General features: G+C 39.0%; 3 protein-coding genes and 1 long non-coding RNA gene across 9 annotated transcripts; 1 reads left to right on the forward strand and 3 right to left on the reverse strand.

Annotated features, from left to right (window-relative positions):
* The first annotated feature begins 895 nt into the window (after nt 1-895).
* Nucleotides 896-5178, forward strand: LOC116270249. Its single transcript, XR_004178192.1, has 3 exons — nt 896-1892; nt 2901-3018; nt 3833-5178. It is a non-coding gene; the product is annotated as an uncharacterized LOC116270249 (long non-coding RNA).
* A 10869-nt stretch (nt 5179-16047) lies between these two features.
* On the reverse strand, nt 16048-22603 carry TTC32 (tetratricopeptide repeat domain 32). The gene is made up of 3 exons (XM_003908314.5): nt 20900-22603; nt 17189-17355; nt 16048-16445 (listed from the first exon to the last, which is right to left on the reverse strand). Exons 1-3 carry the CDS (start codon nt 21049-21051, stop codon nt 16306-16308), a joined length of 459 nt encoding a protein of 152 aa, XP_003908363.1. The 5' UTR covers nt 21052-22603; the 3' UTR covers nt 16048-16305.
* On the reverse strand, nt 17268-95953 carry WDR35 (WD repeat domain 35). 6 transcript variants are annotated; one of them, XM_009183742.4, is made up of 29 exons: nt 95780-95913; nt 94951-95068; nt 88077-88148; nt 86301-86393; nt 84332-84460; nt 81097-81230; nt 80046-80211; nt 79124-79269; nt 75401-75526; nt 72648-72833; nt 68847-68879; nt 67121-67181; nt 61629-61773; nt 59358-59427; nt 56085-56138; nt 54388-54497; nt 53715-53925; nt 48585-48665; nt 45111-45247; nt 44591-44794; nt 43073-43219; nt 42295-42427; nt 40244-40354; nt 39121-39285; nt 38107-38247; nt 37236-37392; nt 32036-32276; nt 31537-31701; nt 17268-17355 (listed from the first exon to the last, which is right to left on the reverse strand). In XM_009183742.4, exons 1-28 carry the CDS (start codon nt 95801-95803, stop codon nt 31551-31553), a joined length of 3546 nt encoding a protein of 1181 aa, XP_009182006.1. In that variant the 5' UTR covers nt 95804-95913; the 3' UTR covers nt 17268-17355; nt 31537-31550. The 6 variants fall into 6 exon arrangements, 5 of the variants coding, with proteins under 5 accessions (XP_009182006.1, XP_009182005.1, XP_009182008.1 ...); XM_009183741.4 differs by lacking the exon at nt 17268-17355 and adding an exon at nt 28277-29199; XR_636133.4 differs by lacking the exons at nt 17268-17355; nt 32036-32276 and adding an exon at nt 28277-29199 and having other exon boundaries at nt 95780-95953.
* A 1908-nt stretch (nt 95954-97861) lies between these two features.
* Nucleotides 97862-119100, reverse strand: MATN3 (matrilin 3). Its single transcript, XM_003908318.3, has 8 exons — nt 118817-119100; nt 112074-112640; nt 109491-109616; nt 108285-108410; nt 106461-106586; nt 103219-103344; nt 100080-100190; nt 97862-98974 (listed from the first exon to the last, which is right to left on the reverse strand). Exons 1-8 carry the CDS (start codon nt 119040-119042, stop codon nt 98919-98921), a joined length of 1464 nt encoding a protein of 487 aa, XP_003908367.1. The 5' UTR covers nt 119043-119100; the 3' UTR covers nt 97862-98918.
* Nucleotides 119101-136063: the final 16963 nt, after the last annotated feature.

Genomic DNA, 136063 nt, shown 5'->3' on the forward strand with positions numbered 1-136063 from the left:
AGCCCGATCACCATACCTCATGTGGTAGTATCCAGGTTTTGCCTTCCGCCCCTCAAATAACACATATAAAAATGAACGAAGTTCAATATTTATCCACAACCTACTTGATGGCCTAAGAATACATTTTTAATGGGTATGTCTGAGGTCACTTGTGACAAGCCCTGGGGTCAGGAGCCAAGTCCTACCTCAAGGAGCAGCATAGAGGCCTAGTCCAGCCCAGTCCAAGGACTGCCAGATAAAATAGAGAACAGGCTTTGATCAAAATATGGCTGGAAACAGGATGGTTGTGAGAACTATGGTTGTGTTCCTAGTGTGCTTCCCTAGTGGGACTGTGGCCATCTCTACCATGATGGCCACAGACCCTTCCACTGACATGTGCAAGGCCACACTGAAGGACCACACCTGTAAGCCAACAGAGTCTAGCAAGAACCAAGCTGCCTTCCAGTTTGACATCACCAGCCGTGTTATCTCAGTGAGGGTGAGTAAGGCAAAAGGGCCACCTGCTCCTGCCAGGCCTTAGTGTACCATCTAAGCTTTTGCTTCTCAGTCCTGTGGTATTGTTCCATTTTCAAACTGCTGATAAAGACACACCTGAGACTGGGCAATTTACAAAAGAAAAAGGGTTAATGGACCCACAGTTCCACGTGGCTGCGGAGGCCTCATGATCATGTCAGAAGGTGAAAGGCATGTCTCACATGGCAGCAGATGAGAAGAGAGAACTTGTGCAGGGTAACTCCCCTTTACAAAACCATCAGATTTCATGAGACTTATTCACTATCACAAGAATAGCACAGGAAAGACCTGCCCCCATGATTCAATTACCTCCCACTGGGTTCCTTCTACAACATGTGGGAATTGTGGAAGCTACAATTCAAGATGAGATTTGGGTGGAGACACAGCCAAACCATATCACCCGTGTTCTCCATACGCTCTAAAATCCTGGGTTATTTAGTTTGAAGGTGACTTTATTATATATGAAAAGGGAATCATGTATGAGAAGGAAACCCTTGCTGTGAAGGGCTGGCCCACAATTACGAGCTATCCAGACTACAGGTGAGATGGCTGCTGTATGAATGGAAGTCACCTGTGCCCCTGAACTTCATCTCACTGTTGTCCCCACCCCCCTCCTCAGGAAATTCCAGCTGACTAGGGAAGAGAATCCCAATGTATAGTTTGCAGCAGGAACTCAAAACATCAGTGACAGTGCCCCAAAATGCTTCAGTTTCCATGTTCTTTTTCATTTTTGATGTCCTATTTTACTTCCTTACCTAATACTTATTATATTGGAGGTATGATGTAAATTGGAGTAATATTGACAGACCTTCTTCTTTGATAGACTAAGCAATGTTGCTAGAAACAAATCATCGCATAACTAGATCATGATCCACCATGCACATAGCCCACCAACCAATGGAGAAGACCAGCAGAACAGATAGTAGACTATCTCTTCCAGCCTCAAGCCCCAATGCTGTCATTCCAAAGTTGAGACTTTGAAGTCTCTTTGTCCCCCTGGTCCAGAGTCTCTTTGCCTCATCTTGTCCATGAACTAGAGTTCCCTTGAGTCCTTTCTTGCTCTGCAGTTCTACAAACCAGTGAGCCTGATCTTGCCTCCATGCTTGTCCTAGGCTGATGCTGCTCTGCTACTACTCAGTTAAAAAAACATTGGCCCAAGAGGACAGGCACAAGGATGGGTGGAGGAAGAAAGCTGTTGTGCCACCAGGAGATGGCACGGTGGTATGGCAGTCCCAGATCCGAGGTCAAGGGGTGGCTGGGGAACAGAGGGAGAACTCTGAGTATTTCTGCCTGGGTGCCCTAGGCTTGACATTCTCTCATTCAGCAGGGCCTCGGAGGGAGCAGACAGACACTGGAGATCCAGGCAAGAGTAGCTAAAGGTAAGGGGTGTTCTGGAGTTTACTTTGGGGAACAAAGGGCAGAAGAAGAAAGTTGTCCATGAGTTCACCAAGCCCCTCCTCTCTTAAGATGAGTCATTCAGTTTCACCATGGGGAGATGGTCATTGTGAATCAGCCATAGTCAACACTCTTTGAGGCAGAACTGATGAGCTTTGCAGATGCCTCAGCAGAATTACTCCTGGACAAGTGTTGGGTGTCAGAGTCACCAGAATTTGATGGCAGCCCCCAGTGGAATGTCATAATAAATAAGTATGTATCCTCAGCTAGCAGCTGAGAGGGCAGAACCAGAACCCCAACCCTACCAGATATAGCCCAAGATTCTGTACGAATATCTTATGTGCCAGAGCAAGATCCCCAAAGTGAGGACCTGATATGGTTAGGCTGTGTCCCCACCCAAAATCTCATCTTGAATTATCCCCACAATCCCCACATGTCAAGGGTGGGACCAAGGGTGGAGGTATGAGGGCAGTTTCCCCCATGCTGTTCTTCATGATAGTGACTCTCACAAGATCTGGTGGTTTTATAAGTGTCTCACATGTCCCCTGCTTGCACTCACTCCGTCCTACCACCCTGCGAAGAAGGTGTCTGCTTCTCATTTGCCTTCTGCCATGATTGTAAGTTTCCTGAGGCCTCCACAGCCATGCAGAACTGTGAATCCATTAAACCTCTTTCCTTTATAAATTACCCAGTCTCGGGTATTTCTTTATAGCAGTGTGAGAAGGGACTAATACAGGACCCAATCTCCCAATAGATCTGAGTGTCATCTGAGCCTACCAAAAGAGACTTCCATCACTTCTGTGCAGCTTCTCAGTTAGGAACTTCCCCTGACTTCTAATAGCCTCAAGCCCCTGCCCCAGTCCTACTCACACTTCCTTGTGTATAAGAAAGGGTCAGCTAGTCCTCACCAGTCCTGGGATAACTACTGGAATGGACACAAGGTTTCTCCAGAGTGCCTCACTCCTTGTTTGTCTCCAAATTCTTCCTGACAGCTGCAAAAAGAATAACCTGTTGGAGGTAGACTTTTCCCCTATCTCCCAGGGTGAGAGGGTCCTAAACCCCTCATTGATCAAGAAGCTGGTGAAGTTTGTGGCATCCAGATTCAAAGAGGTGAGATCTCAGAGAACCAGAAAGGGCTAAATAGGAACCTAGATTCCCAGTTATATGGCCAGTATGAGGACACTGAGCAAAGTCCCTGGGAGCCCCAGGTCCCAAGTACTTCCTAGACTTTTATAAAGAGATCTGGATGACAGGTCCTGCTTGGTGACTTGGCATCAACATTTAGAAGTCAAGTCTGACAGATGGCAACTGGTAACCAGATTAAGCATGGAGGGTGGGGACAGGGCAGTGCAGCATGAGTGGGACCCTAGCTGATCCTCTGCTTAGTCAGTTGTTGACTGTGTGACCTAAACAGGTCACGTCTCCTTTTTGAACCTTACCACCTTCTGCAAAATGGAGCATTAACATTAAAGTCACTGAAGACTTCAGAAGTAATAGTAAAGCATCCAGTAAGTAGACTTCCTAATAAGAAAGGAAACTGACTCATTCCCGACCAGCACCCTCAGAATAACCCCATTTCATGCCTACATGCAGGAGGAAGCTCATTGTCTTCCCCATCCCATTCTCACACTTTAACTCCTCCTCTTGTCTCCTTGAAGAAAGCCTGCCCTCTTACTAAAGCCAGGTGGGATGAGGTCCCATAAGGCTTCTGTCTTAGGACAAAGTGTGGGTGGGAAGGAATTGGTGTTGGGTCACTCTTGGTTTCCCAAGGCCCTGACATGGGAACTTTTGTTCCTGCTAGAACAGAATGGCCTCTGCCTGCACAGAGCTTGAGATGCTGTGGAAGCTTCCAGATCCTTGGCCCCTTAAGGTTTGTCCTGCTGTAATGCTTAGTCTTCTGCTGTTCACCCACTTCTATTCTCAGGTGTATCTGTACCACCTGACCCAATCCTGCCTACACTTGGACCCTGATGGGCATTGTAGTGGCCAGTACTATCCAGAGGAGAGAGGAGGAGGTAAGAGCAGGCCCCTAGCCACGTATCCAGTAGCAACACTGAGACGTTTCGCCCCAAAGGTCCTGCCCACAAAGTCCTCTGCACTTTCTCCCTCTGTCCCTCCAAACAAAGTCAACCTTCTGAAAGCTGCCTCAAGTCCTGACCAGATGGCACCCTCCTGCAGAAGTCCTGAACAGCACTCTGCACATCATGCCTACGTCTCAGCCTGAGGAACTCTTGAAGAGGCCTTTCTTCCAGAGCTGAGTGAGTTCTAAGAGCTCTTTGGCCAAAAACCCCTGGCTCTTGCCCATCACACTTGCCTAGTGTCTGGCTATGATAATTTTCAGGCGTTTTATGAAACATTTAACAAGTCTGATTACCCTTCTAGGAGACAGTCCTAGAATAGAGGTCATATGAACCCAGATCTTAGTCCTCCTGCCTCAGTGACTCCCTCACTCCATACACACCTTGAACTCAGGCCACAAGAGAGCACTTGACCATCTGGCTCTGGTTCCAGTGACTCCAGGACTTATATGCCCATAAGCCAGAAGATCAAGATCTGAGTGGGAACTGTGGAAAGCATGTCACATGAGCCCCTGCCGCCCTTGCAACTCTGCCTTCCTCCTCCTTAAGGAACAGTACCTGAAGGTACTGGCTGTGGCCCTGGCTGGCCATCTTGCTTCCTGGTCATGGTGATGGCCACTGTGCTGGTCCTGTCCAAGATGACCTGTACATCATTCCATGAATGACACGTGACAACAGATTCCCAGTGTAATAAGCACATTTAACCCAGCACATGTCAGCCCCACTGTTCTGTTGGAAGTGTTCTATTTCACTGATCTTGCCTCTCCTAAAACAAGGGACAACTCCTGGCACTTGCTGCAGAGGCCCTTGAAGCCTGTTGGAATTTTAGTGAAATGAGATGCCTGACTTAAGCCGTGTTGCCTGGCTTGTCAAGTGCCAGCAGACCTATTACTAGCAAGGAAGAAAGCAAGAATGGTTATTGCATCCTAGAGGCATTTAGTGGAGGAGAAAACTGCCCTGGTACCACCGTAGCCCTAAGTGCTGCCCAGAGTTCTGAGCTCTCAATGAGCACTTGGAACACGTCTGCCTGCAGCCTCCCTACTCTTTCTTATGACTTGTCCTACTTGTCAAGCCCAGGTTGTCCCACTTCTCCACATGAGTCTTTCAGTGACATCTGTGTGACCATCTCCACCCCCTGGGTAAATGCTCTGTGCTGGGAGTCCATAGAACACAGTCTGACTTAGAGATTCTCTGGCATGACTTTCTTCCCCATTGTGTGCGCTGATGGCCTTAGATGTAGGCCTCTTGTTTGGGGCCCTTCCTGGCCAGACCCTGAGGCAGCCTCCAAGGAGGGTGGTAAGAATGGTTCCCTAGAGCCCAGTTACGGAGTCTGCCTCCTTTCCAGATCATGCTGTAATGGACTGAGATCTCAACTCGGCCCACACTCTTTCGTGGCCTACACAGCCGTCTCAGAAGGGCAATGCTTCTCGCTGTTAAAGCGGGTGGTCCCTCTTGCTAACCTAGCTGAGCATCAGGTACTGGTTAGCTGTAAGGGCTGGGAAGTGGGGGGTGTACCCATTGGCCTTGGTGGCGAAGACAGCCAGGTCTCCAAGTCCCAGCCGGGACTCCTGCTGGGCCATAAAGGCTTCAATATGCTGGCTTCTCCCCCACTGAGGACCTCAGGCCCCAGTTCATTATCAGGATTTTAGAAATACCAAGAGCATCAAAAGAACAGAAAAGAGGCCCTTAAGGGACCCCTAATAAGATAGAATTTGCATGTCCTCATTGGACTAGAACCCGAACTGCTTTAAAAAGCAAAAGGCCCTTGGTACAATCTGATGGATGTGAGTGTACAGAGAAGAGAAAACACCTCTGAGAGGAGTGAGAGGCCTCAGTAAGGAAGTTGCAATCTGGAGCCACCTGGACAGGTCAGAGCTCTATAAGCAGGAGAAGCCAAGGGCATAACACACAGTAGTCCAGGTGTCAGCCAGGAATCAAGGCTATGACAGCTGGAGTCCGGGGCCAAGAACTGCGGGGGGGAAGGAGAAATGCTTGTTCCCCCAACTCCTATCTCCTGCCATGGGTGTGGACCTCTACTAGCTATGACATTCCTACCATCTCTCTGCCTCTTCCCTCTCTCTTCTCTCTGCCCCACCCTGGGGCAGACACAGTGACTTCCCTGATGCTAGGGGGAGGGGATGGTGTGGGTTAGTGTAAAAAAAAAAAAAAAAGAAAAAAGAAAAAAACAAGCTGCATAGCTCAGCCCCTTCCTGTCTCCCCTCACTCTCCTGGGGGTGCCTGCTTTCAGTCTGTGCAGCTCATCTCCTTCTTACCATAAACCTTACCTGAGCAGCAGCAGCTGCCGCCCACACCCTCCCCTGCCCTCATGGCAGTGCCTGCCACATCCAGGACCATGTCCGAATTCTGAGGCTCTGTTGTTGGAGTGTCCCCTCTAAGCTGCATCCTGCAACCCAGTCCTATTCCCAAAGAAGCCCAACATCCCCTCTGGATCTGCCTGTCTGCATTACCATTTGGTTCAAAACCCAATGCTGTTTACTGGGCCTCTCAGGACACCAGAGAGGCTGGGTTGGGGAGGACTGGTGGGCAAGCAGTCCCCTCCACATTCTGCTAATGCCTGGGACATGAAAGTTGTTCCTGTTTCCATGAAACTTGTATCCTTAATGTTCCTTTTGACTTGAGCTAATTCTGAGTAAGTTTTTGACCCTTGCACCTAAATTTGGCCCGAGGCAGAAACAGCGGGGATTGGCTTCTCTGATGGCTGAGTCACTTGTCTTCCTGTTTTCTCCCTCATGTTCCACTTCTTGTAGGCGTGAATTAAAGTAGAACCAGGCAGGCGGCACTCTCCTGTTGGTGACCAGCATTCCACAGTAAAATGGGGTGTGACAGCAGCTGGCAGAGCAGCAGCCTGCCCGGGGCTGTGGGCCACATCCCCCCTCTACCCCAACCAAGCAGCCAGCCCTGCCCTGGTGCCAGGCGCCAATCAGCTGAGCAAAACAGGCTGAACTCAGGCCCTGCAAGGCCAGGACGGTGCCTGTCAAGAACTCCTATTCCCTCCAGGGCAAAAAGAGGGAGGACCAAGGCTTGCCCTGAGCTGAGGGGCTTCCCAGGATGCGAGACTTTGTTTCAAAACTGAGCCCTGGGCAAAATGGGGCAAGTTGGTCACCCTCCACGGAGCTTAGGTTTAAGGAAAAGAATCTGGGACCCTCTAGCTTTGACTCCAGTCTAACATAACTCTCTGATTGTCCCTTTAGTAAAACAGAAATAATGTCAGTCTTGAAAGAATGTCATGAGGCTTACTTGGGGACACATGGAAATGGCAGGCATTTGTCTTGCTGGAAGGTTCTCCAGTTTCCCCACCCCCTATTCCAGGTAGGTTGCTGTCCTCAGTACCTGAGGTTTTGTGTGAAATCACCATTCTCCTACCCATGATTGTAAGTCAGATTACAAGCAGCATTTGAAATGTGATTAGGTCTATGTCCCTTGTCCCAACATTCTTTATGCCAGCTTTCATTCCCACAGCTCCAGCTGGAGACATGCGCCCTGCAACTTAGCTGCACCTTGGGGTGTCCTGTCTACTGCAGGATGTCTTCAGTGCCTGTAACATTCTTCTCCAAATTAGGTTTCTGGGCCTTTGCATATTTCATCACAGGGCTGGGCCCATGGGACTCCAATCTGGGAGGATGATCCTGGGCACAAAATTGAATCTTGAAATAGCTCTAAGGTTTGCCATCAGGATTAATGAAAGTAAGTGTACACCGGGGAATGCTTCACTAACTGGAAATCACTATTATTCTTAAACTGAGAACCGGAAGGGCTAGATGTGGTCATAATTCTGTTAACCAACTGCATAACCTTTAAGCCAGAACCTTTACCTGTAAAATAAAGAAGTAGATGATTTCTCTAGTTCCTTCCCACTCAAGTGTCCCATGACTGATTAAAATTGTATGTCCATTAAGCAATTCAAAAGAAATTACGTCTGGCTATCTGAAAGCTCACAGCCAGCCCAAGGAGGAAGCGCACTAAAGGCAAGGCCCGGCTACTCCCCAGCCCAGGACTGCTTGCTGCTGTGTTAATTGACGATGATGGAACAAAGCGCATTTTATGAGAGTTCATGAGTAGGAAGTCCAAGGAGCCTATACATTAGTCACGTCTGAAAATCTTCCTTGCTGGTCCTGCAAGCCAGAGGAGCTGGCCACTGCCACTTGCCCAGATGAAGGACATATCGATCCAGAAAAGGGAACAGTTAGCCAACATTGCTTTATTTGCTCAATCGCAATAAAAACTTTTTCCAGGGAGAAAACCCACATAAAACTATTGGAGACAGAATTCTGGATCAAGTCAGGCCACAACATAAAATTACATGGTAACAATGGTCTCCAATTTGAGAGAAGCAGTATAATGTGCCCCAACCTCCCACAAAAACCTCAAACCCTTGAGAGACTCGGGAAAACAAAAGAAGGTCATCTTCCATCAGCCCTTTCCTCCTCTCTCCTTCTCCCCAGACTCCCTTGTGCTTGTACAGGGCAGGGAGGGGAAAGGAAAACTGATCAGTTACCCTGGGGCATCAATCACCCTGTTGAAACTGGTCTGAGTGCCAGAGAGACAACCAGCATGGCTCCTGCCTTCAGGGTCCACATCTTGAAGAGGGAGACAAACACATGAAATGGAAAAGCATCCTGGAATTAGATGCTGGGCCAGATGAACTGGAAGTAGTGCTCAAATTTGAGTGTGCCTTAGACTCCCCAGGGGCCTTGTTAAAACACAGATGGCTGGATTCACTTGGTTTGGGGTAGGGCCGATATTCTGCAGTTCTAACACCGTCCTAGGTGCTGCTGGTCCATAGATCATGCGCTGAGAACCAGTGCTACAGACAGTGCTCCCCATACCTTAATGTGTATACGAACCACACTAAGTCTGGGGGCCTGGGTAAAGTGTAAGCTGATTCAGCAGGTCTGGTACAGGGCTGGGGGTCTGCATTTCTAACAAGCTCCCAGGTGATGCCAATGCTGCCAGTCCATGGTCCCCATTCAGTAGCAAGGGTGCTCCATCTAGACCAGAGTGCGATGGAAGTTAGAGAATGAGATGAGTTTGGGTTGATATTGGCAGGGAAGGTTAATGGTAGCTCCTGGGACTTGGGCTGGTCCCTGAAGAATGAGCAGGATTTAAATAAATGAAAAGGCTATATTCTGGGAGAGAAACTTGAGCACAGACAGAGCAGTGGGATTGAGAATAGCAAGGATAGAGGAGTGGATACTGGCCATTGTCACAGATGAGTGACAGACCGAGGCTTGGGGCCCTGCATGTAGGCGCCTCACTCCGTCTGCCTCCACCCCACCCTCCCCAAGCAAGAGGCTGGTGCAGTTCCAGTAAGTCTACTGGCAGCCAGTCTTCATAATGGAAATAATTATTGTTCTGCGAGTCCCAGACTGACAGCTCCCAATCCTGCCTGCTCAGCCAACTGGGTTATTTTTTCACCTGGCTTGTTAGTAATGGTTTGTTGTTCGGCAGCATGAAGTGACTCCCACTTTTCCTTTCCAATCTCAAGTCAGAGAAGCCTCAGTTCTCCAAGAGTTGAGTGTCTCGAAGCCACATAGGGTGGTTATGAATTTCTCAGCAGGCAGCCAGAGCAACGAGCATGTTCTATACGGTGCTTAGTCATGGGTTCCTCTCCTGATCCAGTGAGGGTCATGATCAGATAAAGGAATAATAGCCCCTTCTTTCCCCTCCCCTGCCTCGGAAGTCTTCGTTTTCAGGTTTGTTCTAACAAAAGGCTCACCTTTTCTTCAACAGAGTTGCATTTGTAGGTGCAGAAACATGAGAGCTCATGTGCAAAAAGCCTGTCATTTGAAAATGAAACTAATATTTATTGGGTTTCCCAGCAATGCTGTAACAAGGCACTACAAACTGAGTGGCTTATAACAGAAATTTTCTCAGTCTTGGAGACTGGGAAGTCCAAAACCAAGGTGTTGGCAAGGCCATGCTCCCTCTGAAGCCTCTAGGGGATGGACCTCACCCCTGGGGAGCTGGAAACCCTTGTTTTTTCCAGTTTCTGGCATCCCTGAGTGTTCCTTGGCTTGTGGCAGAACCACTCCAGTCTCAACCTCTGTCTTCACAAGACATTCTCCCCAGTGTCTGTGTCCAAATTTCCTTTTCCTAGTAAGGACATCAGTCACACAAGGTATCTGTAAGGACCCACCCTACTCCACCTGCATCTTCTTAACTAATCAGATCTGTCATAACTTTATTCCCAAATAAGGTCACATTCTGAGGTACTGGTAGTTAAAACTCCAACATATCTTTTTGGGGGGCCCAATTCAACTCCTAACAGGTACCTTCATAGTTTATAACGTTATATTATCTGCTGAATTTGACCTTGTCTTTTAGAGGGGCTTTTTCCTCTAAACTAGAATAGCCACTCAGGTGAACAGAACTAACAGTAATTTTTTTAAGATGTGACTAGCAGCAATAGGAAAGGGAGCCTTTAACCCTTTGTTTCTAGTTATTCTGGCTAAAAATGGTTAGCTCTAGAGAAAAATATGAAAGGCGGGGGGTCTTTTTATTTATACCTCCTGCATTTTTTTATTACCATAGCCATGTATTAATTGTATATCAAGAAATTGGCAAGCACTTTTCATGCGGCTTTAAAATTTATGTGTCAAAGCAGAATAAGGTAGACTTCTAAGTTCTTACACAAAAGAATGTTCAAAATAATGTGATTTAAATTACTAAATATGTATACCATAATTCTGTGCATATACCTGCATACATGTGCCCATGTATTTGTACAAAGAAAAAGGCCTAGAAGGATAGACAGGAACTGCTTTTTACCTTATATTCTGCAGGTTTTGCCACTTTTAAAAGGAGTACTTTTTGCATGTGTTTAAATTTAATGTGATGACCTTCCCTATACTTCAGCCAGAGCTCAATTAAGCCTCCACAGACTCCAAACAAGAATTGTTGAATAGTTTAAAGATATAGGCGGGCCGGGCACGGTGGCTCACACCTGTAATCCCAGCACTTTGGAAGGCCGAGGCAGGCGGATTATGAGGTCAGGAGTTTGAGACCAGCCTGACCAACATGGTGAAACTCTGTATTTACTAAAAATACAAAAATGAGCTGGGCTTGGTGGCACATGCCTGTAATCCCAGCTACTCAGGAGGCTGAGACAGGAGAATCCCTTGAACCCAAGAGGTGGAGGTTGTAGTGAGCTGAGATCACGCCACTGCACTCCAGCCTGGGTGACAGAGCGAGACTCCGTCTCAAAAAAAAAAAGAAATAGGTAATAGAAAAAAAAAAACGGAAGCTTTTCAGTCCCCCTTGGCTCTTATTCCTGCTAGAAATAATGTGACTATGTAATAATAAATTCTGCTTAAGGGTTGTATTAGTCCATTTTCACACTGCTATAAGGAACTGCCCGAGTCTGGGTAATTTATAAAGAAAAGAGGTTTAATTGACTCACAGTTCAGCATGGCTGGGAAGGCCGCAGGAAACTTACAATCATGGCAGAAGGGGAAGTCAGACGCCTTCCTCACAGGGTGGTAGAAAGAAGAATGACAGAAGGAGGAACTTGCCAAACACTTAAAAACCATCAGATCTCGTGAGAATTCACTCACTATCAGAAGAACAGCATCCGGGAAACCGCACCATGATTCAATTACCTCCACCTGGTCTCTCCCTTGACACGAGGGGATTATGGGGCTTACAATTCAAGATGAGATTTTGGGTGGGGGCACAGCCAAACCATACCAAGGGTTTTTTGTTGTTTCTTCAGTAGTAGGGCCAAAATGTTTTTTAAAGTTAAGCATGATTCTTAGAAGAATATAGAATGAAAACCTGAAAAATGTTTAACTCATTAATAGAGAACCGCCAGCGTGGTAAAAGAGCATTAGCATAACTGAATACTTATGGCCCATGAGGAAAGAATTTGAGAATAAAGTTGCTAGGTTAAATACAAAACTGGTTAAAGTTCTTCAGGGCAATACAGCCAAAACCTTCGGGGTTATCTTTTCTACCAGAGTTCATTTGCATCTCCTCTGGACAAAAATCTGCAAGTTATATGCAACCTCCCAGAGTCTGGGCCCTAATCAAGAGTAAATAGAAAATCAAAGAAAGGCACGCACACGGCCCCCCGAGAGAATTAAACAGTCGTTGACTGGGTCTGCTGGTATGATATTGAAATGACATGCAAATCCTTTTGCCTTATTTCTAAGTATTGGATGCTTTTTTTGACGTAAGATAAAATTTACATATTGGCAGCTGTAGCAATCTAGTTTCCAAATGGAGTTTGCTCTTAAAATTAATCTGCTTTTCACCATATTTTGTGTCTGTTTTTAATAAGAAAAATGACCACCAAGCAATGTGGGCATTGCAATAACATTCCATTATTTAAAAACGTACTTTAACATTATTTTGATTCTCACTTTGCTGGGTACTAAAACATTTTATGAGCAATTTAAATTTTGTATCAGTACCAAAAAAAAAAAAAAATAGTCCACATATCTGCTGTGAGTTGATGCCAGCAGCAAAAACATTGATACCCAAGGCAGTTTCAAATATTTATAGGGATTTTGGACATAACCTTGCACAAGTTACTGAATTTCTTAGCTTCATCCTCTGTGCAAAATAAGACCTTCACTAAACTGCTGTATTTATAATTTTGTGATGACACATATAAACCTGGAATCACACTGCTGTGTTCCTATTTTACTTTTATATCCACATTCATAATTTCAGTTTCAGGGCTTCCTTACAGGTTGCTTGCTTTATAATTTGTCTTGCTACGTGATGTGTTCTTTTACCTTGTGATTTTAAAAAGGATAAACTATGTGTTTTATCAATTGCTTTGTTTTTCCAAAAACAGAAATTATACTTATCCTTCTTTCCTTTCTGTAGAGTGAAATAGTGTCCTTTGAAGTCCCCTAACATTAGATATGAAATTTAACAAATCTCTCTCTCCTTCTCTTACCAACTGCCATTTTAAATTATGGGCATTCTGTTCTCACAATTTACTGTCACTTTTAAAAAATACAGAAAACACCAAAATGTGAACTTATATAGAAATTGTTAAAATTACACACCTAGCTTAAATAGCAAATATTCAGTCAACTTTTCACTGTGCTCTTGAAAAGCTATTCCACGTTTGTCAACAATTTGTTTAGCATAGCAATATGTTAACCTAAACACACTAAATTCAGCATCCATTTCAGGCAGAGATGAGCTGTCTGATTTACTCAACACGCTTCTAGTTAGAGAACATCACATGAGACAAAGTGGAATCGTGCCACATATTTGGATGAAGCCAGAAGCAGCACCTTTTAGGATTCTTAGATCTGTTTTGTGCATGAGCTGTTTTTGAAGCACTCTCATGTTTAGTCATTAATTTGCATAAAATTTTTTCTGTGTTGTAACTTTAAGTGCAGTTTGCATTCAAGACCAGGATACCCAAAAACCTTGAAAAAATGGTGCCGAAACTCTGTATTTACCTTCAAACCACTGAACTGTATACTTTAAATGGGTGAACTACATGATATGTGAATTATTCTCAATAAAACAAAAAACTAGCATAGTAAACATTTATGCTCAGCCTAGGCAATGTGGTGAAACCCCATCTCTACAAAATATACAAAAATTAGCTGGGCATGATGGTGCATGCCTATAGTCCAAGCTACTTAGGAGGCTGAGGTGGGAGGATCACCTGAGCCCAGGGAGGTCAAGCCTGCAGTGAGCTGTCATCAAGCCACTGCAATCCAGCCTGGGCAATAGAGTGAGACCCTGTCTCAAAAAAGAATAAAAAAAAATCATGCTATTACGGTTTATATAGGAACTGTTTACTTTCAAGTTAAATTTTTAAGGGGGCTAGACTTGGCAGAAAGGGAGACATTGAGACACGAATCAGCGTAAATGCTGAGTGGTAGGTGGGGTTGAAATATATCAGGCCCACCGAGAAAGATTTAAGACCTGCAAAATGGCAGGGAGCCAAGACTACATTTAGGATTGAGAGGGTTGAGAAGCCAGTGAAAACAGAAAACCAAAAAAGAGCAAAAGAGCAAGTAGATAATGACTAAAGACTGACTTGGGTATTTGCTTTGCTATCATAAAGTAAAGGGTTTTATTCAGTTCCAAATTTCAGAAAAAAAATAGCTCCACACTTTCCAACTACTGTTAGGAGTAATATTCTAAACTCAAAAGTAACTTAAATCCATTTTATCCTATCTTACCTCACTTTGTGAAAGAGAAACCTTAAACCACAATTCTTTTCGTTTTACAAAGGAAAAAAATGGAAAACATACTTTTCTACTAGAAAAAGGAAATGACAAATACTGAAATGTGGGAACTATGAATGGTAATGAATGTCTTTTAAGGTAAATATCCAGGGTATTATTTGGTCAGTCAGAAACTTAGAATCTGAATAATGCCTAAAGTTTCAATGCTATTAACAAGGTAAATGAATTATTCTTTATTTCCAGTAACAAGACAAGAGAAAATGAATGCCTGGGTCTCCAATCAGCAACTGCTGATTCTAAACTTCAGTGACTGGTTTTTTTTTTCTGATAAAGGATGAAGAAATTTTGAATAAAATCTAACCACATGAAAATTTTAAACAATTTTTCCTTTTCATATTCCATCTGATCCCAGTCAAGAGTAAAGAGAATATGAGTCAAGAGAAAATAAAATTAAACATTAAGCATTTGCTTCTCTGGGTGGAATGGCTTAAAGCTTTCCCTCCCAAGGTCTAGGGAACTTTTTAAAGAGTTTTCCTAAGAGGGATTTTTCTACATTTTCATGCAATTTTAGAACTTTTTTTAGATTTCCAGTATAAGATAAACCATTTTGGAAAGTGTGAATAATTCCAGAAACACACTTTATTTCTAGGCCATGAAACTTAATTTCCTCTTAATATTCACTTACCTACAGCCCAAATTCTCCATGTATTTTGCCAGATATTGCTTATGAGCTACAAACAGGGCAATTACTTTTTCTGCCTCATGAGATTACTCATACACATACCAAAAAAAAAATATTTTAAGGCTGCTGATGATTACATCTGAGGCCACAGAAGTTACTCTGCGCCTTCCTCTGGAGACACGAAGCAAAGACACTTTCCTTTCTCCTGATTAGGGTAATTTCCACTACAGAACAGCTTTTCCATAGCAGTAATAAACTAGTTTGGGAGATCTGAGATGCAGGGTCTAAATCTCTGGAAGCCAAACAATAAAGAACAAAAAATATAGATAGCATATGGCTGCCTTTAGTTTGTTTTCCCTTCAAGTTCTTCCCGGTGTTCGATAGCCTCATAAGGGCCTAATTGTTGGCAGCACCCAAATAAAAGAGATTTTTTTTAAGCTTTATATTTAGTAAGTGCTTTTTGTCATTTCCTCACTTTTTTATACATTCCTACCTGATCACCAAATTATTATGATTTGAACAGTGCTTGGCTTATAGTATTCAGTAAATGTTGATAACAATTGCCATTATCCAGAGACAGAAAACTATGTTCAATATTTAAATCTTAACCCATTTTATCAATGATTACTTGAGAAAATCAAGTGTAATTCAAGCTGAACTCTTTCAAATTGTTCTCTGGTAGGACATGTTTATTTTTAACCCTAAATATTATGTCCCTCTAGCCTAGCTATATAAAACAGCCTTACTCTCAAAGCCAATGCTAGGGGGAGAAAATGGACAGGTAACTAGATTAAAAGAACTGAGAGAGACATTAAAAAAAAAAAAAATGCAATGAAACCTGATTGACTCTAGATCCAAATAAAAATCTACACACTTTGGAACATGGGCTGGATATGGCTGACATTACAGAATTATTCATTTTACTAGGTATTATAATGGTGTTGTGGTTATAAAGTAGGATGTCTTCAATCTTAGAAAATGTAGGCTGAAATATTTAGGGGCAAAGTACTGTGACCTCGGCACCTTATTTTCAAATGGTTCAGCAAAAAGTTATGTATTTAAATAGAAAAAGCAAATATGGCACAATATTAACAACTCATGAATTTAACTGAAGAGTTTATTTTATTATACTTTCAACTTTTCTGTAGATGTAACATTTTTAAAATAGTTGAGAATAAAAAAATCACAAAAATAGTTTTACTGAGGAAAACACCACATTCCTTTTTACTGTAATATTTAATATAATAATATACACTTATACATTGGTATTATTTACACTTCATAAAAAAATCCATTCAACCTGAAATTACCTTAAACACACTATTTAACTTTCAGTGCTAATGTATTAATTTCTTAAATATAAATCAAAATAGCTCAATATCTATTTTAAATTACTGATAACTAGATGCAGATGTAAGGATCATGAATCAATACTTCCATTAAGTTAAAAATCTCAATAATTTTTTTCAACATTTCTTCTTTGTTTTTCTTCTTTGTCTAGAATAGTCTGTTTTAAGCTCAAAGTAGCATCTTGAAATCCAGGATTTAAGTCTAAGACCTTCTTGAAATCTTCCAAAGCATCATCAAAATATCCTGTACCAGAACCCAAAAAATGGAAAAGAGAAAAGAAACTGAGTATTTCTATACATTATTCATGGCAAAGCTTTGATACACGTACTTTTGCTTTTATATTTATGAGCTTTCAGTCACTTCTAGTAAAGGAAACTTTTTTATCTTAATAATATAGAGATGTGTATATCAAAGTAATTTTGTGTGCCCTTAGGGAATAATACACCTAAAATTAGTTATGGGTTTATTTATTGAGATTTAACAGGTAAATATTATCAATCATCTTAAAATTTTAACAAAACTGTATCGCCTGTTTTACATAACTGCAGTAAAATTAAGAAACAGGAAACTAATTTTCTTTTTGACACTTTAAATGAGAAACAGTACCTATGGTCCCTTTAATCCAAGAATCTAAACTTCACTTTCTATTGTCTTGTGTGTCTTCAAAGATTTTAACTCAGAAAAGTTTCACAGGCGATCAACTGAATTGCCTTCATTTCACAGCTGGGAATGCACAAGCACAAAGTAATGGGGTCACCCTGGCTCCTGCGCCCAAGTCCAATTCCCACCCCAGTGCTCTGCTGTGATCTATAACGCCTATCAAAAGCCTAAAATAAACTCAGGGACGCTTCCTTTGTTCCAAGCTCTAAACCTAAATTTCACAGAACTTTAAAATTTGATTACTACGTTAGTTTTACAATATTTGAGACCTCTGAAGTAACAGAATACAGTCAATGACAAAACCCAAAAAGAAAAAAAATTCTTACCCAGCCTATACAGTATCAACCCTCTGTTGTAATATGGAACTTCAAAATTGGGTTGGACTTCTATGGCAGATGTGTAGTCATCCATGGCTTCATAAAAATCAACCCTGAAGTACTTGATTTGCCCCCTGTTGTTATATGCAGTAGCCAAATCCTCAGGGCTGCATTTGCTTTAAACAAAAAGTTCACATTAAAAACACTGTGTTACCAAATTCCTCTCATTTCCACTTTCATTCTCTTTTGGGTATTGTCAAACTTCACAGCCTTATAACATGCAGCATCAACACTGAAAATCCGAGCTGAAGAAAAACCGTACAAATAAATAAAGAGCTAAAAGCAATTTCTGTGTAACCCTGTTATCTACTTTTGTAGGGTTATACCACTACAATGTCAACCTGAAAAGCATACTAACTTTCTAGTGTGTTCACTACCAACTTGTCCTGCTGAATATAACATTAAAATGATTTTTCATTTTTCTAAGCACACACCAGCAGGGCAAAGAAGACAGATCAGTTAAATGCTAAGCAATGAGGGAAAAGCCCAAGTATGCCATGGACATGTCACAATGTGAAACAATTTCATTCTCAAATTTTTAAGTGATCTTAAAACAATGAGATTTGAAATCATTTTCCACCAATAAAGAACTAAAGTTAACGCTAGGTGAAAATTCAACATGCTATGATCCCCAGGAAGTTATCTCTGGGGACAGAGTTGCCCTCCCTCCAGCCTCAGCTGGCATCCTCCCCAATGCCAGGCTGGCTTCCTGTTAGGAGGGTGGGCTCCTTTAGCCCCCTCAGGGCTTCAGTCAGTTTGGATGTCCTTTGTGCGGAACTGGCTCTGCACCTGAGGGCACTAGAGGTTGCCCAAAGAGCTTTAAATTAGCAGCCTTTCCTGGGCTGGACACCCAGGTAGCTCTGACCAGCCGCCAGCTCAACAGGTCACAGCCCCTGGCCGCCCAGAACCTTTCTATGCACAGGACAAATAGTCTGCACAGAGAGCATTAGTGGCTCTGCTCTGAGTCAGGGATAATTCTGTTTCCCTTTCTTTTTTCCCAAAGCAATTCTCAAATTAGAACCAAACACAGAACTCATCTGTCACTTCTTTGTAATACCCCGTAGTAAAAAGTATAGTCCTCCAAAAATATCTGTGAATGCAGTTAGTGTAAGTAAAAGGTACTTCTCTTGAGTAGTGTCTTGAGATTTCAGACAGGCACTGTAACTACTGCTACCCTAAGAGGCACTCACAGCCCAAGGGCCTCCTTCAGCCAAGTTTGCTAACGATGGAGAGGAACTGTTGCAATTTTAGAAATTGTCTATTCTATGAGCTATGATAGAGACTGGGTGTAAGGATACTTCTGAATGCCACTAAGCACCCCTGTTAAAACCTAGATTACAAGAGGGCACCACTCCCCTTCACCTATGTCTGACATGAGACTAGTTGAACTGCTCCCAGTAGAGAGTTTGAAGAAAAACGCAATCTCAGGATGCCAGTAAGGTTTTAGTCATTAAATCGAAGTTTCAGAATTATTGTTATGTTTTTAATACTAATTATATATTCGTAATATATTCAGAGAATCATAAAATGTTAGATTTAGAATTAGATCTTATTAAATCAACTTCTAAAAGGCTTTTTCATGTGGAAATTTTGTTTCATATTTTAAAGAAATGGACCAACAGTTGAAGCTGAAATATTTTGTAATATTAAAATTTTTGTAATGATAGCATTTATTATAATGGAATTCATTTAAGTTACCTAGCCCAAATGTGAATTTTTAGGATTTGCTAACTTTCGCAAAAAAAATAGTATTTTGGAAATTAGGTTTATGACTAAAGCTATACTTTAGATATTAAAAGAAAACATCACAAACTGTTCAAAACGCAAGGCATTCAAAAATTGCAAATATTGTTTCAAAATGATTCAGTGACCCAATACTTAAAAAATAAATGTAAGCTCCAGAATATAAATCGAAGGGAAGTTGAAATGACAGAATTCAGTTTCAATCCATGAGTTCCTAGAATTTTACCAAAGCTTATTTTACAGATGAAAAACAGGCTGAGACATCAGCCATGTGGCAGTGCCAAGACTGGAATTCAAATCCCTTCGACTGGGCTATGACAAACTGTCTTTCCTGTGCTGGTAAGGCATAGCTATTACATTTGCTACAGACACTTGTGTTCTTAGGCTGAGATGTGCAAAGAAGGAAGAATAACAAGACTAGACAGCATCAGTATACCTGGTGCTTATGAATACTTTTTTAAATCTACTAGATAAGTCTATTCTTAGAGCTCGAAACATGAATAGTTTAGCTTTCTAAAGGTGCATTGAGGAAAGTAGATGGTATCATCTTATTATCTGTTCAGAAACGTCTATTATTATTCTCGTGTGTTATTGAAATGAGAAGGTAATTTTATCTTTCCGGTTTAATTTCATACAAGTGTAACAAACAGGGTAAGAATCAAGTCCTCAGTGAAGCCTCATACAAAAGACAAGCTGGCATCCTGTCTAGAAAACTCAACTCCACAACAGACAACTCACAACTGTTCAAAAAGCTGTTCAATCAACCCCTCTGTTCTTTTCTCATCCTTGTCCACTCCGTACCATCAACAAGCCCCATCAAGCAAGACTTGGAGTATAAACAAATGCTACACATCCAGGCACAAGCCGAAAAGATGCTTTGGGTAAGCAGATAGTAGCAGGTGAAGCTGCTAACATCACAAAAAGAAAGCTAGCCAATCATTATGTGCTTCCTGGTGAAAGTATACACGTGTACCCACCTAAAAAGTAGTCTTGCCATGATACTGAATCTGAATTCAATTAGATCAAACCTCAAGGTTTAACTACCAATTCACAGCAGTATGAGACAGATGACCACATTAAATGACAGAAGAGATTCAGTCAGCAAGTCCAAAACGCGGAAATTCAAAGGACACAAGAATCGGTTTCCTTAACAAAGGAAAAACTGTGTTGGGAAGAGAAGGTGGAGAGACTTAAAAAGACTTGATGTGTATCCTGACTTGAACCAACTGCGAAAAGCGAACCAAAGAACAAAACACCTTATTAGTCGATCAGAAAGGTTCCAACACTGACTACTTGATATTAAGTAACTATTCGATGATATGGAAGTTCCTTCTGAAACACCCATGGATGAATACGATGGGCAAACTGTTAATGCTTAAGCCAAGCGATAAACACCTAGACGTTCGTTATGCTCTTTTCTACATAAACGTTTTTCATACCACCACCAAAAGCCAGCGCTGTGACACTGAGGTGGGAGTCGCGGTACCGTGGCCCTACGCAGCCGTGACCCCTTCCCTTCCCAAGTCGCGGATTTCCCGCCAGCTAAAATCACAAGTGGAAAATCCCTATCTGTCCTAAGTCTTTGGGTGGGAATGAGGAACGTGGAAGGAGAGACGGCGGAGTGAAAAGCGGAGGCCCGCGTCCGAGGAGCCCTCAGGGAGTTCGGTTCCCGGAAGCTCCCCGCACCGTCGCGGCAGACGGCTCTTCGCGGGTGGGCTCCCTCCCCGCGTTCTCCGCCGCCCTCATCCTAGGCCTCGCCTAGGCCTTTCTAGAAAGACGAACGTCGACCCGCTCAGTCCTAGTGCTGGGTTACGACACGCGCCGCCCGTGAGCTCCAGCAGCGAAAACACGAGCCCAGAGAGCCGCAACGTCGCCTCCACCCGGGGTCGCTGCGGCCCCAGGTCTCGCGATAGTTACCTCCCGGGACTCTCGCCGCTGGAGGCCGCGCAGGCGCACTGGCGAATGTAAGCGGAGTACAGCGTCTCGGCCTCCGCGTACTCGCCCTTGTTGAAATGAGCCTGGGCGAGTGTTAGGGTTGCGTGGCTTTTTTCCCCCTGCTGTCCTTCCATAGCAGCCAAGGCCTAGTTTTCGGTGTAGAATGGGTGTTGACCTCTGAGCGGCCAAAGGTGGCACCACAAAGCCACTTCCGCACCCTGGACTCTACCTTGACAGCCAATCTTGGCGCTAGGTTTGTGACTTCTGGGGACCCGTCATATCGCGAGATAACTGTTCCGCTGCAGGGAGGGCGTTTGCAGTGGGCCCTGTGAAGTATGTTGTTACCGCGCTTGGACCCGCCTTCCTCGTTTGTTAGAAGAGGCGCAGATGAGTGGTCTCAAACTGATTTCCAAGTCCCTTGTCTGATGCTGCGAGACACTACCCGTTTGTTACAGTGGATTGGGGGCCGATGACGCTGGAGGTGGGAGAAGCCACGGTTCTGTTTCTTAATGGCGAATTAGCCTGCGGGCTTCCTGTCGCTCCCTTGCCTTTCAGCGTCCCCTACTTAGCAAAACTCCGCGTTTAGGGTGTTCTCAGTAGGCTTTGTCTACCCTGAAACGCTTTGGGTCGACATTCCACCAGGTCTGTTCCGCGGTCCAAACTTCTCTACCTTTTTTGATTCTCTAGAACTGTGTTACGATTAGTAGTATATTGTGTCGAGAGTCTGGAATCTTTGATGTTAGTTATATTCCCTGTTTATGGCAAAGGGAAATCTAAAAAGTAATTTATTAGTTACATTACGTTTAATTCAAATTAAAATTATGTAAGAACAGTTGCCACCCACGCTACCTGACAGGCCTGCTGTGTATCTTTTCGGGGTCTGTCAATTCTGTTTTGCTTCCCAAAGTACTTGAGCCCTTTCCGTCAGAAAAAGTAAAGATGAAAAATATATTTGGAGCATGATACTTGCATGCAGAAGTCTTAACAGGACATAAATTGTGTGCTTTTTGGCTGCTTTCATTAGATTTTTAATTTTTTCCATTTACCACCACTGAAAAAATACAAATACAGTGGATTAATGTTAAATAAACACTGATAGAAATTGAAAGATTGGAAAACTACAAAAAATAAACTGGCATTTCTCGTGTAAGCAAATGGACAGCTCAATAGAACAAAAGCCCAGAAACATGCCCCAAATAGGCTGTATTTTGTAAAAGACATGTAACATATATGGAGAAAAGGACAGATTATTCAAATGAGTGCTATTGGGAGGATTAGTTAACCATTTGGGGTAAAATACATTTAAGCATTTAAGCTCCCAGTTGACATAATATTCATTCCAGGTGATTTAAGAGATTAAATAAATAAAATTTTTTTTAAGAAAATTTTTTTCAGTTCCCATTTATTTTTGCTTCTTGGGGCAGTGTCATCTTTTCAATATAAAAAAAACACGAAACAGAAATCTGAAGTATAGGATAGAAGAAAACCAAGTGTGTGGGGGGGGAAGCAACAGCAAAAGGAAGATGAGATGTTGCAAAAAAAAAAAAAAATGGAGGGGTAGTTCCCCTCTCCTCTGGGGAATGACTCAAACACTGATGTGGCAGTATACACTATTCTACATAAAGCCAGAGATGTTATTTCTTTTGGGAGATAAGAAAAGGTGGAGATGGCCGGGCGCTGTGACTTACGCCTGTAATCGCAGCACTTTGGGAGGCCGAGGCGGGCGGATCACCTGAGGTCAGGAGTTGGAGAACAGCCCGGCCAACATGGCAAAACCCCGTCTCTACTAAAAATGCAAAAAATTAGCTGGGCATAGTGGCAGGTGCCTGTAATCACAGCCTACTCCGCAGTCTGAGGCACGAGAATCCCTTGAACTTGGGCGGAAGTGGTTGGCAGTGAGCCAATTTTTGTATTTTTTGTAGGGATGAGTTTCCCCATGTTGTCCAAGCTAATCTCCAACTCCTGGGTTCAAGACATCTGCCCACCTCAGCCTCCCAAAGTGCTAGGACTACAGGCATGAGCCCCTGCACCTGAGTAGAAGTTATGCTTTGTTCTGTTCAAGGAACAACAGGGATATTTATGTGTCTAAAAACCAGTGATCTAAGAGGAAAATAGCAGTATATGTAATGAAAATTGGGGGTTTGGGAAGGGGGGTTCTAAATAGGAGTAAAAATCTTAACCTTTTTTGTGCTATGGCACCTTTGCAAGTGTGGTGAAGCCTATGTCGTTTCAGTGTTTTCAAGTGTTTTAAAAACAGGATTACAAAGGAAAGCAATTATATTAAAAAACAGTTAGAATATTAACAGATTTATAAAAAAGTAAAACATGTTAACATTAAATATCAAGAACCAATGGCAAACACAAAGCTAGCAGAGGAATAAAATAATACAAAATCAAAACAGATAAAACAGAAAAATGGAATCAACAAAACCAAAAGTTGGTTCTTAAAAAGATTAACAAAAATTAGTAAAATTTGGGCTAAATTGACTAAGAAAAAAAAGACTCAGATTACTGAAATCAGAAATGAAAATGGGAACATTACCATCAGTTCTACAGAAATAAAGAGGATTATAAGAGAGTACTATGAACAATTGTGTGCCGAAAAATGGGACAAACTAGATGAACAAATGCCTAGAAACAAAAAACCTACCAAGATTGTATCATGAAGAAATAGAAAATATGAATAGACCTGTGTAATATTCTGTTCCACGCTGCTAGTAAAGATATACCCAAGACTGGGTTTTTTGTTTTTTTAAGAAAAAAGGTTTAATGGACTCACAGTTCCACGTGGCTGGGGAGGCCTCACAATCATGGCAGAAAGCAAACGGCATGTCTTACATGGCGGCAGACAAGAGAAAATGAAAGAACAGTGAAGGGAGAAATCCCTTATAACACCATCAGATTTTGTGAGACGTATTCACTATCACGAGAACAGTATGGGGGAAACTGCCCCCATGATTCAATTATCTCCCACCGGCTCCCTCCCACAACATGTGGGAATTATGGGAGCTACTGTTCAAGATGAGATTTGGGTGAGGACACAGACAAACCATATTAACCTGTAATTTGTAAGGAGATTCAATCAGTAATCTAAAAATAACCTCTTGACAAAGAAAAGCCCTGGACCTGGTGGCTGCACTGATGAATTCTACTAAATGTTTAAGGAAGAACCAACACGAGTCCTTCTTAAACTCTTCCAAAACACTGAAAAGGAAAGAAAACTCTAAATCACTCTATAAAGCGAGCACTGCTCTGACACCAAAGCCAAACACAGACACTAGAAGAAAACTGCAGATCAATATCATTTATGACTTTGATGCAAAAATCTTCAATAAAATACTAGCAAATTGAATTTAGTCACATAATTAAAGGATTATACACCATGACCAAGTGGAATTTATTCCTAGAAATGCAAGGATAATTCAACACATGAAAATCAATCAATAGCAGTTGAGGAAAAAAAATCAATGTAATACAGCACAGTAACAGAATGGAGGGAAAAAACTTTATGATCACCTTCATTTAGGTAGAGAAAGCATTTGACAAAATTCAAAACCCTTTCATGACAAAAACACTCAAGCAGGCAATAGAAGGGGTCTGCCTCAACATAATAAAAGACGTGTATAAAACACAGTGAACATCATATTCAATGGTGAAAAACTGAAAGATTATCCTACAAAATCAGGAACAAGACAAGGAAGCTCACTTTCGTACTCCTATTCAACACAGCACTGGAAGTTCTAGCCACAGTAATTAAGCGAGAAAATAATTTAAAAATAAGCCATCCACATTGGAAAGGAAGAGGTAAAATTATCTCTTCACAAATGATATGCTCTTACATATAGATAACATTAAATACTCTATTTAAAAATGGTTATAACTAATAAATGAATTCAGCAAGGTAGGAGGATATGAAAGTAGGAGGATATGAAATCAACATGCAAAAATCAATTGCATTTTTATTCACTAACAATGAAGCTATCCCAAAAGGGGAAATTAAGAAAATTCCAGCCAGGCACGGTGGCTCACACCTGTAATCCCAGCACTTTGGGAGGCCAAGATGGGTGGATCACTTGAGGTCAGAAGTTTGAAACCAGCCTGGCCAACATGGCAAAACCCTGTATCTATGAAAAATACAAAAATTAATCACATGTGGTGGCAGGCACCTGTAATCCCAGTTCCTCAAGGGGCTGAGGCAGGAGACTCGCTTGAACCTGGGAGGTGGAGGTTGCAGTGAGCCAAGACTGTGCCTCGCACCACTGCACTCCGGCCGGGGCAACAGAGCAAGACTCCCTCTCAAAAAAAGAAAGAAAAAAGAAAACAATTCCGTCTACAGTAACATCAAAAACAAAAAAAAATATTTAGGAATTAACCAAGAAAGTAAAAGATTTGTACAATTAAAACTGTAAAACATTGCTAAAAGAAATTAAAGAAGACATAAATGGAAAGACATCTCATGTTCATGGATTAGAAGACAATATTGTTTAGATGTTAATATTATATAAACCAATCTTCAGATTCTATGGAATCCTTATCAAAATCCCAATGATGTTTTTGCAGAAATAGAAAACTCCATCCTAAAATTCATATGGAATTACAAGGGCTCTCAAATAGCCAAAACAATTTTGGAAAAAGAACAAAGTTTAAGGACTCACTCCTGATTTCAAAACTTACTACAAAGCTACATTACCCAAAACAAGTGTGTTATTGGCATAAAGACAGTTTTTTAAACAAATGGTGCTAGGAAAATTGGATATCCACTGCAAAATAATGAAGTTGGACTGTTACAACACATACAAAAATTAAATCAAAATGGATCATGACCTAAATGTAAGAATTAAATTACGAACTCTTAGGAAAAAACATATGGCAAAAACTTAGCAACACTGAATTTGGCAATGATTTTGTGAATATGACATCAGTGGCACAGGCAACAAAAGAAAAAACTAGACAAATTGGGCTTGATGAGAATTTAAAAACTTTTGTGCATAAAAGACACCGTCAGAGTAAAAAAGCAACCCATGGAATAAAACAAAATATTTACAAGTCATATATCTGATAAGGGATTAATACCCAGAATATACAAAGAACTTCCAAAAACAACAACAACAAAGCAAAACAACCCAATGTAGAAATGGGCAAAGGATTTGAATAGACTTTTCTCTAAAGAAGATAGACATATGGCCAATAAGAACATGAAAAAATGCTCAATGTCACTAATAATTAGGAAAATGCAAATCGAAGCTACAATCAAATACCACTTCTCACCATTCCAGTAGGATGGAAACTATTAAGAAGAAATAAGTATTGGTGAGGATGTGAAGAAACTGGAATCTTTGTGCACTATTGGTGAGAATGTAAAATGGTGCAATCACATGGTATGACACTTCTTCAAATACTAAGAATAAAATTACTATTTGATTCAGCAATTCCACTTCTAAGTATATACCCAAAATATCTGACAGCATGGTCTTAAAGAGATATTTACACATCCAGGTTCATAGCGGTATTGTTTGCACTAGGTAAAAGGTGGAAGCAATCCAAGTGTCTATCAACAGATGAGTGGATAAGCGAAATGTGGTATACTCATACAATGGAATATTATTCAGTCTTTAAAAGAACAGAAATTCTGCCACATGCTACAACATGGATGAACCTTGAGGACATTACATGAAGTGAATTAAGCCAACCACAAAAAGACTGAATGATTCCGTTTTTATGAGGTACCTAGAGTAGTCAAATTCATAAAGACAGAAAGTAGAATGTGGTTGCCAGGGACAGCTTTAAGGGGGATAGGGAGTTATTGTTCAATGAGCATACAGTTTCAGTTTTGCAAGATAAAGAATTCTGAGATGGATGGATGGATGGTGGTGGTGGTGGTGGTGGTAGTGGTGAAATATGTACAATATGAATGTACTTAATAAATATAGTTAATTCCACTTTAACTGTACACTTAAAATGATTAATATAGGCAAGGTGCAAGAGTTCATGCCTGTAATCCCAGCACTTTGGGAAGCTGAGGTGGGAGGATTACTGTGCTCAGGAGTTTGAGGCTGCAGTGAGCTATGATTGTGCCACTGCACTCCAGCCTGGGCGACAGAGCTAGACCATGTCTTGTAAAATATTAAATTTAAAAACAATTAAAAATGGTTAAGATAGTAAATTTTATGCTATGTGTATTTCATCACATAAAAAATAGGGAAAAATCAAGTGGCAAGTGTGTTTTCTATAAGAGATCATCACAACATTGCATTGAAGTCATTATTACTGTATTTCTATTAATTGATTTTGTTGCATCCACTGCAGTTTCTGCTTTATAAAGGTGGTTGCTATGAGCATAGATATTAGGTGTTATGTCTACAGATACTCTTACATGTTACATTGTTATTGTGAATAGCAGTTTTTAGCATTATCAAGTATTCTTGCTTGTAGTACTTAACTCACCACATCAACAAATTGAAGAAAAATCTCAACAGATGTAGAAAATTCAGTTAATAAAATTCAACTCCCTAGCAAACTAGGACAAGAAGATATACTTATTAAAACCTACCGACAAAATGTCTACAGAAAATATAATAAGCAATGATTTCTTAAAATATTGAAAAATTTCCTTTGAGATTAAGAATAAGACAAGGATGCCCAGTATCATCACTTTAATTATTCAGCATTGTTTTGGGTATCCTAGCCAATGCAATAAGATGATAAAAAGAAATAACAGATATGACAATTGAGAAATATTTTTTTAAAAAAAGCAGTCATTAAGCACGGTTATATGGTTGTATATGTAAAAAAGAAGTGCAAAGGACTGAGAGTGACAAAACATTTTTGAAGAATAAAAACAAAGTAGGACTTGTACCAGACAGCAGGACCTATTTTAAAAACTATAATAACTGAGACATTCTGCTTTGGGCCAAAGACAGACAAACAGATCAATGGAACAGAAGAAGAAACCAGAAATTGGTACCTGCATATATGGACTTGTTTTTTTGTTTTGTTTTGTTTTTGGGTTTTGTTTTTTTTTTTTTTTCATATAATTGCACATCAGTGTGGAAAGGGTGGACTTCAATCAGCTGGAGGTATAATTTAATTTTTTTTAACTTTAGAGAAATATCTTAGGAGCTGATAGCTCTCATTATAAAGACATAATACAGCAATTTATTCAGTCTCTTGGGGTTTTTTCCCCCTTGTTTGGTAGCAAAAGTGGTACTGTATATCTATTGTACCTCCTGCTCCCTCTTCCCCTTCTCCACTCTGGAGCCCAATACCCTCCTAACCAACCCCCATCAGCATACTTAAATCAAGACAAAGCAAACACCATGTTCTCCATAAGTTATAAAGAAAACGTGGAATAAACACAAGTTATTTTTTCTTCAATGTTTATTATTTTTGCATTTTTTCACTTAATACTACATAAAATCTAAGATCTCAGCTCTTGGAATACAGAAAAATAATTTCAAAGTGTACTTTAGCAAAATAATTTATAATGAAATTAGCATTTGTGAATTAAGCATGTCAACATTACTGTGTTGCTTGTTAGGCACACTGCTTATTTGTACAGCTTCATTTCAATACTTTGGCCCACCACACCACTTTGAAACATGTAATTAAGGGCAAGTTTTATTTCCTTGGCATTACTCAAAGGGAGTCAGTACATGTTTTTTGCAAGGAGAACAACATAACTGTTTAATGATGCTGTCTTCAGTATACTACCTAATTCTGTTTATGCAACTTCTCACCAGGTAATTGTTTTTTATGGTCAATTTTGCTTTTCTTTGTCCCCCTAGTCAAGGGAGAGTTTGTTAGTGTTGTTACCTTGAAATTGCCTTCATGTCGAATAAAACCAACTAGATCAATTCATAATACAGGTTTTTTCTCTAGTACTATTTACATACAAGACAAAGGTCCCCAAGACATTATGGCAGATCATTAAAACTTTAACAGATATAGATACCAAAGAGGCATAAGCTTTTACAAAAGTAAAAAAGGTGTGTCTGTCTATATACATACGCGCACACACACACACACGTACATATATGATAATTAGGTCCACAAGGTATGAGAAGTTGTTTTAAAAGATACTGGTTTCTGGATCCAACTGAATTAGAAATATCAACTACATATTGTTTAAATATCAACTAGATCCAGCAACTCAGAATCTACCTGGAGTAATTCATTGGTGGGAAAATTCTAGGGCTCAGGCAGCACAGAATTAGGGAGAAATGAGAAGGCTCCAAAAGAGAGTTTCCAAAGTTAGGTGAAGTCTGAGGAGTCAACAGGTGATCCTAGAATTAAAGCAAATGAAAGTGTAACCAACAAATCACAGTAAGGGGCCAGAGGCATGACAATCAAATGAATTCTCAGCTGATTCCTGAGATAGGAAAGGGAAGGAAGAAATACTCAAGCATTCAACCATGGACCAAGAATTGCAGCTCTGACCAAACTGTCCTGCAGGAACCTTTCAGACAGGCAAAGCTAGTAAGTGTGCCATCCCTACAACCCTGAACATTTCTCTTTCCTTGATGAAGCAGAGAATAGTCTCATCCCTAAAAATAGAAGTCCTGTGGAAAGATGTAAGTTCAACGGGAGATGTATTGTCTTAGACTTCTTTGTTAGAATGTGATTTTCTGATTTGGGGAAATTTTTCGTTCTGGTATAGAAGAAAACAAATGAGAAAGCTGGAATTCATTGTGTTAAATTTAGATAAGTAAGTTAGTAACTTAGGAGACATATTAGACAAAAGTTAATAGAGCATGTATGTGTGACCACAGATAGAAAGGAGAAAGAGATATCAAATATTCATGAAGCATTAAAAATATGAAAAGCCACAAAGATATCAAATATTCATGACACACTAAGTATGCATGAGACATATAAAGCCCTCAATATGTGTGAGAAGTTGATTCAATTACCCACTGGTGACACTCATTCTGGCCTGTCCTTACCCAAGAAATACAATAAAATTCATGGCTGCTCAGCAGACTAATAGGCAAGCTATTACTGTGGTAAAAGTGTACTGGCCCCTGAGACCCTTCTAGAGAACAAGTGTACGTCGTTGGCCTCAGGCACATTTCATCTGATTGAGTTGTCTGGCTCAAACGGCCACTCTGGTCCTCCTTGTAACCCCACTATTAGGGGAAAGCTTATGTGACAGAGTGTGAGTCAGGACATAAAAACATTACATAACCTGTGATTCAGGTGTTGTGGTCTTTCCACCTCACTGGCATGCTACACTAACAGTGTTAATCTATCATTGCTTTCTCCTTGTTCCTCACTGTGTATTGCAAATTAGTTTAATAAACCAATGTATTTTGAGAATTTTTATTTGGTTTGTAAGGCTTTCTGTTCCTTGACCTCTGGGATAGCTTGCTAGGTAATGTATTTAGAGGCTACCATTGTACAAAGGTAATTTTCCACAAGGCACATGAATAGAGACAGAGACCTCAAAGACTTCTGGTCTCCTCTTTTTATTTAGGCCTATGAGCCCACTATCTATCCTAAGCTCATCTAGGCTCTAAATCTCTTCTCATAGCTCACTATTCCCAATCTGCAACATGCTGAACTTGCCTTGGTCTCTACAAGACAAAAACATCAGATTGAGAAAGTGTATTGTAGCTGCAATAACAAAGTTGCGTATCTCTATGTATTGCCTCTACTAAAGGTAAGCCAAACCTCAATAAAATAATCTTGATGAAATAGTGCAAAGTTCTGTCTTTAGCCACAAAATGGGAATTCATGAGAAATAAACAGAGAACATTATTTGCTATATAAAAGACATAAGAAATGGTCCATTACAGATCACGACTGTTTATCTTCTAAATTAATAATCCATGAAAACAGATGCATATCAAGAAAGAATCACTCCCTCAACAATACTTGTGTAAATGAAGGGTCCAGCTTAGTGACAATGTTTCAATAGAAGCTATAACTACAAAATGGATATTTTTGTTTGTTATTTTCATTATAAATAGAGCCAAGTTTTCTGCACAATCATATGAAAGTGTAAATTCCAAATGCCATCTCTTGAATGAAACTAAAAGGACAGGTTTTAAAATAGAGGAATAGGGCTATTAGAAACAATTTAGATTGTAAAAAATGTCTTAAAATGCCATCGCCTCACTTCTGAATATATAATAAAGAAGACATTCAACGCTTATTTAATTAACTATGGCTACAGAGAAAGCTCATTTCGCTATTACAATTGTTTAACTTCCTTGTAACATGGGTTATAAAAATTCTCTAAATTCAACTTTGCCCCACTCCCATGCCTCCCCTGCTCCCCACTCCCTTCAAGATTTTTTAACGAATTCAGTTACCTTGACACTGTGAGAAAAATATTTATTTGGAATATTCCCATGGTATCATGTAACCAAATACAAGATAGACAAAAGAGAGAGGCAGACAGAAAATATGGTTGATTTTCATACATTTATATGAAAATCAGCCTTATTATTTCTCAGTTGTATTGCTTTAAAAAATTATTTTATTAACATGTATTTTGTGCAAAAATTCAACTATAAATAATGAGGCTTATTTTCATACAAAATTCATAGAAATAAACCTTATTACACATACAGCATATAGCCATTTATATATGTTACCTATATTTTACAGTTACATACAGTTTATCATTCCTTTAAGCCACTGGACTATGGCATAAGGGGCAGAAGCTGTAGTGGCTTATTTCCTGGGCAAGGACACCATGCTTGCATACACTGCACATCCAGAATTGATACTCAGTGATCGGGCTTCCTGTGGCAACGCATGTTGGCAGTTTCCCTTCTCCACTGTAAAACAAGGGGAGAAACAATTCATTATACTTTAAAACTTCTCATTAGTCTAACTTAATTTATTTAATACACTTAAAAAAACCTAAAGAATAAAAATTCCAAGATTAATGTCAAATACTTTCATTTAAAAAAGTTTTTTCAAGAAAAAACCTTTCGTACAATGAAAAAATAAAAGCATGAATACACTTGTAAGAATAAATAAAATAGGGTATAATGTTAATGTGAATTGCTTCAAAATTTAGCACTTTACTTCCTACATTAAACATTGTACATCTAGAAATCCAAGCTTCCAGTAAGGTAGAATGACATCCACTAATTAAAATTAGCCTACCCTTCCATAAGGCTGTCCAATTCAGGTTTTCTGTTATCTTTTGAAGTATGTTTGGTGAATATTTCTAAAGCGAGGTCTTCATACTGCTGTTTCTGTTCTGAACTGAGGGTCTCTAAAGATTTAAGTTTAATGAAAGCTTTTGAACAAGTCCCAAAGGCTCTGCTGGCACATGCGCAGAGTGCTAGCAGAGAGTAGATCTCCACAGGAGGGATGATGTCTTCATAGTCTTTCAGATGAAGAGCTAAGAAAACAGGACAATTTGGGTTTTAAAAATAATTATTATGGTATTATAAACATGCATAAGGAAGAATCTAAGTGAAGGTGTTTTCGTTGAACTTGCATGAACAAACTGAAAGCAAACAGTGTTGAGAGATGGGAGCACTAGGAGGAGGAACGAGGCTACATGATATCCAAGGGTCTGTGAAGCTGGCTAACAGCTCATCCTGTGAAAAGAACCACCACCAAATGCTACACATGGCTGTGCCAGCTCAGAAATACACACACACACACACATACACACACACAATGTTGGTGTCAATTTTTCTTCAATTTATGTTAGAAATTTCTGTGGCACTTCAGAAGCAGCAAATGAGTATTATACTATGTTAGTCATAAACTGCAAGATAATACCAGGTTTCCTTTTGTTAAAAAAAAAAAAAGCAAAACAATATAAGCAAAACAGTATAAAATAATATGTTTTTTTCTTTGTGTTTCTTTGGACAGATCATTGCTTTTGTATTACTGATTTTGTTGTTTGTCTCACTGAAACAATGGGATTTTGTGAAAAAGTGAAAATGAGTCTCCAAGCTGTCAGTTCAGACAATTCGAGTTACAGCATCTTATTTGCAATTATACTGGAGATAAAAATCTTTCTTTAAAATGCACTATAGACTTGGGCCTGTCGGGGTTGGGGACTAGGGGCGGCATAGCATTAGGAGAAATACCTAATGTAGATGACGGTTGAGGGGTGCAGCAAACCACCATGGCACATGTATACCTATGTAACAAACCTGCACGCTCTGCACATGTACCCCAGAACTTAAAGTATAATTTTAAAAATGCAGACTTAATATTCGATTTAATATTAAGACAATATTAGACTTGACATTAGATTTATAACCAATTTGTATCTTTTTCTTCTCTAGACCTTGGAATCTTAAAAATACTTTGTTATAGTATGTCAAAAATTTCATAAAACAAGCTTAAAACAATATATTCAAGTGTTTTACAATCAGAATCCTATAAACTGGTTCTGGGGTCAAGTATTTACAACAAAGTTTAGTAGAATAAATGTATATAAAATGTAATCATTCAGTTATAATAAACAATATCCTCTAATTTCATATCCAAAGCATAATAGGTTCAAGGTTAATACTTTACAGGTCATACATTGTTTCAGATCATTTTACCACTGACAAAAAAAAAAATGAGGCATATAGAGATCTTCATCCAGTAGGTGAAGCATCTCAAGTTAAAGATCTAACTGTTCTTTTAAGTCTAAAAATGGTGTATAAATTGAATACGATACAGCTATTTTAAAAAGTGTATAATTTATATCATATACTAGTCAAAACTAAATGAAGGTCAGTTACAAAATAAACATAAATAGAAAAATAATTTTTATATATAATAACCAATTAGAAAAAAAATTATACAACCTCATTGTTAATGACAACAATGTTATCATTAACATTGTTAATGTTAGGAATAAACTGAAAAATAAACGTTTAGAGCCAACAAGAAGAAAACTACAAATCTTTAGAAACACAGATACACAAGTGATTTCTAAAATGGACATTTCTGACAAATATCACATGTTCTCACTCATATGTGGGATCTAAAAAAGTTGACCTTGCAGAGCTTGCAGTGAGCCGAGATTGCGCCACTGTACTCTAGCCAGAGCGACAGAGCAAGACTCTGTCTCAAAAAAAAAAAAAAAAAAAAAAGTTGACCTTGGCTGGCAACATGGCCGAATAGGAACAGCTCCCAGCAAGATCGACGCAAAGGTGAGTGATTTCTGCATTTCCAACTGAGGTATCAGGTTCATCTCACTGGGACTGATTGGACAGTGGGTGAAGCCCAAGGAGGATGAGCCAAAGCAGGGTGGGGCGTCACCTAACCTGGGAAGTACAAGGGCATGGGGAAATCCCTCTCCCAGCCAAGGGAAGCCATTAGGGACTGTACCATGCACTCCAGCCCAGATACTGCACTTTTAACACAGTCTTCGCAACCTGCAGACCAGGAGATTCCTTCCGGTGCCCACGCCACCAGGGCCCTGGGTTTCCAGCACAAAACTGGGCGGCCATTTGGGCTGACACCAAGCTAGCTGCAGGAGTTTTTTTTCATACCCCAGTGGCACCTGGAACACCAGCGAGACAGAACCGTTCACTCCCCTGGAAAGGGGGCTGAAGCCAGGGAGCCAAGTGGTCTGGCTCAGCAGGTCCCACCCCAACGAAGCCCAGTAAGCTCAAGATTCACTGGCTTGAAAGTCTCCTGGTTAGCACAGCAGTCTGAGCTCAACCTGGGATGCCTGAGCTTGGTGGGGGAAGGGGCATCCACCATTGCTGAGGCTTAAGTAGGTGGTTTCACCCTCACAGTGTAAACAAAGCTGCTGGGAAGTTGAAACTGGGCGGAGCCCACCCCAGCTCCCGAGCTCGGCAAGGCCCCTGCAGCCAGACTGCCTCCTCTCCAGGCAGGACAACTCTGAAAAAAAGCCAGCAGCCTCAATCAGGGACTTACAGATAAAACTTCCACCTCCCTGGGACAGAGTACCTGGGGGAAGGGGCGGTTGTGGGCGCAGCTTCAGCAGACTTAGATGTCCCTAACTGGCAGCTCTGAAGACAGCAGCGGATCAACCAGCACAGCGTTCGAGCTCTGATAAGGGACAGACTGCCTCCTCAAGTGTGTCTCTGACCCCCGTGTATCCTGACTAGGAGACATCTCCTAGTGGGTCCCTGACCCCCACGTATCCTGACTAGGAGACACCTCCCAGTAGGGGCCAACAGAGACCACATACAGGAGAGCGTTGGCTGGCATCTGGCAGGTGCCCCTCTGGGACAAAGCTTCCAAAGGAGGAATAGGCAGCAATCTCTGCTGGTCTGCAGCCTCCACTGGTGATATCCAGGCAAACAGGGTCTGGAGTGGACCTCCAGCAAACTCCAGCAGACCTGCAGCAGAGGGGCCTGACTGTTAGAAGGAAAACTAACAAACAGAAAGGAATAGCATCAACATCAACAAAAAGGATGTCTACTCAGAGACCCCATCCAAAGGTCACTGACTTCAAAGACCAAAGGTAGATAAATCCATGAAGATGGGGAGAAACCAGCACAAAAAGGCTGAAAATTCCAAAAACCAAAATGCCTCTTCTCCTATGAAGGATCACAACTCCTCACCAGCAAGGGAACAAAACTGGATGGAGAATGAGTTTGATTAATTGACAGAAGCAGGTTTCAGAAGGTGGGTAATAACAAACTCCTCCCAGCTAAAGGAGCATGTTCTAACCCAATGCAAGGAAGCTAAGAACCTTGAAAAAAGGTTAGACGAATTGCTAACTAGAATTACCAGTTTTGAGAAGAACATAAATGACCTGATGGAGCTGAAAAACACAGCACGAAAACTTTGTGAAGCATACACAAGTATGAATAGCCAAATTGATCAAGCAGAAGAAAGGATATCAAAGATTGAAGATCAACTCAATGAAATAAAGCAAGAAAACAAGATTAGAGTAAAAAGAGTGAAAAGACGTGAACAAAGCCTCAAGAAATACGGGACTATGTGAAAAGGCCAAATCTACGTTTGATTGGTGTACTTGAAAGTGATGGGGAGAATGGAACCAAGCTGGAAAACACTCTTCAGGATATTATCCAGGAGAATTTCCCCAACCTAGCAAGGCAGGCCAACATTCAAATTCAGGAAATATAGAGAACACCACAAAGATACTCCTTGAGAAGAGCAACCCCAAGACACATATCGTCAGATTCACCAAGGTTGAAATGAAGGAAAAAATGTTAAGGGCAACGAGAGAGAAAGGTCGGATTACCCAAAAAGGGAAGCCCATCGGACTAACAGCAGATCTCTCGGCAGAAACCCTACAAGCCAGAAGAGAGTGGGGGCCAATATTCAACATTCTTAAAGAATTTTCAACCCAGAATTTCATATCCAGTCAAACTAAGCTTCATAAGCAAAGGAAAAATAAAATCAATGTGCAAAAATAACAAGCATTCCTCTACCCCAATGTCATGACAGTGCTTGCCACGGCCAAGCTGAAAGACCAGTAACGATTTAGTCATTCATATGCTTTGGCTTCTAACATAATTATCATAATTACACTCTCTGGAGTTCATATATCTAAACTCTAGAATATTGTTATTGTTAAGAAGAGATTGAGATCCTGATTACTACATGTAAATAATCTTCTATCAATTACAGTACACAAATACCATGCAATATTAGGTAGAATGTTCACACAGATCTCTGTTTAAGAATGAGGAAAGAACTATAATATACTGCTGAGGGGAAAAATCATAATCCTGTATGCAGAAACATCTAAAAGGAAGTTTACCCAAACCTTAGCAACGATTACCTCTGAGTTATAGGATTATTTTATAAATTATTAGATTATTTTACTTTTTCTTCATATTTTTGTTTTGGTTGAAATTATTAAAGTATCACTTTTATAAAACACAAGATAAATGCTATAGCAATGTATATGTAAAATATGGAAACATTTTAAAACATGGTTTTGAAAAAGTACATAAAAGTATGCCATGTTATACTCCCAATATTGTAAAGAATAAAATTATCTTAATGTATGTATTAAATATATTTTATGATTTTAAATATATGTATTAAGTATATTTAATATATACATGTATATATATTTTTCTCCAAAAAATCTTAACTTGGCTATGAAGTATTTAACTTTGAATGGCTAGCCATATGAATGCTATACACGTTCTTTTTGCTTATCTCAAATTTCTGACGTTTCTGTGAACTATGTGTTTTCTCTGCATTAAAAAAAAAACTTCAAAAATGGGTATGCATAAGACAAATTATATATAGCATAATCTCAAACGTAAGAAAATAAATCCATAGGAAAAAATGTTATTGAAGGCCACATAAAGGCAAATTGAAGAAGCTGGCCCTTCACACTCAATTTATAATATTCAGACATACTATACACATTAGGTGACATGCCCACCTGTCTTCAGTGCAGTGTCCACATATCCCTCATAGAGCTGCCTCTGTGCAAGTATAAAGAAGTGGTAAGCCTCTGCCCCTCTCCATGCATTATCTGTGAAACGATCTGTTGTAGACAGAACTTCCTCTTCCAGCAAACCAGCCAAGGCAGAAGTGGCCTACAAGTAAAGTCAGCCCACACTTTGCATCACTACAAACGCACACACAGCATCAACTCCCGAATAACAACAGTCATTAAAGTATCTAAACGAGCAGATTTTATCATTACTAAACTATGATTACAGACTTTTTTTTAAGAGATGAGGTATTACTGTCACCCAAGCTGGAATGCAGTTGCATGGTCATAGCTCACTGCAGTCTCAAACTCATGGACTCAAGTGATCCTCCCACCTAAGCCTCCCTAGTCACTGAGATTACTGGTGTGAGCCACTGCACCCAAAACAGACTTAATTTTTTAGTATAATTCATAGTTTGTTAAACTGGTATGAATAAATTTTAAAATATAACTAATTAGATTTTAAGTTAATCAGACATTCTTTTACGCATTAAAATAATATATCTAGGAAAGTTTTAAAACTCACTGATGAGAAAGGAGGATTTCCCAGGTAAGTAAAATTTTTTAACAAAAATAAGACATTAAAGCAAAGACTACAGATTAGTATTATAGAAAAACAATTTCAATATTTCTAGGTAGAAATTTCTAAATTTGAATACTAATTCTAAATCAGTCATTATTTTTCTTCATATCATTTAAAGAAACAAATGCAGACACGCAAATTAAATGACCTGTCCATAAGAGAAGTTTGACAGTCTCTTTCTCTTTTTTCTTAAACACTTCGGATGATTTAATGTTATTTAACCTGCTACTTTACCTCTGAACTTTTTCCTTTAACTTTTCCTCGCTGGGCATTCTTCATCTGTTCATGATATTGCTCTATAAGTAAGGCTGACAGTACATAGAGCTTCTTGACACGTAAAGGTTTACTTCCTTTCTTTGCCTCTTCATCTGCAATCTTAAACATTTTTAAAAATTGAGGGAAGTTACTTCTTATCTATATTTGTACAAATATAATCATTTCCAAAACTAACAAATTTGATTCCCTAAAAAAGGAGGAAAATCAGTAAGATGGAATATAAATACCACCTATTTAAGATAAATATTTTAAAACCTATCTTCGTTTCATTAGTACCTATACATATTTAGTTCTTTCCTTAGTGTTTAGCCCTAGGAGTTGCAATTCAGATCACTCTTAGAAAATGAGAGGTGCTGTTAGATAACTACATCAGAATAAAGAAAGTGTTGATGAAATGCTGGTATTTTCCATAACACAAAGATTTTTAAAATAATGTTCCAAGTACACAAAGAAATCATGGTGTTAACACGGTGCATTCTTCAGAAGCTGAAACTTATTTAAATGATTTTGAGAGAAATTTTTCCTTTTTCATTAAATTAAACGGGAATAGAATAGAACGTAAAATGTGTATACATTAATACTATACTAATTATCTTCCCTCCAAATAAATATTATGTAAAGTGTAATATTTAAAACTTGTACATTTAAAATAACTCAAAACTCTATTATCAACAAAATTTAATTCCCTGTTGTAGAAATTTGTACTTTGTAGTTTCAGCACTTTCTTTAACTCTTTGTTAACTCCAGTATTCAACATACAATTGTTTAGGTATTAGTAAGTTGCTAATATTAATAAACATCTTTGTTGGTAAAAGGCAGTAACACTAAAATAATGTATACAGAAGCAATAAAACCAGAGTGGTTTTTTTGTAATAAATATTTGTTTCCAAAGAAAATGGAGAATGTGCTCTTTCATATATTAAAATATTGTGACTGGAACAAATCAAATATTCACCAAGATTTTTACATTACCTTAAACATCAGTTTAGCAGCATCAAAAAAGTAATTGGCTTTCCGATAGAGTTCTATGGCATCAAGAGTTTTATTCTTTTCCAGTAAATGAGATGCATACCTAGCTAATAGAGATCCAATTTCTTTCATACTATGATTTTGAGCCAATTCAACAGCTTTGTTCCACTAGGAGAAAAATTACACCATTCAGTCACCCAAGTATTTACAGTCACATATATCATAAAATTCACACAAGAAAGCTTTAACTTTATAATAAAAGCCCAATTTCCAAATTAAAAATGGTTATATTTTTAAAATAGCATTTAAAATCACAGCAACACAAGTTCTATAAGCATACATCAAAATGATTAAGTGAACTCTAAGACTCTGATTTGCTTAAGAAATACATGTGAAAATGAAAGTTTCAAAGTTTATAATTATATTAACCTTGTAATTCTCATCTTACAAAACGTCAAGCAAGAAAAAGATATACTTGTTTACATTGTATAATAAAACAAAATATGCAATTTCAGTTGTGAAAAAATCCTACCAGATTTGACATTTAAAAATTATTTTTATAAAGCAAATGAGGTTTTAAAAATACTTTAAGAAAAATATTAAAAGAATACATTGATTGTCAATAGTTTCTGTAATAACTCTGTACTTTTAGTTTAATTTCGGCTCTTAAAAATATCAAATGTATGTTTTCTATAAAGGAAAAGGAAAACAGATTTGCCAAAATAAATATTGATAAAGTAACTCGATTCCTTCCTCAGGCAATGACCGACTATTAACTGGTCCTTCTTTGGAAGCAAAACCCAACCCTAATAAAATGCAGAAAATTATGAAATTACTTCCAGACAAAAACTTGCCAGACTAAAAGCACAGGGTTTGTTCATGCTCCCATACTGAGCTGGCTATAAGTGGGTCACCCCTCACGGTAGCACTTTAAGAGGTAAGTGTAACTTTCTTGGTCCTCAATTAAGAGAATACCTGCCTGGCTCCTTTCATAAAATTCATGTCAGGCTCTCCAACCCTTACATTGCCAATAATCTTTAAAAGATCACTAGGGTGACTTTAATTTGGCTTGACTTAAAAATTCCTAAGACAACAAGCTGCACAGACAGAAAGTTTCAGTTCCTACTTGGTTGAGATGTACGCAGGTATCTACCGCTGCCTTTGGTTGATTACATTTCAAAAATGCAGTCACTGCTTGTTCACACATCCCAACTCTGACAAACATTTGTGCTATTTCCTGTACAAACAAAACAATACTATCAGATTTCATAGAGCAAAGAAATTACTTATATTTTAATTTAACAAAACTCCGTAGGGACGTATGAGTATTAAATTTACTGGTAGTTACAGATTTTTCTTGTAAACAGACACAAGGGCAGAGGGTACAATTGAGAACGGATGCTAAGGCCTCACTTCTATAAAACCAGAGCTTCACTGGCTCAGGCTGTGGATCTGACTTTTAACAAGGCCCTGAAGACACTGCACTCCTTTCTTTTCTCAGTTCAGTAGCTAGTACACAGAAATGTCAAGCTCCAAAACAAATCCCCCACAACTGCGTGAAAAAAACCTTTATGTCAATTGGTGGTATACTCAGGGCTAATTATTAACTAGAGACTTAAGGGAAATCTCACATCCATAGAGTTCTCAAATACCTCTGTAAAGAAATGTCCTAGAGAAGTCTGCCATTAATCAATTCAGGAAGCTAGACCCAAAACAGAGCTCCCTTGGAAAGTGGTGGCAGCAAGGAAGAACCACCACCACCACCACCACCACCACAACAACAAATCTTACTTGTTCAGCTGCACTGGCCATTTTCAGAACACCATTTTTTTTCTTTCAGAATATCTAATTAGCCAGAGGTTTTCCCTCCCCAACCCTTCTACAATATTTTTAGAAGTATGAAAATATATTTTATATCCAACTATCTTTTTAAAAACAATGCTTATATTTTTCTGATTATAAGGGAATATATTCTAATTGTAAAAAAAAAAATTACAAAACATGAAAAAGTGAAATTACTCATAATCTTATCATTTATAAGAAACCTCTCTCAATAGTCTGGTGTAATTTCTTAACATCTTTGTCCTATGAATATATATGTATATGTTTATGTTGTACACAATCATACAATACATAATTTTGTATCCCGTATTTCCTATTTAAATATTATGTACACTTTCCCACAATATTAAAAATTCCTCTATAACTCTATTTCAAACTTATAATACTAAAATCTTTACTATTTTAGTTATTTAATTATTATTATAGTTATAATTACTTAGTATTTACTCAGGAATATTACTATTCTGGATACCCTACAGCAAAATGTTTGTTGGCGTCATCAGACACATCTAACAGACAACACTAATGGAGGATACACTCTTCGCTATACCCCAGGGTTCTAAGTAATTTCAGTTTCTTTCCTACTCAAGAAAACCCATAGGATTGAAAATAAGGGGGAGTGAAAATACCATTACAGAGATAACTGCTCAAATTCACAATAGGGAAAACTGAATTGCCATAATTCTATACTGATCTATTAGCTAATAGGCAAAATCTTTGAAGTGGAACTCACAACTGATATACGTTCAGACTCTGCAGTTGAGAGCCGCCAGCTGTACAAGTATTGTACAGCTCAGTGATTTACATATTAAACACATAAAATACAAACTTATTTACAGTATTCAACAATTAATTAAGAGGCTCTAAAAGAACATTCGAAAGCAAGAGAACTCTTTCGATTTCTCTTTTAACTTGAAATACTTTATTGTTATATAACATAATAAAAGTTGAGCAATCATTTTAAACTTAAGTTACAGCAAATTTCAAACAATTTCAGATTATTTTGAAGCAAATCCCTAGCAACATATCATTTCGTCTGTAAATATTTCATGTATTCAGCTAACATTTAAAAAGCAACTTTATAAATCTTAACAGACAACATGAGACTGTGATAATGTTAAAGTAGTAGGAATGTGACTGACTTTCCCCCTCCATTTTCAAGCATTCTATATAATTTATATATTGTTTTATAATTAAAAGCATCATTCCATGTCTAAGAAACTGTAAAATTATAGATTTTTAATTTTCTTTATTGTGGGACATATTTCCTGACTATAACATAAAATTTTATAAAGTAACCTAACAATTCCAAAACCTAAAATTTGCAATACCTACTGGAAGTAACTTGTGGTTTTCTGGAAGTGAAACGGCAAGGTTCTCTAATCCCTCATAATCCTCTAACATATAGTAACATTCAGCTAAGCGTTCCTGGTTCCGCCCTTGTACATAATATTGTACAGCATTCAACCTACAGAAAGAAAAAAGGAAAAACTTTTAGAACTAATGTGAATCTCCTGATAAATAAGCCCTTTCAACCAAAATGTTCCTTCATCAGAATTCCCAGTGCTAGTATTACTGTTCATTATCTTCAGCTCCAGAATAACTTTCAAACATATAAATGGGGAAAAAAATCTAAAGCATATTCTAGTTGTAACATTCCTTGGCTATTCTTAAGAAATACCACTGCTTTACTCCCAAACACCGACATAAATAAGCATACTAATCAAAATGAAAAGAACAAAAGTCAATGATTTCTGAAAATAATATATAATAAAGCAAATAAAAACATTTATTAAACTTTGTTCAAAAATAAATCATAAAACATTGTAGAATTATATACTCACAGTATCTCTTTGACTACTATCAAAGTAGTCTCAAAGAGAAAACTGCGTGGAGCTAAGTGCAAGTTTTGTGTTTATACACTCCAAATTTTTGTAGTGCTCATCTCACAACTTCACAGGATCTCTGCCTTTCCAAGATGAATCTAGAGGTATCTGAATCTTAGAATTCAAGAAGATGATCTTAATTTCCCCAGGATTACTTCCTAGAGAAGTACTCAGGCAGCTACTAAGTGTTGCACAAATGCTTGAGGAGCTCCAGGTAAGTTACATACCACTTTTGTCGATCAGCAAAGTAGTCTCCAATGGCATTGTTGGCTTGTTCCATGAGACTGTCATCTGCATCACCAGATCCAGTTTTCAGGAGCTGGAGTACTCTAAACCAATCCCCCAATTTCAGCCGGAGGCCAATAGCAAGATCCCTACAAACAAAGGCATTCATTCATTCATCTATTTGACAAATATTTACCAAGAGCCTACTATGTGTTAGACACAGTTCTAGGTGCTGAGACTACACAGCAGTGAACAATGTCAAACATTTTAGAAACTTAGCCTGACTAGGTAAGAGGAAATGAGGAGCACCTGGAGGTTATGGTTTGAATGTGTGTCCCCTCCAAAATTCATGTTAAAACTTAATCTCCATTGTGATAGTATTAAGAGGTGGGGTTTTGGGGAAGTCATTATGTCTGCCCTTATGAATTCATTAACACCCTTATAAAAGACTCTTCAGAGAATTTGCCCCTTTTGCCCTTTCCACTTTCCACTGTGTAAAGGCATAACATTCAAAGCACCATCTTGGAAGTAAGACAGGGCCCTCAACAGACACTAAACCTGTTGATGCCTTGACCTTAGACTTCCTAGTCTTCAGAACTGTGAGAAAAATATTTCCATTCTTTATAAATTATCCAGTCTCAGGTATCTTGTTATAGCAGTCCAAATGGTCTAAGATACCAGACTAGGGAAAAGAAAACAATGTTGTGCCTTTACTTTCCTGGACTTTCAATTTATTTAGCAAAATAATGATTTAAATAATAATCATTTCTTTTCAGCAATTTCTTAGACGTGATCAGGTTTATTTCAAAACAAAACACGGTGTAAACACATGTGGTTTTATATTTCTTTTCAGAGCCTAAGTCGTATTAGAGATCTCCTGGGAGTATAAATAACATTAATGAAAATGAGATACAATGTTAACAGCTGAAATGAAGTTCAGACAGACTCTCCACCTTGAGGTTCAGTGGCTAAGATTCTCTGCTTTCACAGCAGCTGCCTGGGTTTGATTCCTGGCGAGGGAGACAGGCCTTACAGTTCTTTAATTCAAAAGAAGAAATATTTATGAAGTTCATACATTATTTTATATAAATCAAAAATGAAATCTAAAGAACTAATCTCACTCCCTAACTACTTCTGATTTTTATTTTATGCCTCTTGACAACAGAAAATTAAATAATGACCTAAACAAACAAAGAAAGAAAGAACTGGAATAATGAGCTATGTCATAAATCTGAAAGGTCTCAGTCTCTGTTGTTCTATCATTTTTTCCCACCAAATAAAAAGAAAACCTCCCATAGTCAGCCATTATTAAATTTAAAAACAGAGAATAAAACTGCCTCCAGACTATGAAACACAAATAAATGAGGGGCATGTAGAATATCTAGGTTGTAATCCAAACGTAAAATTAATTTCTGAAAGAAACTGTATGACACACCTAATCTATTTATAGTCCCCATTTGTAAAAAATACAATGATGAACTGACAGAGCACTCAGGGATGCCTGCACCTTCGTAATTTACCTTCTGTCCATCTCGAGATACGTTCTTTCAGCCTCTTCAAACCTGCCAAAGTAGCCAACAACTTCAGCCTGTTTCATTGACTCACTCAGTAGTTTGCCCAAGCGCTTCACAAACTTAATGCCTTGGTAATCTTTGCAGCGCACAAATGCTTGCTCTGCAGTGTATAGATCCAGTTTCTGAAGAGCTGCTTCAGCCAGTAGACGCCTTTATTTTAAAAGAAACAAAAACATAAATACATATTGCAAATTACTGATAAACTAGTCTTGAATCACAATTATCAATTATTATGTCTATTGTTTCTAGAGAAACATGGTGGAAAGTAACACATGCAAACATTTTTCAAATAATATTCTGCTTATTTTGAGGACTTCCAAATCTAAAATGAATTTCTATATTTTAAAAAGAAGAGCAAGAATGGAAGTTTGTTCCCATCACGAGGATAGTAGGGGAGCAGACGGCCAGAGCTGAGACTTAAAAACCTACACCTGACATCTTGGGAGAGTTTGCTTTTTTTAAATACCAAAGTCGGGGGTGTGGATTGTCCTCTATGAACTGAGATGCATCTTTAATTCCAACCTTCTCAATCAGTGCTCGGCTATCTCGCAGAGACCGAATCTCAAAGTTAATTAGGTAATCCTTGTTTGGATGTTCTGGATCCTGAAAGTAAAGACGGAAACAAAAAAAAATTCAAATACTTGCTGTTAGAGTATGTGTTTCTTTTTTATATTAAAAACCAGAACAAAACAAAACAAGAAAAAAAACAGCATCGTATTGTGAGCAAAATAAGGAAGAGAAATCTTCATGTTTGGGTCTTCTGAGTTATTTGAAAAACACCCAAAACCCACAAGTGAAGTCCCTCCTGAGGCAATCAGGTAGCCTATGAGGAAAAGGGTACAGAGGAAAATGGCAGAAGGGGTCCCTCACAGTTACGCATCCCTGTTTCCCTCTGCTCAGATTGGTTTTTCACCTTAAATAAGATAACATATCTCAAAGATTCAGCACAATGCCTAGCTGTCCTATTTACAGTATTCAATATTCATTATCTCAGAACTGATCTAACGCTCTCCTGCTTCAGAACTTTGAACAGGTAAACCATCATGACTGAATCACAGCACCCCAACTCTTTTCCGGCAACTGAATTACTTATTCATCTCCTCAACTCTTCTACCTGAGGCCAAGAACTGTGTCTTATTGGCTCTTAATAGTTGCTGAATTGATGAACAGATGAACTTTGGGTAAATCATTTTACCATTGAGAGCCTTCTTTATCTAAAAAACTTCACAAAATTCAATATAATCATCAATTACAGCAACAACACCACAGGCATTTTCATGCATTCTAGAGCTTAAGGCAATTGGAAATTTATCAGCCTTTCTTGAAAAACACTACTAATGATGAAATCCAGCCAACTAAAAGATTAATCAAAATTAAGAACTTATGTACAGAGAAAATGTAGTAAAAAGCTTTGAATTCATTTAAATATTAAGACTAAACAACTGGAAATTAGGATTATAAGACAAAATTAAAATGTTCTAAATCTTGACCATGTAAAAATAATATATCCACAAAAGGAAAAACAGAAGAAAATGTAAGAATGTTATCTTTTAGAGTGGAAAGACAATACTATTAAAAATTAAAATATAATTTAGACTAATAACTTCCTGTTTTTTCATAATTTTTCTTCTCAACCCAGGAAAATGGTATTGTTTGTAGTGGAAAAATACTATCAAAAAGTCTAGAATTCCTTTATACTCACTTTCAGGTTATCTAATTAAATTAACACTAAAAAAGTAGATTGTACAATGATGCCATTTTTATAAAATTACTTCTGTTCATCCATCTAAATCTATCAAATCCATATTTCCATATATAATGTGCAGCTGTTAGGAATGATGTTCTGATGTTTAATCTAATGGTAATAACTAAAATATCTGAGTTGTGGGATTTACGGTTTTTTTAAACTTTTTTCAGTACTTTTCTGTATTGCTTGAATTCTACATAACTGTGCCATTTTTTTAAGCAATAAAGTATTCATTTTTAAAAATCAATTTAACCAACACTTTCTGAAAACCAACTCTGTATCAGATGTTTGCTAGAGGTTAGGGATTCAAGAAGCTCACTCTCTATCAAACCATTAAATATATAAAAACAGACAAAATATTTCAGTCACCTTAGTTTGACTCTACCCATTTATGACTGCTTTTTTAAAGGGCACTGGAAAAACCACATATTCGGGGGAAAAAAAAAAGAAAGAAAGAAACAAGGTCTTCTTTCCCTGAATCTTTTTGGGAAAGAAGACAAGCAGGAAACATGTTCTGGCTGGGCATGGTGGCTCACACCTGTAATCCTAACATTTTGGGAGGGCAAAGCGAGAGTTTCACTTGAACCCAGGAGTTCAAGATCAGCCTTGGCCAACATGGCGAAACCCCATCTCTACAAAAAAAAAGAAAAAAACACAAAAAATTAGCCAAGCATGGTGGCCTGTGCCTGGGACCCCAGCTACTCATGAGGCTGAGGTGGGAGGATCACTTGAGCTGGGGAGGCAGAGGCTACAGTGAGCCATGATGGCACCACTGCACTCCAGCCTGGGTGACAGAGAGAAACCCTGCTGAAAAAAAAAAAAAAAAAAAAAAAAGACAACTTTCTTCACATGTGAGGAAAAGGAAAAAATATTATCTGGTGGTACTGTATTCAAGTTAAACAGGCAATGAAATAAGTTCATTAGTTTTACAAGTCATATACCTTAAACAAGGACAAGAAAAGTGCTATCCATATAGAGAAGAGTCAAATAGTCAAATCTGGAGGTTACGTAATCCTAGGTAATAACAGCCCAGACTCCATTTTTGATGGCTGGCTGCTGACAGCTTTTAAACCTCACCCCTTCTTCTTCCCCTCTGCCTCATATGGGGCAAGCTAATGAGAAAGTCCAGATGCTCCTTACTTTGGGGCGCCAGTGAGTTTCAAACCACGTAAGTCCCTATCCATTAAAATCCTTACCCCAGACCCACTCCCTAACTACTAAACAACAAAACAACAACAAAAACACCCCCGAGCCAGTCTCCTGTCCCTGTGCTTTCCAGACATTTCAGACAGCTTGGGAAGCCTGCCCTTCTCTCTCCTAAAAAACCTCATTATGGAAGATACATTCTTGGTGTCTCTATGGTATCATCAATCTTTACATCCAAACCAAATTTTGGGTGGGGGCCCATCCTGTTGCTGCATGGTGGTTACGATATAGAAAAATGAAACTGGTTCACAAGAAAAGAGCCATAATTTACATATCAAACCCAAATATGAAAACCTGTTTCAAACTGCCACTAACTTCTGGAAATTTTAAATCTACTATCTCAATTCAAAAACTATATATATTACATAGAAAAAGTTAATGCTTTGACTAAAATGAAGGTAAAACTTATCTCAGTATATTCTTAGAGAAAAAAAATTCTCAAACGATGGTCAATGAAGGCCAATGCAGGGGTTCAAAATCATGTCTTGAATTTAAAAAAAGAATTATTTTACAAATCCTGGAAAAAATGGAAAGATAGATCTCTAAAAAAAAGTTACTCAAGTATCTTAGAACTAGAAAAAGGCTAAACTCCTAAATAGTTCTTCAGTACATCATTATTACTACAAAAACAATAACAGCAATTAGCACTCTTCTTTTTAAGCTCTCGCTTGGCCGTAGCATTGTGCTAATTGCTTTTCACACATTATCTTAAATGATGACAATCCTATAAGTAGTCGTATTATCCATATTTTATAAAGGCAATAACTGAGACTCATACATTTTTATCACCATTTACAGGAAAGGAAAGTGAAGCTCAAAAAGATGAGGGCACCCACCTAAAGGCTGAACAACAAGAGAGCAGGGCTGAGCCTGAGATACATCTGACTCCTGGGTCCACACTGCTAACCAGGATACTACACTGCCTGGTCCAGAAATAAATAATCCCCAGTCAAGCTAGCAACAGAAATGTAACTTTTTAGGAATTACCTTTAATATCTCATCCAAAAGAACAGATTTAATTTCTAAATCCTCAAAATTACAAATATATCCAGAGGTCTGAATGGGTTCCTTTAAAGACAAAAACAAATATTATGTTTCATTATGTAAAATTTCCTCTCTTCTAACAAATCATGCTTTTAAATTTTATTATCAGAGGTTTCAGGTAAACAGAAGAGAGAATGTCATTAAAACCTATATACCCATAACCTAAGTAATTAACATTATGGTAAATATGCTTCATTTAACTTCTTGGCTGAAGTATTGTAAAGTAAGTGCAGTAAATTACGAACATCATGATATTTTACCCCTAACTATTTCGTACATATCTTTAAAACATAAGAATTTTCTCTTACATGGCCACATTACTATGATCACACCTTATATAATTAATATTAATTCCCTAATAGCATGTAATATTCAGTTCAATTTTCTCAATTAATAAAAAGTCTTACATAGCTTGAAAATTCTAATTCATGCAATTCAATATTAAAGTTAATTCTTCATAAAACTGATAAATGCTATATTTGTATGTAAGCCCATCTATCAAAGAAATCCCACACCACACTGAACAGTCTCTCCTCTGTAACATGAACCAGAGTGCATTCCCGATATACTTCCTACTCTTAAGACTTATTTGCCAATATGTAAGTGCATGAGACTGTTAAACGTCTGCCTCTTACCTTAGTGTTATACAGGCTTGTTGAAGTAAAAAATAGGATATGCATATTATAAAGTAAAGTAGCTACCCTAGATCTTTAGTAGAAAAAAAGGTATCAATATTATATAGACAAAAATAAATAAACTGCCAATATACTTAATACCTCTAAGAATACTGTAAAAAAAATAGAATAATGTTGTCTGGTAATAGAAACAGTATCAGATTGCAATTTTTAAAATTATGTGTATGTATATATTTCATAAAGTAGAAAGTAACCAAAATCCAAATGAAATAACATTTCAAATTTATAACTCTGAAAGTTGGTCCTTCACATATGATTCAGAAATTATAATAAAAAGAAGACACCAAAAAGATGAAAACAAGAGGTAAAAACGGAATCATATTTAGTTTGACTTTAGTATGTTTAAGAATGAGGCTCTTGTATGCATACTATAAGTGTTTTGAGGGTTTTTAAATGTTTTTCAGACTGGGCCTGATGGCTCATGCCTTTAATCCCAGCACTTTGGAAGGCTGAGACAAGAGGATCATTTCTGGCCTAGAGTTTGAGATCAGCTTGGCCAACACAGTGAAACACCATCTTTAAAAAAATAATAAAATAAAAAAACTTTTTTTTTTTTTTTTGAGACGGAGTCTCGCTCTGTTGCCCAGGCTGGAGTGCAGTGGCCGGATCTCGGCTCACTGCAAGCTCCGTCTCCTGGGTTCACGCCATTCTCCTGCCTCAGCCTCCCAAGTAGCTGGGACTACAGGCACCCGCCACCTCGCCCGGCTAGTTTTTTGTATTGTTTTAGTAGAGACGGGGTTTCATCGGGTTAGCCAGGATGGTCTCGATCTCCTGACCTCGTGATCCGCCCGTCTTAGCCTCCCAAAGTGCTGGGATTACAGGCTTGAGCCACCGCACCCGGCCAAAAAAGTTGTTTTTCTTTTAAAAATTACAAATTGTTGAATAAAATATTCAAGTTACATAAGAAAATTTCATAAAACCCCTTTATTACCTTAAAAAAGGGTTGTATTACATAAAGGTAAATAATATGCTTTAAGAGCAAAAAACAAAGAATCAGAACAAAATTTAATTTAAAAAGGAAGCATATATAATAAGATATTTCTTATAGGGTATAGGGGCCTTTTGTATACCTCGATTATTTTGATACTATATGTAAATCAAATATATTTGTATAAACATGTTTATCATTAGAAATTTTTTTTATTTTTGGCTAGACAGTGCAACAAAACAAGATAATCAAAAGATAAACTCACGAAAGTTGATCTATGGAAAAAAAAAATACTACCAAAGAGAAAGGGAGAAAGATGGAGAGAGAGAAATAAAAAACTAAGAGTTTCAAAAATAATCTGATTATTAATGCATAAGTAAATACACACATTCATGCAATTCAGATTTTAAAAATTCAACTTCTGCTGGAATTAACCAATTTTCTTTAGTTTCCAAAATTCATTAGCTAACTATTCACACACTTCATTTAAATACGAAGTTTCAGACCAGCAGGGTCTCACCTAAGCAGTATACAAGATATTTCTTTTTATTAAAAAAGTTTCCAAAGCTTTAATAATCTATACTACACCAAGAAATATTGGCACCTTTATTCAGCACACAAATCAGAAGGCCTCATAATATGTACCACATAATGAATATCCTGAAGTACCCTTATTTGTCCTACAATTTTAGTGTATTGTGACATACTGAGGTTTGCATATACCTAAGTGAATTTAGGGATTCCATTACCTAATTTTAGCTAACCCTCACAAACTGGACAAGCGGCTTAAAAAGCTTCTTGCAAAGAATTTGTAAATTAAAAGTAATATTAATAATGCAAGCACAAGCCAACAAGGAAAGGTAGAACTGACACCTCTCTTACTCCTAGTACAGATCCTTGTGTCAGTCATATTACGACATGAAAACAATGACAATCCTATCAGTTCTGACCAAAAGTCAGCAAGGTCAAAGTTATCAAGTAGACTATTTGAAACGTGAGACTTTTATCCACTAAGTTAACAAAACCTTGCTCTAAAATCTGCATTATGCTGACATACTAGCTAATGTAACATTAGCATGAACCATAGCAATTAGCATGACTTATAAAAATAAAGTTATATCATCCAGTAAAATTTATTTTTCTCATTCTTTTAAAATTTCTATTTTGGCCCATGATTCATAATATATTAATATGGTAGGTCATGTAAATAATTTCTAAATAAATATGTATATATAAAAGCATATATTCAAAAGGAGCACCTTGTTTGAAAAAGAAGCAAATGTACAAAAATGAGAGTCTGATTGATGAAATTATGAGATATGAAAGAAACGTGAATATGAAATTGTAGTGCCAATGAGAAGGAAGAGCCAAGAAAAAGAACAAAAGAGCACAATCAGTACCTTCAGAGGGTCACTGGAGATGAAAATGATCAAGCAGGGAATATCAACATTAAATATTCATCTCCTAATTCTCAAAAAAAATGTACTTTATCAGTGAATTAAAACTTTGCACACAGATGGCATCTTTTTCTCTCAAATAATCTGAAGACTTACAGCTTAAATAAAGGTATGAATTTAGAATTCTTAACAACACTCAAAAGGATAAAAATATATTCTACTATTACCTGTCAAACAATAACTTATCTCCTAAACAATAACACAGAATACTATGTCCTGAAGGAACATACTATTAAATGTAGCTCAGCAGATCCTGTAAAACAGATTTTCTCTGTTTTGAAGAGATCATGTTCTTACATGATCAATTAGCAGCTAGAAAAGCAAATGAGCAGAGCAGCTAAACTAGTTGCGACCACAGAAAGCCAGTGTCCTTGTGAATGAAAAGAACAGAACAGCATCATTTATAAAGAAATCCAGACAGTGGGAAGGTTGTAAGAAATCCATCTAGCTCTAAATCTAACAGAAATCGAACTACATGCCAAACCAGAAAACAAATTCAAATTAAAAAACAGTATGTTTTTAAAAGGTTGTTCTGTTAAAACTACTTAAGAAACTCTTTCCACCAGGCAAAAATTTCACTTGTACCAGACTGACCATGTGTGCTATAGACACATTATGAGCAGCCAGATATAACAAACATTCTCCCTTTTCCAGGCATATGATTTGTGACTTAGTATGAGCAGGGCAAAGGATAGAAAAGACTCTTAACATTCAAAAAGTATTCTATTCCCATCCTCAAGGTTATCCTGTGATTACCTGTCAAATTCCCACAATTGTTTTGTGGCAAGGATTAAATTTCCCTTGGACCCTTGAAAGAAGCCCATGCTTACAGGTCAAATGCAACAGCCCTGAATCTGAATGCCTTTCCTTTGAACCATTTCTCAGGGTCGAAGAATCACAAAGATCCTAAGACTTGCAAAAGCCTTAACAGAACCTTTGACAGCACTTTACATCAGGGCATTTTACATCCAAAATTCCTGAGTAGGGCTCAAATGGGGAAATGTGAAAATAATTTAGGATATGAAAGGAGCAAACAGTTTACCACTAAATAAATTACTCCAGAAACCCTTTGGCAGCTCAGGGGCCCAAGCATGCAATTTCTTCCCAAGAAGGAAGCTATACATGCAAACAAATGGAAATTAACGATATAAAGCATTTATTAACTTATTCCTTATTATTTACAAGAGTAGAGTGCAGCAGGAGTACAGAAAATTCCAAATTGAAATCCATTACTAATTCAAAAGTCATTTAAAAGATTTATCTTCTTAATGATATTTTGATTAGATTACCACTCAGATTATTTTGTATTTCCTAAATACAACAGCTGACAGTTGGCCAGAGTCAACTAAGTGACAGGAAAATCCAGAGCATAGAAATTAGCTGATGTGAGCCACAAGCAGAAAATCAAAATATAACCTTAAAAATGAGAACAGAGGGGGCTTCCTCATACCCAAAAAAGAGATTAATCACTGCCTGCACTTGCATACTTTTAAGAATATCTGGGTTAAGAAAGAACACAGATTTGTGAGCAATATGATAAATGTAAACAGAAATAAGACAAAGTAAGCACAGAATAAAGTGAATAAAGAGACAGAAAAGAATGAATGGACAAGGAAATTTGAAAACTGTATTTGTTTTATTAGGTTCTTTTAAGAAATTCTGGTAGATAAGACTACTGACTTTCTTTGTTTTCTTAAGTTTGACAAGGAAAAAGGACTAGTGACCATGGCTCCACCTTTTTAGAACAGATAAATAAATGCCTAGGAAGTACTTTTCGGAGAAACTAGAGAATATTTAATAGATAAGCATTTTCTCACCTAAGACCGAATATTTTTAAAATCCACAGAAATGTTCCTATTTATTTTCAGAAATTCATGCAGCCATGTTGGCACTGCTGTTCAACAAACTTCTTAAAGAAACAAGGGGGAATCATCCAGGTTTTTATATTTGGCTCATTATTTATAGACTGTTAACACTCATTTCTTGTTTTTACCTCAGGATCCAAGTTTCTGAAAACATACATTCTTGTCTTCTCCATCATTGCAAACAAATCAGGATTATCTTTGGCCCACTTCATATCCCAGACATCTCTTCGCTCCAATTTTAACAACTCTCCAACTACTTGCTGTCCTGTACTGTCCGTTACTCGAGCATCCAAGTCAAAGAAAGTCAGAACTCCTGAGATATCTATGATAGCAAGACGGCTAAAAATAATGCAATTGGAGAAAAGGAAAAAACTATAAAATTACTGTCAGCAATCATGAGAATAATTACCTACAGCCATTCTTCTTCAAAATCAGATTATCAGAAACCTGGAATACAGTAGAAATGGCTTAAATTTTTTTAAATAAATTTGATACAAGATATGGACTGCTCTCCATTTTGCTCTCTTCTGAGGAAAATGTATCCAAAGAGATGAAACCAACGGGTATTAAATATAAAATAATCTCAATGCTTTTAAGTTTTATGAGTAAAAATTATACTAGTACTTCCATATGCCCCATTAAAGATATTTAAACCAAACGCAGTATAAAATAAAACCATACTGAATTTTAAGACAAGTTCAATAGGCACACCCATCTTCACATTTATTACATATAAATCTAACAATCCCAACTGATAATTCCTAAGTCTAACATCTACATGAGCAGAGTTTTCAGGCTTACCTAGAGTTGCAATTCAAGGATAACTGGTAGCCTCGACAATTAAGGGAATATTTTTGAATCAAACCAACATTAGGTAGACTGTATCTCTGAATGGTGCCAGATTCACGACCCTATGGAAATTACTTTTGATTACTTAAGCATACGTGTATCATAATATTAAACTACAACTATCTCTCTATATCTCTATACATTTGTCTTAAAACCAAAGTGATATCACAGCAAATTCTCAATTCTAATAACGAATCATGTTCTTAAGTATATATTTATCTACTAATTTAATTAAACCTTTTTCAAACAGCTGAAGTATTCTAATTTTTTTCATGTAATGTTCAAGAAAGAAGTCAGAAACCTAGCACTTTAGTAATACACAAATTCTTCTATCACAAGGAAAAAAATCTAAAGTTATTTATATTTGTTATCTAGGTTAATATTCAGGGCACATTAAAAGCTAAAACATAAAGTACTTGTTGAGTTAAATTACATACATATATGAAAAATCAACAGAAGATCATATGAAATAACTGTTATGAAAGTCTAGGTTTTTATCCTATAGCCATCCATCTGATACTAGTTTTTAGCAAAAGGAAAGATGATCTGAATGCAGTGATACCATGAGTATTAGTTTAAATATGTTTTAAAAAAAAAGCAGCATATAATTGTCTACACAACTCAGGGCAAATCTTAAAGTTGACAGATCAACAGTAAGTACAATGCCATGAGAGAACTGTGGGTTTTAAACCTTGGCTGCCTCAGGCCATGGCAATGGGACAAAGTGGAAACCTCCACACAGCTGATCTTTACCTCTCCTCTTTTTAATCAGAGAACCACTGCTTTTGAAGCTGAGTCTCATGAGGGCTTATCAGAAACAAGGAAATACTATAGAAATATTATGCTCTTAAGATTTTTCCTCCCATAAAATTAGCTAATGGCTGAGGAATGTAACTAGAACTGGAATATATACTATTAAGGTTTTGTTTACATAATTCAAATGCAATAACTCCAGCAGCATTACTGTATTAAAGTAAATATTTATTTCTAAAATTAATATTTTCAAATCTTAGAGGTCAAGAGAAGACACTATGTCATTGATTCTATCTGAAAAATTCAGCTGAAATTTGCCATAGGTTTCTCTATTTTACTGGCTGGCAAACATGTTACCTCGTCATTCTAAGTCTTACGAAAGTAGCTGAGCCAAAGCACTTTCTCCAACATAAAATATCCGGCTACACAGAGGAAGAAACTTTCTAATACCTACTACCACCATGCAATCTGCCCCACATCCATCAACCTCCCACAGGACTCATTCCACTCAGTGTTAGAAACTGTAAGTGTAGCCTGTCTTCTCGTCCGGTCATCATTCTATTGCTTTCATAAATAGCTATTTTTGCAAATGGTTAATAATTTGTGAGGAAAGCTTTAAAACTTTCTTATTTCTTATACTGAACTTATATTCAGGGTACAGTAAAACTTGGGGTGCCCATAAGATGATATTCAAAACTTTACTGTAATTTTTTTTTTTTAGAGACAGGGTTTCACTGTGTTCTCAGTCTGGTTAGCAACTCCTGGCCTCAAGCAATCCTCCTGCTTCAGCTTCTCAAGTAATTGTGATTACAGACATGGGGCACACATCTGGCTCCTAGAGTATTTTTATAATTTAAACAATTATTATTCATAAAATAAGTTTTTGCAAAACTTACCACAATCAATATCTTATCTGATGCAGTTATGGCACAAATTGGATCCCTTGTGCCCTAAAATAAGTTAATCAATCATTACTATTCAACAAACATTTATTGAATAACTAATCTGGTACAAGGTAATATGCAATTCACTAAGCAGTCAATGTTTATTAACTTAACCAACATTTATTTACTGAGCACCTACTATGTGCCAAACACTGAACTAAGCACTAGAGATATTCCGATGAAATCTTTACCCTCAGAGATTACTCAAAAGTCTATTGGGGAAGACAGTGAACTAAACACCTCCTTGCAGGACAGTATGATAAAAGAAGAGGTAGAAACAGAGGTTATGAGAGCACAGAGAAAGGAGTATCTAACTTACACCAAGACAGGCAAAAAGCTGAGCTCAGGCCTAAAAGAGAAACAGACAGCAGAAGGGTCAGCACATATTAAATTGAGGAAATGTAGGAAGGCATTGCACTGCAATAACCTGGACAAGTCTCTAGGGCATTACATTTAGTGAAAAAAGCCAACCTCAAAAGGTGACATACTATATGATTCTATTCATAAAACATTCTCAAAGTAACGAAACTACAGAGATGGAGAACATATTAGTGATTGCGAGAGGACAAGGATGGGGCTGGGCCCAGCTACTTGGGAGGCTGAGGCAGGAGAATCGCTTGAACCCAGGAGGCGGAGGTTGCAGTGAGCTGAGATCACGCCACTGCACTCCAGCCTGGGCAACAGTGCAAGACTCTGTCTCAGAAAAAAAGAAAAAAGAAAAAGAAAAAGAAAAGAAAAGAAAAAGAAAAAGAAAAGAAAATAGAAAAGAAAAGAAAAGAAGAGATAAGATCCCTTATGGTGATAAAACTAGATAAACCTACACACACACCTATTAGCACATATAAAAACGGCTAAAAACTGAATAAGCTCATAGTCTAGTTACAGTACTGTGCCAACGTCAGTTTCCTGGTTTTGATACTCTACTGCACGTATATGTCACCACTGAAGAAAGCTGAGTGACGGGACTCTTTCTGCAATTTTCTATTAGCCTACAATTATTTCAAGATAAAATGTTTTTTATTAAAAATTTAAAAAACCAGTGTGATATATTCAGGAAATCTCAAGTTGTTTGCCACAGCTGGTATCTGAGGAATATGCTGGGAAGTGGGCCAGGGAGGCGGAGTAGTTGTGGCTATTTATACTTTACTCTGAAAAATATGGGGACTTACAGAAAGCTTATAAATGGGGAGGAACTATATGTAACATGATTCGATTTATATTTTAGAAAGGTTGTAATGGTCAGAAGTATGATAAATGGACTGGCATAGTGGGGATGGGGAAAACTGAAAGTAGAGAGACTATTCTGTTCAATATGGTAGCCACTAACCTGATGTCACCATTTAAATGTAAACTTCCATTAATGAGAGTGAAATACAATTTAAAATTCAGTTCTTCAGCTGAACTAGCGATATTTTAAGTACTCAATAGCCACATATGGCTAGTGGCTACTGCACTGGAGAACAAAGATATATAGTATTTCCATTATCACAAGAAGTTCTATTGGGCAGTGCTGGATGGAAATTATTGCAGTGATGTAGGCAGAAACTAATAGCAGACCAAACTGATACAGAGATGGAAAGGGGAAAGCCAATTTGAAAGAAATTTAAGAGACAGAATCAAGATGACTTGGTGATTTATTAGACATGGAAAGCAAGAGAAAATGAGTTCTCATGATTCTTGCGGAGATAGTGAAGCCAACCACTGATATATAGAATATATATGGAGAAATGAATTGGGAGGGAAGCTGAGTTCAGCCTCAGACAGATTAAACTTGGGGTGCTGCTCAATTTCTTGCTATCCAGACGGCAAGAAATACGTTATTCAGAAATCAAAAAAACTCAACATTGGAAAAATACATATTAGAGTCATTGGCATATGGTTAAAGGGGTGGATTTCAATAAGAACACTAAGAAGAGTGTATTAATAGCTTTTTTAAAAAAAAACAAAAAGGGGTAGATGGCTTAGGGCTAGACATTAGGGAACATCACAATAAGTGATGCATAGATGAACCCTTGACAAAGAAGGCTCAGAAGGAAAAGCTAGAGACAAAGCCAGGAGTGTGGTTTCATGAAAGCCAAGAAAAAAAAGTACTCATTAAAAATATTAAATGTAATGTGTAGATCAAATAATACAAAGACAGAAAAAGACCTATTGGACTTGGCAATTCAAAGTCTTCTGAAAACCAGAATGCAGTGAAGTGCAGATGGAATGCACAGTAGGGAAAAGATGAATACAGAATAATCTTTCAAGAAACTCAGCTATGAAAGGAGGAAGAGAGAACGCCATAGCTGGAAGAAAATACATGATTGACAATGGAAACTTCTGTTGTTTTTAAGATGGCATCTATTTTAATTGATGTGAGGGTACAGGGGAAAAGCTGGTTGATGATGAATCAATTTCCCAAAAGTTCCCTATCAAAGAGACTGTTTCTTATTCACCAGTAGATTCCCAGTACCTACTCCAATGTCTCACACTTAATAGACATTCAGAAAATACTTAATTAAAAAAATGGACGGATACATAGATGACTAGATGAACTCTTGCACGTTCTAGCAGATACATCACTAGATCTGCTGTAAAAAAATTAAGCTTGAACCCTTGCTTTGTTACTTAATCATTTTATGATCCTGAGTAAATCAGTGAACTTCTCTATCAGTTTTCTAACCTATAAGAGAGGAGATGGCATGCTGCTTGACTTACAGAGTTTTGAGCATCGGATAAGAAATGAGACAACAGTTTTATAAACAATAGGCACTACTTTAAATACTCTGAGAAAACCATTTCAAAAACTATTGACTGAAATAGCAAATTATATTAGTTTCTAAACAAAAGCACATTTTCATAAAGAAACAGTTAACTATCTGCAAAATACGTGCACTCACTAATACGCCAGGGATGACAGATCAATCCATGGTAGATGGACAGATAAAGACACAGACAGATGGGAAGGTGTGAGGAGGGGAGGAGGAGTTATGTTTTCCAATATTTTAGATAATACACTTTTCTAAGTAGTATATTAGCCACTTATCACCATCTACCATCTTTATTTCAGTCCAAGAATTTTTAAGATCTAGGAAAAGGTTTTCAGAAGAGAATTATTTTAAATAATGGCTAAAATAATATCCTATTCACTGGGAACAAATTATTTTTCGGGTTTCAAAATAAAATTATAATATTTCAAATCTACAGATATTAACATTTTCTAGAAAAATTAAAATCACCTACTTGAATGGCTTTACTATAATCAAGCACACCATCCATTGATCCAGAAGGGGTATCATCAACATGATAAATTCTGCAACAAAGATCAGAATTTCAAAGAAAGTTTAAGTATAATTTATACTATTTCATAATCTCTAGAATAAACGACTAGATAACATCAATTAATACTTTTATTTATATAAAAATTCTGATTATTTTAGAGCATTCTCAACACAGTTAAATCTTAATGAAGATAAAAATTATCTACCAGGTGTTTACTAGTTATACAAATGATATGCTCCTGAAAGCTGTACCAAAAACATATCTGAACATTGAATCATATATTCCCAATGAATTTCATTAAGCCCAGAGAGATATTTTACCTTACGCTCCATATGAACATCAGTGAAGAGTAACATCTAATTCACTAGCTTTCTCTGTTGTTTCTCCATAATTTCTCTTCTATCAGTGTGTTTAATGAAAGTAAACTTAAGTGGATTTAGGAGGTTCTAATTAATGGAACTTCTGCACTGAATTAAAGAAGCCTTTCCTACCCTTTCCTGTATTAGGAAGAGGTATCACTTCTGGACATCCACTGTCTCTCTAGTACCGGTACCTGTATTATTATTTTTTAAATAAATTTAAGGGGTATAAAAGTACAGTTCTGTTATATGGATATATTGAGTAGTGGTGATGTCTGGGCTTCTAGTGCAACCATGACCCAAGTAATGTACATTGTACACATTAAGTAATTTCTTATCCCTTACCCCCTACAACCCTCCCACCCTTCTGAGTCTCCAATGTCTATTATTCCACATTCTATGTCCATGTGTACACATTATTTAGCTTCCACTGGTGACCTTTGGCAAATAATTTAAGCTCATGTGTCTGTTTCCTCTCTGTAAAACAAGAATAATGAGCACTGATTAGATTTATGAAAGTGTCTCGCACATAAGAAGTACCCAATAAATGTTGGCTGTTATCACCATCATCAACTGTACTTTAGAGATGAGGAAACTGAGTTCTACGGGGAACCTGCTCAAAGTTATTCAAACCAGCACACATATCCCAGGTAGAAATATAAGGAAATGCTGCCTTCTTGATTTAAACAAAAGTCAGAATCTCTTTAGCAGACTACAAGCAGACACTCTGGAGAGGATAGGCTTTTTGCCCCAACTGTGTCCTAAGATCTATGTTCTCCCACAAGATTGTAGGCCTCTGCTCATTACTGCTACCACGGTAAGTCCTACCAGCATGAGGACTACCACATGCTGCCCTCAAAGAAGCCAAAGGTTCTTTCCATTTGGTCTTCCAGCAACACTGAGAACACAAGATATAACATTTTTCAATTTTTTTTCCTGCCTCCACATGAATTCGCATACCCAACATACTTTTACTGAGGATCCACCTCCTATCCTAGCACATGAGTGAGTCTTAAAGGGAAGACAAGGGGAGTCTGCATTAAGATCTCAAGGGTGTGAAGGAAGATAATGATTCGAAAAAACACCTAGCATTTCTGTCATGACTCTACCACTCACTTCCGCCAACACAGGCCTATGTTCCCATTAAGAATCCTTAGGTTAAAACATTCAACAAAATGCTTTACTTACAGGCTTAGAGTAACAGCAGCAGAACAGCAAACACAGAGTATCACTAATGGAGACAACACAACTTACAAAACACCGTAAATGCTTCTTCAGTTTGAGGGGAATCCCTCTATCCTGGCTTCTAACCTATCTACTATGTGGCAGAGCCCTTTTTACCCCACTTACTAGAAGTAATTCCAACTCCAGACTCCTTGGAAACCAGGGCAAGAAAAAGAAGCTAAGTCCCCAGTTCACCCCACCTAAATACTTCTTCCATATGTGTGTCTAAAGGCCTGCCTTTCCTCTGGTCACTGATATTAGAATCACCCCACCCTCTTGGGAAGACCTATACCACTAACGTATAGGAATAAAGCCTTAGTTAGATCCTTGGATCTCAAGCAAACAATCATATTTTAGTATAGCATATTAACTCTAATCTGGTGGGAAGGGTGAGTGAGGACAGCCATTTCCTTATAAAAACACAGCCTTCCAATCTTTATCTCTAAGGGCTTTCTTTGATTACACCATGCCACCTCTCTTTATTTTAATAAATTTAAACACATAAATTTTAAAGATAATCAAATTAATTGAAAAAACATTTCTACTAATCAAGACACTACAGTTATTAAGCATGACAATTTATAATTACTATGTCTGACTTAAATGTGGTATGGTTGAGCTACTAAAAAGTATGTATCAAAAGATATACCTTTCTCTCCCTTCTTTTCGAGACCGTGTGATCTGATTAATTTCCAGTGCTGTGAGCTTCTTTGCCACACGATATTGCCAGGTATAAAATGCTTCTTTCGAGGCTGCTATCACATGGGTTTTTGTCATTGCAACAAACAGTGGTACTGTTAAAAATAACATTAAGATAATTTACAGTTATACAGAATTGCAAAATGTTTGTGCTGCAAAGGCCTTTAGCAATCACGGAGTTCAACGCCTTATTTTACAGGCAATATACCCCCACATAGTCTCAAAATACCCACACACGGTCTCTGAAATCAGAAAAGAATCAAAAGCTTGTAGAATCATACAAAAATACTAACTCAAAATAAATCAAAGACTCAATTGCAAGAGCTAAAACCATAAACACTAAAAAGAAAACTTGGGAGTACATCTTTATGACCTTTGGTCAGGCAATAATTGGCTTCTTAGATATGACACCAAAAACACAAATGACAAGAGAAAAATTAGACAAATTGGAGTTCATTAAAATTAAAAATATTTGTGCTTCAAGGGACACTATCAAGAAAGAAAAGAAAAATCTCCCAAGTCCCTTCCTAAGGAATATATTCTTCTAAACAAATAATTTTTAATATTCCTAATATGTATTGGAAATATATTCTCCCAAGCAAATAGTTCTTTTCATCTGCCCCATTTCTTAGAGAATATTTAATTGAACTCCTACTGTATATCCTTTTATGAAGTAGATAGTCTCATCAAATCCATCTTATAGATAAATAAACAGAGGTTTAAAGAAGTAGAACAACTTGCCCAAGGTCACAAAACACAAAATAAACAACAGAAAATTAAACACTCATACAAAATACATAAAAGCAAAAAACTCCTTCAAAAACAGATTATACTGTTTTCTGAATTCATGAACAATCAAAACAGTGTAAAACTTAATTTTTCTATTATAAATACTATGCAATGTAATCATTAATATGGCCGGAATAAAGACATAATGTTACTAGGAGGTACCATTTATAGAATTCTTGCCAGAGTGCAGACAAAGGGCATGTGAGGCAGCAAGAGACTTAGAAACCGAACAAAGAATTAGAAACTAGTCTGATAGTTTGATGTTAACTGAGTGTGTTAACAACTCAGGGATTCAAATTCAATAATTTTTATATGCTAAATAACTCAGTCCAACTGAGTAATTTTTTTAAAAATTCTTTTTTCACTGTAACTGTCAAGATGTTTTCATTCAAAATACTATTACCAACCTCTGGAGGGAGCTCAAAGCCTTTCTTGGAAGGAGCACTTTGCTGAAAGCCATGCATGGAGAATGACAGCAAAGCCTCCAGGGTGTGCTCCTGCCAGGTCAGGCTGCACTCTCCTTTCCCTGACCTGGTCTTCACTAAATCTTAAGACATTTGTTAAATATTCAGTAAATTCCACTATGGATACTCGAATGCTGGTAACTATTACGCCCTTACTGTAATTTGAAGCAAGTTTGTATACCTTAACTGCTTTCTAATAAAATATCATGTTTTCCTAAGTATGTAAAAGCATTCTTCCAACCAATGTTTACCTACAATTATAAATTACACTCATGTTCCTTTCTTTTTGATAGAACCTAAATACTCACAAGGGTTTATCATTAGCCTGACTACTTCAAAATTAAAATGTTAGTGGTTCAAGGTAAGAGTCAGACTTCTTGGATTCAAATGACAGGCACTTGCTAATTCTGTGGTCTTGAATAAATTATTTGTTCTCTCTGAACGTCAGTTTACTTACTGTAAGTTGCAGATAATAATAATGCCAACCCTACAGAGCTGTTTTAAAATTTAAGAGAGATAACAATATAAAATAAATATCATATAAACATATAGCATAGCACAGAGCCTGGCATAGAGTAAATGCTTAATAATACTTTTAAAAGACAGTATTTATTGAATGTTTAAAAATATACGACAGGCAGTGTTCTAAATATATAACATATATTAACTCACAACTTCCCTATAAGGTAAGCATTATTATCCTCATTTAGCAGATAAAGAAACTGAGGAATGTGAATTTGCCCATATCATACAGCTAGAAAGTAGTAGAGCTGGACACAAACCTGGTCAATCTGGCTCCAGAAACTGCTCTTAACTACTAGAGCAGACTGACCCTCACTAAGGATTAAGAAGTATTAGTTAGACATGGTTGCTATTATTCTTTTCATTTTTATCACCTACATAGGATTTTATAATAAAACTATATATAAATTCTCAGTTACTACAAAAAATACAAATATATCTGAAAAATATGTTCTTTTGAATCAGTAAGTTGGTGATTTCAGCAAATTCATATGGGTAGATAATCCTATCTATATATATTTTGCTAGATCTTTATTAAGATTCATCCCACCTAGACTAAGCTTCTATGAAAAGCAAAACAAAATTGTAACAGATACACTGTTTTAGGACAAGAACACAGCCTAGATGAAAGCCCTCCATGCCCTTTTTGACTGTTCAATATCTGAAAAGAAAAAAATTTGAAATATCTAGAAAGGTTATTGGATTTTTTTTTTTTTTTTTTTTTTTGAGGCGGGTTCTTGCTGTGTCATCCAGGCTGGAGTGCAGTGGCACGATCTTGGCTCAGTGCAACGTCTGCCTCCTGGGTTCAAGAGATTCTCCTGCCTCAGCCTCTCGAGTAGCTGGGATTACAGGTGCATGCCACCACGCCTGGCTAATTTTTGTATTTTTAGTAGAGATGGGGTTTTGCCATGTTGGCCAGGCTGGTCTCGAACTCCTGACCTCAGGTGATCTACCCGTCTCAGCCTCCCAAAGTGCTGGGATTACAGGAGTGAGCCACCGTGCCCAGCTTGGGAAAAAAGTTTTTAAGAAAATAATTATGCTTTCATTAACTGAACTTTGTAATGCTAATAGGCAGTCATTACTAGCCAAGCAAGAATGTAAAATAATTTAAAACAATCTTGGAATTCACATATAAATAAAACCTGCTTGTAATATTTTAATGCTAAGGCCTGAAATAAATGCCGACATCTGTAATGTTCACCCACTTTCCCATTTATTCATTTCTCAGTCCTTTCAAGTGCCGGTAAATTGAAATTTCACTGAAATGTTTTCATCAAATTAACTCTCTCTGAAATATATGGAAAACCTAGTGCACATGTTAGATACCATCACTAGAAAGCTGCCCATGTGCTCCCACTAAAACGGCTGCAGCATAGGCAAACGGGTACTTGATGGCCACTTTCCATGCCTTCATTCCTCTGCAAATGCCATTTTCTTTCCTTGAAATGTCACCTAAAGAAATACTTATTTTTTGAATTTCAGCTCAAATGAAACCTTCTCTAAGTAGAAAGATGTCTCTGACATCCTTATACACCAATAACCATTTGCCTGGCACCTAGGGCAATACCTAGCACGCAGTAGGGAAGCAGTAAATCACTGTTCAGTGAATTAACTAGGTTAATTATTTGTTCAGAAATCCCACAGGAAATGTCATAATTAATTTCTTATTATTCCCAGTGACCAGTAGTACCTGAAACAGTGTATACTCATTGATAGTTTGCTAAATAAATGAATCATCATTTTTTATTTACATGATAGAAAATTTCCATGCATTCAATAAACATTTATTATGGGCCAAGGCAGTGTTAGGTCATGGGGATACAGAAGTTAATTACACATAGATCTTTAAAAAGTTCAAAGTCTAGTGGGGAAGATAGATAAGAAAATTAATAAGCACGGTGCAGGTTAGAGGTATTTTGGATGGAAGCACACCAAAGGTATTATGAGTGCTCAAGAAAAGAGCACCAAAAAAGGATACCTAACTCTCATGTGTAGAGTATAACAGAGTACCACAAACTACACTTCTATAACAATCTATAAAGTTCTTTTTTAAAGTTTCTACAAAAATTGTAAAGAGGAAGAGTAGATGGTAAAAGAAAAATAATAAATCCTAAATTCTAGAAGAGTAGCACTCATATATATTTTTTGTTTTAGCCTCCAGTCCTCATAAACATTTGGCATAGAAACTTTAAAAAGGAATTTTACAGGATATGTATGAAACAAAAATGTTGAGGCTTTGGCTGTGTTCGCTGCAGGCCAATGAAAGAACTGTTTGTTAAAATCTCAGCCAGCGAGACTACAAAAAAAAAAAGTTTTGAGACTCAAAAATACAAATAATCGTGCCCTCAAGTATTTGCCATTTTATGAAGAAGGATTTACATTTGCTTTATTTTAAAAAACAGTCTACCTGTGATAAAAATTACTTTGAGATTAACCCTATCACCATTATGATTCTATGTTAAAACTGTAGATATTAAAAGAAAAAGCACATATAATCTGAAGACTGACAAAATTTACCTCTTAAAGACTGTTATGCTTCTAGTAAACAAGAGATATTTATGTGAAGAGAGTCTGTAATAATTTTAAGCTAAGCTTTTTAACAAGGAACATTAATGTGTATATATATGTGTGTATATAAACATATACATATATAAAACATATAAACTTGTCTATGTAGCAATGAATGTAAGACACGAAGTTGAAATGTGTCAATATATCTAAGTGAGTAGGTTATCAAGACCCTATAAAGTCTTTGAGGTCATTATTTCTCGTATTTGCTTTTATCACCCAAAGAGCTTAGCAAAATGCAAACACTCAAAAGGCAACAGGCATTAATATTTAATTGCTTAGGCTAAATGTCCAATCTGAAAAAAAATGACTAGTTCTCAGGTTCTCAGGAATAATGCAATGGGTTTTTAATTTCTTAGATTTAATAATTTTTGCAATACTGTATCCAATATACTACCATACACATTAAAAGAAAATCATTACTTTTGGAAGTTACAGTGAAATGGCAACAAAATACTTGTTAATGATTTTTAATAATCTACTTAGAATAAGATTTGGAATTTTTAATGGGTTACTTTTATAGTTATTGGGTAGAGGGAATAGTAAATCTAAAGTAACAAATGTCCTTTGAAAACAAAGAGTCAGGAATTTTTTAAACTGTCCCTATTAATAGACTCATTTCATTAGAAAAATCTGGAAAGGGCAAACTCACTTTTACAAGCAGCTAAAGTGTTTTTATGGAAGAGAGGTATTTACAAGCAGTTTATTAATAATAAAAGTGGTTTAATAGCAAAATTCTTTCTATAATCCTGTTTATTACATACTAATCATTACACTGCATACCAATTCCTACACAATTATATTTCCCATTTAAAGCGAATGATGGTACCATAGCAGTTGTGAAATTATAGTGGATTTTAGATAGAGTAACCTTATAATTTACTGTCTTAACCAGGATGCTTTTGAGAGCAAAATGGGGTATTAAGAATTCTATCATGGTAACAGATATAAACTGGTACTGGATCTGACAAAGTAGGAAGTACGGTCTTCCTCGTTTTAGAAAACACCATTCTAATTAATAATACCAGTGTTAGGTTTTTAAATTAGTGTTACAAATAAAATCTGATTGGAAAAGAAATAAATATTAACATTTCCTTACCAATATCAATGTATTTGGGATCCAAGGGAGTACCAATAGAATTACAAAGAACTAGCACAAACTGTGAACAAATAAAACAAAAAGTATCAGATCTCCTGCTTATGAATAATAAAGGAAATGTGCTTAATATAATCATGCTTATCTCTTTTTCAAATATTGTTAACTGGGAAATAACTGATGAAACTGTTAGGTACAAAAAATAGCAGACAAAAAGAAAAATGATTTACAGCATTAAAGATCAATTAATACTAAACCAAGGCTGCTTTCTCAATGTAATGGAGTAAATGGTTTTCAAGAAGACACAAGAAACACAAGTACTCTGGCTATTTTTCAACATTTATACAAGCGGTCTTCAAAAAGTTTATGGAAAATGTGTATTATGAAAAAATATGCATGGATTTAAAAATTGTTTGCATCAAAATAAACGTGTACTAACTTGTTAAAACATGTCTGAACAGGATCTAGTTTGAAGCACTAAGAAGGAGATGGTAGCAGTTTGAAAAAAAGCCCTGTCAAAGCAACATTAATTCTGCTAAAATTGAAGCAAGAAAAAACATCAAATTTATGGTGCAGCTTGGGTGGAAGAATGGTGAAATCATCAATCCTTTATGAGAAGCTTATGGGGACAATGCCCCCAAAGAAATCAGCAGTTTACAAATGGACAACTCATTTTCCAAAGGGACAAGACAAAGTAAAGATGAAACCTGCAACAGCAGACCATCCATGTCAATTTGCAAGGAAAAAATTAATCTCACCTTGTTTCTGCCCTAATTGAAGAGGACTAACAATTAACAGCAGAAACAATAGTCAACATCATAGACATCTCAATTGGTTCAGTTCACACAATTCTGACTAAAAAATTTAAGTTAAGCCAACTTCCCACTCAATGGGTGCCAAATCGGTTGCACCCAGATCAGCTGCACACAGGAGCAGAGCAGTCAACAGAAATTTCAAACAGGTGGTATCGAGAACCTGAGGAATTTCTTCAAAAATTGCAACAGGAGATGAAACATGGCTTTACTTGTATGATCCTGAATGCAAGGCACAATCAAAACAATGGTTACCAAGAGGTGGAAATGGTCCAGTCAAAGCAAAAGCAGACTGCCAAGAGCAAAGGTCATGGCGACAGTTTTCGGGGATGCTCAAGGCATTTTGCTTGTTGACTTTCTGAAGGGCCAAAGGACAATAATGTCCACTTATTATGAGAATGTCTTGAGAAAGTTAGCCAAAGCTTTAGCAGAAAAATGCCTGGGAAAACTTCACCAGAGTCTCTCCCCAGCATGACAATGCTCCTGCTCATTCTATTCATCAAACAAGGGCAATTTTGCAAGAGTTTCAGCGGGAAATCATTAGGCATCCACTTTACAGCACTGATTTGGCTTCAGGCTTCCTTTTGTTTCCTAATCTTAAAAAATCCTTAAAGGGTACCCATTTATCTTTAGTTAATAATGTAAAAAAGACTGCATTAACATGGTTAAATTCCTAGGACCCTCAGTTCTTTAGGGATGGACTATAATATCTGGTATCATTGCTTACAAAAATGTCTTGACCTTGATGGAGCTTATGTTGAAAAATAAAGTTTCTATTTTTATTTTTATCTGTTAATTACATTTTTCCATGAACTTTCTGAAGTCCCCTCATATTTCTAAAGTTTCTGATCAGCTATAACCTCAAAACTCATTTTTATCCTATGATCAGTTATATAAGAGCTAATTTCATTTGTTACCGTTGCACCAAACGTCTCCATCTCGTTCTCCTCCTTGGAAGCAATATATAAATGACATGAGAAATTCAGAAAAATTCAGTTAACTCAAAAAAGACATGATTCAACCTAATGAAAATGGCTTATAGACAAATAATCATCAATGACCAATATTAGGAAAATAATCAAGCATAATGCACATTTTACATCATATTGTTTTAAAGTGATCATTTCCTTTTTCTTACTGTTAGTCTCTGTTTCTGTATCTTGTACTAAGAATATTATTCTACTTAGATGTTTTTCCTGACTAGAACAATTTCAAATAAACCAGTTCTTTATGCACTATTAACTCAGACTTTCTTTTTTCAGCATTCGATTAAAATTTGTTTAATTACTCAAAACATCTCAGGTACCCCATAGACAATATACATCTACTATTACCCATAACATTTTTTAAAAACTAAAAAGAACTCACTGAATTAATTTCATAAATATAAACCAAATAATAAAAATTATATTTTAAAAAATCATAATTTACTCTTCTACTACTTAAAATAAGCTTATTTACTGTCACAAAATACCACAAATAAATTGCATTTTTCAAATATATGTTTCATTTTTATCAGTTATACATGCTAGTAGTTTCAAAAATCAAATAGATCCACAAGGCTTCTTACTAAAAAATGGCAGTTCCCCCTAAGTTCACATTTCCTGCTCCCTTTACCGATCCTTTTGCTATTACCTCCACAAATCTAAGTAACGTGTTTACACTGCTACTTGTTTTATTTCAATTTAGTCCATTAGCTCTTGCCTCCCCACTACAAATGACAAGTCTTTAGCTTCCTTTCATTCCCTTTTCCACCCCATCCCTTCCACACAGGGGCACATTTCCATCCCTCTCTCTATTTTTAATGCCATTTTGTCAGATCAAAATTTAGGGTTGAGTATGTTTATTATACTTCAGTTAAAAGGTGTTTTAAGTTTTAAAAGGGTGATTACATCATTTTGACTATGTAAATGCTATTCACAACTCAGTCGTCAAGTATATCATGATTTATTTTCTTTTCAAGCATATTCTTTCTCTGTAGTTGATAATTGTATTTTTTCTCTTTGATTAGTCTTCTAGGGGCTTATTACTAACGCAAATCCCCAATAATCCCTGAATTATGTATATCTTGCTGCAAGGGCTCAAACATATCAGGTAGTCTATTAATGTCATCCCCCTGAATTTCTCTTGGAGCCTTCTGACCTTCTCTCATCTGACTCACTGGACATGCTGCACCACGGTCAGCTGGTACACTCTTCCTCACTGGTGTCCACTCTACTGTTTCTTCTGCTTTCTTGGCTTATTCCTCATTTTGTTAGACTATTTCCTAAAGTAACTTCCTAAGATAGGGAAGCTTGGAAGGGAAATTTTTAGTGAGTTACACATCTAAAAAATGTCTGTATTCCACTTATTTATTTATTTATTTACTTACTTTGAGACAAAGTATCACTCTGTCGCCCAGGCTGGAGTGCAGTAGCGTGATTTCGGCCCACTGCAACCTCCGCCTCCTGGGTTCAAGCAGTTCTCCTGCTTCAACCTCCTGAGTAGCTGGGACTACAGGCGCACGCTGCCATGCCTGGCTATTTTTTCTATTTTAGTAGAGATGGGGTTTCACCGTGTTGCCCAGGCTGGTCTCGAACTCCTGAGCTCAGGCAATCCACCCACCTTGGCCTCCCAAAGTGGCCTGTTCACTCTTTTTAGAAATATTGTTGAAATGCTAAGCTTCCGGGACTGGTCCTCTAATTTTATTCTTTCACTCCTATTTTCCATTTCCTTGTCCTTTTGCTTCACTTTACAGGTGTTTTCCTTCATTTTACCTTCTAATCCTCCAGCCAAAGTTTTCATTATGGTCATCATACTTTTAGTTTCCAAAAACTTCCTCTTCTATAGTATCCTTTTCTTATTTGATGGATGTAATATCTCTTAACTCTCTGAAGGTAATACTGATGGTTCTTTCGAAACAATTTTTTTTCTTTTGAGATAGAGTCTCACTTTCGCCCAGGTTGGAGTGCAATGGCACGATCCTGGCTCACTGCAACCTCCGCCTCCCGGGTTCAAGCAATTCTCCTGCCTCAGCCTCCTGAGTAGCTGGGATTACAGGCGTGCGCCACCATGCCCAGCTAATTTTGTAAATTTAGTAGAGACAGGGTTTCACCATGTTAGCCAGGCTGATCTCGAACTCCTGACCTCAGGTAATCCGCCCGCCTCGATCTCTCAAAGTGCTGGGATTATAGGCGTGAGCCATCACGCCTAGCCCCAAAATAATGTTTTTCAGACGTGTCCTTCCTGCATAGTCTTTGCTTCTTCCAAGTTCATTTCTACTTGTGTTTAGCTGCCTTTCTCAAATGTCTGGTAATCCTTGTCTAACTGCTTATATTTAAGAGTCAGACATTGAAACGCTGTTTGGAACAGAGTTGTCTATAAGTGAGCCTCACTGACTGGTGTCTTTACTGTAAGGTGATGTAAGGTGATGGGCAGGGCTACTTCCTTGGGGACTCCCAATCTCAGTATCTTTAGAAGGCTTTTCTCTTGAACAGGTCAAGTTCTCTTGAGAAGACTTCCCACCTCAAAGCTCAATGCTTGGCTGCCAGTGTTCTGGGAACCAAGTAGGAAAAGAAGACTGGGGTCATGTTGAATAGGAAACTTTTAATGTAATTGTCCTGTTTTCAGCAGAGTTCCCCCATCCTCAGCTCTGCTTGATGCTCTTCAGCGCAGACTCTTTGATCCTCTCTGGAGAGTAAACCCCAGTTGTTGCAGGTGGCAGAAGGGCAGCTGCCTATGGACTCAGTATAGGGGAGTGGGATCTCCTTCTTCTTATGTTTTTTTAAAAAGTTTTCTCTTTTCTGCATAATCTCTGGTACTTCCAAATTGCTTTTATGCTTGTTTCTTTTTCCTACCAGGTACCCCCAAGTCCTGTGCCTCTTTGTGATCCCGTGATGTAAGCCAGTTGCCTCTGTTTTCTCCCTGAATGGCTTATGATTCAGCTTTCTTAGGTCTGCTAAGGTAATTACCGCTAATCCACCTACTCTAACCTACAAAATGTTGTTGCCATTTCCTTTCCCTTTCTGGTCCCTATGGGCTTATGACTTTTTAAGAAACATCTTTACTGTCATTTAGCAAGTTTCAGGAGAGAACACCATCAAACATGGCTGTTCAAAGAGTCACCTTTAAGAAAAAACTCTTTACTTTTTAACGGAATAAAATAATTGATAACACAGCTAAAGACATCAGTAATCCTTTTCAGAAATATTAACATACTTCTGCAAATATTTAAGTTGTTAGTATACTTTTTTAAAAGACATACTTATATTATTTATGTTATGCTATGATATATTAATTTTTAAAGCAATATAACTCTAAATAAAAGTAGATTTCTCAATGTCAAAAGCTACCCAAACTGTCATAAGTGTTCATCGCTGCATAATTTCTTCAGCATTTATGCATAGTAGACATCTGGATGTTCATTTTTGCTCATGAAATTTTAACTTGAAAAAGGACTGTGGTATTTTAAATATATTTCAGAAACAAAAAGCTTCAGTATTGAACCAGTCAGTATGAATTGCCGTGTGATTAGCTGCTTGAAGAAAAAAAAATCAGGGACACGGCATCAGTGGAGTCACAGAGTTTTCCAAAATTGGTCTAGACCAATATGGCCAACAGACCCAATGTTTTGATGTACTTGCCAGTGTAGAGGCCATGCTTGAGAAGGTAGAAAAATATAACCCAATTCTGCCAAGCAGTTAGCTCATCTATGTCTTAAGATATCAAGAAACACCTACCTGAGGATGATTTTCATCAGCTTTTGTAGCCAAAATGCAGAAATCGCCACAGGTAGTAATAGAAATGAGACCCTTCACATATTTAACATGTTTTTCATTGTTTTTTGTATCCCAGAAGACAACACAGTGCTCTGGACGATCAGGTCTGGTATATGCATAAACCACAGTATTTGAGCAATAACTCCACTAGGAAGAAAGGAAGGAGGAAAGGGAAGCAGTTTGAAAGGCAGAAGAATTATTTAGCATTAGGAAGGAAAATCGTATTATTTTATTTTTACTCTCGAAATATTGCAGATATTTATCACTGCTGACAAAATATATTCTTCAGAAATAGAAGACAGATTCAACCTTTTATAAAAATAATAGACATTTATAAAACAAAGAATGTACTGCAAATATAAATTTAGTTTGTCTAACTTTCCTTATTTTAATTGGTAAGATTTAAGCTTCAATGGTAAAAAAAATTTTCAATTATCAATAATAGCTGCTGGAGAGGGGACAACAGGTAGCATGATCCCTGTCAAAGTTTCAATTCTGGATCTCCAAGTCAAAATTCAAAAATAGTCACTTTGCCTTTTTACCCCATCCATATTTTTTATATTTGCTTTTATCAGAGTAATATATTCACATAATATATGGTCAAATAATCCTACCTGGCTTATTTAAAACAAAAACAAATGCAGAACCCCCTGCCAAATTTCCTGTCTGGAATGGCCGTGTACAACTTCTTTAACTGCAACTGTTCTGGTATTTATTTCTGAATCACATTATCTATTGATTATGGAACTTACACACTTACAGCTTCTAATCCCTTCTAATCCTCCCAACATGTTTATATTTAATTTTAAATTAAAAAAATGAAAATATATAAATTATATTAAAAATATAAAAAATAAAATAATATGTTCATATTACCATGATTGTGTCTACCATTCAAACTAAGCTAAACCATGTTTAGCTTTTTGTATCCTGATTACTTTCCAAAATAAATTTTTACTTTAAAATAGTTTTAGATAGAAAAGTTGCAAAGATAGCACAGAGTTCCCATATGCCCCTCATCCATTTCCCTTATTGTTAACATTTTACATTACCGTGGTATATTTGTCACAACTAGGAAATCAACATCATTATTACCTATATTACTATTACTATTAAGTAAACATCATACTTTATTTAGATTTCATTAGCTTTTCCCGAATGTCCTTTTACTATTCCAGAATCCCATTTGGGATACTTAGATTTAGTCATGTCACCTTAGGCTCCTCTGGGGTGTGACAATTTCTCAGTCTTTCCTTGTTTTTAATGATCTCAACAGTTTTGAGGAGTACTGGTCAAGTATTTTGTAGACTGTCCCTCAATTTGGGTTTGTCTGATGTTTTTCTCATGCTTAGACTGGACTTCAGGTTTTTAGGAAGACCAGCACAGAACTGAAGTGCACTTCTTTATCATGCCATATCAGGGGGTATGTGATATCCACATGGCATTCCTAATGATGTTAACCTTTATCACTTGGCCAAGGTTGGATTGCCAAGTTTCACCAATATAAAGCTACTTTATTTTTTTCCCCTCTCCATACCCTACTCTTTGGAAACTAAGTGTAGCCACACTCAAGCCAGGGGAACAGGGGACTATGTTCCACCTCCTGGAGAAGGCAATACCTAAGTAAACTGGAATAATTCTGTAAGGAAGATTTGTTTCTTCTCTCCCATTTATTTATTTATTCAAATAATCCATCTATATCAGCATCAACTCTTGGGCATTTATACTTTGGGTCACAATAAAATAATACATCATTTATTTGATTCTTCAAAGTGCTCCAGCTTTGGCCATTGGGAGGCTCTTTCATGTTCTTTTGACATTCCCCCATCCTTTTGTTGTCTGAGCACTTCCTTACTTGCTGGGACTATAAACTGTTTCAGGCTTACCTTGTATTTTCCCTGCCCTAGTCCTAGAATCAGCCATTTCTCTAAGGTCCTTTACCTTTTAAAAATTAAATATAGAAGATTTTTATAACAAATAGTTTACCAGATCAGTCTCATATTTGAGAGCTTGCTTTTGGATCAAATGTTAAACTCAAGATAAAATACTGATTATATATTACGTTGCTTATTCTCATTTTCTCCTTCTAATCCATTCTCTGCCCTTCTCTACCCTGCTGTGAGCCTTGAAGCCTAGTTTCTATAAACTCCATCACCTGGGCTACCTGGCCATCTGGCTCCCAGTTGGGTTTTGCCAATAGAAAGCACCAGCAAGTGGAGAGGTGAGTTGGAATATTTATTCCCCAAATCCCTCTCTGCCTGGCCGGTTGGCAGGGTCTGGGCTCCTGCAGAGCAGCCCCTCTTGCACAGCCACAGCTCTTGTGGGTTCCAGGAGCCTGACTCCCTTGTTTTGCCCCTTCAGGCCCAGAGCTGGTGATGGCTTCTCATTGATGCTAATCTTTGGGTGCTACTTTGTATCATCCCTTGCTGTTCCCCTTAGCCCTGCCCATATCTCTGTAATAAGCCTTTCATCAGTCTCTCTTCAATTACTCCCTTGAGTATACCATCTGTTTCTGGCTAAGACATTGACTCATGGAGTAATTTTACTAACTATATATAGTATTCTCGAAAAGTTTACTAGGTCTAAGGTCTTTACACAAAAAGGCTTCCTTTCTGCTAGCTCCGAAAACAAGACAGCTTTGAATACACTTTGAGAGATAGCAAAATTATTTGGTAAGAAACACTGTTTATTTTACAACTGCTCTTAATATTTACCTTATAATTAGGTCGAATGTTTGCAAAATATATAAAGGAATCAACAGCTAGTGCAATTTTCAGTCCACCTCCTTCCCAAGATAGTGCAGATATTTCCTTCCCAGGAACTTTCAAAGTACCCAGATGCTGAAAAAGAAAGTTATCTTTAACCTAAAGTATAACAATTAAATACAAATTACCACCAATCACTTCATAGAGGTCAAAAGTGGTATGAACATTATTTTGTGAAAAGTTACTACTCACTTTAAAATCATGTTTCTTGAATTTTTATAATGAAAAACATGCATATAAGAAAAACTTACAAACTATATCCAAAGAATTCAATAGCAAATTTCATCAAATCTAAAATGCCATAGACTGAAACATGCATTTTTATGTACAACTAAGCAAAGGAAAAAACACATTGCTAATTAAAATATAGCAACTTTGACTATAAGATGCCTCCTCATTTTAGAGTTGTAAAAAATTATATTTCTTAGAATCAATGAAATATTATATTAGCAAATTCAATCATAAAGTCTTGCCTTTCTCTTTCATCCCCTCACACCCAACTAGTCACCAAATCCTACTGCTTTTACTCCTTTCCACTCTCTATAATTACCTTTTTAATGGATTGAATTGTGGTAATAGCTTCCTAACTTTAAGTCTTACCTTTCATCTGTTTCCTTATTCTCCCCCTCTGCCCTCCCAATTCAATCTCTACTCTGCTGTCACAACTATCTTTCTGGAACACAGATCTAATCATAACTTACCCTGCTTTTTAAAAGGTTTAATAACTTTTAAAAATCAGTAACTCCCCACCATCACATTCTTTAGCATGGCATATAATGCCTTTTTCCCATCTTATCCGAAACCATAGTATGTGGCTTAATATCCCACTATTTAGCCATAACTGCTGTGTGCCTGCTCATGAAGGAACTACTCTGCCTCCACACCTTTGGCCTATACAATATCCCTTCTGCCTGAAATCCCCCTCTCCTTTCCTCACAGCTCCCCTGTCCTTACTGGTCCTTGTCCTCCTGGAGCACGCCTATACAGCTCAAATACTGCTTCCTCAATGAGTCCTGCCTTCTCCGACTCTGTGGTTCCAGAGAATTAGAGAATGTGCTCCTTAAGAGTACTAACTGCATCATATTCACATTTATTTCCCTTTCCATTAATAGATTATTTGATAAACTGATAGTCAATATATATCTCCAATAAATATACATTCAAATTAATTTTTTCATATACTAATAGTACTTCTTATGACCAAATTAACGAGTGAATAAATGAATACAAACACTTTTTTAATGTGGCTATAAAACAACCAAACATTTTTAATCTATACGTTTCATTTGACAGAATGATACAATCCCAAAATTTCAATGAACTTTGCTGGTATCCCTTGTTCTAAGCAGATATCCTCTAGGGTCAAATTTAATGTTACTATAGTTTGAATGTCTGCCCTCTCCAAAACTCAGGTTGAAATTAATTGCCATTTTGACAGTATTGAGAGATGAGACCTTTAGGCAGTGATCAGTGCCTGAGGCCTTCATGGCTGGGACTACTGCCATTTTACAAAGGGGAATTAGGTCCCCTCTTGTCTCTCTGTTGCACTCTCTTTGCCCTTCTTCCTTCCACCATGCAATGATGCAGCAGGAAAGCCTCACCAGATGTCAGCAGCTCAATACTGGACTTCTCATCCTCCAGAACTGTAAGCCAATAAGTTTCTGTTAATATACTCTACGCAGTCTGTGGTATTCTGCCACAGCAGCACATAATAGAGTAAGACAAATGTATTGAGCTCCATTTTGCCAAGGAAACTAATGGAAGAAAAAACCCAGTTTTAACCTAGGAGGGTCTGATCCATCTGTCTTGCTACCTGTATGAAATTAAAGGGGAACCAGCAAGCTCTCTATAGTACTCTTGGTATTGATCCATCCATAAGAGGAGGAGAATACGGCCATCTTCTAACTACAAACCAGCCAGGATGTGGCAGTAGCAAGGAAAGAAAACCACCTTTTAGTAAGCCTTCATTACGTGCCAGGCACCGTGTAGGCATTTCCTCATTGTAATCTCCTTTAATCTTTACAACAGCATCATGACATATTTCCTTTATTTCTGAAAATAACTAAACTATGTCTCAGAGGCTAAATAACTTCTCTATGTCAAAACTACACTGTAGAAAATGAATTCAATGCCAGATCAACTTGACTACAAACCCTATGCTCTGTTATCTCCTACCATGGTTAAGACCACAGTGCAAAAACCAGGAGCCCCTGGCCCTCAGAATTTAAAAGCAAGTTCTTCTCTGAGGTTTCCTTAAGTTTAAATCGTTAAGTTTAAATTGTTAGATAACTTCCATCCAGGTTATCTTTCCTACCTTAACAATAACACAGATCCAAATAATTCCCCATATATTCACTCACTCAGAAAATACTGACTCCTATGCCCTGAGGAACTATGCTAGATACTTTTAGTTACAGCTAGACCAAAACCCACTTACAGTTTTCAGTTTAACACTTAACACATTGTTTTGCAAGATAAAAAAATAGACTTTAGAACCCATGTTTTTCTACCTGGGGAAGGCTGAACTAACAAAAATAAGCAGATAAAACATGATGATAAATAAGTAAATGGCAATCAACAAAAATAACCAATAAAGAACATTAATTAAGAAGGAGGTTATAAATATAGAAATAATTAGAATGCAGCTTTTTAATTATCTAGGAACCTTGAAAACTATGCTTTATTTTTTCCCTTCACTTTTACATCCACCAGAAATATTGTCGTTTGACAATGTATAGAAAGCATCTACTTTCTACAGTATATTCTACTGGGTAACTTTGAGATACTGATTCAAAAGCATCAGAAGACATCATTTCTTGCCCTAAAAGAAATTATTAAAATACACAAAAATAATATTAAAACAACTGGTACAGGCTTTTATGCAGCCAAAAATACATATCACTGTAGTCTATGGTGAATTTATAAAAGCCAACAGGGTATCCAAAAGGGACAAAATATAGTATTGGGTTAGAAAATAAGATATTCAAAAAATGTATTAAGCTTAGTTATTAATAAGCTCTCACTTTCTAAATTATTTAAAATTTACAATATATTAATTCTCCTACTTGACATTTTCCAATGCTACTTCTGAAAATTCTCTTTTAAAATTAAATTTATTAAAAATACTATTGAGAAGGATAATACCCATATGTACATTTATGAAAACAATGCTTGTATTTTAATGTAGCATCACTTAAGATTAATTATTAAATTTTCTTCAAATAATTGATTACTTTGCAACAAATTAAAAGTATTAGAAGTTTGGAGGAAGGACAGACAGATATGTATGTTTAACATCTAAACACACGTAAAATATCACATTAAAAATCAGAAAAATTAATCTGAAACAACTATATTACACTAAATACTACTCAGAAGCTGGTCATGAAAAGAGACACATATTCGGATCACAGAGAATTCAAAATAACTACTCCACAGTGATTTCTTATGTCAAACTTCTCGTTTTCTGAATGTATAAAATTGTAACTTTTATTTTATAATTATAAAACTATAAGATTATAAAATTCCATGATAAAATACAACAAAGATTTATACTATGAAGATGAAATGGCCCTAAAAGAAATTACACCATTTCCTTTATTCTTTTTTCCCCTACCTTACTCACTGCACATTTAAATAGAAAGAAAGAAGAACAAATTTGAATGCATTTACCTCACCAAACGGAGTGTAAAACTGCACAATGTTCACATCTTTGTCCTGCGCGGCCGCCTTCTGGAAGCCCGCCACAGCTAACACACTGCCCATGTGGTTCCACTGGATGCCTACTACGTACATGCCAGTGTCAATCAAAACGGGATCTAGTCAAAAAGAGAAAAATGAGGTCACTGTGGGAAAATACGTAGCCTGCAGAATGTTATACTCTTAACAACAACTTTTAAATACTTTTAAAACTTTCCATGTTTTTAAAAAAACAGGGCTGGGTACAATGGCTCACGCTTATAATCCCAACACTTTAGGAGGCTGAGGCGGGCGGATCACTTGAGTCCAGGAGTTCAAGATCAGCCTGGGCAACACGGTGAAACCCTGTCTCTACGAAGAATACAAAAATTAGCCGGGGGGTGGTGGTGCACACCTGTGGTCCCAGCTCCTCAGGAGGCTGAGATGGGAGGATCCCTGGAGGCCTGGAGGCCAAGGCTGCAGTGAGCCAAAAATGCACCACTGTACTCCAGCCTCGGCAACAGAGCAAGACCCTGTCGCAAAAAAAAAAAAAAAAAAAGTTAAAAATTAGAAATTGAGGCCGGGCACAGTGGCTCACGCCTGTAATCCCAGCACTTTGGGAGGCTGAGGCAGGCGGATCACGAGGTCAGGAGATCGAGACCATCCTGGCTAACATGGTGAAACCCCGTCTCTACTAAAAATACAAAAAATTGGTCAGGCGTGGTGGCATGCACCTGTAGTCCCAGCTACTCGGGAAGTTGAGGTAGGAAAATCGTTTGATCCCAGGAGGCAGAAGTTGCAGTGAGCCAAGATCATGCCACTGCACTCCAGCCTGGGTGACAGAGTGAGACTCTATCTCAAAAAGAAAAAAATAATAATAAATTTTAAAAAATTTTTAAACAGAAAAATTCCTTACTTTGGTCATTCTCATGTCTCATTATTTGGCATCTTCCATTGTCGAAGCAAACAGCAAGGCAAGGGCAATCAGGCTCCACATAGCCTTCTGTGCCATGGTACCAATGAATCCCAGCAATGCTGATAGCTCCAGTGACATTCACCAAACAACTCAGTTTCATTTTCATCTAAATAAAATTGTCTAGATTTAATATTTTACGTTTTAAAACAGAGCAGTATAGATACAATCTCAATAAAGTATTGTAGAAAGAACACTGAAAATACAATCTAAAAATCAGGTGGCAAATTAAAGCTTAATCACTTACTGGTATACAGGCCATGGACAAATCACCTAAATGTCCATTTTCCCCACATGTAAAAAATGAGGATTAAAAAACACTGAGTTTTTATGAGACTCAAATAACAAGTATATGAAAGTACTTTGAAAACAGCAAAATGTCATAGAAAAGTTCATTATTTTGCTTCCACCAGTGAGTGGATTTACTTAGTGTCCTAAACCTTGCTAAAAAAAAAAACTGCCCCATCAGTAATCATAGATTATAGCTAAACCTTGCAAAGCCAGAATTTTTCTCCAGATTATGCTGCCTGATCCTATTCTATTTTACCTTCTTTCCAGGGATTGATTTTTCTCACTTACCAGTTAAGTCTGTCATTCTTTTTACAAACAACCATTGGTAGCTTGCTACAAAAATACCCTTTGGTATCTACATGTAAACTTTGGCTTCAGATACCAGAAGACACTTAAAAAACTTAAACTGCACATCGCCCTACTCATTATCCCTCTGCTTAAATGCACTGACATCTTGTCCTTTCTACCTACCAAAAAAAATTGGAACTAAAAGTTACACTCTAACTTGTGGCACTAATTTGCTTTGAGAAAACCAAAATTTTATTTAATTTAAAAAAAATTTAGATGATTGGGAAAAAGAAAAAAAATCTGAATTGACTTTAATTACACGAACCATCATAACAAATAAATGTATATACAAAGATGAATGATATGTACGATCATATAAAATTATATAAACAAGACTGATGATACACATACTTACTATAAAATTTCCTTGATTATCATAAATGTGTATTTCCCCATTTGCCATTCCAAAAAGTAAGACTTTACTGTCCGCAGACCATGTTACATGGGATAGCTGTATACCCTTCAGGTCTTTTCCCCAAATACGATTGCCTAAAACAAAACATTATTAAAAGTTGTTCAAGGCCATGATCCTCCAACAACTGCTTTCGAAATGTTTGTCTTCCTAAAGATCTTGCAAATTCTTCACAGCATTCATGCATTCATTCAATTTATTTGGCCAATAAATATTTACTGAGCACCTATATGTGCCAAATACCTGAAAAGACATTTGAAATAGTAGCTGTTTCAAACTTTCTCCCCTTTCTTCTAAACTCTGATGCTGGATCTCACTCCCAATTAGCAGTTGAGCCCATCTTCTACTTTGGAAAGAAAATAAAAGCACCCAAAAAACAAATTCCTCATTCCCATCTTCAACAATTCAGAACATAACTGAATCCATGCTTACACTTTCTGCTTTACCCACTAATACAAAAGAAGAGGTATTTCCCCAGTCAGTCCCCTGTCTAAGGCTAATTCCTCTATGTATTCTCTGATCTAATCCCTTCCTACCTTTGCAAAGATCTCCCTTTACTGACTACTCTCATTTTCTCTTTCCCATTAAACTCTTCACTCCAGGGCCTTTCTTACGTGGATTTAAACACATGCAGATCTATTTCTCTTTGAAACCACCACCTTAAATAAAGTAAAATAAAATAAAATAAACACTTTTATTAACCCCAAGTTCCCCCTGTAACTACTATCTATCTCTACCATTCCTTTCCCAATCAAACTTCATGAAAGAGTTCTTCACACCTATAGTCTCCACTTCAACTCCGAGTCAACCCTTAACCCCTCCCAATCTGGCTTCTGCCCCACAACTCCATTGAAACTGCCTACAACATACACTATTTGGGTTATGGTTATATACTAATAGTCCAGACCTCACCAATATTCAATATATCCATATAACAAACCTGCACTTGTACCCCCTAAATCTATAAAAATAATAAATAAAAAAAGAAGAAACCAAACCTGTTGACACCTTGATCTTGGACTTCCAGAGTCTAGGGCTCCAAGAAAATAAATTTCTGTTGTTTAAGAAAAAGAAAGAAACTGCCTTCATGGACGTCACTGATGGCCTATTGCTAAAGTCAATTGACACATTTTTTTTTTCACCACTCCCTCCTTCTTGAACTCTCTTTGCTGCCATTAGCCCATATACTCCTTTATCTCCAAGACTCCTACTTTTTAACATCCTTCTTCTGCCCATCCCTGAAATGTTGCTGTTTTTTTTCCCCCCACCGGGACAGGGTCTCACTCTGTTGCCCAGGCTAGAGTGTAGTGGTAAGATCATGGCTCACTGCAGCCTCAACCTCTCAGGCTCAAGCAATCCTCCTACTTTGGCCTCCCAGGTGATTGGGACTACAGGAGCGTGCCACCACACCCCGATAATTTACTTTTTTATTTTCAGCAGACACAAGGTCTTGCTATGTTGTCCAAGCTGGTCTCAAACTCCTGAGCTCAAACAATCCTCCTGCCTTGGCCTCCCAAAGGCAGGCATAAGCCACCATCCCCAGCCTAAATGTTGCTGATTCTTAACTCTACAAATGCCGTTTAGTTTTGTTCAACTATTTCAATGGTTTAAATTACCATGCATATGCTGGTGGTTCCCAAAATTTTGTGTTCAGCACAGATATTTTTGAGCTGCAGATATGTATGTCTAACTATGGTCTGGATAGATTTACTTGAATGGCCTATGGCATGACAAAATCAACATATCCAATAGAGAAATTTTCCCTTAAAATCATTCTTTCTCCACACCATTTTAATGAAAGGCATTGCCATCCAACCAGCTGCCCAAGCTAAAACTCTGGATACTGCCCTGGGGACTTCCATCCTCTCATCCCCAATCTTAACTATTCTGCCTCCTGAGTATGTCTAAAATCTACTTACTTCCATTCCCTTGTCATTACCTGGATGGCTATTATCCACCATAATCTCTCACCTGAATTGCCAGAGTAGTTTCCTGATACAGCTGCCCATTATCTTTCTTTCCTTTCTCTATTCTTCATATGTAGCGCAGAGCTTTTTCTAAGGAACAAGCTTATCACATTGCTCCCATTCTTCAAACTTTTCATTGGCTTCCCAAGTGCTGTTGGACTTAAGTCCAAACACCTTAATATAAATTATGATCTGCATGATCTGGCCTCTGTTTCTCTCTCTAGATTTACTGCATAATACTCTTCACCTTTAGTATCATACCCTACTGATAATCAACTTTTTTCAATGGCCCAAACATAGCTAAGTGCAACTCCTCTGGACCTCCTCAAATGCTATTTCTTAGGGCTGAGACATTCTACACACCAATCTACCTTGTGGCTAATGCCTCAGCATCAGCATCACTTCCTCCAGGAAGCCTTTCCTGATCCCTCCAAGTCTGCATTAGGTGGCCACTTCTACATGCTCCTGTATTTTCCCCATCTTAGCGCTTATCACAGGGTATTGTAATTTCTTGGTTACTTATCCATCTCTCCTAATCTAGGTCTGGTCATTGCTGTACTCTCAGTTCCTAAAATGATAGCTGTTGCTTTATAGGCTCTCAGAAACATTTGTTGAATACATGAAGTTACACATACATACACACACACACACACACAGAGAGAGAGAGAGAGAGCGCACGCACGCGAGAGAGAAAATAAAAATGATTTTAAAATATATTATTCCTCTACAGAGTTTCAAATTAAAACAAAGGTGCAGACTCTCAGAAGACCCAGTTTTATCTATTACTAGAATTTGAAAAATGTGGGTTTTTAAGGCTATAAACTACAACCAACAATGACATGTTCAGTTCTAATAAAAATGACCACAGACTTTTTGAAACTAAGGTCTATGTATTTGTACAGACTAACCAATATAAAGAGAAATTACATAATAAGGCAGACATGTTTAAAATAATGCTGAAAAGTTAATTCACTTTTTTCAATGCCACTGTAGAAAATAAAAAATAGACTTTTTTCCTTGAATATACATAAAAACAGATGGTTAAAACCAAAGAACAGTTCTTGAACGTCATCAAATTGTATATCAAATATTTTCTTTTTATGTCTATTTTTCAATCAGAATGTTAACATATGATAACTAACTTAAATCTCTAAAGAAGAAAATTGTCAGCCAGATATTGATCTTAGTTCTATGTCCAATCAATGCATTACCATCCACTGAACCAACTATCACAGCCCCATCTTCATATACAATGCAGATCTTCTGTCCGTCAGCATTCCAGCTCATACTGCGAACAACTGATTTATTTCGATTGTTGATCATCTCCTCATACCAAGAGCCTGTTTTCACAAATTTAAAAAATTATAAGTCAAAACTTTCACATCTATTAAATAGTACTTAAGAATTGAAAGCAATCTGTAAAGTACACCGTGGGATAAATAACTGCAAAGTTTTCTACAACCCAAGACATTAAACTATAAAACTTCCAAATCCAACAAAAACACAATGAAAAATTAACTTGGGCTTAACTGATAACTGCTTCAAAGATTATCACAGAAAACATAATAAATGCCCATCCTTTGTTTCCTCTTTCTTTCTTTCCCTGTCTCTTTCTTTCTGTCAATTAAAAAATAAACTTAATTTGCTTTTTCAGAGCCAAAACTACTGCTTCTTCTGAAAGCCTAACTTTTCCCACTTGAACAATATGGTTCAGATCATAACCAAGAAAAAAACTCCAAGTAACAATAACTTTATATGTACACATAAACTCTCCAATGAATAATTACGAGCATATTAAATACAGCATATTAGTTACCATCACAAAGAGAATGAAGCCAAAAAACACACAGCATATTAGGTAAAACCCTAAGTAAGCCTGCTTGAAAAAATTCTAATCAGTTTATATTACATTAGTGATACCACATCTCTAATGCTGAATGACAAAAATATTCTAGTTGTATGCAGGGTAGGAATGAGATGTAACTTGTCTTTTAGCATAACCAAATTACAGGCAAAAAAAATAGGTTATTCGGTTTTTGTTTTTCTTAAAAGCTTTTTGACATACCAACATAGGAAACTCTGGCCTGCAGCCAAGAAAATAATCATGTAATTTGGAATAACTGGTCAGAGCAGGGTAACAGAATCCAGACTGAGACCCAGAGAAGACCTGAAGACCTACCTTGGAAACAAAGTTTACTCCAATCCACTGAACTTTCATGTTCTATCCCCTACACACACACATACACACACTTTTTTAAAAATTAAAGTATTATAGTATATCTTTAATGAAGACTTTTTAAATGGTATGCCCTGCCATTTAAAACAGCACACATGAACTTTTCAAAACAGCACACATAAAGTTTCAAAACAGCACACATGAACTAAGGCACCCTTCCCTTTTGAAGATGATGGCTACAGGCCTCAGGAGAACATGTATGATGAGCTGTTTTTCTCGTAAAAGTGGTATATCTAAGTTAATCCTTCTTTTACCCTCCCTTTCTGTTGTAAACAAGAGGCACAAACCGTGAACCAGTAGTCAGAGTTGAGATAAAATCTGTATCCATAAAAGAAAAGGAAACTAACTGGCCCATGCAGGAAACGAATTATTCCCTTTGACTTCTTACTAAATGTGTTTTCATCTACTGAGATAACTCTAGCCACTCATTTATTCATTCATTCAACAAACATTTATTGAACGTGTACACTGTGCTATGTATTATAAAAGGTTCTACATATAAAACGATGAACAAACAGTCATTTCCCCTTTCCCCTCAGAGCTTACAGTCTACTCAGGACCAATATTAAATACACACTTACATACACATAAATGTAATTATAAACTGGAACTACCTAGGAAGTAATTCTTATTGGAAATCTGGGGGAAAAAAAAGAGCTATCTCAAGTAGAAGCTATTCTTCTGCTAAGAATCTAACTTCATTTTGGAGATAGCCAACAATCACCTAATTCACTTTCTTAATAACAGGGTTAAAGTTAAAAAAAAAAAAAAAAAAGTGAAAAGTAGGTAGCAATAAATCCAGAAATATTACCACTGTGCAGTCAGGATGAACTCCTGTTGTTAGTAAAAGGGGTCTATTTTGGAGATTTTGTTTATCCATCCAAATACTGTAAGCTAGATGCCAACATGTGAAAAATTAAATAAGCTCTCCTAGTAATATATACCTTTATATAACATCCATACAATGATAAGCCCGTTTTCATCACTGGTAGTCAACTTCTGATACTGCTCATTCCATGTTACAACTTGAACAGAACCTAGAACATGATAAAACAATTTAGAAACTTAAAGGTTACAATTGATTTCAAATTTATATTTTTATATAAACACCAAGATCATATTAAAATCAATATGGTTCCTGCACAGATAATTAGTCTTTAATATTCCTTAAAACCTATTCATAGGATGCAGTTATTGATATCACTAATTTTCTATAACAATGCATAATACTGTTTGTCATATCTATCCCTATTTCATCCCAGTGAAGACACCTAACATGGCGAGCTGCAAGAACTACCATATACCTGATGACAGAAACAAATACAAGCATGGTTTACCCAATTGGCCTGACTCCCAAAAATAATGATGTCCAAAGGACACAATATTAGGTACTTGTTTAGGAAATTTTTATCATTTTTGGTAGATATGTCCCATAATCTCTCTTCTGCCCACCCCTCACCCCTGTTTTCCATTCTATTAATAAAACACTCTTGAGCATATCTAAAACCTCCAGGGTACGTGAATAATTGATGACTTTTAATTTTTTAATCCATAAATACTTTAGTGTACATGTCCTAAAAATAAAGACATTCTCTTCCATAACCATATTACAAATTAGGAAGTTTAACACTGATATACTATTATCTAACTCACAGTCCATATACAAAGTTTATCAATTGTCTAAATAATGTCCTTTATAGACACTTGTTTTTCTCATTCCAAGATCCAATCTAGGATTATACAATGCATTTATATGTTATACGTCTCAATCTTTAGTCTTTTTTTTTTCTTGAGACAAGATCTTGCCCTGTCACCAAGGCTGGAATGCAGTGGCACAATCGTGGCTCAATGCAGCCTCAAACTCCTGACCTCAAGGGATCCTCCCACCTCAGCCTCCTGAGTACCTGGGACTACAGGTGCACAGCGCCACACCTGGTTAGTTTTTTTTTATTTTTTGTAGAAACAGGGTCTCATTATGTTGCCCAGGGTGGTTCCAAAATCCTAGCCTCATGCAATCCTCCCACTTTGGCCTCCCAAAGTGCTTGAACTATAGGTGTGAGCCACTACGCCCAGTCTCTTCAGTCTCCTTTAATCTGGAATCATAGGACAGATTCTAAAAAGGATTATATATATAACATCCATAGACAGGAGTATTTTCAATATATAAAATAACAGCTACTTTCTTCTAGATTTATTTAAGATGTTGTTTAATCACGTAAAAGTTGAATGACTCTACATTGTATTACTTATGTCTCAACAGAAATGATTACAAACAGCTCCCAACTTACAATGGTACTACTTAAATGGCTTCTCAGTGGTGGGAATGCAATGCGCATTCAGTAGAAAACGTACTTCGATTGCCCATACAACTACTCTGTTTTTCACTTTCAATACAGAAATCAATAAATTACATAAGATATTCAACATTTTATTATAAAATAGGTTTTATGTCAGATGATTGTACCCAACTGTAGGCTAGTGTTTTCTGGGCACATTTAAGGTAAACTAGGCAGAGCTATGACGTTCAGTAGGTTAGGTGTATTAAATACATTTTCAACTTACAATGGGTTTACTGGAACATATCCCCATCATAACTCAAAGAGCATCTGTACTTTAAATATTACCATTATTTAAAATGTTGACATTTCTGCATTAAGTAGAAACTTCCTAAATGTCTAAATACCACTCAAACATGACTTAAAAGAAATTGCATGACTCACCATTATGACCTTCAAGAGTCTGATTCATAGAAAGGTTACTGGGGGCTGCAAGGCCCCTCAATTTTGCATCATCTAAAACAAAACAAAACAAACTACTATGATAAACATATAAAAGTGACATATTATAAGATTTTGACTCTTTTTGTATTCCTGGGCAGTATTAATCATTTCTCTAAGTATGCCTCATTCTGATCTATTTTTCTCATGGTATAAACATAAACAATAACACATACCCCTTGCAAAGACATTCTGGTAAAATAAAGCAAAATACATAAATGAACATTGTTTACTCATACATTACATATATTAATAATCATCACTGCTTTTTATGCCTTTCCAAAAGACCACAAATAGAAATATTTATGGCCTACAGATTGCAAACTCTACAGCTTACAAGGGATCAAAACAGCATAGACTTTGAAAATGGGTTTTTGCTAGATTACACAGAATCTTATATTCACTCATTTATTCGTTCATTCAACAAATATTTATTGAATGTGTACACTGTGCTATGCATTATAAAAGGTTCTACATATAAAATGATAAACAAAACAGTCATTTCCCCTTTCTCCTCAGAGCTTACAGTGTGAGGGACCAATATTAAATACATACTCACACACACATAAATGTAACTATAAACTGGGAATGTGAAAGCATAATAAGAAATAGTAGCAGAAGTGACTTAATTTAGATTGATGGGGAACCAGGGAAGGCTATCAGAAGAATTGGTATTTAAGCTGAGACTGAGAGGTAAACTGGAGACAGCCAGGAAAGGTAGAGAAAGAAGGGGAGTATTCCAGGCTAGGACACAGCAATGTAAAGGCTCTGAGGTAGACGCCTAGAGCCCTTGACAAAATCTAAGAAGGCCTATGTGGATGAACAGGGGAGAAAATTGCATCAAACAGGGCTGGAGTGATAGGCACAAGAAAAATTATGAAGTATTTGTAGAAAATAAGAATTTTAGATTTTATCCAAAGTGCAATGAAAACCTCTAAAGATATCTTAAAAATGTACTAACCATACTACAGAGAATAATATTAAAATGTCATCTCAATAAATTAATCTTGGCTTAGAAATCTGTTACACATAAAACATAGCATTTAAAATTTTCATTTAAATTACAAATTTTATGAAAATCTTAAGAATTTGTGAGGATGGGAATTATACCAATGCTAAAGAAAATTCTACTTTCAGATAACGAGTATCTTAAAATATTATGAAAAATATCCTTTATTCTGAAAACACTGTCAGGAAACAATACCTAATTTCCTCTAAAATCACTAGTTCCAATGACCCAGTTGTTTTGGTAACACAAGAGTACACATGTACAGTTTAACAATGCAATCATCTGTCAAGATAGAATAAATGTTGCTGACACACACATTAGGTTGAACATAAATTTTTTAACATAGGGTTCTTTCACTCATTTAATCTTTTAAAAATTGTACAACATACTTAAACATCATTATAATATTCTAAAATATTTGGTGGAAACATTTTTCTTAACTTCTAGAACTGAAAAATCCATTCTGATGCATATATATATAATATATATATACACACATATTCTGATGTCACTATAACCTAACTAAGTGAAATGGGTGATATGCGATTTAGATTAACCATCCATGTTTTCCCTCTGTTAGACCATAAGGTAGCATATTCTTGGCAAAATACATGCTGACAGTTAAGAATAGGCTTTGAAATTCAGCTTGATATACTGGACAAATATCATCCACATCTGAAAAGGTCTCTTGCTGGAAGCAACTCCATAACTTGATCATGTAAAAAATATTCATAAAACCCACCCGAAAGTTCTCAGATGTCCATAAAAAGGCCAAAAGTTTTAAATGATGTAGAGTAAAGCCAGGATTAATATCCCAAGATTCAATCCAGTTACATTACTAGACTCCAGATAGCCAATAAGGTAATGAAACCAAACTGGTATGTGAACAAAAATCTGGTAATACTAACATTAATCTTCTAAAAGCACATAATAGTAATCCTTAGATTTAAAAGGCATGATCAAATAAGTCACCAATAAAATAAAGCATTTTAAACTCATGTAAAGAAATTTCAGAATGAAATCAGTTATTCCAACAATTCAAAGTACATCAAAAAGTCCAAAGAAGGCTTTTAAAAAATTAAGGTATAATAACACAACTGAAAATAAAAGGTATGATACAGAAGAACAGAAGATCATGCTAATAACACCAATAACCAAACACACTAAATCTTTGAAAGTCTTTCTCTTAGAAAAGCGTGACTGACAATGCTTTTGTTTGCATTCATAAAAGTTGTCAGCAGCCCAATTTCAACAGAAATTCCTGTTATGTGCTGCAAAATAAGCTTGAAACCTATAATCAAAATATACAGAAGATTGTTTTGCAACACATAGGGATAATACAATTCTGAGAAAGAGATGGTACCACATTCGCCAGACTTTCTGGCAGGATCACCTGGTTGCCTTGCTTCTCTGTGTGAATGACTGACTGCAAAGGACTCTGTATGCACCCCTGGGTCTAACTAAGAACACCTTACCTGAGATTTCTGGTAAATTTTGTTGTCCTGGGCATATTGGAAAGTTGAGGCAATGTCAATGCCTGCAGGTACTGGAGGACTGTACAGTCAGCTACAGTTGGCTTGCATGGCCCTATATACTTTTTCTGTGATGGAAATGTTGGCTTCCAGGGCTATTTCCTCTCATGAGGATGAGAGGATGAGGCCTTGGCAGTCATAGCAGGAAAAGCAAGAAATGCCACCTCAATCCTAGTCAGGGTCATCACCCTCAAACCTTACCACAAGCAACTCCAACCCAGAGTCATCACCCTCAAACCCTACCACAAGCAGCTCCCACCCAGGACCATTACCCTCAAACCCTACCACAAGCAGCTCCCACCCAGGGCCATCACCCTCAAACCCTACCACAAGCACAAGCAGCTCCCATCCAGGGCCATCACCCACAAACCCTACCACAAGCAGCTCCCATCCAGGGCCATCACCCTCAAACCCTACCACAAGCAGTTCCCACCCAGGACCATTACCCTCAAACCCTACCACAAGCAGCTCCAACCCAGACTGTCAGCCCTTAAAATTCCTTTTGGCAAGGAAATGACACAATCTGGTCCCTTTAAAAGAAGAAAAAATAAGGACCGGGCGTGGTGGCTCATGCCTGTAATCTCAGCACTTTGGGAGGCCGAGGTGGGCTGATCACTTGAGGTCAGGAGATCAAGACCATCCTGGCTAACCCGGTGAAACTCTGTCTCTACTAAAACAAAAAAAGAAAAAAAAATTAGCTGGGCGTGGTGGCACGCGCCTGTAATCCCAGCTACTCAGGAGGCTGAGACAGGAGAATCACTTGAACCCGGGAGGTGGAAGTTGCAATGAGCCGAGATCGCACCACTACACTCCAGCCTGGGCAACAGAGGGAGATCCCATCTCAAAAAACAAAACAAAAAACCAAAAAACCTGACACTGGCTAGAGTGTCAAGAACAACTAAGAGGAAGCCAGAGACAATGGAAGGAGGGAAACTGACTCTCACAATAGACCAGGTGAGGGATGATGGTAGCTGGAGCTATAGAGGGAGCAGGGGAGACAAAGGAAAGGATGGGTTCAAGATACACTTTGGAGACAAAAGCAACAGGATTGCTGATGCAGATGTTGTTAACGGAAGAAAAGAGAAGATTTCCAGCTTGAGCAAATGAGTGAAACTGAGACATTTGCTGAAATGGAGACAATTGAATGAGATTTGGAAGAATATCAAGAGTTCAGTTTTGAACACAGTAAGTATGAGATACCTGTGAAAAACTCCAGTGGAGACACCTACATCTGAAAAATCAGGACTGGGCTGGAGATATAAATGTGGGGCTCTTCACCTCATACCACAGATGGCATTTAAGGGCATGAGAATGAAAGAATAAATAGAGCAAGTGAATAGAGAGCCCACAAGCAAGTTCTCAGGAATTCTAATAGAAGAGGGAAATCTAGCAAAGAGACTGAGGACTGACCAGAGAAGGAGAGAAAAGTAGTATGCCTAAATATAACAATAACTTAAACATTCTGAATTCTCTTGTCTTGAAAAAGAATGTTTCAAGTCAAATCCTGATGAGTCAATAAAAGCTGTCCATTAGATTTAGAACATGAAAGTCACTGGTGAGGGAGAGAAAAGGAGAGAGGACTGATACTGAAAGGAGAGAGAGAGGATAAATTGGAAGAGAGGTACCTGAGAAGGTGAAGGGAGATGGGCTCCAGCAAAACACTGGAAGCTGGCCTGTGAGAGAAATAAACCTGATATAAAAAGATGGATTGCTGGTTCTAATTCCTTTCCTTCTAGAGCAGGGGACTGAAAACTGGAAATGCAACTTGGTGCAAACTTTCTGGAGGGTAATTTGCATACACATATTAGGAAACTGTATAAATGTACATATTAGGAACCTGTATAAATGTACACACTCTTTGATCTAGTGAATGCCATTTCTAGAGATTTATCCTAGAAAGTATTAACAATTTATGCAAAGATTTGGATACAAAGATATAGTTGCTTTAATAGTAAAAATGTGGAGGCATCTAAATGTCCAATACTAGAATTGGTTAAGCAAATTATGATATATTAATACCAATATAATGAAATACTAAATAGACATTAAAAATGGTGTCATATAAGATGATTTATTGATGTAGAGGATTCCTGTATTATATTGCTGTACCCAAGATACAAAACATTATACTTAAAATGTTGCATCTTTAGCACAACACAGTGCTTGATATAAAGCAGGCATGCAAGATCTAGGATAGTTACTGGAGGGATCTGCTGAATCAACATTATTTGTATTAAATACAATATACTGATCTTGTTAGAATCTCGCAGCCATATTCCTCATATTTATTTCTTTCAGTACAATTCATAATCATTAAGTTTGAAAACAAATACTTTACTCCATTTTCCAAACCTCCGAAGAATCAATTTCCCATCTTGCTCACTAATTTCAAAGAATACTCTAGCCACAGCTTATCAAAAGGTTAGAGAAGAAAAAGAAGTTTGTTTTTAAAAAAAGCCTTCAATGTTAAACAAAATGAATGCATTTCTTAATGTAAGTTAAAACTTGCGGGCCAGGCACAATGGCTCAAGCCTGTAATCCCAACACTTTGGGAAGCCGAGGCGGGCGGATCACGAGGTCAGGAGATTGAGACGATCCTGGCTAACACGGTGAAACCCCGTCTCTACTAAAAATACAAAAAATTAGCCAAGCCTTCTGGCGGACGCCTGTAGTCCCAGCTACTTGGGAGGCTGAGGCAGGAGAATGGCGTGAACCCGGGAGGCGGAGCTTGCAGTGAGCAGAGATCGCACCACTGCACTCCAGCCTGGGCGACAGAGTGAGACTCTGTCGCAAAACAAAAACAAAAACTTGCTACATATTGTAAGCAAAAGTATGTATATATACAGACACATATATATACACACACACACATACGCATACATATAGATACATTTAAGAAATATATATATTTTTATATATAAGAATTTATATATAAACTATATATTTTTAAACTTTATATATAATATATAAACTTTATATATATTTTAAACTTTATACATAAACTTTATATATATTTCAAACTTTATATATATATATAAAGTTTTTCAGAGAAAAACTTTCTTTTAACACAGTTTTAAAAAACTAAAGCACTGACAGATTGAACTATAAAACAGCATAAGCCAAACTTTAATTGGTACTCTTCTTAGGCTGTCCACTAGCACTCTGTGTAGTGGTTAAAAACAAGGACTTGAATGTGAGACAAACTTAGTTTCACATCCTTGCTCTGCCACTTACTGGCTGCATGACCTAGGGCAATTATTAACTGCTCAGAGCCTCAATTTTTTCACCTAGAATACCTACTGCCCAAGATTATTGTGAAGTCAAATAAGATTGTGAAGGTTAAACATCTGGTATATGGAAAATCGTCAATGAGTATTTAAATTATTCATACCACATTCAAAGCTGTAACGTAATGCTATTCAAAGTGGGGTCTGAGGACGAGCAACTTAGCTTCACTAGAAATGGAAATTCTCAGGCCCCATCCTGGGTCCACTGTGTGGGGGTAGAGCATGAAATCCATCTTAATAACCTCTTCCAGTGATTCTTATACCTAGTACAGTTTGAGAAGCTATGTTGTAAGGAATCCAAAAATGTAATGCAGTTTAATCCCCTACATTTTCATTTTATGGAAGAGTAAACTAAAGTAGTAAGATCCTTAGCCACTTGTTGAAAGTCATTCAGTAGTCTTGTGGCAGAGCAGAGATTTAACCCTAATTGCCTTATCTAGATCTTCAATCTAGTGCAGCACTGGGGGGCTAAAGAAGTAGGAAGCTGTTTGCTGTGATTCCAGACAACTAGATAAAGAAAGAAATCAAACTGCAAAAACAAGGGATCCACTAATAGAAATGTAAAACATATCCCATTTTCTGTTCTTGGACACTAGGTCAATAATTATTAATGTATCTAATAAGCAGAAAGGATAGGCCTGTAAATAATCCGCCAGATTTTCTTACTGAAATGTTGACTCACAGGATTTGTATTAGACTCCTAATAATATAGTACAATAATTAGACATAGCATAACACAGTGACTTATTTTCATTCGTCCTTATTTTTCATTCTCCATTAATAACTCAGCAAAAACCATCTGATGTTTACATTCAACATTCTCTGAACTTTATTGCAAACATACTCCAGAGAAAACATCATAAAATGTTGGTTTTCCCTTTAAAATAATCAGAATTGCATACTGACAGATACCATGAGTAAATCGCATGAACAAATAACATTAGCCAATTTTCTACCAATTTCAAACATGTGGGCTTGCATTCATTTACCTGTCTGCGTCTCTAATTTCAAAACTTTCAGTAATCCATCTTCACCACCACATGCTATGAACCCTTGTTCCTTGTTCCAGGATACACACTTCAGCTTCACGTTATTGGGAATGGAAATCTGTAAAAGCAACCATAGCCGCACTAGCAACTTTTCACGAAGGAGGTGGGAAATAAGTCTGCAGGAGATGACGGCTGAAGAAAATCTTCCAAGAAGAAAAACGGGCGGTCTTGCAGAAAAAAACGAGCTGTTGTGAAATGGGCATGGTCCCTTGAACTGACTCGGGCTCTAGCATTTGGGAAAGAGGGAAAGAAGTGCACAAAAGAGAAGGATAGTGACTGCGGAGGAAGCCAACGCCAGAGTCACCGGATGGATTTTTTAAAGGGAGGGCGGGGAGCGGGTATAAATCCATACCACCAGTCCCTCTTCCTTTTTACCCACAACACTTAGGCTATCCTATTGTTATTTCTCTTCTCTTGCCCAATGGTTCGTGGTGATCCAAAGAGTTTAAATCACGTGGATCAGCAACAAGTGGAGGAAGAAAGATAGAGTAGCACAGGGCGACTTATCCTCCAGCCACCCAAAAGGACCTAGCCAGGGGCAGGAATGGGAGATAGCTACGAGAGGGCAGCGGGCTCGGCCAAGGTCTGTCTGGGGCTCTGGGAACCGCAGGAGGAGGTCGGAGGCTGGACCCGGCGGGAAGGATGGCCGCGGAATGGCGAAGCCACGATCAGGACCGGGTGAAGCAGCCTGGCTCCTCTGGAAGGCAGCGGGAATCGCCGCAGGCTTCGGGAATGGTGGGGAAACGAGGACGCCCGGCAGGAAACTCACTTTCTTGGTCAGGTAGAAGAACATCGTGGGATTCCCTAGAGGGTCACGACGGCTGCTAAGGCCCTCGATAGGTAACGGTTCTACGTTTCCAATCCGGAGTACCAGCAGCTGCGAGAAGCTCCTGTCGCCCTGGCAACCGCGATGTTGCCCGGTCGCATCCGGGGCGCCACGGGGCACTTCCGGTGACGCCCTCGCACCGGGCACCGGTGTAGTGCGCCTGCGCGGACGTCGGAGGGTTGGGGGCGCCGGGTGCGAGGCGGTAGCTGGGTAGTCCTGTTTCCTGGCGTCTCGGCCTTTCTGCTCTCCGCAAGGAGCTGGGTCGCCACCTGTCCCTGCCAGCCGTGCACTCGCTCTCTGCGCCCTGTCTCGTGATCACTGCCGCCCTCCCTCCCGCCACACCTCTGTTGATCGCGATGGAGCCGCTCCTCAGGTGGCAGTACTATAAACCTAGGAGGAAAGGCGGCCGTTCGAATGAGGGCAAATTATTTGGTATTTTGTAAGTTCCAAAGTTCCAACATTCTTGAAAGGGAAAAACCTTTTACTGTATTTGATAGGCTGGCGCCCCGGGCCAGATGAAAGTGCAAATGTGCGTACTGAGATCTCGTAACCCTTCTCTGTGTCTTTGGGGATTGGACAACCTTTAGAGCAATTTAGGAATAGAAGATTTTGTTTATTCCGCTTGTTTTGACATTTTTTTAACAGTTTAATTAAGTTAATACCGCAACCCCGAGGGTCCTTTTCAAGGAATTTGTATAAACGTTGGGTAATTAATAGCGTACAATTGCTACTGGGGCATAGCCTCCCGTTTTACAATATTTGAGCGTTTGATGCTTTCTCGTCTAGAGTCGACTGTTACATATTCTCTTCTTTTTCTTACCTTATTTCTTTCTTCATTCTCCTTTGTCCTTTTTGAATGCCTGAGAGTTACAAAGCCTCAAAATATAAGGCATAGGGCAGAAATCCAAGTAGAACCAATATCATGAAATTATTTGGTCTCACCCATGTTTTTATTTCTGGCTTTCCCCTTTACCATACTCTAGCATGTAATTTATGCATCAGTAGTTAATTTCTCCACTTGGAGTCTTTTACCATCTCAGACAAAAATAAAACATAAAAATCCTCCAATCCTTTGACCTCGGTGATTTGTCTCACCCAGCACAATCTATTACAGAATTGACAATAGTCTCTAGTGCCTTTCCTAACAAATCTAAACTCCATCCAAAATCAGATCTTCCCTCAATCCTAAATGTTTTACACTAGGGAGCCCCCACCTTAAGTAAGGCAGTATGCTTTCTGCGGGGCAACCTTCCATCCGGCTCTGCTTCCCAAGCCACTTTATGTATTCCGTGATGGTCCTACCCTCTTAACAGGCCAGTTGTGCCTAGCCAAACCAACACAAATCAGTCTCCCTGAGGAATTATTTCCAAACTTAACCCAATCCCATTCAGATAATACGTTTGTTTTCTATTGTTTGTGTGTCTGTTTAAGATACGTTGGCCCCTGCCCATAGGCTCCCTATACTGGACGCATGAGACAAATAAGTATTATCTAACCCAGGAGTTTCCAATAAACTGGCCAAGACATGATTAGTTGAAGCTAGTTACTAATGGTGACACTTGAAAACTCACCTCTCTTTAAATATTTTTCCCTTCTTGCACATGAACTCTCATTTATTCCTTCTATACCACCATTCCTCTGTGGTATATTAATACGTATTACTGATGTGGGGCTCAAACAAGTCTGGAAAATACTACTGTAGCTCTGTGTCATACCTTTTCAAATTTTTTGAAAAGTAACAGATGTTTTATATATTTCCTTGGTATATTTAGTTTTTGTTCCTTCCTTAAAGTTTATATTTTATATTTACATGTGTAGGTTATATTTGCTTTTCAGGAACTTATATTAATGTAAAGGTCATCATTATTTTATCCAAATTTAGGTAATTTTATATTGAAGCCTTTCTTTTGAACCTGAACTTACACTTTTAGCCTCAAGAGTGTGAGGTTAAACTATAGGAGGAGTATCAAACTTCTGTCTTTTGATAAGAAACTGTTGAATGTCAAAATAATTGTTAATTCAGTATAATTTAAAGAAATATGTTTAATAGACAAAATTGATGAGTCATCAAAAACCAGACATGATAATATGTAAAGGTAATAACTTTTATTAAAGACAATACAAACCAAAAAAAGAATTGAGCAGTGCAAAATTTAAAGGACTGTTTTGTTCTAAAAGTTGCAAGTTTCAAAGCCGAAAGAATTATATGTATCTAATATATAAGTAAAAATGTTAGACTTTCACGCCTGTAATCCCAGCACTTTGGGAGGCTGAGGCAGGCAGATCACTAACATTAAAAAGACAACATTAGATTTTGTCGATTTATAGCAATTTTATAAATATATAACTTTATCACTTGGATCCTGAAGCAAAATAATAAAGTCAATTTAGGATTTCTTGTACTTGGTATAAAGTTTAACACCCTAAATTCACAACTAGTGCTCTTTAGTAGTACATTTCTTTCAAAGACCAGAATGAATTAAAAATGGCAATGTGATGTTCACTTGATCTGTGTTAACTATTTTTAGATATGTGTATTATAAGCTATTATTGATCACATCTTCAATAATACTGCAACAAAATAAGCAAAAAACAAAAAGTGTTACATAGTTCAAAATTACATTGATCTCAGTTATATGAAGTTGTACGTGTAAATACCTTGTACAATTTGCACTCTCAGTAATAAGATTGATTTATATTATAAATACTATCAAAAGAAACTAGACCTAAAGTTTCCATCATGAATATGGTTGTCTTATATAAACATTTAAAAATTAAATGGCTCAATTAGTAGATAAGGAAACGTTAAACTTTTCATTCTATTTCCTACCAATCATTTCACAGTCATAACTTAGAGACACTAAAGTTTGCTCTTAATAAGGATCTGCATATTTATTTCCTTGGAAAAATCATTCTGATTCTCCAGAAGATCTTCATACAATTTATCAGGTAATATTCAAGCATTAATACAGGTAATGGCAAATTATTAGCAAGAACATTGGCAATAACAGATGTGCAAAAGAATGCATGAGTATTAAGTATACCAAGCTGTCCCCATTTCCAGGTGAGAAATTGGAGCAATTTAACGATGTATTTGTCCATATTCATTTACTTGCAACTTCTCCAAAATGCCATCAAGTGGCAAGTTGTTAAGGCCAACACCATTTAGTTTTACACATTAGAAAATATAAACACACTTTCAAACACTTCAACACAAGATAAAACGATAATGTCCTATGATAGGTGGAAAAAAAAGAGCAAAACTGCTTTCTCACCAAAAGTTGAATTCAGTCTAAAAGTCAAACATCCTGTTCTTGGCAGAGAGCGCAATAAAAGTATTCAGATGTTTTTGTTCATAGAAAATGTAATTGGAGCAGCATCTTAGTGTGAGGGATGGGGGAAACAATGTTTATGATGTCTTGATTAAAGGGATAGTTGGGTTGTCCCTTTGTTTGGCTCTCTCAAGATTCTGCTCTTCTAAGAAATGCACCTTAGTAGATCTAGGGTAAATGAGAAGTGTGCCTTTCTTGTGAAAAGTTAGGAGAATGGTGATACGAAATGAAAGATGGGAAAAGAAGATGCCAACTGATTCCAAGTAGTGTCCTAAGCAAGTGAAGGATTTGGAAATTGATTCTTTCCAATTATCTGTACCTCCCTTAAAAGTCTCTGCATATGCCTAGATGGTACCTACCACAATCTGAATTCCGCTCCTCTAGGGTACATAGGAACAGAGTTGTTAACCTTGAACTGTTCTGAGAAACTTTTCCCGAGTTACTCCTTTGGAGAAAGAATTGATTTTGAAAGTTTCTGAGATTGTATCGTGTTACATTTTAAAGTCTGCTTTTTGACTACTTGGCTAGTTAAAGTGTACAACTGTGTAATCTGAGATATCCCCCATTAATCAGCTGACTTGCCTTGTACATTTACAGATTCTGAACTAAGAAAGCCATATTAAGGGATCATTAGCATAAATGTTCCATCTGTTATGTAAGAGCATATACAGTTATGGAAAAGCACTAGGGAACAAAATAGGCAGCTTTTACATGTAAATATTGAATGGGTGAAACAGTCTATTAAATCATTAGAAAAGAACTCTAATTTTTTTTAAGTTGTGTATTACTACTGCTCATACTAAAACCTAACAAATAAGTCACTTGCCTGTGGAATGTCTTAAAGTGTTTGGCCCAATTGTAGTACCTAGGCTGGCTCCAGGCAGAAGCAGAAAACCATCCAGAAAGGATATGTTTAGTGTTCAGTCTTTGAAGAGACGAGCTGACCTTCTCCTGGAATGCCAGTGTAGCTTCACATCCACAAACATCTTCAGTAGAAACGAGTCTTCGTGCTTCCTCAATGGCTGAAGACAACGACAGTACACAAATATACTATCTAGGAATAGCTATATAGGAATCATAACAAATCAGGAAATCCACAACTGAATATTTCCACCATTAAGACTTACCTAAGTGCATTTTCCAAGAGTTAAAGGGATATGTGAACAAACAAAAAGATGAGAAAATAGTTATCACAGAAAAATTCATCTTAGGAGACATTGGGAAAAATGTTTATAATTGTCAAAGCTGAGTGATTCTTAAATAAGGGTTCATTATTTTATTCTCTGTACTTTTGTGACTGCCAGAAATTATTCATGATAAAAAGTAAATTTAGAAAAACATGGTATAGAGGGAGGCCAGGGATATAGAGAGAAGACAGTGTTCATGTGATACTGTGTAATTAAGAAAGGAAAATGGGCCTGCTGCAGTGCCTTATTCCTATAATGCCAGCACTTTTGGAGGCTGAGGCAGAAGGATCACTTGAGGCAAGGAGTTCAAGACCACCCTGGGCAACAAAGCAAGGCCCTGTCTCTACAAAAAAGTAAAATAGCCAGGCATAGTGGCACAAAACTGTAATCCCAGCTACTCAAGAGGCTGAGGCAGAGGATCACTTGAGCCCAGGAGTTCAAGGCTGCAGTGAGCCATGATCACACCACTGCACTCCAGTCTGGGTCACAGAGTAAGACCCTATCTCTTAAAAATAAATAAATAAAAATAAAACTAGGACAATAGTACACTATTTGTATGGCCAAAAGGTATCAAAGGTGAAAACTAGGGCCAGGCATGGTGGCTCACACCTGAAATCCCAGCACTTTGGGAGGCTAAGGTGGGTGGATCGCTTGAGGTCAGGAGTTCGAGACCAGCCTGGACAACATAGTGAAACCCCGTCTCTAATAAAAACACAAAAATAAGCTGGGCATGGTGGCACACGCCTGTAATCCCAGCTACTCTGGAGGCTGAGGCAGGAGAATCGCTTGAACCCAGGAGGCAGAGGTTGCAGTGAGCTGAGGTCGCACCACTGCACTCCAATCTGGGTGACAGAGTGAACGCCGTCTCAAAAAACAAACAAAAAAAAGATAAAAATTGGTTAAGTCCTGATTTCCTGTAGAGGGCTGTTATTCTATTGAATGGTTTGAAGTTAGAGTCGTAGTTCTTACCAATAAATACTTTGGAACTGAAAATTCAGGTTTGTATTGACATTTAGCCAAATATAAGAGGTGATAAAAGTATTTCCTATTTCTTTCTGTAATTCAGTGAGGCAGCTACTCCTATTCAGTATCAGAGCTCCTCCTAAAGTTTTGAATAGAAATAAGAGTAACTTCCCAGGTCTGAAGACTGGTGTATCATCTTCCAATGGAGTAATTCCATTGCCCGAGGACAGGAAATGGTCCTTTGCTGCAACATTTTTACTCTAACATTTTACAAAGATCCAATATAGGGATGGGAGATCATAAATTCATTAAATATAATCTATCATCTATCCACCTGTCTAAATCCTATTGAACCTTTTAGGGACAGCCAGTCCAAATCCCATCTTAATCAGTCAATAAACCAGGAAGTATCTATTGAATATCAACTACCTGTCCATGATCCCTGTATCCATAAGACGGGTACTTATAACACTTGTTCAGTGTCTGTCTTGCCTGATAGTGTCTAAGCTCTAGGAGGGCATGGGCTGAGTAGGATATTCTAATTAAAACACTTCACAGAAAATTGTAAACCTGGATTGTAGAAAAATTGAAAGTTGAGAAATGGATCTCAAACTCCATTTCTCAAACCTGGGTTGTAGCAAAATTGAAAGTTGAGAAATGGAGAAATGGTGCTTATAATAGCACCAGAAGGAATAAAATAGTTAGGAATAAATATTTTTAAAAGTACAAGACTTGTACACTGAAAACTACAAAACAATTTTGAAAGAAATTAAAGAAGACCTAAAATTAAATTAAATTAAAATAAAATAAAAGACATACCATGTTAATGGAATGAAAGACTGTTAAAATGGCAGTACTCCCCAGGAAAAGATACCTCACCTCATTAGTAACCAGGAAATGAAAAAAGCATCCACTAGATTGGCAAAAATGTAATTCAGCAGGCCGGGCGTGGTGGCTCAAGCCTGTAATCCCAGCACTTTGGGAGGCCGAGACGGGTGGATCACGAGGTCAGGAGATCGAGACCATCCTGGCTAACACAGTGAAACCCCATCTCTACTAAAAATACAAAAAACTAGCCGGCGAGGTGGCGGGCGCCTGTAGTCCTGGCTACTCGGGAGGCTGGAGAGGCAGGAGAATGGCGCGGAACTCCTCGAGGCGGAGCTTGCAGTGAGCCGAGATCCGGCCACTGCACTCCAGCCTGGGCGACAGAGCAAGACTCTGTCTCAAAAAAAAAAAAAAAAAAATGTAATTCAGCAAAACCAGATGTTGGCAAGAATGTGGTTCTTGAATTCTGACAAGCAAAAGCATTGAGGGGAGGGTGGAAATGAGTGAGTGCAGGGCATGCTACTGGACCATCAAACAGCCCACTGTGGCTGGACCAGGATGCAGGAAGAATCAGTGAATCTGGGGGCAAATGTAGTAGAAAAGTTTTAAAAGCCAGGATGAGAGAAGTAGTTACCATGGGCTGAGGGGAGCGGGTGATGAGCAGTTATTGTTTCATTGGTACAGAGTTTTATTTTGGGATGATAAAAAATTTCTGGAGATGGATAGTGGTGGTTGTTGCCCAACAATGTAAATGTACTTAATGCCACCGAACTATACACTTGAAAATAATTGAAATGGTAAATTTTATGTGTATTTTACCACAATAAAAAAATCCAGATTTAGGCAGAAAGCTTAATTATTAAGAAAAATGTGAAAAAGAGAGAAGACAGAAACAGCTCATGGAGGGTAGGCTGCCTGGTGGAGGGGTATCACTGTTTTATTCTGTAGACCAGTGGGAGCCACTGGAGAATTCTGACAAGGAGAAAGAATCACAACTGTGTCTTAGAAAGAAAAAGGCTTGCTCCTGAAAAAATTTTCCTACCGAAGGAAATGGGCTTAAAGGGCTGATCCTCACCTGAGCATGTTTTCTTGTCCTCATTTAAGGTGTAGCCAGGATAACAATCACAGTGGTACGATGCGGCCCCATCACTCACACAAATGTGCTGGCAACCATGAGAGCCTAGAGCACACTTGTCACGGACTGACCGCACGTGGTGCAGGAAAGAAAATATTCACACATTAAATAGAAAAGTAAACACAAATGTCTGAGAGAAGAAGTTTCCATTTGGTCCCCGCAAGTGCTGAGAATGCAGTAGTAGTCAGTAGTCAGCAACAGGCCCCATGCTGCAGGAGCAAGCGTGTTTTCTCTTCCCATACCTCTCATCCCTTTGGCCTCACATCACACACATTCCTTTCCTTTATATCTCTCGCAGATATCTAAGGGTACCTTTTCTTTTTTTCTACCCACAGCATTGGGTGGCACTGAGTCTTGACTGTATTCCAGAACTTACCTCCAGCCTTTCCTGCTTCCATCATCCCCAGCTACTCATGGATAATCATCATCACCACCAAAAATAATGTTTGAGGGACCTAGTCATACATGGAACTAAGTTTGGTGCTGCACAAAAAGCACTATATTGACCAAGTGCCTGCCTTCATAGCTTACAAAGTGGAACAGAAAACATTGACCTGGAGACACACGCACACACACACAAGCACAGATGGGAAAATGATACAGTATTAGTGATGATGATGTGTATGATTAGAGAGTGAAGTACATACTATCTATCACAAATAACATTTCAGGGACAAATGCAGTTTGCCCAAATTTGAGTGGAGAGCAGCGCAAAGTGCCATACTCATCTCATGTTCAGACTGGCCTAGGACAAATAAAACAGCAATTCTCCTTTAAAACCCAGAAAGCCTTCCTAGAAGACATAGGTTCCTCCTCTGCCATTGCAGGAACCAAAACAGCTTATTTCCCTCTAACTTTCCTCTTAAATGTCATTTCACATGCAGAACCTTTTGTGGCTCACTAATGCCTATAGAATAGCTTTGTGTGAAATGCGAGGCAATATATAATTTATACATAAAGTGCCTTTCCAACCTTAATATGGCTATTCCCTTTCAAAATGCCTTCTAGCAGGGTGTTTCATTTTTTTCACCTCATTCCAGCTTAGTACCCACTCTACAGGTAGCAAATGGACATCCTTCCAGCCCCTGGGCCTGATCTGGGGCTCCACGTTTAATTTACAAGCCTTCCTACCACTAGCAAGGGAAAAGCAGACCATTAGAAGGGATCCGATCCATGGGATGTTCCTCAGCTTTATAACAGTATTCACTATTACTTTAAAACATATAAATAGGCCAGGCACAGTGGCTCACACCTGTAATCCCAGCACAAGGCAGGTGTATTGCTTGAGCTCAGGAATTCAAGACAAGCTTGGACAAAATGTCAAAACCCCATCTCTACAAAAAATACAAAAATTAGCCAGGTGTGGTGGCATGCGCCTGTAGTCCTAGCTACTCAGGAGGCTGAGGTGGGAGAATCACTTGAGCCTGGGAGGTAGAGGCTGTAGTGAGCCAAGATCACACCACCACACTCTAGCCTGGGTGACAGAGTGAGACCCTGTCTCAAAAAAGAGAAGGAAAAAAAAAAAAAAAATATATATATATATATATATATATATAAAACTAACTTTCCCACTAGTATGTCTTTCTCTTCTGTCCCTCTTCACTCTCCTGTGCTTTGTACACTAAGACAGTATGGCTTAGTGGTTAACAGCCTATGTAACCACTAGAGCAAGTACCTGGGTTTGAACCCTGGGTCTGCTACTTGCTAGTGGAGTAACCATGGGCAGAATACTTAATCAGTTTCCTTCTAAAGTTGCTGTCAGTATTAAGGGGCATCAGTGTAGCTAAAATGCCTAGAATCCTGCATGGCCTACAGTAGGCATCGAAGAATACGGGATACTGGCATCTGGCAGTATTGTCTGCCTTCACTGAAAATTTTCTTTGATTTATGTTTTTTTAAAAAATAAATTGCTTCACTGTATTCCATACTATCTGTTAGTTTGAATGGAAATTTGTTTTTGGTTTGTTTTCCCAGGTCTTCAATGTTCCTGGCAGCTTAAAGTACCAACTGGGACACTTGTCACTAGTTCAAGAAGTACAGCTATAGGTGAATTCTCTCCACCCCAACCTTCTTAGTCATCCTGCCCTGAACAAATTAGCTCAAGCCAGTCCCTGGCCAGTGCCACTTTCCACTTCTCTCCATTGAAACCTTCACCCTCCTTCAAGGCCCAACACCAGCCCTTCACAGATGCCCACCTCCCCAGCCTCTACAGCCCTTCGTTTCCATCCGTCCCTCTCCCTGGCTCGGTCTCTGCTTTCCTAAGGAGCCGGCTGTCTGTTCACCCAGGCTTAACTTGCTCAGAGGCAGAAACTTATGCTTCTTTATATGCTCACAATGCTTAGTGCCATCCTGGGAACAAAGTAGGTGCCCAGTATTTTTTTATTGGTTTCACCCATGGGACTGGGTGACATGCCATTTCCCTTTGTCTTGATGAAGTCTGTATCTCCTCAAGGGAGAGGAAAATAAACATCAAATCTAAAACACATTCAATATGCCAAAGCTAAACAACACCTTGAGAGCTTGGAATTTCTCTCAGGAGTGTTTTTACATTTATAAATGCCACCCTGTCCTGCCAGTAAGTTTAAATCAGTTTAATGAGGATTAACAGCACTGGCCTGGGTTCATTGGCCAACGTATAAGGCTGAGTTTCACCGATGATTGATCGTCTAGAAACTGCCAGGGAGTGACCGGCCTCAAACTTACTGGAAGATCTGTGTGGGTCTAATTCATGCATTCACAAAGTCTTCTTTACTAAAATCATCCAGCTTTAAGATTAACACTACAGAAAAGTTCCAGGCCAAGTTTTAACTGGAAAAAGATCAGTTCATCCTATCACACCAAATAGTTACTGTCCAGCTGATTTCCACTAAAGTTTTCTCTTTGCTTAAAAGTCTTCAGTGTACAGAGCTATAATATTTTCCTGGATAAGGACCCTACATTTAATTAGCTTTTCTCATATCCCCCACTCCCTACCTATTTCCCAGTAATTTTCTGAAGTAATCTGTGTTTGCTCCAGTGAGCTCACCACCCTCTGAGCAATGTGTGCCTTCATCTAAAAGTGTGGTTGAATGTCTGAACTTTGATTCCTTAAGTTACCTTTAAAAACCTCTTTGCTGGTTAGTTGCAAGTTGGTTTCACTGTAAAAGACCCAAGAATGAAAGAATTTTTTGAATGGATCTTACCTGAACATGTTTTTTTATCTGCATTCAGAGTGTAGCCATCATAGCATTCACAATGATAGGACCCTGTTCTGTCATTCACACAAATGTGCTGACACCCATGGGTACCCAAAGCACATTTATCTTGAGCTGTGAAACAAAAATTCAGGAGACAAGAAATAAAAGGTGGAAGAATATTTTATTACCCATGGATAGAAACCTTATTTGCAGCTGGAAACATATGAGGAAAACTTACTGGAAACTATTCAAAGCCATTGGCACTGTTTTTTTCTAACTAGAAGTTAACTGAGTTAAGTGAAATCCTGCACATACAATAATTAGTCTCTGACCTTCCACAATTGCTTTTCAAAATCATCAGTATTGAGTTTTTATAACCTAAGTATCTCATAAATACTTTCTAAAGCACTCCTTTTAGCCTTATTGTACTTATCCCAACTCAGCAGGACACCAACAGTTGTGTGGCTGATTACGCTAGATTCAGAAAAACACAGAATTAGAGTTTGAAGAAATTGTAGTTCAACCCTCTCCTGTTTTTTTAAATGAGGGAAAGGAGCACAAGGGAGACCAATTGATTCAGAGCAGCATAAAAACTCAAGATGCAAATTTTCATTCAATGCACTTTCCTCTGTACTGATATATTTTTAAACTATTTTTTACTTTTAAACTTTTCATCTGAGATAATTTCAGATTTATGAAAAAGTTGCAGCCGGGCACAGTGGCTCACGCCTGTAATCCCAACACTTTGGGAGGCCAAGAAGGGCGGATCACGAGGTCAGGAGATGGAGACCATCCTGGCTAACAAAGTGAAACCCCATCTCTACTAAAAATACAAAAAAAAAATTAGCCAGGCCTGGTGGCAGGTGCCTGTAGTCCCAGCTACTCAGGAGGCTGAGGCAGGAGAATGGCATGAACCCGGGAGGTGGAGCTTGCAGTAAGCCGAGATCGTGCCACTGCACTCCAGCCTGGGTGACTCCATCTCAAAAAGAAAAAAAAGTTGTAAAAACAGTGCAAAAAATTCCTGTACTTCACCTTGTTTCCCCAAACAGTAATTTACATAACCATAGTATGATTATCAAGCCAGAAATTAACATTGATACAATATGATTTACTAATCTACAGACTTTATTCAAACGTTGCCATTAATGTTCTTTTTCTGGTCCAGGATCCAATCCAGGATTCCACATTGCATTCAGTTTCACATCTCCTTCATCCTCTCTAATCTGGGACACTTCCTAAGTCTTTCTTTGTCTTTTATGACTTTCATGCTTCTGAGAAGTACTGGAAAACTATTTTGTGAACTGAGAATGTCTCTCAGGTTGGGTTTGCCTAATCTTTCCTCATGAAGAGACCTGAATTTTTAGCAAGAATACTACAGGTGTGCTGTTGTGTCCACAGTATTGAGCCCAGCATGTCAGGTCATCCATGATGTCACTATGTGTCATCACTGATGATGTTAACTTTGATCACTTGGTTAAGGTGATGTCTGCCAATTTCTCCACTGTAAAGTTACTGTATTTCCCTTTGTAGGCAACAAGTACCTTGTGGGTTGTTATGTGATTTCAACCTACTAAATTGTCTGTAGCATTTGGGAAAGATTGTTTGCGCTGGACGCAGAGAAGGAAATGAGCAACACATTTATATATTTGGGCCGAGATACATACATGTTACCATTTCTGACGTTCTGGATAAAACTTAAAAATGGGAAAAGCTTATGGTAGCAAGAGAGGAAAACACACCAACTTCCCAGTCAATGTGACCTGCCCTTTCATCACTGGGTAGGTAGGCAGACAGCTAAGTAGCAGTCGTAAAGACTCCTCCCTCACTTACCTGAACAAGTTTTCCTGTCTTCATTCAAGGTATAACCTTCATAGCACTCACAATGATAAGAGCCACTTCTGTCGTTCACACAGATGTGCTCACATCCGTGGATGTTAAGAGCACACTTATCAAGAGCTATCAAAAGATGATTGGGACAAATGTAAATGCATGCAGAGCATGGCAGAAATAAATAATTATGGGCCACGCCACTTACACACACACACACACACACACCCCACTAATGAAACAAGGGAGGGGCAGCTGGGAGTTGGGAGCCAACCCTCTGGTCTTGGCTCTTTCACTAAGAGATCCTGTGGCATGGGTACGTTTTCTCCCTTACGTACATCTCAATTTCCTTATCTATAAAATTAAGTTATCTCTCAGCTTTCTTCCTCCCAAAAACTTTTTTCTAGGATTAAAAAAAAAAAAAAAAATCTAATTCCCATTCTTCATTGACTTCATGTACATATCTATGTACCAGACCAGTGAGGACCCCTCTAACTTTTTTGCTACTTCTAGATTCCATGAGCATCTATGACTATAGAGAGGAAGAGGGTAACTTGTATGTAATTAAATAAAATCCAGGAAAAATTTCAGACCCTCAAAAGGACTAAGAATCTTGGACCCTTTTCTTTTCCTTTTTTTGTGTGTGTTTTTTGTTTTTTGTTTTCTGTGAGACAAGGTCTCCCTCTGCGGCAGTGCAGCAGAGGCTTTATCATAGCTCACTGCAGCCTCGGTCTCCTGGTCTCAAACAATCCTCCCCCCTCAGCCTCCCAAGTAACTAGGACTACAGGCGTGCACCACCACACCTGGCTTATTTTTTTTATTATTATTTTTTGTAGAGATGGGGGTCTCACTATGTTGCCCAGGCTAATCTCGAATTAGCCTCAAACTATCCTACCAGCTCCACCCTCCCAAAATGCGGGAATTATAGGCCTGAGCTACCGCACTCAGGCCGGACCTCTTTCTTAGTAGCCTTTTCCCCTACGGTTTTATTTAAAACTTAAAAAGTATGGAAATAAGCTGATTTATGTATCATTTCACTTTTCTCCCTAAGCTCCTTTTCAGGGAAAACTGCTGATGAACAACAGTAAACCAGCCAAAAGGCAGTTAGGTAAAAAGGGGTCAAAGAGTCACAGCACAAGGCCAGTCCAAAACCTGGAGCATAGGTTTCCAAGCATTTGATTCAGTCACGACCCCCTACACAGGTCTCACCTGAACACGTTTTCTTGTCGGCATTCAAGGTGTATCCTTGGCTACACTCACAGTGGTGCTTGCCTTCCCCATCACTGATGCAGACGTGCTGGCACTGGTGTGTTCCAAGCACACAGGGGTCCAACCCTGTGCAGGGGAAGTTTACAACAGTCAGCACTGACACTTAGGAAACATCTGAGATACCTTCTTCCATGTCAGTAGACATTGCTCTCCGTGCTCCTTTCTGAGTCCATCTTTACTTCACTATAAAAAAGGGTTATTTGTTTTCTGCCTCTGGCTTATTAGAAATGCTCCTCTTAAACTAGAAATGTTACTAATGTAAAAGCACACATCTTGCTATATAGGCTTTCTCAAGGGAGAAAGGGAATTTGGAGTTTGGGGCTGAGGCCAAACACATAGGCCAGGCAATTGGATGTTTTATTTGGCTTCTCCACCTCCCCATGAAAAAAAAAGATTTGTGCTTCCCCACCACAAGAAATGGGAGAACAATAAAGCACAGCCTGAAGTGACGCAAGCTACTTGTCCCATTGCAGCCAGAATCTGACTTCCAAGGTTCTATAGTCTATGTCTAAACAGAATTCTCACACAAGTATGGGTCTAAGCCTAGAATAAACTCACAGGTGGGCAGTGGTACATCTTTGAACATACAAATGGTAGAGGACAGTCTGGGTAACTGTCTTCTGAATATGTAAGGTGGGTGAAGTCATCCATATGCTAAATTCATAGTGAACTCATATGCTAATACAAACAGGTTAAAAGAAAAGAACAAAATAAATGAGATTACATTAGCTAAACTACATCTCCATCCTGTTGCTCCTGGAGCCATTTATATCTCACTGGATATTTTTTTCCTAGTGCTTTTGAAAGATGAATCAATGAATTTAGTCATTTCTGAGAAACCAAGGAGGACTGTTGGAGGAGGCGGGCCCTCCTGTGGCAGGTAACCCAGCCTCCACTGCCCTTGGCAACAGGACAAGGCTAATATTTTTCCAAGAAGGGCCTCTTCATGGAATGATCTTTCCAACCCGTTGACTACAACAAGCTGCCACTCAGTCTTTTTTCCATAGAGAGGACATTTTTTCCCCCAGAACAAGCAGGTCTTGTGTACCAGAAGGAAAAGATTGCCACTCACCACTTGTTACTTTATAGCCTTCGAAGCCCAACCCCAGGTGCTAGCTTTGAAACCCAGCTTTGCCACAGACCAACATGTTGATGGAAAAGCTCTCACCCACAAGCATGGAGTGGACGAGTGATTTCCTGGGAGAAAGAAAGCCACTTTCTTTTTGGAAATGAATGAATGCCAAGTAGATGCCACCAAAGCCAGTGATGGCTTGTGAAAGCCCAGTGTCCTGGGACAGGAAAGACAAGGGGATCCCAGCCGAGTCTGACTGCAATGAGGCCAAACGTTGCCCCAGAGCAAGACTTCATCTCCCTTTTCCTGACAAACCATTGATGGCTGCGTCTCACATTAACTTAGATTACTAAGTCTCCTTGAAATTTACAGTTGTAATTAATTATTGGTTCATTTGTTTGTCTCATCTCCATCCCCAAAATGTTACTTAATGGTAAGGAGGGATTACCTTTATCTTTGTATCATCAGAGATCAATAAATACATGCTGAATAAATAAGTGTGGAATACATTATATTGCAAAAAGGTATCTGTGTTTAAAAATTCACCTGAACTAGAAATTTGTCCACAACTGCTTGGATATTCATATAGAGGCATCAAAAGATTATCTCCAGCTAATAAAAAAATAAAGCATGAGTCCCACAGATCATAATTCTGATCAGTGACTAAAAATAAATTCCAGTATTGAATGGATCTGTAGTCCTAGATTTGGTCAGTTCATGCTAAAAATTCCAATAAAATTAGCATGTTCTTATTCAAATTCCATCCTAAAGGATGGAAGGAGTAGCAGAGTAACGGAATGATTTTTTAAGATCACCTTGCTTTCTTTCAAGTGAGCTGAAACCCTAATCTGCCTGGTCCCTGAATCCTGTTCTTCAACAAAGAGTAATCAGATAAAGAGCCCAGTCTGAAAACCAGAGCATTCACTCAATGCACGCTCGGGCTGACGGTGACATTGGAGTAGAGGCCTGCTGACTCCCCCAGGGACAGACGCTGCTCCCTGTCTTCTGCAGGAGAACAAACAGAGTTCTGTTAGATCTAGAGATGGTAAAACTAAAACAATATGTATCAGGGGGAAAAAACGTAGTGGTGGGGCAGAGGGGACAGGAGAGGCATCTTGAGTTTTGTTTTTCCTGACCCTGACAGGGAACAGCAGGGTCATTTATCCTGGATATTTGCAGACCTTCACAGTTCTAACGCAAACATGAAGATTTTATGAGCAAACCAAATTCCATATAATGCAGCTCTATATTCCTAAACCAATAGAGTGTGTTTAGGTTGGTCACACACATGTGTGCACGCACGCGCACACACACACACACACACAGGATATATTTAAGTTTTTCATTAAATTTCCACATACAAAAAAAAAGAATAATACTCTTTTTCTCTGGGTACATAATGTCTGAACATAACATCCTTTCTAGTTGGAAGCAAAGACTGACCAACTTACCACAGAAGGTTTCCTGGAATCTAGAGGAAAGTTTCTCGATGACCCCATAAGTCTCCACGTAGAAAACATGCTCTTCTAGGGGCTCACTGGCCATCATCTTGAGGGACTGCATGTCTGCCCGGTCCACGCCCACAGCGTAGAGCTCAATACCAGATGCTCGGGCCCGAGCCGCCACCTCGTTCACCTGGTCCTGGGGCCTACCATCTGTCACAATAATGGCCACCTTAGGGATGTTAGAAGAGGGCCCTCGAGCCCCTGCCTCCGCTGTGAAGACTTCATCCATTGCTGTCTGGATGGCCAGCCCTGACATGGTGCCTGTTGACAAGGGTGTGATTCGACCCACAGCCTGCTTCAGGGACTGCTTATCTGTGTAGGCTTGGAGTTGGAACTCGATCTTCACAGTGCTAGCATAGTTCACCACTGCCACCCGCGTGTCAGCCGGCCCAATGTCCAGAGTGTCAATTATCCGGGAGACAAAAGTTTTCACTTTGGTGAATTCCAGGGGCCGTACACTACGAGAACTATCAATGAGAAACACCAGGTCCAAGGGCCTGCTCTTACAAACACCTGCAAAAGACCAAGCAATGATCAGACCACAGTTAGAAATGCGATAATCCTCACTTCCAGAGAACTCTGGGATTCCAGGAGGCCAGGCAAGGCAGCATCTCCTGACCCCAACATCGCCACTGCCTGCGACCTTCCCCAAGACCATTGGGGTGTTTAAAGCACCAAGGACTTCAGAATTCCCTAGTGAGAATTCACCTAGAGGTGTGAAGTTTCCCCAAATACTTCACCTGCAGGCTGGCTGAACCCTGAAATTTCACTTAGAACCTCATCCCTCTGCTTAAGTTTTGCTCCCAAGGACCCTCATGATTCCTGAGAATTAAAGGATTCTAGATGTTTCTTAAGCACCTTGGCTATCTGGAGCAATTGGACAATGTGTCCCTGAACCATGTAAAAGGCCTTGGGCCCTCAGGGACAGCCTCACTGCCAACCACTGTGCCCAGGCCTCAGGCAATGGAAGTCTGAGGCAAGGCACTCAGGGGCTCTTCTGGTGGCCCCCCTCTTTTACTCCACTTCCAAGTGGGTGAAAACTGCTCCAGAGTATCCCTGAATCCCCCCTCCATCTGGCCATCATTCCTGTTTAGTGAATTTGGGGACTCACTGAAGCCCTGAAAATTGTCACTCAAGCCTCTTTCCTTTCCTAATTAAAAGTAGAAAGAGGGACCCGGGTGCGGTGGCTCACGTCTGTAATCCCAGCACTTTGGGAGGGTGGGTGGATCAGCTGAGGTCAGGAGTTCAAGACCAGCCTGGCCAACATGCTGAAACCCCGTCTCTACTAAAACTACAAAAATTAGCAGGGCATGGTGGCATGCACCTGTAATCCCAGCTACTCGAGAGACTGAGGCAGGAGAATAGCTTGAACCTGGGAGGTGGAGGTTGCAGTGAGCTGAGATCACGCCATTGCACTCCAGCCTGGGTGACAAGAGCAAGACTTCATCTCAAAAAGAAAAAAAAAAAAAAGGTAGAAAGAAGGATGCCAACTTAATCTTGTATCTATTTAGTGCACTTCCATCTTCGTAAGCATGTCTCGTAAGAAGCAGGGATTGTGATCTGGCATCTACCCTACTGCCCCATCAAACCCTCTTGGTCATCTCTCTTTCACGTATTCATTCACCAGAAACATTTTTTGAGGGCCTACATGTATGAAGCCCTGGAGCTACAAAAGCAAATAAGCCAGATTCCCTACCTTCAAGGAACTTATCTCCTTTCTACACAAAAGTACCTGACATACTATAGTATCACAGTACATCAGTACATTTTAGTGTTCACCTATTCTTTCCCAGTCTTTCCTGTTTCCCCCAACCCCTGTTTGCACACCCTCTCTCCTCGATACAAAAATCAAACCCACAAGTCAGGACAAGACAAGAAAAAAGCCAATGACTAAACTTCTTTTTCTCTTTTCTTTTTTTTTTTTTTTTTTTTTTTTTTTTGAAGTGGAGTCTTGCTCCATCACCCAGACTGGAGTGCGGTGGTGCAGTCTCGGCTCACTGCAAACTCTGCCTCCCGGGTTCAAGCAATTCTCCTGCCTCAGCCTCCTGCATAGCTAGGACTACAAGTGCGTACCACCACACCCAGCTAATTTTTGTATTTTTAGTAGAGATGGGGTTTCACCATGTTGGCCAGGCTTGGCTCGAACTCCTTACCTCAGGTGATTCTCCCACCTCGGCCTCCCAAAGTGCTGGGATTACAGGTGTGAGCCACGGTGCCCAGCCCTAAACTTCTTTTTCAAGCCATTCCCCCTTCTCACCCAACACGCATGCACATGCATACAGGCGTTACACGCATGCAGCCCTCAATGGAAATGAGGTCCTGGGGCATGAAGTGTCATTCAAGTCTCTTTCCTTTCCTAATAAGGAGGCAGAAGTTGATGCTACTCTAAGAAGGTAATTTACTTAGTGAGTAGGAAAAAAAAGGTAGATTCAAAATTAATGCCTAGACTAAGCACTTTATAGGAAAAAAAAGAAAAAAAAAACCTTACCTGGAACAGCCAACCTTATGTCTCTGTCTAGTTTTCTTTTAAAAGCAGAAAATTATCTTCTTATTTTTAGCCTGCTGCTTGGAGGTATTTAATTAACAAAAATAAAATCTTCCTTTCAGTAACACTTTAGGAATCACAAGGTACCAACACATCAACCCTGTGAAACTGGAGGTGCAGAGGTGGTTTTTATACCCATTTTACAGGTGAGAAACCTGAGGTTCAAGGAGTTGTGAGATCTAGAAAGTGGTAGAGCATGGATTGGACTCCAGGTTTCCAGACTCCAAGCCCCTGGGCACTTGCTACTGAATCCCAGTTACCTCTCTCTGAGGCAACATTTTCCTCCACAAAAGTCAACATTCTCTCATGTATTCAGTAAACATCCTGCTTGTTGACTTTGAGCCACAGCCCTGAAATATGCTGTACGTCATGTATTTAGTTAAGTCAAAAGGAATTAAACCCAGGCGCAGGGGCTCGCGCCTGTAATCCCAGCATTTTGAGAGGCCGAGGGAGAAGGATCACTTGAGCTCAGGAGTTCTAGACCAGTCTGGGCAACATAGGGAGATCTCATCTCTACAAAAAATTTAAAAATTAGCCAGGCATGGTGGCAGGCACCTGTAGTCCCAGCTTCTCAGGGGGCTGAGGCGGGAGGATCACTTAAAGCTAGAGAGTCAAGACTGCAGTGAGCCACGATCGCACCACTGCACTCCAGCCTGGATGATAGAATGAGACCCTGTCTCTAAAAGCAAAAAAAAAAAAAAAAAAAAGGAATTAAAATTCTTTCTTTAAAAAAAAAAAAAAAAAACTCCAGCAGCCATAAAAAAGAATGAGTTCATGTCCTTTGCAGGGACATAGAAGCTGGAAGCCATCATTCTCAGCAGACTGTCACAGATACCACATGTTCTCACTCATAAGTGGGAGTTGAACAATGAGAACACATGGACATAGGGAGGGGAACATCACACCAGGGCCAGTCAGGGGTGGGGGACAAGGGGAGGGAGAACATTAGGACAAATACCTAATCTATGTGGGGCTTAAAACCTAGATGATGGGTTGATAGGTGTAGCAAACCACCAGGGCACATATATAACTATGTAACAAACATGTACATTCTGCACATGTATCCCAGAACTTAAAGTAAAATAATAATAATAATAAAGATCTGAATAGGAAATATTTGTCATCTATTGTCTCTAAGGTTAGCCACTATCAGACTTCAAAAGAACCTTGGTCTCTACAGTCTTTTATCTTAACCTGAACATTTCCTTTTTATGGGTCCCAGGTCTTTAGACAAACTCAACCAATTGTCAACCAGAAAATGTTTAAATTTACCTATAGCCTGGAAGCTCCGCCCCCCCACCCACCACAGGCTTTGAGTTGTCCCACCTTTTAGGACCAAACCAATGTATTTCTTAAATGTATTTGATTGATGTCTCATGCCTCCTTAAATTGTATAAAAACAAGCTGCACCCTGGCCACCTTGGGCACATGTTCTCAGGACTTTTGAGGGCTGTGTCACGGGCCATGGTCACTCATGTTTGTCTCAGAATAAATCTCTTCAAATATTTAAAAAAAAAAAAAAAAAATCCAGAATTTTACTTCATTCCTGGAAAGTCCCATAGATCTAGAGCTAGGATGAAGAATTATGTTGAAAATCTTTCCTGGAGATGGGTCAAAGTATTTTTGCATAATTAGAAAAAGAAAGGATGGGGGCAACAAGAAGATATGAACTCCGTAATTGACAGTGCTTTCACCAACATCCAAATGGTGTCCTTATAAATATCACGACTATGTTCTTATAACTACATGTGCATGATTCCTTCCTTCTCCACTTGGTTATTCACACCGAATCCTCTATTCGGGGTGTGGTATGCAGAATAATGCCCCCCTAAAGACATCCACATCCTAATTCCAGAAACGTGTTGCTTTTACATGGCAAAGGGCAGAGACTTTGCAGGTGTGATTAAGTTAAAGACCTCTACATGAGAGGTTATCCTGGATTATTCAGTGAGTCAATGTAATTATAAAGTAGAAGAGGGAGGCAGAGGAAAGAAATGTGAGTAACTCAATGTGAGAAGGCCTCAACCTGCTTTAGCTGGCTCTGATGATGGAAGAAAAAAGCCATAAGCTAAGGAACTCAGCAGCCTTCATGTGCTGGAAAGGGAAGGGAAATGGCGTCTCCCCTAGAGACTTCGGAAAGGAATGCAGCCCTGCCAACACCTTAATCTTAGCCCAGTGAGACCAGTGTCAGACTTCTGACCCACAGAACTCTCAGATAATAAATGTGTGTTGTTTTAAGCCACTAAATTCACGGTAATTTGTTACAGCGGCCATAGAAAACTAATACCTGAGGGAGGCTTGACCAGGGTGGCAGAAAATTCTGTGAACATCTGGTTCCTTCCTGATTGGTACTCACTCGGCATCAGTCATTAGTTGTTTTTGAATCTCACTCCCATTTACTAAATAGCAGCAATTTGATTCCCAAGAACAAAGAAAGAATCTGAATCTCCTAAAATGTTCCCATACTCACAATACCACCGAGTCCTTATAGTCCTGCTTCCATAGCAAAGCTTAGCAATTTCTGGTTGCTAAAAGGAGAGAATTTGGAACAGAGTGGAATCTGGCTTTTTTTTAATTTTTTTTTTGAGACGGAGTCTCGCTCTGTCGCCCAGGCTGGAGTGCAGTGGTGAGATCTCAGCTCACTGCAAGCTCCACCTCCCGGGTTCACACCATTCTCCCGCCTCAGCCTCCTGAGTAGCTGGGGCTACAGGCACCGGCCACGACGCCCGGCTAATTTTTTGTATTTTTAGTAGAGATGGGGTTTCACCGTGTTAGCCAGGATGGTCTCGATCTCCTGACCTCGTGATCTGCCTGCCTCGGCCTCCCAAAGTGCTTGGATTACAGGCGTGAGCCACGACGCCAGGCCGGAATCTGGCATATATTAAGGGATTATCATTCATGATCAGTTTCGAATTCCAGGTAATAAAAGACTAGTGCAGCGCAGGGGGTCATGGCCACCTGATGCTGAATCTCTCCTTCCTCTTCCAGTCCCATCCCAGAGGGAGGTGGGTTAGGACTAGAGTAAGGTTAACTTCCAGAAGAAAGACTTTCCCTCAATTCCCGGCCTGGAGCAACCAGCCACCAGCTGAATCTAACCCTGTGGACCCCAGCACCTCCTGCCTCAGCAGCAATGCTTTTGCCATTTCAAATCTGCCCCTTCAAATATGGGGACTGAGTATTTGAGTCAGGAAGAAGTCCCTTGAGCTCCGTCTCAGCTTATCCAGAAAGATGCAGTAGGGGATAGACAATTCAAATCAGCCTGAGGCATGCAGCGTGGCTGGCCAGATGAGACTGCATACCCAGAAATGGCCTGGCACAGACTCTCTTTAGCAAGACTGAAGCTGGGCTTTTTGGAAATGAAGATACAATCTTATGTAAACCATATTAAGAGGTTGGTAGGCTAGGGCGGTAGAAAGAGACCCTGCTTGGGATTTCGGAGACCTGAATTTTATTGTGGGCTCTGACACTGATTCACAGAGTCCCTTCACCTTGATACGCCTCAGTTTCCCTTCATGTGCTGTCAGGGGCTGTGTCAAACGACCTGCCCGCTTCGCTGCACTATGAGCTTTGCTCTGCTTCAAGAATCAATTGCTGACCAAAAAGAGAAATAGAATTGTTCGCCAAAGACCCAGAACGTCTTGGCCCTGGGGTATCCAGCGGCTCCTCGGGTCTCCTCCTGGTCTCACACCCCCATCCTTTACCTTCCAGTCTGAGGCAGCCTGAGGGCTGTGGGAGGGGAGGAAGGATCACGCCCTGATATTGGATGGAGATAGAGGGATTCCATGAGAACTAACAGCAGTCTCGGGAAGGGTTTGCTCACTGAATGGAGAGGTCAGGATTGGGACGGAGCTGGGCAGCAGCCCCTGCGCTCCCCAGCTGCCCTGTGCTCCTGGCCAAATCACAGGGGAGGTTGCCGGAGTGAGAGCTTCAGGAGACCCACATTCTAGCCTGGACACATGAGTGATACGGGGCATCTCCCTCCCCTTCTCTGGACCTCAGTTTCCCCTACAGGATTCATCCGGGAGGGGCCTCTCTCTCCCGCACCACGGTCGGCCTGAGGCCGGGATGTAGCGCGCTTGGTGGATGCCCCGGGCTTCTCCTCCTCCTTCGATGCTCACACGTCCCTCCCGCTGCCCGCCTGTACCTGCACCGCTGGCGCGGCCGGGCTCGCTGGCCCCGGAAGCGGGCGCGCCGTCGGGAGCCACAGAAGAGGGGCGGCGTCCAGGGCTGCCCTCAGGACCTCGGGTCCCCAGCCTCCGAAAGCCCGGGCGGGCCACGGGGTCGGGGGCGGCGAGGGGCAGCAGCAGCAGCAGCGGCCAGAGCAGCAGGAGGAGTCCCGGGAGGCGGCGCGCGGGGGCCGGGCGCGGCATGGTGGGCTTCGCGGGCCTGGCGGTGTCCGTCGGGGGCCGGGAGCCCACGCGAGGCGCAGATTTAAAGGTCCCGCGGCCTCGGGCTCCGCCCCGTCCAGCCCCGCCCCGGGGCCTAGAGCGCCAGGCAGGCCCGGGGAACCCAGCCCAAGGCCAACAAGGAGCCTTGTCCGCGCATTCCAGCGGCAGAAACGGAATGTCCGAGCGAGGCGGCCAGCGGCGCGGTGGTCACCTCCCGCCCCTGCCCTGAGCCCCGAGCTGGCTGCAGCTGGGTGGGCTCGGCTGCTGTCGCAACCTCCCTCCTCCGAGTAACACCAGGGCAGTGGGGGCAGCCATCCGGGGCTGCAGCCTGCCCTGCCCTCCACTCTCCCTCCCACCCCAGCGGGGCCTGCGCCCCAGGTCCGGGATGGGGACCCCTGGGCTCTGCCTTCCCTTCCGCCACTGGGTCGCCCGCCTGGGGCTGAAGATGAAACCCGGCTCCTCACTCTACATTCTTTTTCTCAGCCAAGTAACCCAAGTTTTGCTGTGGGCTCTTGGTTTAAAAAAAAAAGAAAGAAAAGGCCTCACAGATTCTAGGGGCATGAATAAGAACGCTTTCATCCGAGCTTCAAATATCCACAAACATTTGAACTTATATTCCCGGGAATAGAAAGTCAAACATACATTCCCCAGAGAGCCCCGTTAGCTGGAAAGACAGCCTGTACCAACACAGGCTTCAAAGGCTCTCCCGAGACCCCATTTCCTCTCCGGAAGAGTTATCATGGTACAGGGCTGGAGGCTGCCAGGGGACCCCCATGGAACTCACTGTCTATGAGAAGGAGATTTGCATAAATGCGGTATCTGTCTACGGGAACGTGGTGGATTTAGGAAACAGACACTGACTGCCTGCGGAGACCGGAAGACTTCTAAAACCAGGTGACATTTGAGCCGAGTCTTAAAACAATGAGCGCGAGTTCCAACAGAACCTATCTGGTCGTCCTATTTCACTATTTCCCCTCTCCAAGCGATCCTCCTCGCAGGATCCTAACCCTCACTTCTCATATTTGTACCCCACGTTAGTAGTAGCATTATACACAATAGCCAAGAGGCAGAAGCAACCCAGTGTCTCTCTTTGTATGAATGGAAAAGCAAAATGCAGTATCTACGGACAATGGAATACTATTCAGCCTTAAAAGGGAGGACATTTTGGCACATGCTACAGCATGGATGAACCTTGAGGGTATTATGTTAAGTGAAATAAGCTAGTCACAAAAAGACAAATACTGTATGATTCCATTTATATGGGGAATCTAGAGTAGCCAAATTCATAGAGACAGAAAGAATGGTTACCAGGAGCTGAGGGGAAGTGGGGATGGGGAGTTAGTTGTATAATGTATCAATGACATTGGGCAGTGATAGTCACTGCCTGAGAGAAAATGTTGCTCAACTCCCAGTGAAAACTCACCAATTTAGAAGGACCTTAGAAGAAACGAGAAGTTTGTAATAATGGGAAAAGGACACTAAGAAGTCTGAAAGAAACTATGCCAAGAAGAGGAGGGATTGATAAACACAGTATTTGCAAGCTCCGGTGGACATTTGTCATTTGTCTTGCTTTTAGGATGATCCCCAAAGCCTTTGAACCCTTCATTAGTCAGGGTTCTTGAGAGAAACGAAACCAATAAATTTTATATATACATACATATATAGAGAGGGTGGGGGGAGTAATTGAGATTATGAGGGATTGGCTCATGCAGTTATGAAGGCTGAGAAGTCCACAATCTGCTGTCTGCAAGCTGGGGGCCCGGGAAAGCCAGTGGTCCAGTCCAAGCCTGAAGGCCCAAAAGCAAGAGAGCCAATGACATAAGGCCCAGTCTGAGTCCAGAGACCCAAGAACCAGGAATGCTGATGTCCAAGGACAGGAGAAGGTGGTTGGCCCAGCTCGAGCAGAGAACACATTTACCTTCCACTGTCTTTTTGCTCTATTCAGGCCCTCAACAGATTGGATGATGCCCACTCCACTCACATTGATGAAAGTGATCTTCTTTGCTCAGTCTACTGATTCAAATGCTAATCTCTTCCAGAAACATCCTCCCAGACACACCCAGAAATAATACTTAATAGCTACCTGGGCATCCATTAGCCCCGTCAAGATGACACATTAAAATTCACCATCACAAATACCTTCCTAAATTTAGGGATTTCCAACTTCATGAGTCAGCACCTCCCCAAGTTGACTCCAAGAACTTGCTTCCCCAGCGTCTCTTGCAGCTGGGATGTACGTAAGGGGTCCAGACTTCATCGATCATATGTGGTGTCTATGCCAAGCAGCAGTGACTCTGGGTCTCCCATAGAGCAAACCTGCAATATAATTTTGGGAATGGTTGATGACTGTGTGGCTTCCAAGTTTGATTCTTAAACCTTTCCAGAAATTATTTGACCCACTTATATCCAGGGCTACATATGGATGGTGCAGGTGTACACTGCACAGCTTCACAGGGGCACTTTTCACATTCGTAGTCAACACATATTGGTTATAATATTTGGAATTCCACTTCAACTGGGGAGTGATGTTTCTGAGGAATGGTTGGCTTTTCCATTTGCACTTTGAGCTAGTAGTGGGGCAAATAATATCCTTAATATATACTTTTTCTGTTTATTCTTTATTATTATTATTATTATTATTATAAATAGGGTCTCATTCTGTCACCCAGGCTGGAGTGCAGTGGTGCCATCAGAGCTCACTGCAACCTCAACCTCCGAGGTTCAAGCAATTCTCCTGCCTCAGCCTCCCGAGTAGCTGGGACCACAGGTGTGCACCACCATGCCCAACTAATTTTTTTTTATTCTTTGTAGAGACAGGGTATAATTACGTTGCCCAGGCTGATTTTGAACTCCTGGGCTCAAGCGATCCTCCCACCACAGCTTGCCAAAATGCTAGGATTACACATGTGAGCCACCACGCTTAGCATCTTTTTCGGCTTATTCTAGCAGGAATGGGTTCCGTTTGCACCAACAATGAGGATATATTAATCTTGTGATATTTTCCTATTGCATACCACTGGGTGGCACTGTTTTAAAGAGCTCAAAATAAAAATCTCAGCTCCTAGGTGAATGTCCCTACACATTCGTTGTCAATAACTCAGACAATTTCAGATGCTGGTGTATGAAAGTCATGCCATCTTGAATGACATAGAAATTGTCTGATAAGTTTGTTATCTCCAGTGTTCACACTCCAAGACAGTTGTCTTACATCTGACGTCCAAAGATTGTAAAATAAAATAAAGGTAGCTCTTCCAACAGAGGAATTCAGGTGGCTGCAGGGTCTTCTTGCATGTCACCAACTCAACTGGCTGCTGGCCCAGATGGTAACTTTGCTTTCAGGTGGTTACATGGGAATATTGCAAAAGCTATGTTTCTCTACCACTGCATATTATCTTATACTACTTGGTCAAGATAAAGACTAGAATAATTTTTTGATAACCTAAAGACGTAGGTCATTAAAAAGCCAAACAAAGGTTTTTTGAACTATTCAAAAATTTAAGAAATACAATAAAGATTTATATATACAATTTACATTGCTTTTAGAATTTTATTATTTTAAAATAGGTAATACATGTACTCGGTCTAAACTTTGAAAAAAGAAACCAACCAAATGTTAGGATTACTTTCAACTTTGCATCACTTCTTACAAGCAATAAATTCAACATGTTGGGAGAATTATTTTTCTCACAACTAAGATTTCAGCAGTAGAATAAGACTTGCAAGCTACTTAAGGAAGCACTTTTCTCCTGCTTTGCTGCCCTTAATGTGTGGATTTTGTTCCCAAGGCTGCTGGAACTCCAAGTATCATGTTGGCATTCCAGGATGAAGGAAGAGGGAAGGCCAAAGGCCAAAGAGCAAAGGACCAAAAGAGGTTTGCTGCTGACATCTCATGGCCATGCCTGGCCACAAGGGAGTCTTGGAAGGTAAGTTTTTAGCTTCTTTGATCCACAGTGAAGAAGGCAAAGGAAAACATGGATTGGAATGGGAGTTGACAGCTAACCTGTGGCATATATTACAGTATACAGTAAAAAGGAACTATCCCAACCACGCTTGCCAGTGACACCACTGTTGCCAATGTCTTGCATGTGCATAGACTTGTAGGTGTAAACATTGAAAAATACATGTGCAGACATCCACTGTTCTATTGAAAGAAGACATATGTTTCCAACTTTAGACCAAAAAAATCTACCCCCAAACAAGTTGAAAAGGCCTTCGATTCCATGGATGCATTGGAGAAAATGTTGTCAAAAGATGTCCCAAGGCTTCTTAAGTCTGATAAATGACAGACCATGTACTTGGAGAAAAAATTTGCTTTGTTTTATTTTCAAAACTATCTCAGTCCCAAAGTGGAAGTCTTTTCCAGAAAGTATAGAACTCTTTACCTATGTTTTTTGCAACTTACCCACCTGAAAAAAAGTTATGAAAAATGAATATGTTCAATAGCCTACAAGTTGTATTGCCATCTTTGTTTCTTAATTGCCACAGGGATTAAGATAGTAAAATTATGGATTGGTACTATACACTAATATTTATGCTATTAAATATATATTTCTAGACTGGGTGTGGTAGCTCATGCCTGTAATCCCAGCACTTTGGGAGGTGGGAGGATCGCTTGAGCCCAGGAGTTCAAGACCAGCCTGGGCAACATAGTGAGACTCCATCTTTATGAAAAATTTTTTAAAAATTAGCCAGATGTGGTGGCACACACCTGTGGTCCCAACTACTCGGGAGACTGAGGTAGGAGGACTGCTTCAGCTCAGGAGGTTGAGGCTACAGTAAGCCATGATTGTAGCACTGTACTCCAGCCTGGGCGACACAGTGAGACCCTGTCTCAATCTATCAGTCAGTCAATGTTTCTGTGAATAAGCAGAAAACATGGAAACTAAATCTAAACTCTTCTGTTTTAAGGCCTGTGCCTATTTTTAATACGAAATTCTTAGCTATATGAGAGTAGCCTGCGAGTGAGATGAGGTTGAAGGCAAAGTTTGGCTGGCTCTAAAAAAAGAAAAAAAAAAAAACACTATTTCTGAAACATAGCAAGCACATTTCATTATTGCCAGTAAGTTCTGAAGAGGGCTGTTAATGACCTACTATTATTAACTAACATTTACAACTTAAGACATACTTCTATTCAAAATAGTAGAATCAATATTTGAAAAGAGCAACTCATAACACTTTTGCTTCCTTTAATAAAAGATTGGTTTTAATTTTTATTGTTTCATTTTAGAAGTACAAGCATGAGCATTAAGTTTCACTGGTAAATAAAAATACAATTATCAAGTCAGCCAATTCACTGTAATGTCTTCCCCAGATTCTCTGAAGCCATATTGTAAATTAGGTTTTTCAAATGTTTTACCACAATTCACTATAACGACTACATTTTATATTATGAGCCAGTTACTGCACAAATACATAATACATATATACAACAGAAACGAGTTTTATAAAGCAATATTGACAACATATGTGATGCACTCTAATGATTCCTATTTTATTCAACTCCGTTCATTTCTATTTCATTTTCTTAAAAATCTGGCTATAAACATCTAAATAGAATTCATGATTCACTAATGTTTGAAAACCCCTGTATTAAATAGATTTTTTTTCTGCTGCTTCTGCCCTTTCAATCTATTACAAGTGTCCAGTTTGTTGCTTCAGTGGGCCTTACTCACTTTGTAATTATTTAATGTGTATTAAATGCATTTATTCCATCAGACTGCACTAGAGTGTAGGCTCCAGGAGGGCAGAGGCAATGCTTGCATTGTTTGCTACTAAATTCCAAGAAATCCTACCTTACCACATGCAGGTTCACAACCTGTGTTAGGACTGAGACTTCAGGAAATGGGAGATCATAGAACAGAGCTGATATTCAGCCTTTCCTTGGCAGAATAGTCAACAGGCATGATAGATTGTTTGTAGGAAGAGAAACAGCCTGGCACTGCTTTTTCCAGGAATCGAGCGGTGGCGAGGAAAGGCTTTGGTCTGTTTCGCTTCACTGACCGACGACAGACTGCCCTGTGCTGGGCATTGGCTCCACAGACCATCTCTTCCTTGGCCTTCTCCAGCAGTGGAGTGAGATCCTGCTCCAACACCAGGCTCCTTCTAGGGAAGGAGTTCCGGGGAGACGCAGCCTCAAGTGTAATGTCTGTTTCAGCACATTGGCATCTGAGCATCTGTGGAAATTAAAACTATTTAACCAAGGCTAGAAAGTAAATTAAGAGTTGCTTTAAAAAAAAAATTCACTGTAATATTGCTATAATGTTTTTTACAATTCTAAAAAACTATTTATTAGTCAACTTTGGCTAGGTTATGCTATGGTAACCAATGGCCTCACAGCTCATGTTCTTATAACGAATCTTTTTTTTTTTTTTTTTGAGACGGAGTCTAGCTCTGTCGCCCAGTCTGGAGTGCAGTGCTGCCATCTTGGCTCACTGCAAGCTCTGCCTCCCCGGTTCACGCCATTCTCCTGCCTCAGCCTCCTGAGTAGCTGGTACTACAGGAGCCCGCCACCATGCCTGGCTAATTTTTTTTGGTATTTTTAGTAGAGATGGGGTTTCAACGTGTTAGCCAGGATGGTCTCAATCTCCTGACCTCGTGATCTGCCCATCTCGGCCTCCCAAAGTGAGGAGTGAGCCACTGGCGCCCAGCCAAGAACCTTTATTGCTTGCTGTGTTATGTGTCCTGCATAGGTTGGCTGCAGCTCTCCTCCATGGCTTCTTCATTCAGGCACCCAGACACAGGAGCAGGTCCAATCTGGAATGTGTGCTCTTGAGGCAAAGGAAGGAAAAAAGATGGTGGAATCATGCATCTGCAAGAATGTGGCAAATCAATTTCACTCACGTTATTGGCTGAAGCAAGTCACGTGGCCAAGCCTGATGGCAGCAGTTGGGGAATATTAATATCAACTTTTTGCTGGAGAAACGGCAAATATTTGGAAACTATAACAGGATCTGGCACAATTTATTTAGACATTGCTTATGATGGGCATAGACGGGTGCCCTCAGAGGGCCCTTCTCTTAGAAGATTCAAGAACCCTTCGTCTCTCATTCCAGGTTGGCTTCTCCTCAAGAGGCTACTCGTGCTGGCTGATCGAATCCTAACCACTTTCAAACAGTTTTTCAGCTTCGTAAGTAGATAGCCTTGGTGGAGCAATTTCTTTGTTCTTGTTGACTGGTGTCCTGCCAGTAGGGAAACTGTGCTAGCTCTCAGTTCAGGCCACATGGGAAGCATGGTTGGAATCTGCTTCCAACAAGTTGTCACTCCCAGGAGTCATGCCCTTTCTTGACTTCGGGTTGTGCAGAGCCTGGCTCTAAAATCTCCCAGGACACACACAAGGCCATGGATCCCAAGATATATTTTTTTTCCACATCCTGGACTTACTGATTTATGACAAAACATGCAGTTGTGCTATTTACAGAAACCTCCAATTGAAGCCTTTTCGTATCTCTCAGAGGTTCAGCCTGTCCAACCCTGGGTGCAAAGGAAACAAAGGGGAAGGAGGCCTGTAGTCCCCATGCCCTGATGCAGTGGTCCTGCAACTGAACTGTCAGAATCACCCGGGAGGCCTTATCAAAGACAGATTCCTGGGCCCCCACCCTATATGTCCTGAATCAGATGGTTGGGTTCTGGATCCACGAATTTCCAGTTTCTGGAGGTGTATTAGTCTGTTCTCATGCTGCTAATAAAGACATACCTGAGTGAGACTGGGCAATTTATAAAGAAAAGAGGTTCAATGGACTCACAGTTCCACATGGCTGGGGAGCCCTCACAATCATGGCAGAAGCTAAAAGAGAAGCAAAGGCACATCTTACATGGTAGCAGGCAAGAAAGCTTATGCAGGGGAGCTCCAATTTATAAAACCATCAGATCTCATGAGACTTATTCACTACAAGAACAGTATGGGGGAAACCACTCCCATGACTCAATTGTCTCTGACTGACCCCAACCTCAACACATGGGGATTATTACAATTCAAGGTAAGATTTGGGTGGGGACACAGCCAAACCATATCATTCCACCCCTGGCCCCTCCCAAATCTCAGGTACTTACATTTCAAAACCAATCATGCCTTCCCAACAGTCCCCTAAAGTTTTAACTCATTTCAGCATTAACTCAAAAGTCCACAGTCCAAAGTCTCATCTGAAAGAAGGTAAATCCCTTCAGCCTATGAGCCTGTAAGATCAAAAGCAACTTAGTTACTTCCTAGATACAAGGGTGGTACAGACAATAGGTAAATACACCTGTGCCAAATGGGAGAAACTGACCAAAATGAAAGGGCTAGAGGCCCCATGCAAGTCCAAAATCTGGGGGAGGGGTAGTCAAATCTTAAAGCTCCAAAATGATCTCCTTTTACTCTGTGTCTCACATTCCAGGTCACACTGATGCAAAAGGTAGGTTCCCATGGTCTTGAGCAGCTCCACCCCCATGGCTTTGCAGGGTACAGCCTCCTCTTGGTTGCTCTCACAGGCTGACACTGAGTGTCTGCAGTTTTTCTGGGTGCATAGCACAAGCTGTCAGTGGATCTACCATTCTGGGGTCTGGAGGATAGTGCCCTCTTCTCACAGCTCCACTAGGCAGTGCCCCAGTGGGGACTCTGTGTAGGGGCTCCTACCCCACATTTCCCTTATGCACTGCCCTAGTAGAAATTTTCCATGAGGGCCCTGCCCCTGCAGCAAACTTTTATCTGGACATCCAGGCATTTCCATACATTCTCTGAAATCTAGGTGGAGGTTCTCAAACCTCAATTCTTGATTTCTATGCACCTGCAGGCTCAACACCACATGAAAGCCAACAAGGCTTGGGGCTTGCACCACCTGAAGCAATGGCCTGAGCTCTATGTTGGCCCCTTTTAGCCACAGGTGGGATGCAGGGCACCAAGTACCCAGACTGCACAAAGCAGCAAGGCCCTGGGCTGGGGCCACAAAAACATTTTTTCCTCCTAGGCCTCTGGGCCTGTGGTGGAAGGGGCTGCCATGAAGACCTCTGACACGCCCTGGATATATTTTCCCCATTGTCGTGGTGGTTAACATTTGGCTCCTCATCACTTACGCAAATTTCTGCAGTGGTTTGATTTTCTCCTCAGGAAATGGGTTTTTCTTTTGTATTGTATCATCAGGCTGCAAATTTTTGGAACTTGTATGCTCTGCTTCCCTTTTAAATATAAGTTCCTATTCCAAACCATATCTTTGTGAATACATAAAACAAACTACTTTTAACAGCACCCAAGTCACCTCTTGAACATTCTGCCACTTAGAAATTTCTTCCATCAGATGCCCTGAATCATCTTTCTCAAGTTAAAAATTCCAAAAATCTCTAGGACAGGGGGAAAATGCCACCAGTCTCTTTGCTAAAGCATAGCAAGAGTCACTTTTGCTACAGTTCCCAATAAGTTCCTCATCTCCATCTGAGACCACCTCAGCCTGGATTTTATTGTCCATATCACTATCAGCAATTTTGTCAAAGCCATTCAACAAGTCTCTAGGAAGTTCCACAATTTCCCACATTTTTTTGTCTTCTTCTGAGCCCTCCAAACTGTTCCAACCTCTGCCTGTTACCCAGTTCCAAAGTCACTTCCACATTTTTGAGTATCTATTCAGCAGCAATTTACCAATACCAATACCAGTACTGGTATTCTACCAGTACCAATTTACTGTATTAGTCTGTTCTCATGCTGCTGATAAACGCATACCTGAGACTGGGTAATTTATAAAGGAAAGAGGTTTAATGGACTCACAGTTTCACATAGCTGAGGAGCCCGCATAATCATGGCGGGAGGCAAAGGTGAAGCAAAGGCACATGTTACGTGGTGGCAGGCAAGAGCACTTGTGCAGGGGAACTCCCATTTATAAAACCATCACATCTCATGAGACTTATTCACTACCATGAGAACAGTATGGGGGAAACTGCCCCCATGATTCAATTATCTCTGCCTGGCCCCACCCTTGACACGTGGGGATTATTACAATTCAAAGTGAGATTTGTGTGGGGACACAGCCAAACCATATCAGGAGGCAACTGCTATGCTGAGGGAGTTTGTCCTGCAGTTTGCAGTATCTGGTCCAAATGATCTTGGCAACAGGCCTGTATCTGCAGTAAGAGCAGGTGCAAGGAAATGGCCACCAGCAAGGAAACTGCACAGTGGCCCCATGTCTTTGTTATGAATGGGACTTGTTGAGCATCTGAATTTGTGGTCATGACACATCTGGGGCCAGGGAGTGACTATCCTCCCTACTCCTTCTCTCCACACCACACTTCTCAACAGCTGCCACTTCTTAACCCATTTCTTCCTGCCTCCCCCGTACCATCTTGGGGAAAGTGCTTTTCCTGCCTCCCCTGCACTATCCTGAGGAAAGTGCTCTCCTAAGTGCATAATGGCTCAGATCACCAAGCCCAGAGGCCTCTGAGAGTTTAGACCACCCTGTTGTTGGTAGGAGCTCCGGTATTAGCCCCTTCGTCCCAGGTTGTCCTGTAGTCCTGATTCTACACTGTTTCTCATTTGCCACTTCCTTTTCTTCTTTGCACACTCTATGCAGTGTGGAAATCCACAGGCTTTTTTCTAAATCAGTTTTTAAAAAGGTAAATCGATTTTTTTTCTTAGTATGAAAGTAACATATACTTTGCTATATAGAATGGAGAAAATGTAGATAAGCAAAAGAATGGAAAGACCATTCATAGACTGCACCCAAAGGTAAGCTATGTGGCATTATCTCTTTTGTCTCTGCTTGTATATTCATACATTTTATTAAAAATGAGACCATGCTATGTTGTAGGGTTATAACTTGCTTTCTGTACTTAACATACAGTGAACACTTTTCTGTCATATTCTTCAAATACATCATTTTTAATGACTGTACTATATTTCATTGTATATTTCACTTACTTAACCAATTTTCCATTGTAGGACATGTAGTTTCTACTTGTTTTTAATTGCAAGCTGTGCTTCACTGAATCTCTTTTTGTGAATCTTTGTGAATTACTATTATTTCCCTAGAAGAAATTACTAGAAATGGAAGGGATGAAATGACTAGATCTTCTTTGATACCTTGTGTACCATCTATGTTAGGAGTCTTGCCTACCAGTGTGATTTCAGCTACCATCTCTATATTGCTAATTTCCAGATCTGTCTCTTGTCCCAATCCTAATCCCGAGCAATACAACTACAATTTTAACTCTGCTTTTGGACTCCTCTATTCAAAGGTCACAAAAATACCTCATGCTCAATCATAACCAAGAATGAACTCATCTTCCTTTTTCTTTAAAAAAAAAAAAAGCTCACTCCTTTATCCCCCATTTATTCCACTATTCTTCCGACCATACAGGCATGAAAAATCTTGATGACCTCCTTCCTCTCTTGATCCTTTCATATTAAGTTGCCAAGTCTTTGATTGACATCTCTACCAGTTCAAGTCCTATCCAACTCTCAAGGCCTATCTCAAATCTCACTGTAGGAAGCTTATCTTCCTTTTTCCAGCCAGACAGGATCCCTCAAGGAGGGAGAAGAGAGGACAGAGGAAATATTTGAAGAGATAATGACTGAAATTTTTCCAAACATGATGAAATCTATAAACGTACAGATTTGAGAATCTCAATGAACCTTAAAACAAGAAGCATGAAAAAACAAAAAGCCAGCATCGAGGAACATCATAAACAAATTGTTCAAAATCAGAGCTGTAAGAGAAAATTTTCATTAACCACCCCCCCAAAAAAAAAGGTTCCATACAGAGAAAGAAAGTCAAGGAGGACAGTAAATTTCTCAGAAACAATGTGTTCAAGAAGACCGTGAAGTAACATTGTTAAAGTACTGAAAGAAAAAAGCAAAAACAAATGAAAAAAACCTGTCCACTAAGAATTCTATATCCAGGGAAGATAGCTTTTGAAAAACAAAGGTTTGATTTTTTGTTTGTTTTTGTTTTTTTGAGACAGAGCCTCGCTCTGTCACCCAGGCTGGAGTGCAGTGGAGTGACCTGGGGTCACTGCAACCTCCACCTCCCAGGTTCAAGTGATTCTCCTGCCTCAGCCTCCCGAGTAGCTGGGGTTACAGGCACGCACCACCACGCCCAGCTAATTTTTGTATTTTTAGTAGAGATGGGGTTTCACCAAGTTGGTCAGTCTGGTCTCAAACTCTTCACCTCGTGATCTGCCCACCTCAGCCTCCCAAAGTGGGTAAAAATATTTTTAGATATACAAAACCCAAAAGAACTTATCAACAGCAGAATCACACTGTAAAAACTGTTAAAGAAAGTCTTTCTGGCAGAAGAAAAATTATACCAGATGAAAATATGGATCTACACAAAGGAATGAAGAACACCAAAAATGGTAACTAAAAGGGTACCTATGTAGTTTTATAAATTATCTTTTTATCTTTAAAAGATCATAAACTGGCTGGATGTGGTGGCTCACACTTGCAATCTCAGCACTTCTGGAGACCAAGGAGGGAGGATTGCTTGAGGACAGGTAATTGAGGCTGCAGTGAGCTATAATTGTACTTCAGTCTGAGTGATAGAGCAAGACCCTGTCTCTAAAAAATAATTAATAGAAGATATTGTTTAACCAAAAGTGAAGAGTCACAGAAGGTCAGAGAAGAAGGAATCTGCAATCTCATTTGCAATCTGAATTACTTACTGAATTCATATAACTAGTGGGAGGGCCAGGAATATAAATCAAGTTCTCTGATGGAACCTAACCAAATGATGACAGATACACTAGTCCCCGCTTATCTGTGGTTTTGCTTTCCAAAGTTTCAGTTATCTGTGGGGGACTAAGCCCAAAAATGCTAAATGGAAAATTCCAGAAGTAATCCATAGGCTTTAAAAAAATAATTTATAAATTTTAAATTGCATGCCATTCTGAGTAACATGATAAACTCTCACATTGTCCTGCTATGTACTGCCCTGGACGTGACTCACTCCTTTGTCCAGTGCATCCATGCTGCATGTGTTACCCACCTATTGGGCACTTCGTAATCATCTTGGTTTGTCAGATCAACAGATCACGAGAAGAAAGGTGGGTACAGTATGATGTTTTGAGAGAAAGAGATAGAGGGAAATGACATTCACATAACTTTTATTAAATTGTTGTAATTGTTCTATTTTCTTGTTATTGCTTTTCATCTCTTACTCTAATTTATAAATTAAACTTTATCATAGGTATGTATGTATAGGAAAAAGCATAGTATATAGAGGGTTCTGTACTACATATCCATGGTTTCGGGCACCCACTGGGTTTCTTAGAGTATATCCCCCCAGATAAGGGGGGACTACTGTACAAAGCTCCTTTCTAACAGACAAGAAACAAAGTTACTCTTTCTCTGGTTTCCAGGTCAAATACTTTTCTTCTCCCTCTCCAGCCCTTCCTTGCTCTCATACACCTTCATAATATTTGCACAGTGATTTATGGTCTGCCAACCCTTCCAGGTCTGTTACCTCACTTGATCCTAAGAACAACTCCAAGTACAAAGGTCAGTTATTTGCATATTTCTGATTTTATAGATGCAAAAACTGAAGCTCATTCAGATCCTAGTTAAATTTCCCAGGGTCAGAGTGTAATCAGTGGGTGAAGACAGGAATTGAATTTCAACCTTCTGATGCCAAACTCTGTGTTCATTCCACCATCCCAGTGTTGCCTCTCTCTCGTGTGCCTGCAATTCCACATTATTTGGCAACACTCATCTTGTTTCTAAATTATTTTCTCATACCCAAAGTCATGACATTTACAGAAAAAGCAACCTCAGAAAAGCAAAGGTACAGCTTTTTCTTTCAGTCAACTCTTGGGCTTATTTATAATACATTCCTTCTTTGAAAGCAGGAGTTCTGAAAATAGCACATCTATCCTTTGCCTATTAAGAGATAGTGGAACAATTAGGCTCAGAACAAAGCTAATTCCACGATAACTGTGAACAAATTAGCCACAGACTGAAAAACAGCAAAAGTCACCAAACAGAGGGAAGAAAATGTACAATTTATCAATGAAAGATCTCTTGGTTTCCAAACTTTTAAGTGTAGTGTGTGTACTGGTATATTCCCAATTATATTGAAAATGATCTATTAGCAGTATAAAATTTGTGGGGTGGAGAGAAATTCTTTCATTCAGAAAACATTTAATTCCCCCCCTCCCCCCAGCTTTTTGTGAGTCACTGTGCCAAACGTAGATGGGAAAACAGAGTAAGAGGTCCTCATCTCCAACTTGTTCCTTAACAGGGACACAGTATAACATGGGCTATAGTGGAGTTGCATCCTAGGTACTGAAAAGGATTTTATTTCTTTTTTAATTATGAAGCTTAGTTTGGCTGGATATGAAATTCTTGGTTGGAATTTTTCTTTAGAATGCTGAATATAGGTCCCCAATCTCTTCTGGCTTGTAGGGTTTCTGCTGAAAGGTCTGCTGTTAACCTGATGTAGCTGATCTGCCCCTTCTCTCTAGCTGCCTTTTATATTTTTTCTTTCACATTGACTTTGTATTTTCAGTAGAGACAGGGTTTGGCCATATTGTCCAGGCCGGTCTCGAACTCCTGGCCTCAAGCAATCCACCCGCCCTGGCCTCCCAAAGTGCTGGGATTATAGGCGTGAGCCACTGTGTCCAGCCTGAGTTCTGAAATTGAATCAGTAATAATAATACTCCTACCAACTGGAAAAAGTCCCAAACAGATTCACAGCCAAATTCTACCAGACATACAAAGAGCTGATACCAATCCTACAAAAACTATTCCAAAAACTCGAGAATTCCTCCCTAACTCATCCTATGAGGCCAGCATCATTCTCATACCAAAACCTGGCAGAGACACAATAAAAAAAGAAAACTTCAGGCCAATATCCCTGATGAACATAAATAAGGATACCTGAAAATGAGTCAACTTTGGAACTGGGTAACAGGCAAGAGTGTGTGTGCAGGGGAACTGCCTTTTATGAACCAAAACCCAGCAACACATCAAAAAGCCAATCCACTGTGATCAAGTGGGCTTCATTCCTGGGATGCAAGGTTGATTCAGTATATGGAAATCAATGCATGTAATTCATCACATAAATAGAACTAAAAACAAAGCCACATGATCATCTCGATAGACACAGAAAATGCTTTCAATAAAATTCAACATCCCTTCATGGCAAAAACCCTTAAAAACTATGAGGCATCAAAAGAACACAACCTCAAAACAATAAGAATTACCTATGACAAATCCACAGCCAACAATAAACTGAATTGGCAAAAGCTGGAAGCATTCTGCTTGAGAACTGGAACAAGACAAGGATGCCCACTCTCACCTCTCCTATTCAACACAATACTGTAAGTCCTATTGAGAACAATCAGGCAAGAGAAAAAAAAATAAAAAGCATCCAAATAGGAAGAGAGGAAGTCAAAATATCTCTTTTCACAGAAAATGTGATTCTAAACTTAGAAAACCTCATAGTCTCTGCCTCAAGGCTCCAAGATATGATAAACTTCAGCAGTCTCAGGATATAAAATCAATACACAAAAATCAGTAGCATTTCTATACAATAATAACATCCAAACTGAGAGCCAAATCCAGAATGCAATCCCATTCACAATAGCCACAAAAGACTTAAGAAGCTAGAAATACAGCTAACCAGGAAGTTGAAAGATCTCTACAATGAGAATTACAAAACACTGCTGACAGAAATCAGAGATGACATAAACAAATGGAAAAACTTTCCATGCTCACAGATACGAAGAATCAATATTTTTTTTTTTTTTTTTTTTTTTTGAGACGGGGGGGTTTTTCTCCGCCCCCGCCGGAGTGCAGTGGCAGGATCTCAGCTCACTGCAAGCTCCGCCTCCCGGGTTCACGCCATTCTCCTGCCTCAGCCTCCCGAGTAGCTGGGACTACAGGGGCCCGCCACCTCGCCCAGCTAATTTTTTGTATTTTTTAGTAGAGACGGGGTTTCACCGGGTTAGCCAGGATGGTCTCAATCTCCTGACCTCGTGATCCGCCCGTCTCGGCCTCCCAAAGTGCTGGGATTACAGGCTTGAGCCACCGCGCCCGGCGAATCAATATTGTTAAAATGGCCATATTGTCCAAAGCAATTTACAGATTCAATGCTACTCCTATTAAACTACCAATGGCATTTTCACAAAATTAGAAAAAACTATTTTAAAATTCATATGGAACCAAAAAAAGCCCAAACAGCCAAGGCAATCCTAAGCAAAAAGAACAAAGCTGAAGGCATCACACTATCCAACTTCCAACTATACTACAAGACTACAGTAATCAAAACAGCATGGTATTGGTACAAAAACAGACGGACCAATGGAACCAAATAGAGAACCCAGAAATAAAGCCACACAACCTACAGCCATCTGATCTTCAATAAAGTTGACGAAAACAATGGGGAAAGGACTCTATTCAATAAATGGTGCTGGGATAACTGGTTAGCCAATGCAGAATAGAACTGGACACCTTCACCATATATAAAAATAAAGATGGATTAAAGACTTCTATTAGTCTGTTCTCGCACTGCTATGTTAAAGAAATAGCTGAGACTGAATAATTTCTAAAGAACAGAGGTTTAACTGGCTCAGTCCACAGGCTGTACAGGAAGCATGGCAGCATCAGCTTCTGCGGAGGTATCAGGGAGCGTTCAATCATGGCGGAAGGCAAAGGGAAAGCCAGGCATCTTACATTGCAGGAGCAGGAGCAAGAGAGAGAAGGGGGAGGTACTATACACACAGATCTCGCAATAATTCACTATCACGAGAACAGTAGCAAGAAGGATGATGTTAAACCATGATAGCCGGGCATGCTGGCTCATGCCTCTAATCCCAGTACTTTGGGAGGCTGAGCCGGTCGGATCACCTGAGATCGGGAGTTTGAGACCAGCCCGACCAACACGGAGAAACCTCGTCTCCACTAAAAATACAAAATTAGCCAGGCGTGGTGGCACATGCCTGTAATCTCAGCTACTAGGGAGGCTGAGGCAAGAGAATCACTTGAACCTGCGACGCGGAGGTTGCAGTGAGCCGAGATTACGCAATTGCACTACAGCCTGGGCAAC

The sequence above is a fragment of the Papio anubis genome, chromosome 14, assembly GCF_008728515.1.
Source record: "Papio anubis isolate 15944 chromosome 14, Panubis1.0, whole genome shotgun sequence".
NCBI lineage: Eukaryota > Metazoa > Chordata > Mammalia > Primates > Cercopithecidae > Papio > Papio anubis.

What these genes read in the sequence shown, in the direction of transcription:
- WDR35 (XM_009183742.4), bottom strand. Translation starts at nt 95,803, where the DNA reads ATGTTCTTCTACCTGACCAAGAAA. An exon ending in GAAATTAGAGACGCAGACAG is followed by an intron (nt 88,149 to 94,950) that starts GTAAATGAATGC and finishes GTTTTGTTTTAG; the next exon opens with ATGATGCAAAATTGAGGGGC. An exon ending in TTGGACAGCCTTATGGAAGG is followed by an intron (nt 31,702 to 32,035) that starts GTAGGCTAATTT and finishes CTTGTTTTACAG; the next exon opens with TGGAGAAGGGAAACTGCCAA.
- TTC32 (XM_003908314.5), bottom strand. Translation starts at nt 21,051, where the DNA reads ATGGAAGGACAGCAGGGGGAAAAAAGCCACGCAACCCTAACACTCGCC. An exon ending in AGCGGCGAGAGTCCCGGGAG is followed by an intron (nt 17,356 to 20,899) that starts GTAACTATCGCG and finishes TTTTGTTTAAAG; the next exon opens with CAAATGCAGCCCTGAGGATT. An exon ending in GTTGATACTGTATAGGCTGG is followed by an intron (nt 16,446 to 17,188) that starts GTAAGAATTTTT and finishes GTTCTGGTACAG; the next exon opens with GATATTTTGATGATGCTTTG.
- MATN3 (XM_003908318.3), bottom strand. Translation starts at nt 119,042, where the DNA reads ATGCCGCGCCCGGCCCCCGCGCGCCGCCTCCCGGGACTCCTCCTGCTG. An exon ending in AGACAGGAAAACTTGTTCAG is followed by an intron (nt 106,587 to 108,284) that starts GTAAGTGAGGGA and finishes TTTGTTTCACAG; the next exon opens with CTCAAGATAAATGTGCTTTG. An exon ending in GGACAAGAAAACATGCTCAG is followed by an intron (nt 100,191 to 103,218) that starts GTGAGGATCAGC and finishes CGTTGTCTTCAG; the next exon opens with CCATTGAGGAAGCACGAAGA.